This window comes from Solea solea, chromosome 11 (genome assembly GCF_958295425.1).
Source record: "Solea solea chromosome 11, fSolSol10.1, whole genome shotgun sequence".
NCBI classification, from domain to species: domain Eukaryota; kingdom Metazoa; phylum Chordata; class Actinopteri; order Pleuronectiformes; family Soleidae; genus Solea; species Solea solea.
The window spans coordinates 14,933,020-15,035,112 of NC_081144.1; the positions used below are offsets into that span (position 1 = coordinate 14,933,020).

The following is a 102,093-nucleotide window of genomic DNA, read 5'->3' on the forward strand; positions in this document are numbered from 1 at the left end:
CAGCAAGCTTTATTTTGAGTTTACAAAGTTAACAAAAATGGGTGCAAATCGAATTCAGCCTCTCTCGGGTTCAGATCTAACCGTCTTATACTAGGGATGGGACGATACCACTTTTCTGTGTCTGATACCGATATCACAAAATCGAGTACCTACCGATCCCGATATTAGCCAGATACAGTAGTTTTAGACCATTTATGAACTATAAAGCAACACATTTGTGCTGAGTCATTCAGACATAATTGTTCTCCCCCAAAAAGTAGAAATAAACAGCCCATACATGGCTTTTGCTGATTTTTATTCACATTCTTACAGTCGGTGCATAGTGAAGCGTGCGACATATATGATTTCTGTATTGTATTCAACATTTCTATCTGTCCGATATCCGGTCCGGTGATTTTGACCAGTGTCGGACCGATTCCGATACTGACCGATACCGATTCCCATCCCTATATCTTTTACGCACCAACTGGTATGTGCACACTCAGCATCACTCCACGTCAGTCTGTTGCACTACTGACTGCTTGTGCGTGCGTGTGTGTGTGTGTGCTATTGGGAAATTATCAGGAATCCAAATGTTTCCCCGTTACGCTGATAAACATCTAACATCACCTTTCTGGGGTCAGCATGATCTTTTGGTGCCTGTATTCTACTCAGAACATTGTTTCTTCCAATAAGTTCAGGGTGATCATTTCCCTCAGACCACTTTAACACTTAGAAAATGTTTTCCTGACTCTAGTGTGTCCAGCTCACTGGCTCCTTGTTTGTTTACTGACCTTTGTCCTTATCATATATAATTTTCCGAACACACTCTCTGTCCCCCTTCTCTCTCTCTCTGTCTCCCTGTCCTCTGTCCCTTCGCTCTCTTTTGTGCTCCCTGTCCCACTGCTGTTTGCCCTCCATTGTTTGCTCTTTTCACATCTATTCCTCTTTGCACTCTTTAGCTGCTTTGACAGAAAAAAAAAAACATTACATTTTTTTTTGCTCTGTGCTGCTGGTTTTCAGTGAGGATAGGCATTGTTAAATTAGACTAAGGCCACTCATCAATTATTGATAGCTTTGGCTACTGCGTGGTTGGTGTGGAGCTATTATACAGATGAGCTGAAAGGCCAATCGATGGTGACATTATTACCTCGAGCAGTAATAAATGGGCGAGTGGGGAATATAGATATGCATAAATATATATATATATATATACGTCTTGTTACGTCTTCCAGAGGCCTGGGAGCCTGAGGGTTCTGTGCAGTATTTTAGCTCTTCCTAGGACTATGGTCTTCTGGACAGAGATCTCAGATGTTGTTTCTAGAATCTGTTGGAGCCGCTCTCCCAGTTTGGTGGTTACAGCCCATGAAGCTTCTCTTGGGATGGTGGTCTGTCTGGACTATCTGATTCTGTCCCATGAGACTGACACATTCAGTCTGCTGTGTTGCCCGACTGAAAAATATGACATATTATATGATAGGGTTATTAACCAATGTGTCAATATGGAAGGAACGCGGTGATGAATTTTCTAAAGGAAAATTACTTTTTATACATTTGGTACTGTCAGCATACTAGATACCTCAGCACAGGTTTATGTGTTTTTTTTTATTATTATTATTCTGGTGAAACAATCCTTTACAGGCTGTACTGGGAGCTGTATGCAGTGTTAAGTGAAGCAATATTCTGGAGAGAAAACCATATCAGGAAGAATACGAGGGGACGACACAGTAATTGTGTGGTTTGTTTTGAAGTCAAAATATAAAGACAAAATGTTTTCCGTGTGACCATCTCTCATGGCAGCTGTAACCATGCACAAAAACAATGTGTACTGAAGGTCGGTATGACGAACGTCTCCATTTGTGATGCAGTACCGGTCACCACCTGTGGGTGGGTGTCTTACGTTAAACATCTCAGCAGCCCCACAGAGCTGTGTTTTTCTTTTTAGTCTCCCACCAATCTGTGGATTATTATTCACATACAAGAAGTTTCATAATGAAGTGTGAATATGGTTGATTGGATATCAGTTATCAGTATCAGTGTAAAGAGTCAATTAGGAGTGTGATTATAGGTGTGTTGATGAAATCACTAGTCACTAACATATGTTGCACTGTAGTCAATGTAAATGTATTCTGTTTGGGCTTGACTTGATTGACAGGTATCCCCCAAACCCTTAAGCAGAGAGAACCCAGAAGGTTATTATACAAGGGGGGTGATGAGCAGTGAGGAGTAATTTTACCCCAAGGAGAAGAAAAGCCATGTAATTTACATGTCCACCCACATTTCTTGTAGCGAGCTCAGTAGCCAGTGGGATCTCGGTTGTGGTGCTTTTTAAGATCTGTTGTTTTTCTCATTTACTTTCATACACTGTCTGACATATCTGACACTTACATGAGATGTGTGTGTGTGTGGTGTACATGTTTGTTCACACATATATATACTGTATGCTCAGACCACACATGCATAAACAAGGTTATAATGTTTTTATAACTGTATTTTTATTTTATTTTATTTAAATAAAATAAACCACCACACCAAACCATCCAAACGCATTGTTTCCGCTCCCTCACCTTCCTTTCCTTGTCCCTAATGTTTTCTTTTTCCCACTTGTCCTTGGGAATTCAATCATAGAATAATGCTGCTGGAAACCTTTCCTCAATGTATTCATGTAACAAGGCTTGGCTAGTGGCTGTTATTGTATGTCCTTGAAATGATGTAGATCCTATCAGTTCCTCTGGTGGCTGCGAATACTGAACCTGTGAATGAAGTGGGGAAAGAGGTGGTACAATGTGACTGTAAGTGAACATAAGCAGGTATGATTTGACCTGGCGTTGCAGGGAATGTTAAAAAAAAAAAAGAGTTAAAAATGAGGTTATTTGCCAATTTTCAATGGTCTCCCTGTGCCTTTTCTATTTTCACCAAAGACAGCCTTGTAGATAGACATGAACAGTAGCACAGTGATACACTTGCATAATAGAACCACCTAAAAAACATAGCCGACTTAACAGTCAGCATGACTGACTCTGTGAAAATGCAATACAGCCCTGACACATGCCTTAACCACCTAACAGCATATATTTAAGCACATCATTCTTTTGAGGGCACAAGATAAACGGCCGCACATTTATTTTAGATATATTACATCATAGTAAATCACTGGCTCTCTTTTCCATAGTGTCTTGGAAACAAATTATAGTGTGCGAAGGATTCCGTGGCTGCTATATAACAGAAACCTTTTTCAGGCCAAAGTCATATGACAAACATGATAAATGGGTATAATTCCCCGCCTCGTGCTCATATTGTTTCCAGACTGACCCAAAACAAGTCTCAACGCCACCCCCTGACCCCAGAGCCCCTCCCCCATGCTTTCCTATAGTCAATCATGTATTACATTGTGCATTAACCTGCCATTGACCTCTGTATGCTAAACCCAATTGCCATATTATCTCCACCATTATGTTCTACTCTTAGTTATCTTCTCTGGACTGAATCAGATTTTGTCTCCCACTTTACCCCCGAGGCATGAAAAAAAATATGGATCACATGACTGGCAGCTAATGTGGGGTGGGTGTGTTTAGAGTGGGGGTTGTCTGATCTAAATCAACAAATATGGGTTCTAAGGTAGAGGCTGCATTAGTAAAAGATGGTAGAGGAGAGGAAACACTGACGCTTTAAATTTCTCTTCATTATCACTGACTGGCTAAAGCAATTATCACTTTTGTTATTGAAACCAATACGCTTGACTGATGCTCCCACAAATGTGCCTACTTATCCCGCTAATACTGGGAATAACGATAATCCTGTGATAATGTTTAGAAGTCAAAATAATGCTAATGCCTCTAATGATGAAGCATGCTCTCAGAAATCCCTCCTCGTCATCCTATTGTCTCTCCTGTGGCGGAGGAGCTGGCCCCGGGGCCCCATGGGAAATCTGTAATGTATTCAGCCAGGCCTTGGGAGTAAAATGAAAACAAATGTGGTGTAATAAAGGAGAGAAGATGAAGCGATTCTGTGATGATGCTCTCCACCAGCCTTATAAATCAAAATAAAAGTAGAGCAGGTCATATGTGCCCCCACCTTCACTCGATACACACACACACACACACACACGCATGTATGAATGCATGCATGCATACAAATAGGAAGCAGATAAAACTATAAGAAGCGTAGCATCTGCCTGTAGAAAACGCGTTTCACTTCTTCATAATGTTGCAGCATCTTTTCACTTGAATACATCATTTATTTACATTTAAATCCCCCAAAAACGTGCACATGTGCAATCAAAATGAAGCCCCATTCATATTCATTATATTATTGACATCTTAGATTTCAAATGAAATGTCAAAAACGGCAACAACATTTTGCAACCATTTGACCAGTCATGGTCAATGGCTTTATATGTCTTCTGGGCGTGTGTGTTTTTGTGCTTTTACTTTCCTTTGAATAAGCAAAAGATGTATATCGTCAGAGTAAACATATGCCTCAGCCTCTCAAATTCATCTTGATATCAGTTGAAAGTGCCTCGTCCCCCCCAGTTTGGAAACCACTCTTACTGTAATTAAAAAAGATGGGAGTGGTAGTCCTGCCCTGCACCTGCGGGGGCTGCTGTTGTGCCAATGTACGCTCTGTCTGAAGCAATTGGTCCCAAGCAGAGGAGCTGGAGGCTTGAACACAGTACAGTAGTGGCGGCGCTCATTATACAGAAAATCCCCAGCAAAAATTAAAATGGAAACAAACCTTATGCACAGCTGGTCATCTTGGCCCAAATTTGGAGCAGACAGCTGAAGATTCATCCAGTGGCGGGAGACTTAGCGGTGAACATTGTCACCTTCATACATCAGCGTTTCTGTGCTCTGCTCTGTTTTTGCTGTGGGGTCAGTAACAAGAGAGATGAGTCTTTTCTGTAGGAGGATGAAATGGAAACTATTCTGGTCCGTCGCAAACCTGCGCAACTTTGAAGATGGATTTGAGACTTTCTTTGACAAGGTAGCTGTTTATTACACAGATAAAGAATAGTAAACAGAGAGTATAATAAATAATTGATGCCTAATAAGTTGAGGGAGAGCACACCAGGCCTCCTCTTTTTTTTTCTTCTTCTTCTTTTTATTATTTTCGGGCCAAGAATAGAGAAAGCCTCCTGAGTTGTTTATTTCCCTTCTCCTTTCTTTCTTTTCATGTCCTTCTCATTTTACGAGCCATGAGTCAACACAGCACACGTAAATGATATTTTGACACAGAGAGCCATGAATAATGCATTTGAATTTACTTTTATGCCAGAGTTAGACCCCTCTCTCCCCTCTCCTTTTTCTCTTCTTTGCCCCCCCCCACACACCCACCCCGTCTTCTTTACTCCACCCTCCTCCTCTCATTCCTCTTCCTCTCTTCACTATTCATCCTCACCAGTGCTCAACCTCATTTCTCCTCTCCGTGCCCCTCCCTCTTTTTTTCCCTCCTCTCCTCCTTCCTGCTCTCTCCTCCTACACCTTTATCAGACAGCAGAGAGAAAATGGTGCGGGATCAGACTCCAGCTTTCACAACTGAAGATCTGCTGTATCTGTGTTTCTCATCCAAGTTTCGCACTGGTGGCTGCTCACTGATATATATATATTTTATAATCACAGGTTACATATGTGGACAGGATCATTTTTGCAAAAGTTACCGGGCACAAAGATTGAGTTAGTGATTCAGATCAGTGAGCCAATATAAGGTAAATAAAGCAGAAGTGTGGATTGTGAAGCAACACTTGATTTCAGACATTTCAACCATTATTACAGAAGCAGGGAAGCCTTTCACATAATGTTTTAATACACTAAATAACAAGGGCCTCTAGAATCAGCGAGGCCCTGACGACTTGTATTGATTCAGAGTCCAAATTAATCATCTATTACTTGATCTGTTGCGATGGAGTCATCAGCTGCCGGCGTACTGCATGATCAGCAGCAATCGCTCTTTCCTGCCACATCGCTAATGTTTAGCCCGGGGCCCACAAACTCCCGAGCACACAGTGCAGCTTTAAAAGTAAACATTTATTCTGATCCTAAATAGCTGGGTTTCGTGAAGAGCAGGAGGAAGTTCAAGGTGAACGACTCTGACCAGCTCATCGTCATCTTCAATACAATCACATTTCTGCTCCTCCACCTACACAGCATCAGCATCAGCATCAGCATCAACATCATCATTGTTTAGCCAGAGATTGAAATTGTTTTAAAATCACAATTAGATTGATTTTATTATTACTCACAATCGCTATCATTTTTATACATGTTGATATGAACCTGGCATTGTGTTTTATTCTTTTCTATTCTTTTCTATTCTTTTGTATTCTTTTTAGTCTTTGTGCTTTTAGTATTGTGTTGTCTGTTCTGTTGCTCAAGTTCTGGCGCATTTTTCTCTCTTTTGGGTTTGCAACACTGAAATCACTCGGGGACAATTAAGACGAACAAGATAAAACGAGTTTGTTTTCATTTCTTTATTCTATTTGACTTTCAAGGATGCATCTAAAAGATTATCACCAATACTGGCCTCTAATTATCTTTTTGCTCTCTCTCTCTCTCAAAAAAAGCCTCTGGGACACTTAAAACACCTTAATCAAAGAAGCTCCGAAAACCGTGTTACTTTGAAATGACAAATACTATAATGTTAACACAGACAAATTATTTTTTAAATAAATAAATAAATATTTATATTTGAAGGAAAAGGCCCAGTCCAGTTGGTGAAATCAGTGATTGGCTGCGGACTGTCATCTTTTTTTATTTTTAAGTAACACGGTCCTCATCCCTCTGGTGTGAAATCCTCCTGCTGAGAAGTGCTATCGGAGGCAGCGGGGACGAAATAATCTGCATCATCCTCATCATCCACAGAGTGGCTCTTCATTCATAATTTACAGTCCGCCCATTACATCTGATGAAAGCCACTGACCTGAAAATGCAGAGCGAATGAGCTCCTCCAAGTATATACGGCGTTAACATTGTCTGCATCCGTCCTGTGCATGTTGCCAGCAAACATCAATAACACGGAGAGATCGGATGTTATCTCTGGCCGTGCACATGGGAACATGACACTGTTAAGGTTTATACACAGATATATACAGTATCATGTCTGACTGAAGCTCAGTGACATCACCTGGATTACTGTGCATATGTATGGCTCTTCTTAAAGACAAAACAAGTGTCAACAAACATAACCTTAACCCTGATTTTTATTTGAAATATAATCAGACCTCGTCCTGTCTATACCTTCTAACGCTTAGGTCCATCCTGATCTTCAAGGTCTTCAGAGGTGTTTAAGTCATTTCTTTTTTCCCTGCTGACATAGAAATTACATTTTCCCACTGGTATTTGAAAAGTGCAAAGACGCACAATATGCAGTACTTAACCCATGAGATTTGTGCGTGTGTGTGTGTGTGTGTGTGCAGTTCACATTAATGCTATGTTTCCTTATGGCCATGCATTTTCCTGAATACAAACCTCTTTTAGTCGGCATTTTGGTTGTTGTTCTGCTGAATGATTTGATTTTGACAAACAATGGAAAAAGCTTAGCCCACAATAGAAAGTGCACAGTAAATTGCTGCACACCTCCTCCCCCTCCCTTAATGCAACGCTCTGCGCTGAAAGCACAACACATTTGTCTATAAGTGCTGTGAGATATTTAATAGACTTTAAAGGGGCTCGTGTGCAGATTCTGTGGCTGGAATCTGCAGTAACAAACAGCAGAACTCCTATTTCATCCCAAACAAGTTAGATACTCGATAAAACATGACCAGTTTTCACATTAAATATATAGGCTGTTTAATCACAGCTAAATGCATTAGTCACCGTGTTGGCCTGAGGCAGGAACTGTGTTCACAGCGCATCATTTGCTGTGATATCTAAAGCTACCATAACCCTTTAAGCTAGTTCCACTGAAGCGTATTTCTTTTTGCAGTTAAGTGCATGTTTAACAGACTCTCTAGTTTCTCCCACACAGTGTAGTTATTCATATCAAGACTTTCAGTGATAAGCCAGTCTTTCAAAGCACAGTTTAAATTTCCACCCCCCAAAAAAACAAAAAACAAAGACGACGCTCCAACCCAACCTTCTTGCCCATCCTGCATCAGCATGGAAATTAGGGTATGCTGAGAACCTCAGTGTGACTTCAAGGGACCACATGAGTCATCTGGGATTATGAGTCATATTCTACCTCAATACAGCAAGAGCCTCAGCTTCACCGCACACCTACAGACAGCAAAACTTTTCACAGGCTGAAGTTATCGCCGCAGCAAGCCTGCGACTGTTCGCTACACTAAAACGGGGACATTATTTGTCACTTTTGTCTGAAGTGTGCACCTTCAAAAGCAGTGGCTAGATCGAGTTTTAACTGACTTTAGACGGTAAACATTCTACTGGTGAGAAAGATGGTAATTGATATGTGGCATTTGACCTTTTTAAAACTCCGCTGCATATGAGAAATGTTTTTTTTGCACTGCAGTAAAGCAGACAGGGCTGACTTCACAATATATCCGCAGTGGATGGATAATTCATTTGCTTAATTTCATGAATCTTAATTGTTGCATCAATAAGCACAAATGTACAAACACTCAAACGTAAACATGCAGGAACAAAGATCCTCGACTAAGAAATAATCTGGTGAACTTCCTCTCAAGTTGCAGCCTCTCTTTGAAATGGATGCATCTGTGCCATTAAAGGGAAATAATTGTGGCCACTTTCATCCCCCGCGCAATTAGTCTCTCTTCTGTGAAGTTGCCAGTCAGAAAAAAGACAAGAGCAGACAGAACCTTTGTCACTTTAATCATTCCACTGTTTTTTTTCCCCCACACCGGAATGGAATGAGTTCCCTACATTTGAATGTCAACAACTCACCGTGTACTTCAGGGCCCATTTCACATCATTAGAACTCTTCTTTGAGCTGATACGTCACACTAGCCGTAACATGCATTGGTTTTTCTAAACACAGATCCCGTTTAAAAAAATAACGTTGTTGCAGTAAGAATCAGACTTGCATACGGTGTTTCATACAATGTAAAAAAAAAAATATGTACAAAATGATTGAATAATCTGTGTGTTTTTAACACAGATTATAAACTTTATTTATCCCTCATCACAAAAACAACACAAGACAAGCAAGGGTTAAAGAAAGGTAAAACAGAAAAATAAATATGTGCATTACATACAAGAAAAGGTTATGCACATTATATACATGGAATGAAGGCCAGAGAATATTGCATGTTATTATGAATCACATTTTGGAAGTGAGCGAGAATAATAAGAATGCATTTGAGTTTTGACTTGATAGAGTGCCATGCCATCTGACTTGGCGTTGAATGTTTTCCATGAATTCTATTTTATTTCATAGTGCATTCAATGACCTCCTTTATTCAAGGATTCCTGAATTTGAGCCAGAAACGCAAAAGCTCTGTATAAATACAGATTATTTCAAAGAAAACATGGTAAAAAAATATAAAATATGGGACCTTTAATACCTTTGTGAATGTAAAAGTACAAGTTTAATTGCAGCAGTTCACCTCATTTTATTAACTGTATCTCATCAATCGCTCCCCGATTTTAACTCTTTGCAGTAATCACAAATGATTACTGCAAAGAGTGACTTGTTATGTTGTCGTGGTAAAGTTCATCTTCGGTGCACTCTCTGCAAAGCTGCAGTTTGTATCTCCATCCCCCCACACCTCCCAATAAAACTGATTTGCTCTGGCATGTATTGTTTTGGAAAATAAATCAGTCGACTCTTTCCACTTCATGCACTCATGACATCATTTGTTTCCCCTCTTAACTCAATTATTGTCACTTAGTTCATCTGTAGGGCAACATTGACCTGTAGCTACATTATACAGGGCCCGGCCCATTTGCAGCAGCATGACAGAGAGGACAAGGAGACAGATAAGCCTTGAGCGTGTAAGTTTGTCGTGTAAGTTAAATACAGGAGAGAATATTATCCACCATATTTCTCTGTCTCCAAATCCTCGAAAATAAGCTTTAAGGTAATTGTGTCATTGTGTCATAAAGCACAGGGAAAATGGTAATCCATTAAATTGCATGCCATGTTCTCTGTTGCTTTTGTAGTACAGAGCGATGCCACAGGATTTTGGAAAGGTGAATTATGAATAATTGCCTTTGATCCAGGAGGCCTGACGAGTAATAACATTTAATACTACAGCTGATCAATGAAAGTGAGGCTTCATGGTTTTTATTCTGTCGGAATAATCAGTCAGGAGGTGCCAGCTGCTTCATTGTCATGTTTCGAAAGGAAATTGTGTTCCTCACCAGCTTTTCTGCCACTTCACTTTACTTTAGTTCACTTTACTCAACCTTCAACCTTCGCGTGTTCACCGGCGGCTGAAAGTGTGGAAGCAGAACGTCGCACACACTGTAAATAATTTAGTATTAAACATAAGAGAGGCCAGATGTTATTGAACACACACACATTTCGAAAAAGGTCTTTGTTGTGTCAATTAGTTAATGTAGCATCATCCAATCTACTGTTGCTGCCAGAAACCTGATCTGGTTTTAAATGGCTTCATGTTACAGTAGCAGTTGAGAGCAAGAGAAAGGGGACATTTTCAATTACATGTCAGCACGTATGACTGACAGCCAGCCGCCATTTGATCAGGCTTTTACTTTAATTGCTTGCCTTCCACTGAGTATAATCATTTATGGTGGAATTTAATCAGTGAGGATTGAGCGACACACTGTGTGGACTGAGAAAAGGCAAACAGATAGCAGAATATGCGCAATTAAAGTATGAGAGGTTGTAGACAGCCTCATCATCAGTCTTAGTTTAACTTGACAAAAAACAACAAGACATTGGGGTTTAATTTAGTTCAATCCACTCAATTCAGCATTTTTAGATTTTTTTTCTCTCCCATGCCTGTAGGCAAACGGCATCAGCTCAGCAAGTGGAAGAATAACTGTGTAATAAACACTCGCCAGCGTCACATCAGTGAATGAAAAAAAAAACAACCTTCAGCTATTAAAGAAGGGAAGCCGGAGCAAGGTGAAAGAGTGACACAGCCCTCATCCCCAACATTATAAGGTTTTAAAGGACACCTGTAATCGTTTTAGAAAACCCCTTTTGTTTTTAAAAACTATTTTCCTCCCACACTAAATACTTTCTTCCTACACAGAATCTCTAGGATGCCTGCAGCAGATGCAATCATTCTCACAACTCGCACTAACCCAGCAGCAAAACACAAAGGCACAAGACGACAGAGAGCGAGCATGAGTGGGTATGAGGGAAGGGAAAAAGAGTGAGACGCAGACAAATGGATAACGATGCAGAAAAGAAGCCCGGGGTTCAGACTTATGATGATGAGAGCCTCTGCTCAGCAGGAAGTCTTCATCCTCCCAAATATTTAGCAAGCACCTGATACTCAGCTGATGGTCCAGACGTGACCATATTAGGTCGGCAACATCAAGAAGGAAATCATTTCACATGCAACCAGATTATCCCTGCAGATCTTTGAAGATACATATGAAATCAGTGGTTTGCTGCTTTCATAATTCTAATAAAACGTATGAGTTAAACTGTACTGGAGACTCCCTGAACACTAGATAAAGATATGGTATGTAGCACTTCTGCATTCAAATGAGGAGACTAATGTTACAAATGTTGTTGAGTAGCGTACTTATATTTACATTTAGGGCTGTGCAATTAATCAAAACATTCCAAAAACATAATTTTCTCAACATAACAATTGTTTCAAAATGTGGGGCTTTTATTCTGAAAATAACGCTATTAATGTTGTAATGGTGTCTGACTTCCTGTCCCACTTTTTTAAATATGCATGGGTATGGGTAGAGATATATAGAATATGCAATATTTGAAATATGTTCTTTTAAAATTTAAAAGGTTCATTCAAAATTTCATGTTCAAAGACACTTTTCAATACTTGCAATAAATTCCATTTGTTTCTAGTTTCAGTTTCAATTCACCCAAATAATTGTGGTTATCCCCCCCCCCCCCATAATTGAGCAGCATTTTATTTTTGTCGCTTTTAAAGGAAATACTTGGTGCTACTATTTTATAATGTGTATTTGTCACTCAGGAATCATGATTATACTTATTGCCATTTGCTGGGTGTTATGCCGCTGACACTCTGCAATCATAAGAAAGCAATCATATAACAAATGATAATTGGCAGTTAAAAAAAAAAATACATAAATAAACATTTTTATTATTTTTTTAACTTATGTGTTATAAAGCAGTTGAGGTTTTGGTTGGTCTCGCCACCAGAACCACAAAGAAGTTGGCTCGTTCATCTTTGCTCTTTCTGGGATTATAAAGTACAAGCCTGTGCTATTCTCAGCCCGTGGCATCTCAGATCCACTGATTTTTAGCCAAGATGACACAGTATATAAATATATGGAAAAACATCAGGAGACAAGCATAAACAAAACCTCCTCTGAAATGTTACTCAGAGGGAAAGTGGGGGGGGGGAGGGGGAGGGGGAGGAAACCTTGCGACAGCTTCGTTCATCCTATATACACAAAGCCATGCATGGATGTTCACCCAACAGATGGGCAACCTGGTCTATATTATAATCAGGTTATCTGGTGAAAAGAGGGACAGCTCATCATTAATGGGTAAAGTACACAATGCCTGTGACACATGCCTTCATTTTTTCTTCTACATAAATCTAGCTGCAAAAATCAGAGGTTTTTATAAAAAACAACAAGGTATTGTTTTTAAAGAGGAAGAAAAATCATGTGCATTGCAGCGTTCACTCCACTCCGCTCGTGTCATTTCTTTTCTTTTCAGCTCCGAGTGCTGATGAGACTTTGTGTATCAGTTTGTTCTTGTTTTCCAGACAGTGCTGAGTAGCAGCCTCTGGGGCTTGTCAACAGTCAAACAGGCTTCCCCCACTCTTTCTCTGTTTTCTGTCAGTTTTAAGTGATAGAAGACAAGGGTGAGGGATGTCAGCAACAAGCAGCTGTACAGGAGGGAGTCATCTGTTGAGGCTGGTCTCTCTCAGCGCATGTGAGAGCTGTCACTTTTCCTCTCAATCACCAAATCTCGGCACACAGAGTATTGAATTTGACCACGTTATTCGTTAAATTTGTTTGCGAGTAGTTGTTCAAGTCGGAGAAAAACTCAGAACTTAACGCATGTTTTAAATGAAAAGCACAGAAATAAAATGTTCAATTTAACATTTTTTTTTAATTTTCTTGGCGTCCTAGCGCTAACTCTTTTGTATCTTAATGGCAACATTTTCTACAACGTTCCCCCACCATCTGTGGGAATGTGATACCTTTCTATGGCTGAGTGAAAGAGGGGTGTGGGGAGAAAGTGGTGTTCTCTAATCCCAGAATCCCTCACATCGAATCATGCAAATTTGGTGCACTTTGAAGAGAATCCAGCTCCTACCATATGCAGAGTGAAAACAACAATCTATTATGCATGCATTGCACCAAGCTTATGGTAATGTTATTTCACCGCTACTCCTATAAAGTCAAATTTTCAAATGTGCAACATATCTAAAGTTTCTTTTAATATAATATTTGTCTCATTTCTGTGTGCATTTGTGAATAACATGCGATGAGATGCACCCGCTTGTGTCTTGAAGTGGAAGGGATGCTTGAAAAACCTGGATGGGTGATATTTTCCTCCTCGTTGTTTGCGTTTAAGAGCTTGTATTTTCCACATATTCACGTTCTCATGATTCAAGTTGTGCTCTTCAAAGACGGCAACATGTAAAAAAAAAACCCTGTGATACAATGTTATTTGTTCTCCGTGATGTTCGGCACGGCTCTGTGTTTACGACGTCTTTGTCACATTGTGTACCAGTAACAAACCATATTATCTCTCCACAACAACATAATGAAGTTAGTTGTCTCTGTAATCTGCCTCAGCCACAAATAAACTTTTATACACTAGTATGTATTTACCCGCACAGGTTGCTGCTCATCACAACAAATTGCCGCACACTCGCATCATATCTCGCATGCCAAAAATCTGTCAGCGTGCTTTGTCGCTCTCTGCCTATGGCTAGATTAACAGCACAATATCAATGATATTTCCATTTGTTCAATGGATAATTAGGGCCCACGACATGCCAAGAATCATTTTCAATCTTGGCTCATCCTAATTTGGGGGAGGAATCATGCAAAGTGTAATTGGCAAGATGAGATGTGTCTGGTGTCTCCCGAGCGGATCTGTGCTTTAGTCACAACATGCAGTTCCTCGTGAAAAGACAGGCTTGATTATATTTGGGTTGTTATTTAAAATCACATGCATACGTCTTTCAGCACAGCACAAAATAACTCTATCTATCTATCTATCTATCTATCTATCTATCTATCTATCTATCTATCTATCTATCTATCTATCTATCTATCTATCTATCTATCTATCTATCTATCTATCTATCTATCTATCTATCTATCTATCTATCTATCTATCTATCTACCTACCTACCTACCTACCTACCTACCTACCTACCTACCTACCTACCTACCTACCTACCTACCTCCACCTCAGACGCCACTTAGTGTGAAAGCACCTTCAGCAAGTTTGAATCCGTCTAGGTCAGTGTGGGTGGTGTTGAAGAAGAGATGGCATATTATTGAAAGTACACACACACACACACACACACACAGAGGAGCGCACGGCGAGCACACTTTGTGGTGTACCTGTGACAGTATTGTTATGAGAGATGACAGTGTATCAACCAGTTTCTTGTTGATTATGAAACCTATTTCACACACTCAAGTCCTGATGTTCTGCAGTGTTGCATGAGCTCAAACCCTGCATGTGCACACACACACACACCTACACACACACACACACACCCACCACTAAACTGGTTTTGCATGTGGTTACAAAGGTGTTTCTCCACGTTACAGCCACCGAATGGCCTCGTCGAGACCATCAGCCCAGAGAACATGCTCTCACACTGTCTTGTATTGTATGTCTCTGACATTTATTGAAGATCATACGAATATCTCCTCGCACTAAGCCACACAGTGTAACGGCGTGTTTCGGTTTGCATCACAGTGACAGAAAAAACGCGTTGACCCCAATTCTTACAGGCTGCGCAATTTCATCAAATGAAAACTATTCTTATTCATATATATATATATATATATGGCAATTGTTATTCTCATTTCATCCAAAGTTCCATTAAAAGTGTCGTCTGTTTTGGCACGAGCACTTTATGTGACAGTACAATAACAACATGACAATTATGTGGCAACAGTATTGTAATAATTTTGTAATATTATGGCAATACCATCTCATTCCTAATGCAATTGCCAGCTTGGTATTTATAATTTAAAACGTGTGGCAGTTAGAAGACAATAAAGTATCACCATACAGATGGTAATGAGAATGACTACAGGCTGCCATGAGTGTAATATCTTCACATGGAAATGTTTGTGTGATAATTACCATGTTATAAATTTGGAAAACCCCTGATATATCTGGGGATTTGAAGAAATTAACCATTCACTTTCTGTTAAGAGTGCGTGTGACACTGTGAGGAGAGACTGCTCGGGCTGCAGCTTTATCACTCAAACTGGCCTCACAGAGTCCAGTGCTCTCTGCCAGCCACACTAAGTTATTCTATGCCAGTGGAGCATTGATTTTCCACAATGTTAGCTCACATTATTCCCCCTTTCCTCAGAGGAAAATTGCTGGGATAAAAAAAAAAAAAAGGACTCCCTGTGATCGATTGGTCCGCTGCACGACTGAATTCAGGTTACAAGCTGAGGGAGATGAGGAGCGTAGGGGGAGCAGTGGAGGAGGGGGACTAAGGATGAAGAAAGTGCACAGTGGGGGGGTGTGTGTGCATGTAAGTCTCATTGAGGTAAAGATGGACTTGTAAATCTATTCCTGAGTACAGAGGAATAGGCACAGTTGTAAAGCCGGTCCTTTAAAACCACTTTACATATCACTATTAGAAAAAAAAGCCACATTTTAAAGCTGCAGTGTGTAACTTTTAAAAATAGATGAATGTATAATTTCATTCAGGCCACTGCCAAATCAGTTCACACAATGCCTATTAAGCCAAGTAGCTTCACACGACTGTCTCTCTCTCTCTCTCTCTCTCTCTCTCTCTCCCTCTGAATTTCTCAGTGTAGCAGTGTTTTGAATCTCATGTCGTCTGGCAACATCCATGCGCTGCACACAGGAGGTTTTACGTCACAGCTGATGGAGGCAAGGAGCTAATACAACAGCAACGCAGCACGGATAAAGCAGGACAGCTGCAACTGGTTGTGGTAAGACTGAAAACACCAAGTAAAGCCCTGTGATAAAGTTTCAGATGTTAAGCAGTTTGATGGAGTACATGAGTATCTCAACTGAGAAGCACAGAACTGGTGGTGGTGTGAATTAATCTAGAAGTATATCATGTAGGAACACCTGCAGTATTTCAGTAATTATCCAAAATTCCTCGGGGGGGAAACAGAAGTAATGCACTGAAGCATTAACTTTTGTAGGTGATCAGAAATGCACATTATGTATCAACGTTATGACTCATTTTATGTTGCTTTTCTTTTAAAAAAAACACAAAAACAAAAAACAAAACGGGAGTAGTGATAATTTTGCAGAAGTCACAAAATAGTTTTTATAGACAGTTTTTATTTTATTTTTGTTCAAGCCAAGCGAACAAATAATCAGATTCTAAAAAGTTTGAGTACTTTTTTGCCCAGGTGTGTTTATATAGTTGTTGAAAATGAAAAAAATAATATATATATAATTTCATCAGATTGCCTATAGGTTGTGCTGAAAAAAAAGGGTAGAAGAGACTCTATATTGCACATAAATGTATATGTATATATATATATATATATATTCTAACATAATCATCATCAAGCAGCCTAAATGCTCCGTGTTATCAGAGTTAAAGGGCCTTTAATTACCAGGGTTACTTGCAACTTGTCAGATTAATTCTGCACATGAACAGACCCTGGCTCACGTAACAATATGCAGCATTGACTTTAGAATTATTTGGATTATGTGTTTTTTGATTATGTGTTAAAAATGTGTGTTTTCCATTGCCTAAAGTTAGCAATGCACCAACAGTTTGCCCTAAAGCCTGCCGCACACTAGAGGATTTTCAAATCTGACTTTATTTTTTTTAAAAATGTGGGAGACCACAGACACAACAAACGCTGTAACCTATTTTCAATGTTTTAATCCTGAAAAAAGCACAGACTAGACGATCCAGTCAAGACGCAGGACCACACACTGTGGATGAAGTCATGGCAACTTATCTTGTACAAGTTAGGGTTGAAAACAAAAATATGCAACATCTCATTGGCTCTCATTGGTTATTGTGGTGTCAGTTGTAAATATCAAACATGTTTTGAAATCAGGAAGACTCTGATGCATCCGATGACGTTAAAAACATGTCTTTTAACCCCTCACATTACAGAATAATTTGGCCAAATTATCTGTTCAAATCAGCCTTAAATCAGGAGCAGCTCACGATTGTTGGAAAGTCCAGATTGGGACCGAAATCTGGCCAATCATCCTCAAGTGTGCATGGGCAGGCTTAAGACAAAAATGTGCCCCAGGTATGGGTGGGTGCAGGAAAGGGGGAACTGTGTCTGAAACTTTGCACCACTTTAGACTATAAGTAAGGTTGAGCCTTATGAATTATGGCCGACCAAGATAGAAATTCCTTAATCTGTTCTTACGTATCCTTAAATAGCTGTAAAAAGAAATCTGTGAATCTTAAATCAAAGCGGCTTTTTGTTTCGCGGCCTTTCTTAATATAATGAGATTATGTACATAATTCTGGAAACAAAGGCTTCGCAATTCCAGCAGCAACACACAATATTATTGTTTCAAATTCTTCAGGGGGGGGAAAAAGAATGGCAACAGAGAGTGGAGATGTTATGAAAAGAGCCCATGCCATCAACAGCCCGTCACTTAGCCGCGCACTATTAATAAATAATGCACTCTCTTCCTCTCAGCCATTACTTCTACAAGTTTTAAATGGTATACATTTTCATTAACGTCAGTGGGTTCTTCTTTATTGTGCCATCCTGTATGTTAGTTGAGCCTTTTTCCCTCAGCCTCTTAAGATCATTATGTTAGCAGTGATGCATATGAACTCATTTTCATATGATGGATGTGAAGGACAGGGGAAGGTACACAAGCCCGTACAGCAGCTCTTCGTCAGTATGAAAGTGAAAACAGTAGCTTCCTATGGATTCTTTTTCTTTTTTGGTTTGTAATGAAGCTTATAACCTTATTGCACATACAGTTTACTGCACTGGATGTGGAAGGGTGTGATTTTTAGTCATGTTAGCAGTTGAGAGGCCGGTCGTCGCTTGCTGGTTGGTCTAGTTTGGTCCGGATTAAAATATCTCGATAAATATTTGATAGATTGTCATGAAATTGTGACCTAAAATCCACAGCGTCCACAGAATGGCGCCACGATCAAAACTCACAGGCAGATTTGGACGAGCATGCAATATGATCGCAATGCAGTGTTTTTATATAACCTCAATGAACCCACATTATGCAGAAATATGACTTATTTTCCTTACGCTGAATTCTTGACTAGCAAGCAGGTACAGGTTTCCCAGTGGAGTGCATGAAAATCTACAATTTCATGTGACATGAAAACCTTCTTTATTCAAAATGTGTGCAGCACATTTTCTTTTTTGAGTACCGTGATACCGTCCACATTTGCATCTGTGGAGATGAAGGGGCCATATACTGCTCAGGGTCCTGTAAGGGTAAAGAGACTGATATAAACCTTTGATGCTGTTTGATTGACTTTCCCTGTTTCCATTAATAAATTAAATCACACACATTTCCATCAGTGACAATGTCGCCACTCACTTTCTGACAGAGCAGCGGGTCACGCTGATTACGGAAATGAAACGTAACAGAAACATGACAAAGAAGATTGTTTTTGTCCTTGTTTCATTGATCACTGATAATCTATAAGTCCTGTTTCAGGAGCTATACTGATGTAAACAAACATAATTATAGGTCGGAATGTTTTATGTCGTTATGGTGTGAATTAAAATTGGGTACAACAGATCTTTAAAATGGTAATGCTTCTTACTTTTGTTAACCATAGTTACAGGACAGGATATAATATTCTATAATATTAACATATGTATATGTCTATATATATATATATATATATATATATGTATGTACAGTATATGTATAGATCACACCAATCAAACAGTTATCAGGTTAAGTGTTTTGGTTCATCTTGTTTGGTTTGTAGCCTTGTTAGTAATCCCATTTTCTCTATTTGTATTTATTCATACAATTTAAAAAATTAGCAGTGATCATGATCGCGGTCCAATTACCCCGCGATGCACCAAACCCAAATTTCACATCTCATCTTGTTCTGAAAAGGCCAACAGTAATTATTTTCATATTTATCTAAACAGCCTTTTCTGCGGGCCAGAATGGGCGATAAGCATTGTCACTTTAATTACATCAAAGTAAATATTTCATATTGGCCAAATCAGATCTTGTGGCTGCAACATTCTTGTAAATGGAATTTTATCTGTAGCTCGGGACCATTAGTGGCACTGAGTTCTGTGACAGCTTAGAGGATGGTAATTAAGTCCACTCAGCCGTGACTAAACATTTTTGACATTTTTCCTAGTCTGGAATGAACTGTCAGTGTGCAGAGAGAGTAACCATCTTGTCACTTTGTGTTTGGATAAGAATAGCAGAAAAAGCTGGGTGCTTCGCTGCAAGTCCACAGTTTTGTATCAGACACTTTTCATTATCAAAAAAAGAGAGAGAAAATGCCGAAAAAGAGAAAATGGTTGTGGCTTAGACATTAGTTTGTGTGTCTGTCTATACAGTCTGAGTATGTGTGTGTGTGTGTGTGTGTGCGTAACTGAGTATGAGGACGAAAAAAAAAACCAACCTAACCTATTTCTGGCGTGTTTTCATTTTGCAACAGTAGCAAGAGAGGAGCGGCCTCAAATACTGTATGTGTGAAAATTCACAAACTGATTCTAGCTCAGTTAATGCAAAGAAAAGTAGGACACATTTGACTTGCTCTGCATCATGGTCTGCTGATGGATCAAAGCTGTCAGAGTAGCCCAGTTTCTCATCGTTTCTTATACCATTTGTTTGGACCTTTAACGTGTTTGCATCCATGCAGCACTGCACATATATTGTGTGTGTGTGAGTGTGTGCGTGCGTAAACAAACACATTTATTAGAAGAAAAAAGAGAAAAAACTGAGGTCGATTTCAACAAAGTTTGCTGCATATTGTGATTCATTTTGCATCTCATTTCAGTGAGTACTAATATGCTTCTCCTCTTGTGCCTGCTGATATAATGAGTTCCAGTGGATTTGAAGACAAAATCCAAAGATAACAAGGTGACTTTGAACTTGCCTCCGAAGATATTCCTCTGGCATTCTTAAGGAGAAAGAAAACAACCAATGCTTTAATAGCCAATACAAGCATTCCATCAACTTTGGTATGCTTGAGTAAATTGAATACCCCTGCTTTGCCTTTTGTTCTAGAAAATGCATCAAATTGATTGAAAGAAGCAATTATGGTACCAGGGAGCAGTATTGATTTTATGAAAGTGTGCAATTATTTTAATTGGAATAACCGAATCTCGATTAGATGTTCGTAGCATATGCCGTGTTCAAAAAAAAATGTCTGCATGTTACATAGTTGTTTGGATTTTGGGCAAATTCCATTTCCAAGTAAAGCCCAAATGTATACGTACGCGAGTGCATGATTAGACCATTCATTTTCCTCTGTATTTATTTTCTCCCGGGATTCAAAAGACATTCAGTCACCGCTGGGTTTGTAGGTAATGAAAAAAAGTCAATGGGAACATTAGTGGAAATTATTTTTCATGTTTTGAAAGAGAAAACTGGGTTTGATTCGTACATGCCAGTGCAGAGACAGAGAGGGAGCACCTCTGTCTTTATTTGTGAACGTGCTGGCTGTGCTGCAGGTACTGTTCAAATGCATCTTCTCTTCCGGCAATACTGAGTTAGAACCAGTAAAGAAAAAAGGAAAAGGAAAAGGAAAAGGTGGGGGTGTAGTGGGGGAAGTCAAGCTTTAAATCTGACTGCATACCATGTGACTTGACATGGAGCAACCAAATGAGAGGGGGGGAGAGAGAGAGAGAGAAAACCATCTCTGCTTTCAGTTCAAATAGGTCCTATCATCTCCATGACAACAGTCGTAATGGTAACATGGAAATATATTAATGTAAAACCATGGCAACGTTCTCCAATTGAATTAAGCAGCACCTGTGCACATTACAGAAGAAGATAAAAGACAAAAGGAGCCAGCTCCTGCTTGCCAAGCAGCTGTGGCTTTCAGACCTTAAAAACCCATCTACATTTCCTCAACGCATTTGTTTTCCAATGTTTCTGTGCGGCAAATTACCGTAGCGTTGAGCTGTTTTTTGAGGGGATTTTCTGTCGTATTTGTGCAAACAGTTGAGAAACTGGTTAATTATGTCCTCTTTTATTTTTTTGTTCTGTTCCTGGTGACTATAAACCCGACTCCTCAGCAGAGTGGTGTTGCTGGGATTAAGAGTAGTGTGTGTGTTTTATCACTGAATCACATAATGGTGAGGCAATCATTCTGATGGGTAAAAGGGAAAAGTGTTTGTGCACAAAGAGACATGTTAGAAACACAAACTCCGTATTTCGTGCTGCCTTTCATTCAAAACAGAGAATGTGAGCGAGGGAAAGTGGTTGTGTTCAGCCTTCTTGTCTCTGAGCTGAAAGGAAAAAACATTATCTACATCACCATGCCATCAAATCTGATGGATTTTATCCCATCGCTCTCCCCCTCCCCTCCCCTCCCTTTCTTCCCTCTCCTCCATCCTCTGTGTTTACTGGTAATGGCAATGTTGCATTCTCTCACCTTTGAAAATGTGACTCTGTGTGTGTGTGCGTTTGTTTGTGTCCAGAGAAAGAAGGAAGGGTTGAGGCTGACGAGAACACACGACCTAAGTGAAATTACTCATAGAAGGATGTTGTTGTTCCCAAAGACTGTTGAACACCATGTTCAGTTTGCTATATTTTATTCATGCGGGCAGTCATGTCCAACACAGCGGCCCATACAGTACATCCACTTTGGCTCAACTCTGTACGTCTCGGGGAGAAAATCCTCGTCTTGTGAGGTGGCGTGGATAAAACTCTAATCTTCAATCTCTCAAGGGATCTGATGAGAAACTATCTTCACCAACTGCTTTCCATTGTATGCAATGCTGCTTGAGTGCTCATCCATTGTGCGGCACTCAGGCACTCCTCTCTATGCAATAGGTCAATCTTATTTAAATCTAAAACCGGCTGTTTAATGCCAGCAAAGAGCAAAGATTAACAAGAAATCAACTCTGAGGAGTCCAGATTGGCTCCGTATCAAAAATACAGTAGCTGTCAGCACGCTGCACAAGAGGAGCGTGCACTGCTCTGGACCTCGAGTTGTTTGATTTTATTTCATGGACAATGACACTGATGCTGACTTAGTGGAAAATTGTAATAATTTGTCCAGTGTATTACAGGCCTGAGAACGAGCAGCGAAGTTTTCAAAGGAGTTTGACCATGAAACATGTTTCTTTTTCACACACATCTCATAAATCACAGAGAATTCCTACCACATGAATCCACTTGCCCAGTGAGATTATTATACAACTTGTGCCTTTTTAATGCCAGGGTGAAAAAGCCAACATATCCTTGAGTTGTGAGCTCATTCAAACTTCATTTTCTGTTCTCCAGTGCCTGCTGGTCAAAAGATTTATGTCAGTCGCTCTCACTCGGTTTTTTAGTTCTAAAGAAGAAATAGTTACAGTGGCCTTTTAGTTGTGGCTTTTTACTTTTGCCACAGTTCTCAGACTAAAGGAATATTTCACTAAAATACGCGTCGACACCTTAACACAATAATATCATTTAAAAATGCTATGATGCAGTTGCAGGTATCACAGCTGTGCTGATATTCAATACAACAGCATGACGTCGAGTGTGGTACAACAGTTAAAGTAAGACTTAAGTATCTCTAAATTAGACGGACATGTCATTATTACAGTTGCTAGATTCAGTTTTATGAGGTATTCCTCGTGGGACATCATCATCGTAATCAAACCAATCTTTTTCACTGTCTATTATTGCTGTGAACTGCACATGTCATCTCGAAACCTAAAAATAGACTTAGGCGCGTCTCACGCGTGCAGTGTGAACACTTTCATCTGTGAACATGGGCGCCAAAATTAAATATTTGACGCACACGCCGCGCATCCAGTGTGAACCAGGCACACCAGCGATGGCTGATAGAACCCGACAGTCAGTCAGTGTAATTAATAATTATTACAAACGCCTGTGAAACAGTGTTATACAGTTAAAAGTCCCAGTGCTGTTATACTCAACCCTCATGGATGTCTCTCATCCAATCAAATTACTTTTAACTAACTAGCTAACTAACTAACTAAACGATCTTTTACTTTGCCGCTTTCAAAAAGTTTGTCCCTGTAAAAACGGACAACGTGACAAATCTACCGACTTCCTGTCATAAACCTAAATACTTCAGTCAGTTGTTGCTGGCAGACAGAGTTTAAAATGAGTTAGTTTCAATTCATTTAAAGAGCGAGTTTGATAGTTTTTGTTAGTTTTTATTTTTGTAAATGCGTAGTTTTACTTTTCATTCGGGGCTTTCTTGTATCTTTTTGTATTTGCCAGGTGCAAGATTGAACAAGTAAGTGTGTCATAAAACGATGCCATTTTAAAAATGTATTAGGACAGATGAACAAACATCCCTGGATCAAACATAACAGTCTACAAGAAAGTAGCCCGAAGTGCAAAATGTGCATAATGCTGCTGAGGTTGGAGGCAGTAAAAAAACAAATAGCCAACCGACTAAGGACACACATGAACATAAATAATAATAAATAACCCCCATGAGACTTGTGAGCCAGGAGTCTCAGAGAGCTTAATCTGAGGAAAATAAATAATAATAAAAAAAAAATCCTAGACTAAAGGGATTCACTTAGATGAACCAACTCAACCCAATTAACTACATAATGAATGTTATATTTAACTTGCATAGCCTTATGTCCCACATTGTAAACAACAACAAATTGAAAACATTCGCTTATGAATGAAAAAGGCTGCCTTAAATACAATCCTTTCAAAATTGCCGGGCAGAGAAAACATAAATTCACTTCCTATGAACCCAAAAGGCTAATGTATGAATTACATTTACAAAGACGCAAAACTAAGCACATTCTGGCTCCAATTTGTGTTAGTTTTGCAAACACACAATTTAGTTTGTTATAGTTCATGTGTTGTTTGTTTTGTTTTGTTTTTTTAAACTCAATTTTAGTTTTTGTTAGTTTTCATTAACTATCATAAAACCTTGCTTGTGTTGCTAACCTAACCCCCAATAGTGTGTGGAGAAAAAAAACATCCAAACTGTAGATATCTTTAGAGCTTAAGTTGTTTGGTTTTATTTTGGAGTTGAAGATTACTCTCGATTTATTGCACATCTGTTGTTTTAATCCAAGTTCAGTAGCAACGCGCTTACTGCTTCATTTCAAATACGAAAGTGCAAATGAATACCAGGCCACTTTTGTGATTTTATTACATTCTAAGGTAAAAAAAACAAACATACAAACAAAACAACTACAATCAAATTCTGCCCCATAAAGTCTTGGGCCGGCCCTGCTGTCAGGTCTCATGACTGTAAACTAATATTGCCATGAGTAGTTTGCTTAAACACTGACTGCAGCTGACACGTAAATGTTTCTAAGTGACTAGTTTTGAAATTAGAGCCTTAAATATGTTTTACATTATGTTTACATTTATGTTTATTGTGCTCATGTGTTTTGGATGCATGGCTTTGGGGGAAGTTCTGAGGAACATATTTGTTTTTTTTTTTTTATTTAGAGAAAACTGACGTTTTAGCTTATTTCACTTTTAACACTGCAAGAGGAGAAGACTTCAGGAAGGATTAATGTGTGATGAACGTGAAGGTCTCTTGGATTAGTTTGCTGAGATAATGTAAACTTCCCCCACACCATAAAGAACAGAACACAGTTGTCTGACATACCTGTTATAACTGGACAACTGCTGTTCTATAGCAAACAATCAACTGATAATGTTATTTATATTTGTGAGTAAGATAGCAACATCCTGGGTGCAGTGATAGCAGGTGATATTTCAGTGAGATACTGCTTCAACTTCCAGGATACTTGAAATCAAATAAAAATAAATAAATAATAATAATAAAAAAATGGAGGCCGTCTTAATCATTGCGATGTCTCAAATAAATGTACCGCGTCCGTCTTCTTGCTTCACGGCCCACAGGACCTTTCATAGAGGCCAGTGCAGGAATCATCCTTCAGCCTAGATAAAGATCAAGTATGCTTCATTTAATCAGTGGAAGCAACATGAGAAGAAAAAGCATTGTTTCACCAGCATGCATGGTAGAGATTACTAAGAATCTGCATGTCTTGATCTCAGTAGGGAATGAAAATAGCCGGAGTTTCACAGAGATTCTCCTATCCTGTCACCTGATCTGCAGAAACAGAGGATTTGAGCATTCGTTTACTGCGCGCCTTTGAAGGTTAACAGCTCCTGAAAAGAAATGATCATTTTCTATTTTTTATTTTTTTAAATTTTGACTTTTGACCAAATTCATTTCATAAATTTGCTGTCACTGAAAAATAAAATGTAGTTAATGGTTTTTATAGCTGTGAGGTCACATTAAAAAGATGCCTGCATTCAAATTAGCCCCATTTTATCTCCTCTTTTTTTTTTTCTCTCACTTGGTAAAAACAACCATAATTTGAGCTACTCAAAAAGAATCCTAATTGCTTGGCTGAAAGGGACCATGATTGGATGCTTGAATTTCTATGTGGGCATGACTCCTCTGCTTGAATGACAATTTTCACCGACAAATGATGCCGTGTGCCTCATTGATAAGAAAAGGCCCCTGTTTTCCTGTATGTGCACAAAACACGCGGTTGCCGTAGCCACATGCATGAGACAAACTGTCCAAACTAACACAGAAAAAAACTCCAATAAATCTATTTTGTTTATCCATCACAAACACTGGCAATCAAAACAACAGGCTCTACTTTTAATACAAACAGTGTTAAAAAAAAGAAATACAAAACTTTTAACTCACTTGACATAATAGTGAAGTGCAAATGTTGGCCTTTTTTAATGATGTGAAAATGCAGAGCAAAGCTCCTGCACACTGCAATACATTCTTCCTCAAATGAGAGCTGAAATGCTATAGGCAATTAGAGGAGTCTCTTGAATTTCCTTGAAACGAAGTGCTAAATGAAACGTGGTCAGACTGACAAGTCTGCTCCCCTTTTCACTGAGCTCCTCTGTCTTCCTGCAGTGCTTCGCACGGAGGGGAAAAGGTATACACATCTCTTTAACCAAATCAAGAGTCAATACATGTAAGCCCTGTGGTGATTTTCCTTAATTATGCTTCAGGGTGATTTGCAAGGTGGATGACACAATGAGGACATGATGTCAGGCATGTGATATCCCAGCATTCGTCTTCGTGCGCACATCATATTTACATGTGCACATGTGCGTAAGGTGAATTCTTTGAGGAAATTGAGCCCTTTTTCATGTATGGGATAAATAAATAAATAAAAACACACACACCATATGGACATAATCTTTTAGTGGTTCAGATGTCAGGGGCTTAAAGTTCTGCGGCAGAGTGTGGGAGCTGACCTCTGGGGAAACTAGGTCATGACCTCCTTGTCGGCAGAGCCGCGTCGAGGACTTTATAGGATCGCTACATCTATTAACCAGGAATCTGGACAGAGCAAGAGAACGGCTTATGCCTCCTACTGTATCACCGCGGTTTGTAATGACTCCGCGACAGCTGGAGAGTTACAAGTCGGTCTGTTGTCAAACAGTAAATGAATGATTCCAGAAACATTATCTTTATTGCTGTTTGTGGTCTTGGACCAAATTGTTGACACACTCAGGACTCACTGCAGGTTCCCATGCCCTGCTCAAACAGGCAGGGTCAGTGCAACGTGGCACAGAGGTCAAAGGTCAGCGAGCCTGTTTTCATTTTGCCAATAAATAATAATTGTTGATAGTGTACTAAATGCTGCTTGTTTTCAAGGAAACATGCAATGGAAAACAAAGCCATGTTTGTGTGTTTTACAGTTTTACCACTTTATAATGACACTTTTATTTATTATAAGCAGATGATGCGCTGGTGGGATTACATTAAATTGAATTGTCCAGAGTGAATGTGCTATGACAGTAAATGTATTCTATTCTATTGCAACAACTCCTATAAATACGGTGTTTTCTAAAAACCATTCTCAGTATTAAGCCGTGTGAAAAACTCCTCTCGAAATAATTTTCTAGTTTTCCTCAAATGAGTGGTTATTCACTGTATTGCTCATTATTGCCAGACAGACACGGATGCAGCACAGAAAAAGCGCGTGATTAGTTATAAACCAAACTCAGAGAGTCCTTTTCCCCCCCCCTCCTTGTATAGCTGACTAATGCAAGGATACCAGTGACTTGAAGTCAAATGCAGTGCTGCAGTCCTTCTGTTGTCCCACGCTGTGTATTGTAAAATATGATGTGAATCACAGACTTATGACTCATGTGGGGGAAATATGTTTCGTGGCCTTGTTGTATTAGAGCAACGTGGACAAATTAAGTTTATTGTCGTGTTTTCAGTTGCATGAACTTCACGAATGTCACCCTCGGGCATTCAGTTTGCATGAGCAGATCAAATAATGTAAACTGCCGGATAGTAAAAGTAGGCTAGATGTTCTGTCCATCTGTGGGTGTTTCATCTGTACATTGAGAATAAAAACTGGTTTGACAGAAGTTTATAAAATAGCTCATGTAAATGGTGGGTGAGGTCATTTGTTAATAAAGTGGAAAAAATGCATTTTGCCGAATGATTCACTCAGCTACACAAACACTCTTCATATCTTTAAAATTTCAAATTGTACATATGTACATATGTAGATTATATTTTAAAACGTTTTCATTCCAACCACGGTTATGTAAAATTTAAGAGTTCAAACGGAAACACTTTAGGGAACCCAACTTTCAGCCGCTGGCATTTACAAAGAAGAATTCTGAAAATAAACTTATAATTAACAAAAAAAAAATCCCTTTAAATATCAGTTACTGTACAAATTTCCATTCTTCAAACTTTCTGCCAGGAAATTACCCTCAAGTTGCAGTCCTGTACACACACGCAGCCTACCCAACGCCTTATCACTAACCTTACCTGTAGTTAATGCCTAACTTTAACCACAATAAGCAGTTACCCAGCAACTTCTGCCACATTAGGACCAGGATTTGGTCTCCATTAAGACTACTGGTCCTGACAAGGTCAGTGTTTATGCCAGAAAAGGTCCTTAATAGGTAACAAATACAGAACACACACACACACACAAACCCACATACTGTATAGGCTTCCATATATAGACTTTCATGGACACATGTCACTACTCTATGATCATTTTGAAGCTGCTTTAGTAACATATGACTCATGAATTAGGACAAACGATGTTTGAACAGGTCACGATGGCTTTAAAAACTATGAAACGTTTGAAGCGGCTGAATTAAAGTAGTGATTATGAGGCAGATTCCGACGTTTTCTTTCTCTTTGTGACCTAAGAGAGTCACCATGTGATTGTGAGAATTAATCAGTTTAGGCCATGGGAGCATAGAACCCTCTCTATATGAGCTTTACAGTTGCTTTCACTTCCTTTGCTCATATAACCGCTCAGCTCACTTTGCTCTGTAATACGAAATAAACCTCACGTGGGTGTAAAACAATTAGTGTGCGTCTCCCCAAAGTCAATGATCTTTATTGTAATGGCTTTATAAATCTTCATATGACACAAACTGACAAACTGGGTTTGTCTATTTTCTGCTGTGACCTTGGGGGGGAGGAAATCATTCGGCACTGGTCTTTTATTTAGGTATCCAAAGTCAGAGAAATATCATGTGCCAGTTCTGTTTTGAGGTGATTTTCAGTTTTAAATTAGCAGCACCATCAGCAGTTCTTTTGTCCTCCCACACTTTACACGAATCAGCCTTCATTTCTGCATAACAAACCCAAAGCCAAATTATCTTATCTACCTTTCATCTTCCAAATTTTTTTCTTCCGCATCACATTTTATTTCAGATTAAAGTAGGGCCGCATCTTTGTGTGGCACTAATTGCCATAGAGCTTCCATAATTAAAGGACAATAAAGCCTTAGTAGTAATTAGTTTCTCTTGTTTGGTTCCTAGCCCATCAATTGTGCTTCAATAATACTGATCATTAGCATGCGCCTGGGCAGTGAGGGATGCTGGGAAAGGAGCCCTGCACACACAGCACTCCACATTCCATTCCCATGAAGCCATGGCATGGAGCCATGTGGTTAACTCTCTGTGAGCTGTGTCGGGGGAGAGTGGCAGGACGTGCCTACCGGTGAAGGCCCACACTGTAGAGAGGCTGCACTGTAACATAATAGACCTGCTGAAATAACGACCAGCTATTTAAATTACTGAAGGTTAGGAACATAAGAGCTGCAGCTGTGGGCAGATGCTGCTGTCACGGTTTATGTCAAAAAAACAAAAACAATTGTACCCTTCTCAATGTTCTCAGCACTGCTTTATTCACATTCAGGTTCACCTAATGAAAGCCTGTCTGCAAAACCGTTGAGGAGGGATGAAAATATTGCATTATCACAGTTTAAACAATGGAGCATCCCAAAAATAACTTGTTTAAATGAAGCTCCTTTAAACGGAAGACCATCGGGAGAATAAAGGACATTTCTGTTCAGGCAGGGTGCAGAGATGTGCTGTAAACTGTGGCAAAGTAATATCGCCAGGCAGCAGAAAATGTGCTCTGTTCTGTACTTTGCCTTGACATGATTGAAAGACAATGGTCCCATGGATAGGCCATTTCAACATCAAATGTGCATGCACATCACAGGGCAAGGGTGTGCTATCCATCACATTCAGTGAGCTGTCAGAAGCAGCTCTCACAGCCTCGGCTTCTCTCTACACACATTTGCAACTGTATGGCAACACAAGATTAAACCTCCCTGTATAGTCGGCCTTGAGCATATACAGACTCACTTTTGTGAGTGCTCATTTTTTGAGTGTGTTTGTGTGCTACCCTGCATTGTAATGTGGGGTATTATACAATACTACAATATTACAGCTTTAATAGTATAGTTGTGTAGTCTGGTGTTTCTGACACTGTCTTTTTATCATGATAATAATAATAATAATAATAATAACAATAATAATAATAATAATAATGACAAACTTAAATGAAAGCCCCATTGAAAGCATAAACAACTTTGTGATCAATGATATTGACTTTTGTTTTTTCCAACAACTCTGTAATACTTCACTTCATAAAAAAAAGAAGAAATATGTTGTGTTCTTTTTTTTTTTAATTAAACCCATAGTAGACTAAACAGCTCCGAGTGAACTGTGTGCTCTACTTTACACTATAGACTGGATTTGCATAATGAGGTGAAGACATTAACAATAAGTTCTGATGCAAATGGGAAATAAAAACGCATAAAAAAAAAACTGCAAAAAGGAACTACAGAGAGAGATTCTTTGCAACCTCTGTGCATGCTTCCCTGGCACAATAACCCAAATGGATTCCTTTATGAAGCACTGATGGAGCAGAGTGCGCTTTATAATGCACAGCCGTGCACACTACTACATTTCCAGCTAATCAGAAGCGCGCAGTTGCAGAAAGGAGAGCGGTTGCCAAGGCAGCCACCAATCTCCCCTCCCCCTTCTCCCTCCGTTCCTCTTTCCCGTTTATTATCGGCAGAGGTCGCATGGCAGAGGGAAGTCCAACCACTTCTGTACTGGAACCAATGCAAGAATATGCACCTCCATAACAAAGCCTGTATGGAGTCCTGAGCGCAGACGGAGAACAGAGGCGCAGCTGTAAGAATTTATATTTCTAAAAAAGAAAGGATCTAAGTTGGAGGTTTGCTTTTGTTTTGTTCTGGAACAAGAGGGATAGTTTTGCCAAACACGTGCGTGTCCATGAAATTTCCACTCTGCGTTTTGACTAAGTGAGTTGAGTGTTAAACATCCCGGTGCGGGGCTCCGCTGAGGACTGCGCATCAGCAGAGTTGGTGCCGAAGTTCGCCCGTGAACGGATGTGAGGGAGAGTGTGCCGAGTCAAACTCCCCCACTTCTTTTTTTTCACCTCTCTCTCTTTCTCTCATTCTCGTGCTTTTGGTGTTGTGTTTGCTGAGACAATAGTGAGCCAAAAAAAGACGCTGAATTTGATTTCATGCCTTCAGTCTCGCACAACCTGAGATGGATGTGAGATTTTATCCTGCACCTCCGGCAAATGTGGGTTCATGCTCCTTACCGACCGATCCAAGTTGTCTGAGTTCGCTGGACTATTATCACTCGAACAAGGTAAATAACACACACCGTGTAGCTTTGTGCCATGGAAATGTCTCACCTGTCTCTCTTTCTCTCCCTCTCTCTATTCGAGCCACTTCACCCTGTCCACGCACTGAAAACGCACGCTTTGGATGCGTTTTATCCACGGGCGGCCACTTGCCCCAAACACACTTTCACTCTTGGGGGGAGAAAAAAATGTCAAGTGTCAGCAAATAAACTACACATTTAGTCTGGAACAGGACAGAGGATTTATTGGCAATTACTTTATACTCTGAAACCTGTCATTTTTTTAATTTAGCTATTGGAAGAAATGGAACAGTTCAACTTTTCCCCTCTAACCAACCTGGTTATTATCTTATTTCCCCCGTGAGATCTGTGTTTTGCACAAGCTGGTATTAACTGTCCCACCCGACGTGGAATGCTCGGGGCTGTATATAATCCATACTGTCCCACTCGGCTCCAGCATCAGCCTCCCTCTCAATGATTTCTCCTAACATACATGCTTTTCCACGGGGAGTTCAACGATTAAATGGATGTGTGCCAGTAATGTACTGTTAATTACTTTGTAACGAGAGACCACAGACTCGAGCTGCCACACGTACCACTCCTTTCTCTCTCTGTCAGACTGTGTCAGTGTTGTCCCCCCGCAGCTCTTGCTCTTGTGACCTGCACTCACTCCATTGCGAGTTTTTTTTTTTTTTTTTTTTTCAAATAACATTATAAATATACCAAAAATGTTGTCATTCAAAGAATTTCCAAAGCACAGAAACAAAACCAAAGCGATGCCAAAAAGAAAACAAGTTAGTGTATCATGATAGACATGTCACATTAGAAACCAGACACATGAGACCAAACGGGGAAAAGTGAATTGAGATTGCAGCAAAAAATAAATAAAAAGCACTGATGAGTAGCACAAACACAGCACACACCCTGTGGGAAGCATAGGCAACTCATTTAAACTGTCAAGTTATCACAACGCCAGCTATCACTACAGTGTTAAACTATGTCAGCCATCTGCTGTCCCTAAATCAGACTGCTGTTGTTGTTGTTGTTGTTGTTGTCACCTACCATGGCTACTGTACATCAACAGGCTGTGGATGTTGACCTGCCGCTGTAGATGAGGTTCCTCTCAGATAAAGATGGCTTGGCGTTTCTCAGTTAATGATGGCCTTCAGTTATGATGATAAACGCAGTTGGGGATGTTTGACTTTCACTGTGTGGGCAATGGAACATCTCTGCGACTGAATGGAAATTTCCTGTAATTAACTGTATAAAGATCTTAAATCATGTTGTCATATATGGTCTTGCTGTTTGCCGTTGCCCAAAGCTTCTTCAAACACGGAGGGAGGCGGAAAAGAAAAACCAACAGGGCATATTGACACACGTTGGATCACAGATGAATTGAGGTCCATATAAAACATTTACTGATAAGGGCAGGTTTTTACGCCTGTGACACAAATGGCCTCATATAACTCTTCTCCTCCAAACTGGCTATCTGTCTCCTCGGTAAGATGAATAAGGATCATCCTCCATGAGGATAATCCCGAGAATATGCTGATATCCACGCACTCCATGATGTGGGAAACAAAGGCAACTAGACAGTAAAATGATAAAGTGTTTTCACAAGAGCGAAAGTGACACCGACTGCTGTCATCAATACAAAAGCGTTTGCTCCCCTCAACATAACAAGTGTTCATTTGAATTATTGAAATGCCTCCACTTCCTTTACCTGGGGTTCTTTCCACAAGGGGAGGTATAATTTACTATCAGCACATGGGCCACGCTGACTACCGTCACGGGCCATGCAAATGAGGCTGGGACCAGTGGGGATGATTTGGTGTCCTGTTAACACGCTGCACGAGGTCAAGTTACTCTCCCCTTAAATGCGTGTTGAATTGACGGGAGCATTAAAGCGATGTCTGATTTGTGATGTGGATATACTGTATCTACAGATCACATCTGCCTGCTGCTAATCACCTCTGGCAGCTGTGGTTGGCCACTTTTATATTCAGCCCTAGTCGCTTTCTTAAGAAGATTGGAGACAAAAGGTTAATCATGACGTTAAGGTCAATTATTTTTCCCTTTCGCATATTGGTATGGGTATATTTCAGTTTGTAGAATAATTTGTTGGGTTGTAGTTTTATAGCCGTTTTTGGATTTCAGTGAACGGGGCAGCACATGGCCAAGTGGAAAGGGAATTTGGCTTATAACGGGGGGGGGTTGCGGTTCGAGTCCCCGCCAGGTCATGTTGTTAGTTGGACACTTAAGTGGCGACCCCTAGAGGGAGAGGAGAAAAAAATGTAATTTCAGTAAACAGTAAAAACAACAAAACAATCTAATTCTACACAGTGCTTGAAGTACCAGCACTTCTTAATTTTACTATTTAACTTCCAGCACTTCTCAGATGATGTCGAGTTCTGTCCAATTCATTATAATGGCCCAGAAAAATCATTTCCCAGGGTGCACTGTGTATGATGTCCTCGCAAGAGTCTGGTGTGTGTTTCTAGTTTCTACTAGTTTTTATGTTTACTGTTAAACAAGAACAATATTAATTGGAAGTTTAGTGATATTCTCTGACTTCTTGCCACCTTTTCTTTTATCCTGGAGGACTGCAGAATAACAGGACACCAAATAAAGGAATATTGTTGGAAATTATTAGGACACAAATTGGCAAAATGTGTAGCATTACTCCAGTTTTTAGTTATTTTAATATGGACTAAATATTTAAATAAATAGATGACGGCGGACATATTGTACATGCCTTCTATGGATAAGGGGAGTACTGCCACTTACTTTTCCCCACCTCACACTCGTTTATGTAAATGTTTGGAAAGCGTCATTTCTGGCTGCTCCAGTATCAGCGTAAAACCTCAGAGAGCATTTCTACTTTTATTGCTGTGAAATTAGTTGTGTTAATCTGAGTCACACACAGTTTTAACTGGACAAAATGAGCATGTGCTCCCGTTTTAGCTCCGTAGTCTGTTTAATGTACAAAGCCATTGTGTTTGTGACTGACTAATTCTGGATGCTGTCAGCGTTTGAGTAATTAGCAAGTTTATGTGACTTCAAGGGAACATTTGCAGTTGTCGTGCTTTTAGCCTTTTTCACACTTTGGTCACTTGGAGCCGCAGCTCATTCCATTCATAATATTGCTGTGTGCATGAATGCTTCTGGATGTGCACTTTCTTCCACCTCATTCAGTGTGTTGATTCCTGTTATCACCAGCCGTGGAGTAATTTGCATTATTTTGGCAGTATTGTCCGTGAAATAAAAAATGATTGAGAATCGGTCCTTAAATAACACCAACAGTTTGTCCTATAAGACTGTTAACTGCGATGTGAGGAACACAAAGAAAGAAATGCATAAACGAGCAGAAGTACTTCAAGTGCAGACTGAGATGAATCAGAAAAATCCATAAATAACCTGATGTTCACTTCAATACTTTCAGTGCTGACTGTGTTTCGCTGTGTGTGTTTGTGTATCTCTTCATTGTTGTGGTGCTCTCCCACATAGATTACACAAAATAAAACCATTACAAAAACATCTTCGTGCTCTGATGGTAATATGAAACGCTGCCTTAATGCATTCTGCTGCCTTACGGGCTACAAGGTATGCACATTGCTCACATGCACTGGACAAATACTGCACACATTTTGTACTTAATGTATAACAGAAAGCATTGAAACATGTGCATCTTGTCTTGTACAAGATGTACAGGTAATTGCTCTGTGGATGTTCGTCTGGCACTTTTAGTTTGCTCTGTGAAATGGGAACTGTGTCTGCTCCTTTATTTGAATACCTTAATCAAACATTGCTGACTGCTGCTGAGGTGAGCTGCTGCCTACAGTATGGAGTGGATAGAGAGAGAGAGAGCGAGAGAGAGAGACAGCGAGAGAGCACGAGTAGGCCCTATGTTTATACACACTGGCCCCACCCAGCTCATATATCCTCCCAACAACTGATATCTGCTTAGATAGGACATGATTGAAGAGCTGGCTTTGTTAGTCGGTGGTCTCCTCTACCTCAGATAAGCTGGGGAAGGATATGCTCCATTTAAATGCCGTATCTCAGCCTCCTTTTTTTTTTTTTTAATACAGGACTGCCAGGTCTCTTTGCATTAACATATCCAGTTATTCAGTCAGTTTCCATTAACTGATCACGCATAAGTGAAATACGCTCTTGGATAAACACGGCTATATTTATTGAGACTTTTGCCTGTACATGTGTTATTTTCAACCCCGCGACTACTTACATTTATGTTGAGTGATGTTGCTGCCATTAGCTAATGACACACACTGTTTTATGTGGCAGAGAGGGAGAATCAAAGGATGAGCGAGAGTCAAATGGGTTGAAGGAATCACTGGCCCAGAGTGGTGACACAGTGTGAGAGTGTGTGTGCTTGTGCATGCTAACTCGGGGCCATTCAAGCATTCTGCTGACTATGGAATCACAATCACAATTGCTTTCATAGTCCTGTTCAGAGGAAGGCCAGGCATACCACGGCAAAGGCTGTTGACACACAGTGAGCAGGGGACACCGCAAAGTCTAATGTGTGTTCTTGCTGCTCCAACACATGAAGGAGACTTTTAATAGGGCTTCTGTCCATTTTACATTATTTCAGTAGTACTGGGATTGGCTCTGACAGAGGCCAAGACACACAGTCTGTATAAAGCTGAGATATTTCTTACTGTAAACACACCCATACTGTATTTACACATGCATGCATATTTACCAAGGCGTGTGAGAAGTCCTTTGACCAAACGACCACAAGGTGTCCACGTCTATTTTTGTGATTTCTGTGACAGTTATGCATGTTTTTAGGAAATAAGACAGATAACACTTTTAGGGTCACAGATCAGTTTTTTCTGCCACTCTTGGTCTTTTAATGCAGTGTATGTGTAGGATGTTGATTATGGTAGTATGAATGTGTGAGTGGTAGTGGAGGGGAGTCGGGGCTGGCAATGGTCTAATTATTGCCCCTGCCAGTGCTAAGCTACCTGTTTGTCGGTGGGTACCAGTGCATCCCCCTCAGCGTCTGTTACCATAATTAAGACCAGCCGCCCCACTGTAGTGTGCTTACATTAGTCAGCCCAGGCCTTCCCATGGGGCAGTGCAGTGGCGTTCTCATTCTTACTGAAAAAGAAGACAGAAAAAGAAACAATGTCAGCACCTGCTGTAGAGTCGAGTAGGCCCCTGGGTGTTTAGTTAAATGTTGATTATGTTTGCTAATGATTACAAACACTCAGAGGGAATGGCTCATGGCAGCATGGTGAACTTGATATGTTTGTCTGTCTGTCTGTGGGTAACAGAAATTCCGAGAGACAATTTACAAACAGAGAGACAAACTTTGGGTACTTGGAACCTGTGAGAGGTCTTCTTCTGACATTCATTTCACTGATAAAACAATACATGGATAGTTTACTAATTACATTTACAGTGCATGAAGCACTCATGTAGAATATACATGTGCATGTACTGAGTTTCTATGTACAGTGCGTCTACATATGTACTGTACAAACTGTGTACGTATGTATGGAAGAGGCTGGAAGCTGGACAAACATTCCCAGTTGTCTTAGCTTCCTGAGGTATGTCCTGTGCAAACACCATGGGCCATGGTATAAGCTCCTTGCCAGGGATTTCAGGCTCTTTCCCTCCCTTGTTTTCACTGAATATCCTTTACAAATATTATTGGCCTGATGTCAGTGCCATCTGAGGGGTGGGGGCAGTCTCCATATGAAATTACAATTAATCGTTCCAAGCCCCGACTAACACAGAAGGTGTGATGAGCTAAAAGCTCCCAGGATGAAAAGTTTGAATTCAGTCAACTGGACATTTTTCGCCTCGTTTGTTTAGGTTCATCTCACATCATGTGGGACATTAAGTGTTCAGTCAGTAGGTCATTGTTTGTAGGTTGCCATTCACCATCAGATCACTGACTTCTAATCTGAGCACTGGTGTCTGTCATTAATTCACTGACATGCATTGATTTGGACTGTGAGAGGTTTCCACTTGAGGAAGACAGAGCTAATAAATCCATATGATCCTGAATTTGCTCACTGTCCTCTTTCCCCAGCTGTGACAACCTCACTTTATCCCTTTTCTGTCAGGGGCATGTGTTTATTATGTGTGACATATTTAGCAGGCAGATATAATTGCCTATGCAAGGCTGTAATCGCTTGCATCTAGTTCAGACAGCAGAGACGGCAGGAGCCCACAGAGCCACCGAGGTAATCAAACTGTGGCTCATTCTTCCTCTTTGTGAGCTAATGATGAGCTTAATGATCATTTACAAGGGGGCAGAAAGAGAAGTATGACAGAAAGTGTAATGCCATGGTTTTAGTCCTTGCAGTGCTTTTATCTTTGACTCTGGAATCCCTTAAAACAAAGAAAAAATGGAAGAAATGTTGCAGTAAAGAGAAAAACAAAATTGCGATTGATGCTGTTAGGGGAAAAGAGAGATAGAGAAGTTTGAGGAGGCTTGTGGGTTAAGAAAAGGGAGGCAAAAGTGAAAGAAAGAGGCCCTCTCTTTGTGTTGTAGACCTATTTAGTCTCAAGTTGGCCATGAGCCCCACCGATGAGTGATGTCGCTAAGAAAAACAAACACGGGAAAGCAAAGTAGGATTTTGGAAATGATGACATATGGTCAATGGTGTGATGTTATTGAGTCTCTGTCTCTGTGTTAACTAGGCTTCAAAGAACTCATGGCAGCTCTGTAATGTTGTTAACACACAGGAAAGGAAACTTGAGCAGATCTTTTTATAGAATAGTTAATAACACAGTAGACAGTAGTGAAAAACCGTAGCCTAAAGCAGCACTTACTGGCACAGCCCACGTGAACCAAGAAAGTATTTAAATGTATGCATGTATGTGTAAGTGTGACTGTGCATGTACACATGCTTTTGTGTGTGTGTGTGTGTGTGTGTGTGTCTTCCTGGCACCTTAGTGGTGGTTTACATATTTAGATGATGCGTATCGTTAAGTAAATGACTACACTTAGGACATATTCTATTTCGAAGAAAAACTCTTTTGACTAAAACTTTTTCTTGTTACAACAGTGTTGAGGTATCAATATTAAAATACTCACTAAACATACATCATACTGTATGTTTAAATCGCATGATATAACCTTATTTTAACTTAAAAAGTAACTACAGCTATAAATGCTATAAGCAGCAACTGCAAAATATTACAGAATGAGTGAAATATAAAACAATGTGTGTGTGTGTGTGTGTGTGAGGACTAAAAAACTTAGCAAGTGAGGACTTTTTGAGGGTTAAGACGTGGTTTTAGGGTTAGGGGTCAGACATTTAGTTGTGATGTTTAAGATTAGGGTAAGGGGCTTGGGAATGTATTATGTCTAAGTGTCCTTACCACGAATGCTGCGCAAAGTCACATTATGGGGACAAAAACAGGTGAAGACATATTTTAAAGTTAGGCTGAGGTTAGGGTTAGGTTAATGTTAGGCTCAGGGTTAAGATTAGGCCACTAGTAATTATGGTTAAGGTTAGAGGAAGTCTCCAGGAAATAAAACTAAGTCAATGCAATGTCCTCTGAAGTCATGGAAACGTGTGTGTGTGTGTGTGTGTGTGTGTGAGAGAGAGAGAGAGAGGATAACTGATAAATGCAGAGACGTTGCTTCCTTCAGGCTCTGACTCTGACTGCAAACTTCTGCACCTGTTACTGCAGTTGAGCAGTGACAGGTAGCGCTTTAGTAACTTGGCAGAGGGGCATAATGAATGGCATAAGCAGAAACAAATGTTTGCAGATGACGGACTTGGAGCAGGAGTGAAACTGAGAGATGGCCATGTTTTATTAAGCCTGATAATGCAGCCTAATCTGTGGCTTGGGTTACACAGTGCTTTGTGGGTAATTAGAGATCATGTCATTTGCCTGGCTAACTGAAAACTGCACTCTGCCCTAATCCTCTCCTGTCTGCCTTTCACTCACTACCTCCCCTCTTCTCTTCCTTTATGCTCTCCTTAACTAACAACAACAACAAAAACATGCGCACACGCTTCAGAACGAGCTGGCTTCCTGTCAGAGAAACATGCCACTAAACAAACATGGCAGCCATTTTCCACGTAACTAGTGATCAGAAAAGTTTATACATCGCTGTAAGATACTTTGAAATGTGCTTATGTGCTTAGAATTCAATAAGAGGAAGTCGACAGTGGAGCACTTTGTGGTTTTCTTTGTGGAGCTTGTTAGATGAATTACTAATGCCTCCTGGCAAGTGCCCCAGGTTTACTATTACCAAAACAATGGCACTCGATACAGAGCACTGTAGCCTTGGTTTTCACACACACGGGAGCTCAGGCTGCTGTTTTCCTTTGAACCCTAAATGCTGACTGCCCATTCATGCAACATCCCCCCAACACAGAGTAACACACAAAGGAAACTCTCAACTGACACGGTGACTTGTTGGAAAAAAAAAAAAAAAAAAATGATCAGCATCTTTCATCGCTCATTGTCCCCAATTTTTCCTCTGTTAAAAATCAAGATATGTTTCCCCTTCACTGTGTCAAAATTTGACTAATACAGTAGCAAAGTTTACACATGCAGTGTTGAATAATTACGGGCCTCACTCGGATTATGAGAGCAACTCCATTAAACTGTCTACACATCAGGTGGGAAATAATGATGCAATCTGGCACAGTTTTTCACACTCCGCTGCCTCTCACTTTAGCCTCAAAGAGGCGAAGACTGGATAAGAAGAAGGTTTAAACTCTAACTCACAAAGTTTAATACATGCTGTGTTTCCCCCCAGAATTTTTATCACGTCTGGTTGAAGCCAAAAGTCCCCTTTATATAAAAGGAGACATGAAAGCAATAATAAAACTAACCATATAGAAACAGTATGCCCTCTGCATCTTAGTGAAAGCTCATAAAACCTCATCCAATATGCTCTGTATGACTCACCAAACGAAGATGTACAGGTAAACTGTTTGATTCTTATCACGGTGAATGCCCGCTCCAACCACAAATAATGAACTGAACTTCTGAGATGTGCGGTTATACACACGTGGCCCCAGAATCATTAACTGCTTTAACCTCTTCACTGCGGGCCGAAAAGGCATTATTATCATTTATTCAGACACAGAGGAGATAAAGTACACAGTATGTCATAATAATAGGTGTTTCTATTGTTGCTATGAGGCACACAATCTTTCAGACAGCTCATGTACGACCGTCTAAATCTGAATTGTGTGTCAAAATTGAACAGCGCGTCATATTCAAAAAGATTCAAAGTGATTATTGGCAGACCTTACCAAGACCAAGTCTTGTAAAACCTTAAAAATGAAAAGGCTAAACAACTCAGTGGCCTGTTTTGTCTGTCTGCATGTAGGTGTTTTTGTTGTTGGGCATGAGATAACTTCACTCTGGGGAACATCTACTCTATGTATACTGTAGATTTTTCCTTTTTTCTGCAGGTCTGATTGGCTGCACTTGTCAGTGAGTTCCTGCCATTGTGAAATCTCCTCATCAGCAGACACAACATGCTCTGTCTTGAAACGAAGCATTTGTAGTATGCAGCATATATGAATGCTTCGCTGTTAAAGGTTTAATTTATGGTATTTCATATCATTAAGTTCTTATGTTTGCATGAGATTATATAGTAAGTACATTACATTTTCATTGTACCCCGTGTGGTAGAGATTGATCCCATTTTAAATGTATTACACAGGGAATATTGTAGTTAGATGTTTTCTTCAAAGTGTTTAAGTCTATTTTTGATGCTTTGAGTAGTCAGCCTCATCCCGCCAGGATTGTGTCATTATGTAGAAATATTTTGTCATAATTGTTTAAACTGTTTCCCCAAAGTCTAGTCATCTGAATGGTTTTATAGTTGCTATGATTGGATCAGGAATCCAATCCAATTTTTTATTGTGGAGGAACACACACACACACACACACACACACACACACACACACACACACACACACACATGTTTGTGCAGCATTCAAAGTGAGGACCCTCATAGACATACCTAACAAACCTAAACCAAATTATAACACTAAAACCAGGTCTTCACCCACTTTAAAGATGTGAGGACCAGCCAAAATATCCTCACCTTCCCAAAATGTCCTCACTCCCTTTGATTTTTATACCATTTTCGGTCCTCACAAAGCGACAAATACAAGAACACACACACAGGTTTGTGAAGCTCTTCTTCTGGGGTCACTGCATTGATTTCTATTAATTTGGACATTCTAAATAAAGCATTATCCCTAACCTTAACCTTACCCTTACCTTAACCTAACAAGAATTCAAATCTTAGGCTTAGGTTCTGCCTTATTAGGACCAGGTTTTGGTCCCCATGAGGACTACTGGACCTGACAAGGTTAGTGTTATGCCAGAAAAGGTCCTAAAGAGGTAACAAAAGTGAGTACACCCACACACACACACACACACACACGTGCTTGTCCTATATAGCTTTGAGGCATTTCATTTCCTCTCCTCCTATGACAACATCACAATATAATGGGACATGGTGTCACGTGACAGGAGAACATGGAGCGATCAAATCACTCTCTCTGTCTTTCTCTAGTTTGAAGGGCAGAACGGTCAGTTGTTACATAAACGACAGTTGGTTCGATTACAGAAAAATGTGCTTTGTGTCCTTGTCATAAGCAGAGTGATGAGGTAGATAAAACAAATATAAGTTGGTTATCTGTGTTCATTCAGGACTTTGATAAAAATGTCTTGCTTTCTGAGGCCAGTGCTGGTGGAAACATACTGTGGCGGTACTTTTTAATTCATGTTACTCGTGTTGCTTGTGGTTTAAACAAGTGTCATGTTTGAGACATAAATCCCTCAGCCATGGATTTACTGTGGAAGATACATTCTCAGCAGGTGTACATCCGTCTCTATTGAGAGGAGGTGACACACTGAAACTTAGCTCGTTTTCATAGCCAGTTTTCCGCCAGACTCGGTTCAATTGGGGGTTGCAACATTCAGCCGGTCCGAGTTTGCTGTCACGGACCAGAGTTCTCTTCTTTGGTGCGGATCAGAGTCCAGTTGTGCATTTACACCTGCGAGCGAACGAACTAGGGTTTAATTAAGACGGGCTGGTGTGAATGCACCCTGAAGAATGACGTACCAAACAATCTCCGCAAACAAGGAAACAAGTGTTTTTTCAGTCCAGAGAAATATGAACTCACCAACATTTGACCTTCAGCCTCTTCCATCCCGTCTGGAGTCCTTTGGAAGAAATAACCAAACACCAACAAACAGTGTGAGCAGTAGAGAGTCGTTAACTTCTCAATGCGGAAACTTAACAAGGTACTTCATAGAACCGTGGAGAATAAGGATGATTTAGAGTTGAATTCAGCTGTTTGTTTTTCCAGCATATGGTTGTGTCTGACCCTTTCAGCGAGTGTTCACTGTGCGCTCCAGCACAGCACCATCACCACCACACACTTTTCAGATGAGCCTGTAATTAAGTCATCTCAGCGCCTTGAGAATGCGGCTGTAGCGCACTGAGCTGAGACCAATCTGCCACTAATCGTCGCAAGTTTTAATTTCTAATGGAATATGGGCCAGAGGGAATGTGTGTGTGTGTGCACTCTTGTTTTACCAGTTTACTGTAACTGCCGTTGCCCCTGTGAGTAAAGCAAAGCAAGATGTTCCATTTTGATTCTGTTTCGTCTATTTCAGTTTATCCTACAAAGCACTCAGGAAGTCACTTAATACCAAACTGTAAATTTACACATAATGAATGGTAAACAAACCTTAAGATAAGGAACATAATTGTGCATTGGCAGTTGAACCAAAATAAGCCTTTTAGTGGTTCAAACTCCCCTTTCCACAAACTCAGACGTGCCCTCTCTTAATAACTGTGCGACAGTGGAGAGAGACCTTTACAAAAAGCGAGAAGTGCTTTTGCCCTTGGGAGTCAGGTTATTGCTTCGAAAGCATGGCTGTGGACTGGAACTGGAAAGGTTGTTTACATAGCCTTGGGTGTGTTTGTGTCATGATTTAGATTCCAGGCATTTCAATATCCAAATAAATCAGTTTAGACTTCTGAAGACAAGTAAACCTCGAAAAGAAGAAGTGGACCAGCTGTGTTTAACATCTGTTTGGTAGTTTTATCTCTAAAGCTCGAATGTGCTTGCAATTATTGCAGGCAAAGGAAGTTTGGAGTCAAAGTTCATAGAGCATACAGTTTTTGATTTAGAATCAGTGACAGAATGCGATGTCTGTCTTTTATTATATTAGATTGCTTTCACCGTTATTTTTATTTGGTTTTTATTTGTATTTGTACCAGCAACACTCGAAAAAGTTACATATGCACCCCCCCGATGACACTCGACAACATGAATCTTTGTTGAATTCACTGCATTTTTCTACCTTATCGCCTTTGAGTGGAGTTTGCTTTTGCAACTGACTCAAGGCCCTTCCTCTTATTGTTTCAATATGTCAGAGCATTGTTTCAATGAGGTCACCCATTACCGATCTGGCCTGGGGCCAATTTGACTTCAGCTGACTTAATTGAATCTCCGACATGAGTCAAATTCAAACAAGCAGAGACTGCTTTGCCATGACAGCCTCATTACTCCACATTAAGAACTCATTTCACAATGCATTGTGACTTTGGGCCTGACAAATGGTGAAAAGGGATGAAATCAAATAAGTGAGTACATTGCGCAAAGACTACTCTTGAAACACTCTGCCTCCAAATGCACTGGTGTTGTACATATATTAGAGCCAAAAGAAGCCAAAAAAAAACATGTTTTTTTTTTTCCTGCTGTTTTTTTTAATATAAGTTAATGTGAATGCCTCCTGGGTTAAAGTATTCCCATGTTTGCCGTCTGCAGTAATGGAATGACATTCAATGCCATTTTCTCTCTTTAATGGAATTTTTGTCAAAGCGTTATGAATTCAACCTGCCATGTCACTCAAGTCACAGACAGTGCTGAGAGAGGAGATAATATGCGAATGAAACCTTTCACTGCAGTTTTTTTTTTTTTTTTTTTCACTGTTGGCTGTGAGCAGACCAAATAATGACGCCTTTATCACATCTACGGGCACAACAAACAAAGAGGGCTTTCTTGGGACATACCACAAGATGTGTTATCAGGCACTATAATGACATACATTATGTATATAACACATACACAACATTCATTCAGTGTCCTAGCTGCATTTCATCAGCTCAAAACCACAACTAAATTTCTCAATTAAGCACGCATTCTTTGAGAGCCACTGGCAGCGCAGTCGGAGCTTGCGGGGGGAAAGAAATTGTACGGCAGGTTCAACATGCCAAGGCCTCCCTCCACAAGAGGAAAGGAAATGTTGAGTCTGTGAGGGCTGTGGAGTGGAGATATGACAGTGTTTGCTTAGGGCTAGGTATCGGGCACAAAAACAAACATGGCTGCCCTTAATGAGTCTGTTTGCCTGCCAAAGGTAAAGACAGCTGTTGTCTCTCGCCACAATGGAGCAGGCCCCAGTGCCACGGAGCACAGAGAAGCACCCTGCATCGCCATAGTAACGCTCACCTTGTATGTACTTAAGAGAGACCTTATTAACTTCTCTTTACAGATAACTAGTGAGTAAAATGTAAATTGTGAGGCCGTACGGCACTTTCATAAGGTCTTACTGAGAAATGAAAAGGTTTATTAAATCTTGTCTGTAGAGTGCTTAAAGTGAAATTGCTTGTGGGAGTGTGAAATGGCTGTGCACCGATGGTAGACATCAGACTTAGTTAGAGTGAGAGTTGAGAAAGTGAGGCTTTCTCTGTTTGATAAAGCAGAACACATGTTATTAGACTGTTTGAGAGTGGCGGCACTTTGTTTCTTTTTTGCATCTGTCTTTAGGGGTTTGAGGAAAATCTCTCTAAATTCTCTTTTGGTAAAAAAAAAAAAAAGAAAGAAGAAAAAGTAGCTTCTGAGAATGACTCTAATGCACCGGGTTGCAGGTAGAGCGAATGGCACTAAAACCTCAAAAAGCACTTTGCTCCCGTATGAGAAAATTAATGCATTCTAGCTGTAACTGTCCAACCGAACGAGCACTGACAGCTCGCTGCACTCCACAGCTAATTTTAGCGAGGAGATTATGAGTGAGATGGCTGCACAAGCATTTTGTTAAGAGGAGAGCAGCCAGTAAGAAAATACAAACATTTAAGGTCCGTCAATTGCATCAGGGTGAAACAAAGCCCTCCCAGCCCCCACTGCCTTTCCTGGCATTGTTTACATGTTGAGCTATTGAATGGATGACATTGTTTTTTCCATTACTGTGAGGTTTTTCTGTGACAGATTCACAGGTTTTATATATATCTTGTACGCATGAGGAACTACTATGTGAATTATAATAGAATTAGTAATAGAATTAATTGTCTGTGTGATTATATTTGAATTAATGTATTGCGTTTAACAAAAAAAAAAGAAAAAAAAAAAGGAAGAGTGCGACTCATACTGATTTAACCACAAAATCAAAACGATTTAGGGGAACCATTTGGTAGAAATACATTTGAATATTCATATTTATGGTTTCATTAGTGCATAATCACCTGAATCTCCTCCACAGAGTCGTCCATGTTGCACGTCTCTACACTGGCTCTAGAGCGGGGAGTATTCTTTGTGGATTGTGACAGCCTCACTGCGAGATGCCACTAAATCCTGCACAATGAATTATGAATTTGGTCAACTAATGATCAAAAAATGCCATCACACATGCTGAAAAAGAATATACAACATTATTTATTTATTTTTAACTAGGATTCAATGTTTTTTTTTTTTTGTTTTTTACATTTTCTAGTGAGAGAGAAAAAAAATACAGTGACATGCATTGTATTGTGAGTAGTCAGTCCACATGTTGGACACAAAGTGGTCCTGCATGGTGACGACTGATTTGGTGTTTGGTATCAACACCACATGCTCGTGGCTGCTTATCTTTGATAATAGTGCTGAGGCTCAAATCTGGTGTTTTGTGCTCTGAAAAGCAGCATTAAAATGGGGGAAAAAAATAGTTTCCTTTTTTTTATCTTCATAGACATGGTTTGTCCCTACACGATAATTGAGGTAATTATATTATAACAACAAAGACACAGTCCTGGAGTTATTTATACAAATGTTTTTCCTAGCCAGAATCAGCAACTGGAAATTTAATTTGGTAATAAACAAATTAGTCTGGGTTCCGAAAATGACTGAAGTTAATGAATATCATGAAGCTGATTGTTGTTGGTTTACTTTTAATAATATAAATGGGTTTGTTTGTTTATTTAATTAAATCCACACACTGAGGTTGAACTGTTTATTTATTGCAGTTTAAGTTATTTTGGGGCTCTGTGCACGGTTGGATTTTGCAACATCATCACCTTATTTTGTCAGAGAGACATGTGCCGTCTCCGGACATAATCTGTTTGCAGCCCCCCCCCCCCCCCCCCATTTGTTTGCAGCAGTTTCTTTCAATTAAACAGCAGTGTCGGTTTCTTCAAAGGTTTCGTTTGTCAAGTGACTCCCCAGAGACGGAGCAGAGGAAATGGCAGAACACATTGGACACATTCGTCTTCTCTGCTTAGTTACCTTGCAGGAGGAAGATGGTGCTACCCATTTCCTCCATCTAATGTGTTTGCTTTACACCCTATGCCAAGTGTCAGCACGCAGCTTCTTGACAGTCATTTTTCATTTGGAGTGAGCAGTCGGGTTGAATAAGCCAGAACATTGCACTGTTGCTATATTTCCCTTCTTTTTATCAGCAGACTGCTGCTGCTGCTGCTGCTGCTGCTGTTTTTTTAAGGTGTTACAGGTTGAAAGTGCACAAGTCGGGGATTATTACTTAATAGCATTGTCTGGTTGTTGATTGAGAATAAAAAGCCAGTTATCATAATAGGATATGGGACATAATGACAGAATTAAATGAGTGTGACAGACACACAATGGGTCTGCTCTGTCATCGCCTTAGCCCAGCTCGCTCATTAGAATTAATCTTGCCTGATTAAAAATGCAAATGCCTCAAAGTCTCCGATGGAGTTTACATGTTTTTATAACGTTTAATGATTTAATTACATGGAAAATTAAATGGTGGGATGTGCGATTGATTGTTTTTGGGTTTTTTTTTTTTTCCCTCACCCTCTTGCCAGTTGCGACAAAGAAATGAATATGCTCTCATGCCAGGAAGCGAAGGTAATGAGATTAGTGCTCTCACTCTCTCTGATTCTCTCCATCTCTGCCTTTTTCAGAAGCTGGTGGTTTGGGCTGGGCGATTCACAAAATGTGTTCCCTCCTACAATGATTCATTTGAAAAGACCTCAGTGTTATTTACAGTATATCTGTCTTTTTTTTTTTGTAATATTCAAACAGCCATGTCAAAGAAGAGAATATTTAATTGTATTAATGTGTTATGATGGGATGTTTGGCCTGCAGCAACCTGTTACAACATTCTCTTAACATTTTTCAGCTACAACAAAAGAAGGTATCTAATATAATACATGTGAAAAGAAAGACATTAGTCCTTGAATTTGACCAAAAGTACACCTGTAAAAACTGTTTGGCATTTGTGCTGCAGCATTAGGAATGACATACCATATATCAGTGATCTCAGTATTTTGCACATACTGAGCTGTTCAAGTGAGACAAACCAGTTCCTGTTTTCTGTCTTCAAGTCAGTAAAGGTCTCAGGCTGCATTTAGTGCGTGCACTTTGTCCTCTCTGAGCTTGTTAGGAGTGCTTATTGATAGTTTTGCTTGTGCGAAAAATGCTTGGTGTTTTTGCACCTCTCAGTTGTGGTTGTAAAAACTTGCTGGACATCCTGTGGGGGAGGAAATTGATTTTTGCTAGGTTTGTTTGTTCTGTACTAAGAGGGAGACATGTCCTTATTGTCTTTACATTTCATATCAATTGTCTTATTTGTGTATGAACATGTTTTATGGCCATTATGACTTAACAGCTGTTTGGGAACAGTTTTATTTGAGGCAGTTTGATGTTTTCCTCCTTCCAATGATAAAATGTCTACAGTGTGCCAAGGAAGGCATTTAGAAATGACAGAAGGTTTTTGAATTTGATTGATTCGAATGGACCAGATGTTTTGGTTTTTGATCTTGATGTGCAGTTTCTGTGCCTCTGCTAAAATGATTCCCACCCACCTTGCCTTACATCATAAAGCAGTTACTCAGTGTGTAATATGTAGATGTCACTGTCAAGCTACAAAGGGGGTTGTGGAGAAAGCTTTTTTTTATTTAAAGAGCCTCTTATTCTGCTGCGGGAAAAAGACATACAGGCCTAAAACTTTGTGTTGACAGTACAGGATCAATTCCAACTGTGTGTCTGCACATCAGCTCAATGTGTTGAAATGGAAAGTATGCTATCGATCTGTGTGCATTAGTGCTCTACAGTAACATAAGCAATGAGTGGCAGAACAAAAGAGGCACTGTGCATCACACTGGAGGAGAGCTGCAGTACAAAGAGGACAGTTAACAGTTTCATGCAGTCTATTGGCATTTCAGTGTTTATCATTTTAAGTCCAAAAGTATATTTAGCTTTCATAAAAGAATTTTTCTCACTCACATACATCTGGAACTGATTCTGGACAGTCTTGAGAGCCATAGCCATAATATAATGTTTAGCCCTGCAGGCAAAAAGGTTATTAATGTTTATTGAAGCAAAGTGCTACAAAAAGCTCAGAATCACAGGAGAGCCGTTTTTAATGGACTCACAGATACTTCCCAGAAATCAATTTACTCATTTACAGTACATCTGCATTGTTGTCCTCACTGACAACCGGGTCGTGTTCAAGGCAACATTTATTGGTGAAGTTGCATGTTGCAGCTCACCTCACCCTTTCCCTCCAAGTGTGTTTTTGCAATCAAAACTCGAAACATATGTTTGTCTGTTGTGGGCTATTGTAAAAACGTGGCAGTCTGAAATGGCTGCCTCCGTACAACAATGCATAATATAATTAGTTTATCATAAATATGTAATTTAAAGAACAACTGTTTCTTTTGGAACCAGTATCCAGTCAATTTGACTAACGCTCAACTTTTGCTTAATCACATTGTGTTAGAGCAGAGGTCTTGTGTAGTGAAATAAACATAATATCATGTCGGCGCAGATGTGGATGTAAAATATCTTTATTGTGCAAAATAAATAAGCATAAAAAAAAGTCACTGGCATGACTGTAATCATTAGTCATATTGGCGGATGTTGGCGTGTTTGCTGATATCCGAAAATCCCAAATCTGTAGATACTGATATTGTGCCTGTAATATTGTCTATCCCTATTGTTTCATTGTTGATGTACAAAGACATTTATGCTGCGGAAAAACATGCATATCCTGTACATATTCTTTCTTTCTCTCCCAACTTTACGGGTAAGTACTTAACTTTTAGGGACAAAAACAATTACTCCATTGTGCCACACAGTACTGTATATATCACATTCTGCACATTTCAGTCAGACAAAAGGCACAGTGTTTAGTCGGGATAAATGGCATTATGATAAATATAATTTACAGTATGAGTCTGGGTTGAAGGGGGGAGGGCGGGTGTGCTGTTGGGGCAAAAAAATGTAATGACATTAGTATATTCTAAACAAAGGGCTTTTTGTGTAAATATTCTAATCCCAGGTGCCCCAAATTAAAGGTAAATAATAAACAGAGGGAAATGAACAAAGAAACCTTTCTAAAACTTTGGCCAAACATCTCCACTTCATTGAATGTAGACGAGACATCCCATGGATGGAAAATACTAGTGTTTTAATTCATGAACTGTAAGGTGTAAAAGAAAAGGAAGCTGTCGAGGCTAAATCACCTTGGACATCAAGACAAAGATCTGTGACCACATCTGAGAGAGAGAGACAGTTAGAGAGACAAGTGTCAGGACCTTTTCAGCAACTGTGCTGCACAGTATCAGTGTACCCACACACTGATAACAGGAAATGTGGTGGTTACAAGAAAAACCCTGAGATGCCACATGGAGGTGTAAAAATAGGCCACTTGGCATGAGAGAAAAAGGTGGAAATTGGGGCATTTTCTTCTTGTTGATAAGAAACTTCACTCTTAAATGTTGGAAACTTGTTAAATCAATCTCATTTTCATCACACACTCAAAATTATCTCCCCCCCCCCCCCCCCCGTTCAACAACAAAGGAACAATAAACACGTCTGTGTTAAGATGTTAACAGTCTGCACCCCCTACACCTGAACAGTTAAACCGCCTACCTGAAGAGTTAACCCTTTATAACCGTATGTACCAAATCTCCATTCTTAACTGAGTATTTCCCAGTGGACGCGGGAAACGCCCACATTTGTTGTTCTTTAGGGGTTGTCATGGCATGTTTGATGATGCTTCTTTTAGGGGGTGGATATTAGCTATGACACAACAACAACTTTGTATTCAGATATGTTAAATCTATAAAAAACACCACCATTGATTATCTGGAAACACAACAATCTTCTTTATTTAATGTAATGTGAATCGCAGTGCAAAGGTCAAGACCAGGCAGTTCTACAAGTGCAACGGCATAAGGGAAAATATATTATTCATCTACAGAAATATTGTCAGAAACTAAATTTTTATTTTTATTTTTGCTGCTCAAAATTTGCAGAAGTGGTTACAACTCACTGACATGTACAGGCTGTGATGAAGTTCAAAAAATGCATATTTATGTCTTCTGTCACACACATTTCAGTTTATATCTGAAATATGTTGTTACAGAATCGTCCAAAACAGAAGTTGTTCTCAAGACAGAGTCAGTGAAAAGGGTCTAGAGGTGATGGTGAGTGGGCAGACATTATATCATTCTAGTACAACAAATGATGTGCTGTGCTCTATGGCTTTTAACGGTTTGTAGTTGGGTCTTTTGTTGTCTCCTTTCTGCTCCTCACAGACCTGAACAAAGAGGAGGAAATAGAAAGTTACAAAGCCCACGTGTTTCTGGAAACACGTGTCCTTCTGCTTAAGTGCTGGTCAAACAGTGCGTCTGTAACCAGACCATCATGTCTGAGCTCAGTCGTCACAAGGATATGTAACAGTCAGGCCTGTGATGCTCAATCACAATCCACTCACAGTGCTTGAGGAGTGAAAAACGACTTGTCCTCAGGCCTGCCCCCTTCTCTGTATATCTGCTCATTCATCAGGGCTCCTGATTAAAGGGTAATTACCTGTAATTAGTGAATCATGTTGCTTTAATGAAGATGTTGAAAGCTGTTGGAGCCAGAAGGGCTGGCCTTAATTCTGAGTGATGTTCAAGATTATCACCAACCAGTAATTCAATAAAGGCGGATAGATTAATAAAAATTTTTTTTTTTTTTTTTGGCCAGTGCCATAGGTGCGTTTTTGTTTTTTGTTTTTTTAATTCACATTCATTTTCAATTTCACTATCAATACCTGGCTCTGGGGGGCAAGTACATGTTACTGTATCAGTGAAGGCTAACACACACACACACACACACACACTGTGGTGATAAAACTGTGTATCTAACTACATCTGCGGGAGTGTGGTGCTTGTACGACGTGTAGTGCTTGTTCAAATGTGTGCTCCGTGTGTGTGTGTGTGTGTGTGTGTGTGTGTGTGTGTGTGTGTTCCCTGGCGGCATGGTGAGTGTTTAATCTGGCCCGGTGGCGTGCCGTTGGCCCGGCTAATCACAGTGTGTCTGTAGGAGTGCGGTGAGCCAGGGGAGCACGTCGTTACTAAAAGCGCCTGACAGACTCATTAGAGAGACCTGGCACTGAGCTCATGCACATGCACACACACACAAACACACACACATACAAAGACACACTGAAACGCACAGTGAGAAAAGCGCTTAGGCGCTACTGCAAAGACATTAGGATTAATTCACACACTGATACACACTCTTTTGACACTATTACACATACACACACTCATTCATACAATAATCCACAGACACACACACACACACACACACACACACACACCTACGACATCAAATATGCCCAGTGTTTCATGTGTGAGAACAAGGCAGACAGTGACCCCTTGCAGTCACAGCCCAAACACAGACAAGAGCAGAAGGAGCATCTGGGAAAAAAGAGGAGGGAGGGGTGCAATGGAGGGTGGGAAAAAAACACAAGAGGAGGTAAAGAGGAGGAGCACAGAGGAGAGAAGGGAAGTGCATGACGCACCAATGCTTGCTCCCATTCAAATATGTGTTTAGACAGGAAGGTGACATTTTCAAAGGCTAATTACCTGCAGTCAGGAGATAACGTGCACTAAGCTTTTGTAGCCGTGTGTGAATGTATTTGCAGGTACAGTAAACGTGAGAAGAAGTTTCAGGTTAGAAGTCATTTGCTGCTAAACTTTCTTCACTTTTCTACAAAGTGTGAAAATTGGGGTAAAAGAAAAAAAGAAAACCATCAATTTCACAGGATTAGTTGGAATGACATTTAGCAAAGTTTGGGGAAAAAAAGAGAGAAAAGAAACTACTTTGACAAATTGCTTAAGACTTGCTTGCCTTGCACTCACATTGAAGTTAATTGCAACTCAGCTGCAGCAGTGGAAACATTAGGTTCGCCTGAATAACAGGTGAATGCAAAGCAGGTCAATATGTAGTCAAGTGTGGGCCTGCCAGCTGTTCACTCCCTCTGCTCTGTGACCACACAATGGTGACACGAGACGCACACTCCAACTGACACACACATGCATCCATCCGCTCACAACAAATGCCAGGAGCAGAGTTAAACATGTAAACAATCCCAGAAGTGATCGATATTTTATTTTTTAATTTACGATGTAGAGTAAACGAAATAATACGTACACTAAATGACCACAACATTAAAACAAAAAAACAAAAAGGATTGCTATACAGTATTAACAAATGATAAGACTGGGGGAATAATGATGGGGTTGTTTTTATTGTCCCTTCTGTCAACAAGGAAAAGAGGGACATACACAAACTGACAATATAATGATCGGAGTAACAGCGATCACCTCTGTAGACAAAGCCTGACATGACTGATCATGCCTCTGTGCTATAGACCTTCATTACCCAAAAAGCTGTTAAAAAAAAAACAAGCCACACCATGTTAGTGCTGCTGTAAATCCTCACCAGCAAACATCAGCTGGTGAAGGAAACTTCACTGTTGGTTTGTACTTAGTCTGTCTTACATTCCAAATACTTCTGGAGGAAAATAAACATCCCTTTCGCTGCTCCACATTGTCACCAGCTGCTAATTTTGGCTGTCTGCCGTTTGGTGCTGAGCAGGTTTAATTGACACATTTATTTATTTTTTAAACAATGGTTGTACATTAAAATAGAATAAATCGATAGGTTTTTTAAAACTAATTAAAAATATTGAACATATGGAAGCCTTATCCTTAAATTCTTGATAACACTGAGAAGATAAAGAGAAAAGAAGAAATGCCCTTTATGAATAAATGTTGCTCTGTATGTAAAGTTATGTACTGTGCATGTCCTGCCATGTCTGCTCTATCTCTCAGTCACTTCACTTTCATTCAATACCCACTTGTCAGGACTTTTAATCTAGCCTGGTGGCTGCAAGTGGAGCAACTTTTGCTGACAGCCTCGTTTCACCTAAAAGCCAAATCAAACTCTCTTTAATTTACTCCGCCGCTGTACAATTTAACATGCCACATCTCCCCTCTCTCTCCGTCTGTCTCTCTCTTGTCAGAGTACAATAGCTGTTTTGCTCTGTGCGAGCCTCCATCCTCTTTCTCACTCTTCTCCAGCACAAGGCTATGACATTGAGGGAATGTGATGTGATGTATTCTAGTGAATAATGTATTCTACGAGGATTGTACAGAGCGCGTGGAGCAGATGGCAGCAGGTTGATCTCAATGTGTGTGTGTGTGTTTGTGTGTTTAATGATGACTGTGTGTATATATGTGACATGTGTGTGTGGGGGTGTGTGTTCACCCAGAATGGGGGAGGGGAAGAAGGAGAAGAAATGAGGGAGGGAGGAAGGGAGGATGGGGGTTGGTGTGTATGTGTGTCTATGGGAGCTTCCTTTGTGAGATAAAACATGCAAATGGGGGATTATTTTAATGCAGGTTTTTTAAGCCTTGAGCCTTAATTCCTAAAGCAGTTGAAATAAAATTTGTATATGTTTTCTTTCCAACTCTCCCCCCACCCCCTCGCGTTTTATTACCTGATAAGACTTTTAAACTACCAGCTGTCTAGGAACAAGATCCTTTTGCATTTGACTTTCTTTTTAGTGTAGTTACTGCCCAAGACTGATGATTACATCAGATACGATGGAAGGCCTCGACTCCTCTGTGGAAGGATCATTCTTGTGAAATTTTCTGACTGAGTCGTAATAACAATGTCGAGCCTATGAATAAAGCTGAAAGCTCATTCTGTTGCTTGGAGTGGACTGCAGATATAAAATATGCGCATTTACAAACACGTGTACATGCTTGAGCACACCAACGTATAACGCTGAAGAAGAAGCAGAGTGGAGTGGCAGGGTTAAAGTGCTTGAATTGCTCTTATACTTTGTGCTGGTAGCTCATTATACTGTATAGCTTACGTGAAAATGTCATCCAACTATTCACATACACATTTTAAACTTTTTTTTATATCAGTCTACCTTTGAAATATCTGAAACAACAAGTCCCTCCAACTGAAACGTAATTATGGGTAGTTTTAGTTAACCCCTGTATGCGACCCATGAGGTTAGAGTTAGGGCTAAAAAAACACAGGGCTCGGCAGTACGTTACAGACAATGACATTAAAAAATGGTTTCTTGTCTAATGAGGGAGTTGGTCACGCCAAAGTACAGCGCTTTAACCACTAAGCGAACTACTGGTGGAAACCTTTTCAAAGCTACTTGATCACAACACACCCAAGATTGCTGTTATTTATACTACCATTGGGGGCACCTATTTAAAAAAAAAATATAATTCCTGCATACGAAGCATAGGTTTATTTTAGTAGCTGCCAGACTCGTCCGAAAAGTACATGACAGCGTGTAATTCCTACGTTAAACAGTGATCTTCTATGTGATTAAATAAATTAAGTTTCATATGAAATGAGGAATTTGCATTATCTGGTTGGTTTGTTTTTGGAAGAGAGGAAGTTGAGTTAGTTGAATACAACGAAATAGAGTTTATCAGAAGAGGCGTATGAACACTTTAAGAGGAAGCTAAGAGATCGCATAATGTATTTACATTCACTTAGGTGATGGGTTTATATACTGAAGGTTTTTTCTACAGTTCCCTGCATTTAGCTGAGCGTTTGAAGTATTTATAGGCGACTGTGGCATTGCACTCTCTTTCTCTCTTTTTGTCTTGCGAGTAAAGATGGAGGATAATAGCTTCTTACTTCCACATTGATATTGTGTTAACATGACTATAATATTGTCATCTTTCTGCCTATTTTTATATCTTTTTTTAACCTGTTGATAACCTGTCTTAGGGAATGGATGAGCCTCAGGCTTCCTTAAGGCTTATCAGTGATGTGGTGACAAGGTGTTTCAGGTGGCATGTTTGGCTGCACGGTGCAAAGTCTGGTGGATTCATGGCAACTGACCTGCAACACTGTTATGTTAACAAGACAGTGTGCTACTATAACAGCATGCATCCTCTTACTGTAACTTCCCACTGCACACTGACACAACAACTGACAAAACATCGCTGATTATTCAGTGAAATCTTATTAATCAGTCACCAAATTCTTTGGAAGCACCAGTGTGAGCGTGTGGAACAAAGTGAAGGCAATATGTGCATCCTTGTCTCTTCCATACCAGGGACAGTGAGTATAATTGAGTAAATGTAGCTAAGTATTTGAGCGAGCAGATTCAGCCTCTCTGGGATGGTTCATATTGTACTTAGGAAGAATATTTCCCGAGGCAATTCATTAGTGGTAAATAATTGAGAGGCTCAGATAGTGCTAAGGTGAAATGTCTGTTATTATTTTATGGAGTTTGTGTTCTTGGGGCTTTTCACTTTAAGAATATTAAAAATGTACATGCCTGCCCATAAATTACTCACCCAAAAGACTCACAGTGAACGCTAATGAATAACAATCCATCATCCACTGTTTTTTAGATTCTGCAAAAGTGTTTTTTTTCTGCACCATTATCAATTGTATTTCTGCCTTTTGTAATGGTTGTTATTTTCCTCCATGGGTTTTCCATTTTTACTTTCTTTATTTGCGTTTGTAATGAAGTTACATTAGCATAGCATGTGTAGTGTGTGTGTGTGTGTAATTGTTTGGCCTGGAATAACAACTCCAAAACTTACTTATTGGTGCAAACAAAAATAAAACAATAAAAAAAAAAAAAAAATATCCACTTAGCATTAGTTCTTTGGTGGAAAACACCGTATAGAGAGAGGTCAGAGGAAAGTGGTTGATTGATTCAAGCTGACAGAAAGTCTGCTGTTACTCGGGTAACCACTTGTTACAGCTGTGGTGAGCAGAAGTGAGCGTTGGCACACTTAGAGATACTCAGCACCAATCAATTGTCATTGAATGCCACTGCCTTGTCACAAAGCAGAAGTCACCTCAAATATGGTTTCACTAACATGAGTCCAATGAAATCTAGTCGACTCCCCCAATCACCAGACCTGAAACTAACAGAAAACCTTTGAGATATGGCCGTACATGGGATTCATGTCAACATAAATCTGCAAAATGGTGATGGATTCATGGTGATACATAGCAGATGTTTAAATGAATAAATCCAACTTATACCAAAAAAGAGGCAGTTTTTAAGAGCACATGGAGGCTCTACACTATGTGGTGTTTCTAATAAAGTGCTCAGTGAAAGTACATAGATAAAACTCTTGGTATCTCACATTGTCAAACAAATGAGGTGCATCTGCCTCATGTCCCGAGTTGAGTGCACCTACAAATGTTTATTTTACCCCTGATAAGCTCATGCAAATGTTCTTTGTTTACATGAACGTGCATTCAGTGAGTTTTTATACCTGCAGAAACGCCGGACACCTATCGTCTTTGCTCTGTCTGTGCTTTCACTGACACCTGTGCATGCTTTAGCTCCGATGAGCTCTTATCTGTGAGAATTTGTCACCTTAACATGTCGGTTTTCCGGTGCTGCAACTGTTAAGGCGATAGAGGTTTAATTTCACATCTTTAACATCCTCACATCACCACGTGACAACCAAGAAATTGGTGAGCATTGGGAGGTTATTCACAGTGCTGCATGCACTACAATAGCATTATTTGTGTAGCCCGTGGTCTGTGGTCTGGGCACAAGAGCTGTTTGTGCTTAACAAGTCAACAGTTGTGTGTATATTTATATTGCGTTTGATATGATGCTGACAGTTGAGGTTTGGCTTCGCATAACTATTGGGTCTCTTCGCATGTCTGTTTGTGATTCCGTTGGCCTTTTTGAAAAGGTCTGTTTAGTGCAAAACATTAATCACATTTCATACGACGATGTTTCGAGTTGTTGCAGGTTAAAAGTTCCAACACTCAAATAATTTTATATTGTATCAAACTATCTTGGTTACATTCGCTGATATCTGCAAGTCATATATATAATAAAAGTTATTTGTTGTTATTTGTTGTTATAATTGCAGCACTATACAAGGAGAAGAAATCCACTCGCTGCTGCATGATACTCTTTAGTCTTTAGATCCTTGGCTCGGTGCCAACACTGAGCCCCACTGTCTTGTAGGGGGTTTGTGTATATGCTTGTCAGTGTGTGTAAGAGAGAAGGGAGGTGGGCATGGGGAGGAGGCGTGTTCAGGGTGGAGGGGATGTCAGCTCATTAACCTCCATTCTTCCCCTAGCACGGCGCTGCGTAGAGTCACTGTGTAAGTCTCATGTCACTACTCCTCCCCCTGAATGCGTGTGCTGTGGATGAGGAGAAGAGGAGTGCTGTCGGTTGAGGGGAAAGGAGGGAAAGGTTCACGTGGGGGGGGGGGTGGTGGGGGTTGGGCATTGACATGTTCCTATACAAATGCCCTGCTTGTACCTCGCAAACTAAAGCCCCGCCATCTCGTTTCCTTCCCTACTTTTGTCTTCTCTGTCTCTTCTGTGTCTCTCTCTCTAACCACAGGCCCGGTACAGTGTGGGTGAACGAGTGGTTAGGCTCCACACTGCCTCCACTCCAGGAATCAATCCAGCTAGGAAAAGACTGCCCATTGCTGTGGTGAGATACAGTAGCCAAGCCCCTAATTTCTTAAACCTCCTCCATTCATTTTAGCCTATTGATTTGGAACGGTGCACCTCAAGGAACTGACCATGGCCCAGTATACGTTTCAAGGCCCCCCAAACTAAGCTAAACTGCTTGTCATGTAAAAAGAGAGTATTTACTTGAACTCATGAAAAAACACCTCCACATACTGTCCTTATTTCTCACACACAATGACACATTAATTTATAGGATATATTCCACCTCTCATAGTGCATTTATCTGGAGTCGAAACCAAACGCACTAACTGGAAATTACAGTTGATTTCAAGACTTTCTTAGTAGTAGCAATGAATATGTGAAAACATGTTAAAGTGCGAAGTACGCCTAGAAGCTGTTACCATCTGGTCACACTGTGTGGGCAATTATAGAAACAAATTAAGTCTGAGTCTTAAAGCACCTTTTGACATATATAGAATTAATCTTGAACCGTGTCATAAATAAATTACTGTAGAACTATTCTCTCAGAGAGAAGAAACACATCCTCAAAATCTAACACATTCTCTACTGGCAACATCCATATCATACTAAGCTGTTGCAAGGCTTTAAATATCATATATTTTGTTAATACTGCACTCGTGATCTCTTGCATGATATCATCTATTACATGGTGAGATATTGTTATTAATATTATAACAATATCAATGTTGTACACTCCCCTTTTAAGTAAACTATAAAACCCTGTGTTCATATTTGTTAATATACTGCTGTAAGTATTTGCTGTTTGGAAGTAAACACCCCATGACCTGATTATCAGCATCAGTAGTTTAACAATTACAATACCTCATTCCCACTTTCCATAACTGTACATCCTGTTGAAATCCACGCCATGTTTGTGAAACCCAAAGGAACAGGCGTTGTACATAAACCTTTTGTTTTTTCTCTCACTATAGAACACACCCATGTAAATATAGTGATGTGTGCACATAATGGTTTATTTTGGTAGCTGCCAGAACAGTCAAACTTCAGTCTTTTTTCCTCTCTTCACTCTTCCATGCTTTATTCTGTGCAGATGCAAGAGAGCAGTAGATTGCAATAAGATAACCAATTATATGCTAGAGGAAACCAGACTTTTTTTTTTCTTTCCCCTGCTGCAGTTATCTGATGCTGCGGTGAGCAGAGGCAAAGGTCTGGGGTAATGTGACATTCACTCTGCCCTTTATCTTCTCTCATTGCCGTTTACCCCAGTCAGTTGAAAGTGGCTTATGCTCTCATCCGCTGCTACTACCAAAGAAACCTCACTGACATAGACTCACAAAGGAACATGCACATGATGTATGGACACACGCTGCGAGCACACGCACACTCATTCTCACCCCAGAGTCTATGTGTCAGATAGAACAGTGGGATAACTACTTTCCTACGTGAATCGCCCGTGCTGTTAAGTATAGCACTACTGCACCTGCTGGGACTAGCTCCTTATTGCATGTGATGCTACTGTGTTTGATGCTAAGAAGGTGTTTCCCAGCAATGGTTAGCAGACAGGCCGTTGAAAGCCACCATGGCAGGATGAGGGAGGCCATGTGGGTGGCACTTTGGTCTGACATACACTATTTTTTTCTCTTACACCTTTGCACGTGTACTCACACGTGGCACACTGCATGGCTTTGACCTCTTTTGCACACTGCTCTAGATACTGCACTGACAGACAGATTATACTGATGGCACACTGTACAACTGAACTGTGCGTTGACTTATTGTACCACTCTTGAGTGACAGTGCATCTGTGTCTCATCTCCGAAAGGCAGTCGAGCTTAAAGCCGCACCTGTTATGTTTCTGGCCACACGTGGAATGTTAAATCTAATATTCATCCCATATTTAGTCCTATTTATGTCTCTGTTTTGCCGAGACAAATACCTGACTTAATACTTTCAACATCAGTCACTGTGTTTTGCTGTGTGCTGTTCTGTTCTGAAAACAGGACAGACACGGAGAATTAGTTTGCCACACTTTTTCTTGGTATTTAACTACCACAGACTTGGCAGCTATGGGCTGGTTACCAATGCCATGTTATGGGATTTCTCTTGTGTTGTGTTACAGCTAATGGCAGCCACAAATGTAGCCTATTGTAAGCTTCAGTTTCACTGTGCATCTGTGGGTTTTGTATTGACTGTAAATAAGAGTAGAATAAACAAAGAAATAAGTGAAAGAGAAAACACCCTTCCTCCTCACTCTCTCCTCCCTTCTCTCACAACAAGTGTTAACTGTTGGTTCTGTTTTTGCTGTTGTTCCAGTGCAACAGAAAGTGGATGACTGAGAACTTCAGTCTGCCATTTTCATTTTACACATCACAGGGTATAGGTGCAGCCTGAAGCTGTTGGAACCTGCATCATGTCATATGTGAAACATTTTCTCGAGCTGTTCTTGAAGAAAGTTATAGTATATTGTTTTGCAAATGCCTTTGTTTCACGGCAGAGTGCATTTGTTGTGACTGGATCACAACAAATGTAGCTGATGATGATTAGATGTGAGCTGATGGATACCTCCATAACTGGCAGTGGAACAATGCCCTTTAAAATCATCAGCTGGAGAGGTAATTCAGATTGTCACCGCACTACATTTTTCTAATGGCCCTGGAAGGAAAAGGCACTGCACTGATTCTTGTTTCTAATCTAAATACTCTCAAGGATGGCACAAGGCCAACAGATTCCTTCCAGAATTCCATCAAAATCCCACACAGACATACAGGAAGGTGCTCTGTGTGTCATGTTGACGTCTGATCATGCCATCTATGTGGTCCACTGACTGGAGCACAGTGTGTCCAAACAAAACAAAGCCTGGGTTTTTGCATATGGAAATGAACCAAGCAGTTGATAAAGGTGAGGATAGGAACAATCCTTTGCATTGGTGCATGTGACCCCGGTGCTGCTGCAGCTGAGTGTGCACATGTAGTGCATGTGCGTGTGTGTGTGTGTGTGTGTGTGTGTGTGTAGGATCAAACTCTCACACCCAGGAAGAGGCCCTGTTTCCCTTATCTAACGACAACAGAGCATGTGTCGCCATGGCCACAGGCTGTGCTTTTTATGGGCTTTGTGTGTGTGTGTGTGTGTGCATGTGTCATGTTCATTGTTTGCCCATGTTCATTGTTTGCTTGGGGTGTGGTGCAAACCCAGAATTGCTACTATAGTCTGTCTTCTCTCCCTCTTTTTCTCTCCTCCCCTCATACAACTATGGATACTTATTTAAAGCTTTTCTTTCTTTCTTTCTGTCTTTCTTTCTTTCTTTCTTTCTTTCTTTCTTTCTTTCTTTTGCCTTTTCACCTTCTTTGTGTTTCATTCCCATCGTGTCTGTCTATCTGTGTCTCTATCTGTCTGTCTGTCTCATCCTCATATCTGGTTCAGAACTGGCAGTGACAAGTTAGACGGCACATTGTTGTCTTGGGTTCAGGTTTGTTAGGTCGTTGCTGCAGCTTAATTGAACAGAGGATGAGGGAGAGAAAGATATAAAAGAGAAATAAAAAGAAGAGGGGATAGATGAGCAAGGAGGGTTCTCAAACAGGCATACATATTGCATGAGTCCCCCTCCCCAACACCACCACCACACCCTTTTCTTCACAGAATGGCTGTGTACTGTTCTGGGCTTATTAATTCCGCTCGGTGAGAGAATTATTTTTAGAGACTTGGTGTACTGGCAAAGGCTTTTAAAGTCCCAAGTATTACACTTTCTGCTTATAGATTCTCTTTTATACATTGACAAGTTCTAAAAGTTTGTTGTGGTTGTTCCTTAACGTGATGCTCTTATGTATTTTATTTTGTTAGACTTTTCCAGATGTTGAAGTGGTTTTCTTTGAAGGTTGAGTTGGGTTAGATGGAATTAAAATTGCTCTATTTTTTTTGTAATTGAAAGTCATTGTCACCTCATATCTGTGTTCTAGTGTGTGGTAGTAAAGCTTAACGGTGGAAGACAATTCATTTAAATGACTATGGTAATATAGCTATGTTGCAAAAATAATTGCCTATGTTTCTCTACAGGTAAGAAACTATTGCTGACAAATAAACTAACTGAAGTAAAACAAAGCAAAATGTATATAGATAGTTAGTTAGTATATTGTCCCCTTGGGGAAATTCGTTTTAACAGTTTTGTATGTCTCACATTTGCCAAAGTTCACAGCAGAAAAACATAAAGAACATGAAAAGATCATTATTTGGAAAGAAGGAAATGTACCCGTTCTTAAAGTAAATGCAAATTAATTACAAAGTAATTGTAAGCGAATGTTCCTAGTTCTCCACCGCAGTAAAGGATGTCAAATAACGGATAGAGCATTGGTTTCTTAGCTCTCAAAATAATTATTTTTTCATCATTGCCACATCATTTTTCTCTCTAATGACTGGACAGTTATGGCATTACACGGAGAAACAAGCAGTTTATCTCCACCCCACCCCCTTCACAAACAGATGTTGCCTCGCAGGCTTTATGGGGAGCTTATATGAATTGTCCATCAATCAAAAACAAGCTTCAATTGAGTCTGTAATTTTGCTTGCAATCCTGCCATCAGCTGTCTCACCGGTGCACTCCAAGATGAAAAGCTGCGCGCATTGTATCGCACCATTAGCACTGTGTAAATATTACATGTTTTCCCCGGGATATGCTAGTTAGCATTACTTCCACCTTGTGGCTTCATTATTTTTGAGAGGCTCTGCTTTGTCGATGATTGCGAGGCATGACCTAGTTCTGGGACTCTCTCTAGGTCTGTATCTCTCCGTCACTGTCTTTGCTTTCACACTTTTCCTCTTTATATACTCACTCTCCAAGGCTTTTCAATTGTCACACCACCTCATTTTCTTTTCCCACTGAATTGGTCTGCGAATCCCTTTGTCATTTATTCATTGTCTTTCTCTATTTACTACCTCAGCATTGCATTCATCGTTTTAGTCTCTCTTTTCCCCCCGTCCTTCTCATTTTATGTATGCATTCTTTATTTCTCGATTTTTCTGTCGATCACAGCCTGTAATTATTTTTCTCCATTCAGACCCATCACCCCCATCACCCTCCTTGTGTCTTCCATCCTTCTTCTCCATGTTTTTATTCTTCTCTCACTGCACCACGTGTGTCACGGAGGGAAACATCGTGAGCAGTGGTCCCTGCTGAACAATTACCATGCAAAGCAATCCAAATAGAGATGTTTGCCGAAAACAACATGTGTGTAATTACTGCTTAATGAGGCCCTTGTCTCAGGCAGAATGCCCAATTAGACTGCCGATGAGAAAGCGATGCCAAGGCCCACTGACGAACGAGAGGGGGGAGGGGGGGGGGAGAGATTGGGAGGGAAATGGATAAGGTTGTAACATGGAGAGAGGTGGGTATGATGGGAAAGGGAACAGAGGAAAGGAACAGAAGCAAGGTGGGAAAGTGAAAGAGAAAGGGAGGGGAAAGAGACGGATGGAGAAAATTAAGAGAAGGGCAACAGCAGAGACAGAGACAATGATTTGTGCAGTAAATTTGGAATAATGGCAGAGCTGATAACATTGAGCTGAGGATAAAGTGGCATTTCAAGTGGAAGAGCGAGGTTGTGCAAAAGAGAGAGGAGAAGAGCAGGGGAGCTTTACATTGCAGTAAACTGTATGGGCAGCCATGTTGAAGCACAAAATGGCTGACCTTTATAAATCTGTCTGTGGCCTTTTGGTGAATATTATATTATATATGTGTAATTAATGAAAATCAGCCTTCCCTTGCTTCATTTCATCCTTTCGAGTTGAAGGAAACAGCAGCGAGGGTACAAAAATGGCTAAAAATACAGGATCTGATGGTGTTTTGTGGTTAAAAATGGGGATCATAATCTCTTTCACTCAAGAGAAGCATATCATAAGGAACCTCTCCCAGTGGTTTTACATCAGCGACATCAAAGTGGATTTCAATGGAATGAAATTGCTCAGGCAGCAGAGAACAAGAGGCTTTCATGTGAGGAGCAAAGACTGTACTGCAGATATGTCACCAAGGTCAACATCACTTTGGCCCTCTCAGTGAGCAGCAGTCATTTCTCACTGTGATAGATAGTGCCATGCTTAATTAAGCACATCAGCATCCTTATCTTTGCCTCAGCTTTGAACAATTAGTCAGCATTCAGCTTCCTTTGAAGTTAACAAGTATTTTTTTTTGTGGTTCTTCATGGGCTCGGTTTAATCATGCAAGGTGTATACGCAGCGCTTGTTTCAGTTTTGTGTTTACGCATGATGCTAAATGTAAATGTAATCATTAGAATAACCAAGTGAATCCTCACAAGGGCTTCCATGATATGCATCGTTAACCAACCATCGCCCCAAGGCAAGCATTCATTCCCTCCGCCTTCCTCTCGCTGTAATGTACAGTAATTTCTCTTTCTCACCACTCACATGCTCATTTAGCTACTTCGACTTTTTCCTGTCTACCGCTGTAGGTATTAGATTTCACCCCCAGGAATTCTGCCCATTTCCGTCCATTAGTCTACCTAGCTGCGCATTGTTTTGAGCAGGTATTATCTTATGATCCGTTTTGCGTTCACTCATATCCAGCATGTTTTTGTCTTGCAAGCCGCTGGTTTCTGTCCCCGTAACATAGGCACCAAGCAGATCACCCCAAATGAAGTGGGCCCCCTATATCTTCACATCTGAGGAATTTGACATGGAATGCTGTCTGGTGTGATTGTGTTGTGTCTGCTGTCTGTTTCTGGGTTTTCGTCCGCTCTGATATCACAAAGAATGACCCCAGTCAACAAACAAAAAGGAGTTTTAACTTGACTTGTTGCATTTTTCTGTGTGTGCGGGCATGTGTGCCTGTAGTCATGAAGCGTTATTGTGCAGTACCTTCAAGGTTTTTCATGTTGCCTTGACTCGGAACAGGTTTAGTAACCGAGCTGTTTTCTTTTCTCTCCGTAATATTTACGACTTAAAGCTGATCTCAATGGGGAATTCCTCAGGGATTTAGCTTACCCACACACTATGTTGCATGTGGTGCTCAAGTGGTGACCCGCAGTTGTCTCCCAGCACCCTAGGGGGTCAAGGGTCATTTGTTGTCATGTGCGTCCTCAGCCTGTGTCAAACAGTGTTTTAACACCTGCAGCAAGTGATCTTTTCACTGCCCGATTAGCTCTGTCTTGAAGACCCAGCCCAACCCCAGTGTGAAGTAGACCTAAACAGAGCATTTACACAATTTCAAACACACACACACACACACACACACACAGCCTTTACTACTGTATGTGCTCAAATTTTCGTCCACTCTCATCGTCTCATGAACACACACACACACACACACCCAGCAAGAGCCCACAGGGAAAAGCCCATCTTTCCTCACTTTGCTCATGTAGCCTAATTACTGGCCTGCTGATGAACAGTAATTACCCACACTGCCATGCCACCACTAGGTTTAACCAAAGTGACAAAGTCATTAGTCTCACACTTCAGGCCACCCGTAAAGAGATTTTTCTTCTTTGCACCTCCACCACACCACATCACATTTTTTTTTTTTTTTACAAAACCTAGTTTTGTATAAAATATTCATTTCTCATGTTTCTCTCTCTCTCTTTTTCTGTCCACAGTTTGATGGTGACAATATGTATATGAATGACAATAACCAAGAGTTCCGGTCGCCGAACCAGGTAAGACAACGGCTCCACATCTGCTCTTGTAAACACCACAGACCCAAGAAAGATGTGCTCTTTTATTAGTTTAAGTATTTGTGGCATCAGCATTTAAATGAACATTTTCTCATAGAATTATTTGCAGTGGTAAGTGTTGGAAAATATTCTTTGTGTACACTTACTAGTAAAAGAGCCCATTACTGTAAGTGTGTAAACTGGACTGGTTATGTGTGTTTGACTGATTTGAATTTAGATTATTTTTAATCTTTAATTTAGATTATTTTTAATCTAAATGATATCAGTGAAATGAACCTACTATGTGAAGATTTGAATTTCAGCATGTGTCAAAGGACATATGAGGGAAAAGTGTGAAGTTGTCTTAAGAATTATCCTTCAACCACCAAATAGTGAAGTGGAAATACTATAGGCTAAGCTCTTCATTCAATATACATTTAAAACACTTTATTGATCCTGTAGTCGCAGCAAGTTGTTTACAACAGATTTGCATAATTGAAAATATGCTTCTGCTACCTGATCAATCTTGGTTGCCCACGTTCCAGCACTCAGACGTCTGACAATGTTTTTGTTTTCTTCTGTCCTTACATGCACAAGGGTATGTTGATTGACAGCTTTTTAATTTATTTCCTTTTTTATTTACAATAGCAGCGTGGTTCTAGGAATGGGGATATGCCAGATTGTCCTTCAGTATTTGGGTCTGATTTCCTCTCAGCAAACCACGTTTGCTGGAGACTGAAACTTGCAATCTGCACTTAAATTGCTGTGACCGTGTCATTCATGGTCCCCAGAGGATGAAGCCGACAAACTTTGGTGATTCTCTGACTCCACCAAGTTGACATTTGACTTTGCTAGTTAAAAAAAAAAAATGTGTCACATCAACAGGCAATATTCCTGACCTTTGCATTTAGCTGAAAGCACCACTGTGCCTAAGTAAAGCTTAACAAAGCTGCCAGCGTGGCTGTCCACTCTTAGCCTTGTGTTTAATGTATCACTTTTACAAATCCACACATTAGAGTCAGTCAAACTGTTTCTAAACAGCTGTTGTGTACCAACACACAGCTTCAGGCCAATGTTTAATCTACCCATATAGGGCTTGCATGGCCAGATTATTATGAGAAAATGCATATTTTGTCAGATTATGACATTCAATTTGAGCTCAATTTAAAAGATAAAAGGTTCCAAGAAACCATGTGTGATTTGATGGGAGTTATACACAAGCTTCTATATGATCATGTTGTGTCTTGAATATCTGGAAATGGCCTGCTTGCACCTATTTTTTCCACATATTTCATCATTTCTTTGAGTTCTGTCTACTTGTTGCCATGTTTGGGTTGTTTCCATAGAGACACAGGCTTTTATATTGTAGTGAAAAATGAGTCCACAGTGAGTAAATATCTGACAGGGAGGGGAAAAAAATGACCATAAACTGGTCTTTGTTCAGAGACAAGAAACCATGTGTCATTTGATGGATGGTTTTTATCTAACGCACATAAACGCAACATATATCTTTAACATCACCTGGCTGTGGTACATCAACCAACTGAGTTAGTTCAACCAATTCCAGCCTCCCTGAAGTCCTGGTCTCAGTCTGGAGCTGTGCAGTCACAGTGACACACACACACATACTAGGTGAGTGAGACAGGCACGTTGCTAAGTGCTCCCAGCTGGTACATGGTAACACATGGTTGGACATATGGTGAAATTTGGAGCTTCAAGGTTTGTCTATCTGGCAGCGTTTTGACAACACACAAAGAGGTGATGGCTCCTCAGCGCTCCAACAAGTACTGTCAAGGCACAAGACGAGGAGGCTGAGGACGCCGGCTCTGCACACACACACTCACATAAAAATGCACATGTACTCACTTTCACAATTTCTTGTCTAAAAAAAAAAAAAACAGTCTCACTGCCCTCACTTAACAAAAATGTGCTTACTCTTAGGGTGTAAAACTTCAATTAGGCCTTGGAAAGATTGATGAAGAAGAACATATGTGCACTTAAATACACATGCACACGTATACACTAATAAACCCATACACACACTCGTAAATCCACACACTCTCTGTGACTGTCATCCTGCAGCCAAAAGGTTTTATTTCCTTTGATGTAGGGATTGAGAGACTATAATAAGGGGTCGAGTGGGAGCTTTAGCAGCTTATTGTCTATTATAGTGAACATCACCGATGACGAGGTCCACTGTTGTTGGCCACAAATCCTTGTGTGCCCTAATTATGTCACTTTACATGCAAACATGGGTGTGTGCTAATTGGATAAAAGTACAGTCTTGTAGTTTCTCTGCGGCGCCGGTCATGTGTCAATCATCGACACCCACTCTCGGTTCGCAGTGTTGTGTCAACAAACACCTTCTTAGTGAATAAGGCAATTTGGGTCTTTCAAAATATGTCAGTTGCAGTTGATGCGCTGTCAGTGCTGTCAAACAGAGGCTTACGTACGAGTCGTGAATGGCTCTCTAAACACAGAGTTCACACTTTGGCTTTAAATCCTTTAATAAGACAAATTTAATTTGAAATTTAAAAGTAGGAGCTGGTGCGACTTTATTTTATAGTCGAAGTTTGGGTAAAGTGTTTGGTTTTAATCTCACAACTGTTGGCATAAAACACCAGAGCACTGTAGAGCTGAGGCTATTCTCTTTTTCATTAGGTCTGTTAAAATGAAATATATCAACAAGCATCTTGGCAGGCAACTAATAATTTAGGTCATGTTTCCAAGCAATAACAAGTTCTTTTAATCAAGTGTCTCTTATGTCACAAAGTGTCTGTTTGACATTATTTTTTAACTGAAATGATCGATCGACAGTTGAAATCACAATTTTTACATGAAGAAATTCACAGTCTATATAAAAAAAGCCACTATATGCAACATTGGCCTGCATTTTTCTCCCTGTGTATCATACAAAACGCAGAGCTCTGACTGCTTGTGGTAAATGTAAGTCATTATTTCATTGTTGTTTAATTGTATACATTAATTGTGTGGAAGTTACGGTGAATCAAACGAATGAGAGGTTTCGAGTATGAGATCGTTTTTTATCCCCATCAATTTAAAATGGCGATCATTGTCTAATGACAATGCCTAATACATACTTATATTCTGGTGTGTCTGTATATGTATAGATAGATAGATAGATAGATACACATGTATATCTATATATAGATATATATATAGGTTTTGTCATCTCAGCATTGCCCAGCTGTGTTCATAAAAGCTGCATGCTAAGATGCAAGGCAATAACGTTTTTTGTTTTTTTGATAATTTCACTTCTCTGTAATTATAACTGCCATTAAAAGAGCAGGAAGAAAAGGCAGAAAGAAAGAAGCAGTTTTAACACTAAATTAATATGCCCACCCAAGCCTTTATATGATGAATGCCTCTTAAAAAGGTGCATGCAGCGAGAACAGAGGCCTCTTTGTTTGCATGTCTGGGGTCTTCACCAGCATAGGCACTGAGGTAGCAGTTTGACACTGCCAGGAGATTGCATTACACGTAACATCTCTGCGCTTTTAAAAAGAGAAAACCGCTAATAAGAAACAGCTTTAAAGAGGCCGTTTAATGTATTTGGACACAATCTGTCCATTCAAACAAGATGTTTTCACTTCTTCAAATACTGTACAATATTTGCCTTGTTTGCACATATGACACTGGCACTGACATTCTGATGATATTGATGTTTTTTCGTTCTGCTCATCAATTAAGCTTCGGGATTGTATGCACAAGTGTGGGTGGTTTATTTATTTCATTAGCTTTGTTTTTCCTGCCTACACACAACAATAATGAATGGATTGTTTGTCGAATTAAAGATTGTTAAGCATCCTCATTACCCCCGATAAACTGGAAATATTCTTGCAACACACAACTTGCACCACTAGTGTAACTCTGCCCACGCGTAAGCAGTTCAAATACATGCAGGTTTGGTGTTGCGTTCACTGACTGCTGATTTACTGTAGAGACAACAAATCACAGCTTTGTATGTGAATTGAAGAAACATTACATTGTCTTTCTGTGTTGCAATCCAACCTACAGAAATAAACTCGTAATAACTGGGCACATTCCTACAGAAAAAAAACAGAAATGCTGTTATTGCTGCCTCTGAATCTGATGTAGATGAAATGGATGTGTCAGTCACAGCTGAAGGCAAAATAAATGCTTCTCCCAAATGGAAAACTGCTCACTTCAACATGATTTCAGGCTGAATAATATAGTAAAAATAGGAGTTGAGTCCGATTTTAAGGCCATCACTCAGCTCAGCCAAATAATGCTGACTGAGGTGCATTTTCTTTTTCTCTTTTTACAGCACTGTAGTAGCTGCATGACAACGATTACAGCCAAACCAAAATGGCTCCTTTCAACCACGCCCACACAAATTCTAATTTTGCATAATGGACAATAAGAGTTCTTCATTTGTATTCATATCAGGCCGTGACTCTTTAAGTGATTGTGCAGACTTGTACCTCCATGTATATTTTGGCTCTTTTCCTCTCGCCCTTTAATCAGTCTCTTTGGATGCATGACCATGTGTGTACATGAGTATATGAAATTAGAGAGAAAAGGGAAAACTAATAGCTGGTTAGAGATGAGAGTTTCAAGAGAAAAAAAAAAAGCCAGTGGTTGGAGGAGGGAGAGTCATTTTGTGCGTTGCTTACTCTTTTCTTGCTTTGTGCTTGTTGCATTGTGTTCATGTGCAGGATCAGAAGCTTGGGGACCGGTGGTCTAAAGAGACGCAGCATGTTTCAGCTTGCTTAGCAATGTGTGGATGGAAGAGAACAGTGGCTGATGGTCAAGATTAGAATAGAAACCTCCCTTGTTTGATAGTCTCTCTCTCTCTCTCTCTCTCTTTTTTTATCTCCTTCTGTTTCAGTGTGAGGTTTGTTCTGTTTATTTTTGTGTATTCCTTTGATCTTACACTCTTTCATTTTCCATCTCCTTTCGCCTGAAAGTGTATTTCACAAACTGCTAAAATGCTTTGTTTATTCCAGCAAAGCACATTTAAGTCCCATATATACCACATTAGGTGGGTTTAGCCTGTTATGCTCATTTTGATTTGGGGCATAAAAACCCTGAATGGAAACCCAGAACATTTGAAAAATATTGAAATATTGCATCAAATTCAACGGATTAAAATATGATGTTTGCACAGGATGGAAAAATAGTGGAAATGTTGATACGAGGAGGTGTGGCCTAATGATTTCTCGACTTTGAGTGCAACAAATATTACTCAAACCAAAATGTGATTGTGATGTTTAGATTTTGAATTGGCAGCCCTAATTTACTTGGTCAAGTTGTACATTCTTATTCTTCTTATGTGGTTTTTGAAAAACTGTACATTTGAAAGTAAAAATTTCCAGTACATTGTAGTGAAAACTAGGTTAATGTGAAGTGATTGCAGCAGCCGCATTCTATCAGGATCAGGACTTATCGCTGACAGCAACATCTGTGTCTCGCTGTCAAAGATGGCATTTTGTACAAATTGTTTGTTCTGTCTGATACAAGGATGTCTGGAGTTGAAACGAGGGATCAGTTTTATTTACCTTTTACATCATTACACATACATTAACACTATCAGTCTTGTAGGGTAGTATATTTCCTCTCCGACTGCCTGGATTGGGTAATCGTCTGTCCTCTTCAACTTGTCAGGGGTTCAGCTTTAACAGTAAGACATAAAAACTATTTAGCCAATTGAAACACTTAAAAATACAAATATTAACCCTTGAGTGTTATTGGATATAACAAGACATTTATCCTTTTGTTACATTGTGTTATTTTCATGTAGAAAATCAAGGTCTATGAAGGTACTATATATGGTTCCAAAAGTAAGAATATACAAGAAAAACACAAACAAATCGTTTTAGTACATTATAGGATAGTGCATGTTTTAAATGTTCTCCTGCTCCAACATACATGATTAATTTCATTAACTTACCACTTCTTCTGTTTTTTAAATATTACCATAGACACAGGAGAAGACCGAGCCGCACGACCGTTCCTTTTAGCCTTTCGGAACTGCTCTGAAGTTTCGAGCCTCGCCGGTTTTCCGTTGATTGGTCAAATTTCACGATACCGCTCTCTGGGTGACGTAGCCGGATCTCTGCTGGTTGGCTGGGTGAAATTCACGTGTCGTTTCCAAGATCTCGCGATAACGCACAGATTAAAAAGAATGCATTTTCGGATGTCTGTGGAAGTTACCAATTATTGTTCTTTGCCTGGTAAAAGTTGAACACCTCACACAGTTAAGCAGTGGTCATTTCATAGGTTTCATAGGGGTTGTGATTTTATTTATTTAAAGGTATTTCATCCGTATTACAAGCACATGTTCTATCAACTAATCCTTAAGAGAAATCCAGATCTTGTTTGGCTCCAATGATGACCCCCCCCGACCCCAACCCCCCCGTTCCCTCTCTCACTCTTTCTTTCTCTCAATCTCACTCCCTCTTTGTCTCTGTGTCTGTGAGTCAGAGACACCTCAGTACACCATGGCACCGCGTACCCGATGTGGGCGATGCTGATGTGAAAAGGCATCGTTACTTAATAGTGACTCACAGCGTACCATTATACCCCTACCACCACCACAACAGCAGCAACACTCTCTCCTCACTTCACAACAGACACCCCCCTTATGCTTCAGTTAAAGTGTTTTCTCTTTCTGTCCTCTATTCTTGCATAGCCTTTACCCTGCAAGAAGAGTTGAGGGGACATTTGAGACAACGGATCAGAAGTGGAAAAAAAGAAACAAAAAAAAAAGGGTCTGAAAAACGCCAACACACGTTTCCCTGCCTTTCTGAGGCTATGCAGAGCCGCTGGCAAGGTCACGCCAATGAAGTACAGATACAAATTGTACAGTTTGTATTTAGATTTCAGGAGCAAGCACAATTTCACAATCACAAATTCCGTCTGGAAACGCATTTTCAGCGCTTGATATTTGAAAACAATTCTGGAGGAACATCAGAGGAACATCCGCTCACCATCCACGCCCATGCCAGGAGGGACACTCAGTTACAGTTGTAACCAGGGATCAGTAGTTCTTTATGTAGGTCAGTACATGTCAGCCAATAAGTCCAATTACCATCAGCCTTTAAAGTAGAACAAGCAGTGACCTCTACTCTGTTTTAATGGTGCTGAAATGGATGTAAATCCTTACTCGGCTGCAGAGCCAAGAAAAAAAAAAAAAAAGATTTATCAACCGTAGATAATATTAGTGAGTCTAAAGTAAACTGCAGGATATTAGAGGGAAATATTCAGAGAGACGGGGGTTCACGGTGATGTGAGATGTTAACATTTTGTCTCATCGGAAAATATCGTCAGACGTATCTTCATGTTGATATGTGAAGCTGTGAGGACATCAAACAACCCACTGTCCCACAATTTTTAGCTCCTACCTTTGGTCCCTCCTCAAATGCAGCACATCGCCTGAAGAAAAGCATCACTCCCCCAAAACACGGCAACTTATTGGCAACAAGAATGCACTCAATGATTCATACACTCTTTAAAGGAACTCGAGACCTTAGCTCTATTTCAGTCCCAGTTTTTCTCTGTAAATGCAGCACGGTGGGGCAGAGAAATTTAACTAGACCAAGTATATATCTCTTTTGGAATTCTGCATGTATTTTCACTCCCTCTTTCCTTCTCTCCAAGTGATCTTTCTCATCATGTGGAGACCAAGGTCATGGCTGATTGAAATATAATAGAAGTGTAGACATCTGGCCTAATACTGTGGGAAGTTAAATCTATTTTAATGGCCCCTGCCGCAGTGGATTCTCTCTGATGCACTCTTGCGCTTCACTGACAGTAAATCACAATGTTCTCTTATTACCCTGACTGGAATGAGGGCATAGAGAAAGAACAATGAGGGATCCACATCATTTGTTTTCACCCCTCCCTTACTTTTTCCTCTCCTCCTCTCCTCCTCTCCTTCTCTCCTCCCCTCTCCACTATGTTTGCGACTCATAAAGCAAGGGGCTTAAAGAGAGTGACATCATGAAAATAAAAATAAAGGGGATTATGGTCGAGCTATTGTGCCATATGTGATTACTGGGGCTTCCATATTCCCTTGAGGGGGATGACTGACTACAGCACAACATATTTTATTTATTTATACGATTTTCCCTAATGAATAAGCATAAGAAATGTGGCCACTGTATTGCAGCTCTTGTCAATAATAAAAAAATGCAGCCTTTGGCCAAAGCATGAAAGTCATTTTCTATTTTGCCCAGGTTTGCTACAAAGATCAGACATCAATGTTTTCATCTTTGATCTATGACAGTGATTTTATTTACTTTTTTAATTGAACTTGATTCGGCAAACGGCTATTTGTCGGCACCTTTTCAAAAAGCACTTCCGTTACAGACGTCTTTTTTTGGAATTCAACCCACTGCAGGTCCACCCACATCTGCAAAGGAGAGTCTGATTCCTTTTCTGCACCTAAATGAGATCCATTTTGATGTGACATTTGAGAGAATTACCAGTGCGCGGGAGAGCAAGGATGAGGTTATTTTCCCTCTTGCTATTGGGTGAAGCCCACCGCAACAAACCTGTCCTTTAGTGACGAATGCTACCTATGACCCCGTGCTATCGAACAATGTGAACCCCCCCCCCCCCCCGCACCCCTCTGCCGCCACCACGACCAGCACATTTCACTTATCCCAGTTCTGTCTTGCTGTCAGTCAGCCTCATGGATCCGCTCCTGCTTTTGTACTCCGCTGTCTGCTTTTTCTTGAGTTTCCTTGTCGTTTCAAAGTGTTTGTGTTAAGCTTGATTCCGCTCCTTTCTATGCTCTGCAAGGTTGATGTCTGAAGGTGAAATTTGAAATTCCCCATAAGATGCTTTAAAGATATACTGTTGCCATCCATCTATCTACAGAGTGGACACGGAGACCTTTATGTATGCATGGCCAGCTGTTGTTTGTCGCCAAACCCATGCTGCTCTGTCATTTCCCCCCACAAAGTAGCATATGGCTGGATGACTTTTAATAGGACACAAAGTTATGGCGTTTTATGATGCAAAGGAGTTTTTACTGATCAGTTATTTTTAAAACCTCATCAGTGTTTTGTATTCCCAGGAAAAAAAAAACTTTTGAGTGTGTCAGTCACTAGAGCTGAAAGAACAAAGTCCATCAAAGACAGACAGCTCTTGTCTTTGGACAATTTGCCCCTCATCAGCCATGACAGGCTCTCTGGTGTACTGTGCAACAATTTCATTCTCCTCCCTTTGACGAACACATCATTGTTCCCAGATGAGCTGTCTTCCACTAAACACCTCATAGGCCACAAATGACTCCATCACCAAGCTAATGACTTCATCTCATCTTCCCATTCATTTGTGTCAAGAAAACTCATAGCTGAGCTCATTAATTTGTTTCCATTTAAGATAACTTCATTACTTCAGATAAACTTGACAAGGTGGAGCAATGTTTGGTTGCAGAGTCCTTAACTTACAAGCTTTACATGTCAAGGCGTCGCCGTGCAGGGATAATGATAGCCGCCGCGTGAACTCAAGTCACTTGTGTAGATGCTATATCCACAAATAAGCAAAAATACCATACATGCAAGAGGACTAGAAACATGACTGGGAATCTTTAGAAACATGACTGGGAATCTTTAATACCCTAGGCTAATTTTCCACCTCTTGAAGCGTCACAATTACAGGATAAAAGATAAAATGCAAAGTAACAATGACTGTCACTATCTTTATTTTTGTATTATTCTAACAATAGATCTTATACTGCCCTCTGGTTGAAAATGTAAGTCTATTGCACCTCTGGGTATGTGAGTTGGAAGTGCTGTTGCACCTTGCATGTCCACGAGTTGTTGCTTTAAAAAGCAAACATAATATAAACTGTTGGAATTTAAGTTAATCGAGACTAACGGCGCTTTCACACCAGACCAGAGGTCGTTTCCTCAGATAGTCTGCTTCGTTCTGGGCTGGTGTGAAAGGTCATCTGAACTCTGGTGTGGACCAAAACAAGCAAACCAAAGAAAGAAAGTGAGGATAGCTCGCTGCCTCGCCTGCTGCTCATACTGGGCAGCTTCTTGTGAAAAACCAATTAGGTTTGAACACCAAAGTAAAAACAGAAACTGCATAAATTTGGTGTGGCAAAACCAGCTGAAGGGGATGGATTTCCGTTTTCAGTCCTGGCCAATAGAAAGCCGCGGTTTCTTTGTCTTCCACTTGCTTATTTTTTCTTCATGGTCAGTTTCTGGCAATACCACCCCAAACAAGCAGCTGTTTCATCTGTGTGACATTGTCTAGGCAATGTTTGTCTGCTCACAAACGTGCAGTGTGAAAGTGAACCAAACCAAAATGAAGGTGTGACTGTGAAATTTTTCATCATTCCCCGCCCCAATCGAACCAAGTCCCCCGGACGATCATGGTGTAATTGCGCCCTTAGGGTGCCAAGCACTGGTACCAAAATTAACATGTCACATGTCACATCACTGGTGTGGATGAGTGGGTTATTCACTGTTTTCTGGGTTGATGATTGGATCCCCAGCTCTCCCCAAAACCAGGTTGTGCCACATTGGAAAAAAAGATTGTAGAGGGCACACTGAGATTGAACCCTTAATGTGGAAGATCAGAATCCATACACACAGTCAGTATAGACCGTCTCCTTTGACCAATGTGATTTTTTTTTGATATGGAATCACACCTGCATGTTTAAGTTAAAGAAGAAAGAAATAGTCTATATAGTGTCTGAAGTTCTGTCCTTGTCCAGGAAAATGATAGATTGGTCCACGGAGGGCTGAATCAACATTTGGTGTTTTCCCCCACTCTTTCTATCCACTCGTCTCCATGCCTGTGAAACACCAGTGTATTTATGAATTATTTATTCACGTTTGAAAATATTAAACTTGTGATGTCCTTGTCCTGTGCCGTATCTCCAAGGGCATCATGAGAACCTGTAAAGAAAAAGCCGTAAATAGCCCCGGACAGAATTTTAATCTTACTACACTGTCTGACAACAATTATGTCTCATCTTGGGCAAAAGGATGTGTCACAAAAAGGCATCACTTTATTTATATCTCGTAAAATCCGTAAGTGAAAATCAGTGTTGTTAAACCTTTAAAAACCTGCTTACTATTCAGCATCAGCGTGCAAAACAGAAAGAAATGCTAATTCCTGATATTAATACTCAAAAATCATGTCAGAAGTCACATAATAATTATTCATATCTAATTGATTCATTTCCATGTTTTAGTAAATGGACAGCGTTATGGCCAATGATGGTGCGTTTGCATTTAACTGCTCTTTTTTTCTTCACTATCTTGCACTGAGCAGTATAAATCCTTTTAATCAGCACGTTGTCACTGTTGTCACTTTCTGCTGACCCGGTATTCTCTCCAGCTTTCAGTTTTTATGTATTTAATGTTTAAAATTTATACCAATGTCATACTTAATGTAGCCACTGATACATGCACAAACCTCGTTGATTTGTATTTAATTAAATCAGCGGCATACGCTTCTTAACAACAAAAGCCAGCAGTAATAAATGTTTGACGACAAAGAAACAAATGTTTGCCAAACCTTTACCATGGGAAAAGGAATTGTCAGTGATAATATTTCTGAGCGAGCACCGAGCGAGGAGAGAGTGACTGTTATGGGAAAAGAAAATAGCATATCACATAAACATACTCCCTTTTATTATTATTATATTCTCCCTAATGATAGCGCACATTATGAGACTTTTATCCTATCTTCAAGCAAGCAGTTCTGCTGGTGGGGACTTTGTAGCTGTTCCTCGACATTTCTCGCCATTTGTTTGCTAAAAGTATTTGTTTGTAAGATGAATTGCTGCACTGGCAGGCGAGATGACAGCCTACACGAAGATGATATTGAATTGATTTCTGAAATGTTGCAGAACGGACTAGTTGATGTGTACCACGAGACATGAATAATAAAAATTCTATTAAAAAGCTCTTGAATGGCTGACACTGGAATATTATTTGTGATGATTAATTTTCTTCAGTCATTATAAAGGGGAGTTGGCATCAGATTGCCTCTGACAAAATTGCTTTTCATTCCCTGGTGAATACCCTCAGTATGCTTTTTGAGAGCACAAACCCATATTTCTCATCGTAATATTATGTCAAGATAGTCACTGGAAAAGACGGCAGCTCTCTGCTCATGTATCACCTTATTAGTACCATAAAGTCTGTGTTGTTTTACCTAGTGGGGGTCATTTGAACCTTCTGGATGCATTTCATAATGAGGAATGTGAGGTTTATTCAGTCCCTTTTTTTCCTCTGTTTCCAAAAATGTGATTGGCGTTACAGTAATGAGATCGTAAAAAGGACTAACAGTGGCATTTATTTTTTCCCTCATAATGAATTCAATTAACTGTATTTCATAGGTGTACAGGCTGACACTTTGTTGCTCTAAAGCTGTCAAGAGTTCTGAGGCAAAAATATTCGGCACTGCAGTTGTTGTTGTCTAACTCTAATTAATTTGCTGTGAATGAATGAATTCTTTACACCTTTGTAAGAGTGGCAATTTGCATTTCTAATTATTTTATTTTCAGCAAAACAGCCTGAATTGACTTGTCTAGTTCAATGTGTGCTGCTGCAAAATAAAACAAATTAGCAGGTGCATTTAAAAGCCAATTAGAAGTAGTTTAATTACTCTGGAACATCCTTTGTTACTGAAGTCAGTTTACCGTGAAAATGTTGTATAGCGGCACAAATGTCTGGAGCACGAGTTTTTCTTAGAGATTTAAGCGGTGAAGCCAGACATCTCTTTTATTTATGCTGCAGCTAAATGTGGCATTATTTTAAGAAGCAGGTACAAGGCTTTTATGTTTGTTAACACAGTATTGTTCTGACTGTTCCTACACATGCAAGTGTCTATATTTATTTAGATTTCCTCCAAACAGTTGTCCTAAATCTCTCTATTTCTTCCTTTGCTCTCTTTCCAGAACTATTCCAGTCAGGGCAGAGGCAACAGTGGTGGAGCAGGGGATGAAGACTACGAGATTCCCCCCATCACACCTCCAAACCACGCAGACCCGTCTCTGCTGCACCTCATGGAGCACGAGTCAGGTTACCCCTTCCATTCCCTGCCCCACAATGGCCTGCTCAACACCTACTCCTACCCTGAGCTGCCTGCCCTCATGATGTCCAACATGCTGGGTCAGGACACCCACCGCCTCTCAGGGCCTATGCACTCAGTGAGTACAGCTTACCTTTGTCATCATGCAAGTCAAGCGCTGTTGTAGACAATTAGTCTTCAATGGTCAGAGGGCTGGAAGTGAGCCAGGCAAAACATTTTTCTCTCAAGGTTTTTGCACCTTCGTGTCACGCAAAGAACGGTCTTTTTGAAACGTAAAGAAAAGAAAAGAAAGATCGGTCTTGTGATACTGCAGCGGAGACTCGTAGAAACTCAAATGTGCAGCAATGACACAATTCTATAGATGCAACATTTATAAACACAGAGCGCCGCTGCCTCATTATCACCGAGATCTTTGCAGCAGAGCTCCTTTAATATCTCCTCAGCTGCACCACTCACGGATTTCATTGCCTCAAAGTGAGCCAAGAAAATGAGCAAAAAAAAAAATAACTTAGTGCTGCACATTTTCATTCATTATGATCGGCAAAGCAAGAAAGCAACAGTGGAGGGATGGAGGGGGGGAGGTTTGAGTAGAAAACCGTAACAGGGAGAGGGGATATCCCTTGTCAGCTACTTTTTTCTTTTCAGAAGGATTCTGAGGACCCCGCTCCCCTTTTGCAGAAGAGGGACTTTTTTGTGTTAAACATGATTCAAGACTGAACATGTAAACACCCCTGGCGAACACATTCAAATGCTTTAATCATTGGATCGAACCAGATGAATTATAGATGGGCTGTATGGTGAATTATTCAACGTTATATACTTTCATCTGACATAAATATTACTTTTTTTTCTCTCTCTGCCCTCCATCATGAATATTTATGCTTTAATGTGAGCATCCGTGGCATTTATCCTCCGTTAATCAGGTCTTATGTGATTTTCAGAATCAAACTGCATAAGTTGCAGGCTCCTTTTTTTTTTCCGTGGGTGGTAGCTAAGGCCTCAATTAAAGCCAGTCTTTAGGATTAGGTCACAATCCACTGCCTGCTGTGAATATGTGTGGTGCTGGAGAAATATGGTGTTGAGTGGAACATTTACGGTTGATCTGCTTTTTTTTTTTTTGACAAAACCTAAAAATACTCCTTTGGATAACTTGATTTTAGTAAGGCCACCTTCAAATGATGCTTAAATGTAGTATGAACAGTATTCAGTATGTCTTTAAACATGTGTATGTGATGCCCATGCAGGTCTGTATGCAACAAAGCAGCCCCTTTTTTTGGCCAATAACATTTTTAAAACGGCAACAGAAAGCGAGGGAGCCGCTGCGTCTTAAACAGCTTTTGTTTCACCTTGACAATTATTTATTTTCAAATAGCCCTTCAGGGTAATGTTCCATTTTCTTATTTCACACCCTCTTTTCTCATAAATGAACCGTCATTGCAATAAATCACCGTGAAAACAGAGACTTGCACACACTGTGAAAGGTCCAGAGATTTATGTAACACATTCATGTTTCCCACTTCCACATTTTAGTGCTACTCTAGCAGAGCCTGGCTAATAATAGCCGCTATTAATATTTCTTGTTGCGTAGCAACCACAGCAAGTAATAGCTTACTCTGGAAAAATAGATGACCGATAAGGAAGAAGGAGTGGGGGGGGGGGAGGCTGGAGTGTGGGGATTCAATTCATTTATTATCTCCTGGGACAAGAGGAGCTTATTTCTGAAGCTTAGCAATAGGAGAGTAGGCTGTATAATGAGAAATATTTTTTGAGCAATTGAAGATGACATTATTTTCACTTTTTTTTATTAGAGATGTTTCATGTGTTGTTTCCCCCAACAAAGTCAATTAACCTAAATTTGTACAATATTTATGTCTGCTGAATGTTTAAAGAAGGTAAGGGTGGAAGCGAACCCTTAATAAAGACCTTATTTTTGATGCAGAAGTAACTCGAGGTCCAACCTGCTGTTTTTGTATGGCTCTCGCGGAATTCATTTCAATCACACTATCAAACTATCAGTAACAAATTCAAATGGCAGGTCAGTTCCACATCCATGTAATATTACGGAGTGGGAGGGCAACATGAGGAAGTGGCCTCGTATAAAGGTATGAGGATATTTGAATTATTATGGACTGTTAAATGAATCGATGGGATAAAATAATATATTAATAACAGTCGGCAACACCAACTCAGACCACTGTCAACACTCATAATTAGCTGTGGTTTTACCTGCGGCGGCTGATGTCCTCATAGGACTTCACCATGGTCTTCTGTAGGTTTATTTTCAACAAAGTGATAGTGAAGGGATTCTTCATATTTAAGGCTTTCAGACACAAGCGAATCATGAGTTCCTTCGACGGGTTTGCATCCAGATTCCCCTTCTTGTTTGCGGCCAATGATCAAAACGAAACGCCAAACCGGAAATCTCGCATGAAAGTAATAGTGGATGACTCCTTCTTGTTTCTGCCAAAAAAATAAGGTTTATAACATGGGCCGGAAATGCAGAAAGCAGCATTTATTGTCGTATTGTGATGTACTGTATTGACAACAGCCTTGCAGTACACCCACAAAATTGGAGGAGTTGGCTGGAAAACCAAAACACTAATCGCTCAACACTCAGATTTCGCCGTCGCTGAAGAAGCAAATAAAAAGTCTACAGCGTTACCTTAAGGATACACTTCTCTTGAATAAAAGCTACCCCTCAGTGCACACATAAACCTCCTACAAGTACAAGCTCAGCTGGAGCAACAGATATGCGTCATCTCAAGGGATGCTGTTGCTGGTTTTTGTACAACATTTAGCCTAAGGCGAAAGCTCTGTAAACTTCTCCCTGCTTTGGGATTCTCTTTTTCAGTGCACATCGATCCTACAGCAAACACAGTTAAATCATTACAGGATTTGGAGCAGTGGATTGGCCATCATCGAGCTGCATAGACACATAATTTCGCACCGGTTCATCCTCGTGGCTCTTAAGTCTGTAATTTCTATTACGAGAACCATATTTTGAGATTTCTCACAGCTTGTGTCTCAGCAAGAGCCATGCATTACCTGCTAAATTCATCCGGTCTGACAACCTGCTCGACTCCATCTAATTATGACTCCACATGCTGCAGAAAAATATTAGCTGGTAAATCAAAACGATGTGAAGCAGGTGTGAAAAGCAGGTGTCAGATAAAAACACTGGGCAAATCAAATTTCAAAGCCTGCACAATTGATACACGTTTAAGATTTTATTGCGTTCAAATCCAGCACTTAAACCAGGTGTAGGATTTCATCCTTTCTGCTTTGGTGGCACGTTGCTCTCAATAGTTTTAACTGCTGCTATTGTTTTGAACCCTTTCACAGACTTGTAATTTAAACATTTACAGAGACCCCAAGAAGTGGAAGGAACAACATCAGCCAGATGACAAAGCTGTCAATCACAAATGCTCTTACATTTTCTTAACTCCTCTTCACATTGCTGACCTACTCTGTCAGCGTCTTTGAATCAAGGCAGAAAAAGCCGAGTCTTGGCTGACTGGATACTGTGAATTGCAACACGCTGTCATGAGAGTGCTCACCGCTCAGGGAGAATCCCTGTCTCAACCTTAGCTGTCAGCGGTTCTGCCACCCGGGCACGTGGGGGAGGAAATGTCACCCAGGGGTCTCATGTTCAACAAGACCCCTAATGGTCCAGGTCTGACTGAGGCTGCAGCTTAGGGATATGCCAACAAGAATGATCTCTATGGAAAAATAAAGGAGGAGGGACACTCGCCAGCCGGTGCTAATGAGGGGTCATGGAGGAGATTGTAGAACGGCCCCAACATGGAGCCTTGAGGGGCACCAGGCGTGTTTAAATATTGAAACAGAGCCCCAGCCCCTGTCTCATTACTGGTGTAATGAGGCTGCTTAGGGAAGAGGAAAGCCTCTGTCACAAAAAAGCAGCTGCTATTTTTTTTTTTTTCTTACTTTGAGTCACACACTCATTCAGATAATCGTTAATGTATTTACAGTTTCTTTAAACGTGTGGTTGAAAGAAACTTTTTACAAAACTGAAATAGCTTTTTGCTAATATAAGTGCATTCCTAAAGGTTGGTTGAAATGTCATGTATATATGTAGAGGTATATATGGTGGTATATTATAAATTGATAGAGCAATTTTGGGATTTGTGGTGTGTTTTTTTTTTTTTTGTTCCTAAAATGTATTGCTACCAAAACAATAATTTGAAGAAAGTAAGCATACCCTTTCACATTATACTTATTTGTTCGATTACTACAATTACTGGTGAAACATAAAATATTGTTGATTGTGGAGCTTTGACTGTATTAAAACACAATGACAGATTAATACTAATTGCATTATCATGGTACAGTGTAGTAGAGTGTTTACTGCACACCGTGTGTGTATGTGTGTGTTCTTGTATCATTTTGAAGACCAATAATCTTGGTTCTCACATTCTGTCACCCCTTTAAATTGCTTTTTGGTGGTTAAGACCTGGTTTTAGGCTAGGTTAAGGGTTAGGTTTAGGCATTTAGTGGAGATGGTAGGATAAGGAGCTAAGTAATGCATTATGTCTATGAGTGTCCTCACTACGAATGCTGCGCTAACACGTGTGTGTGTGTGTGCCTTTATTTCCAGGATCAGTCTTTGTCTGACTCAGTGATTGCTGCAAGGTTATGTGAGCTTGACTTAATTTGACTTTGTTTAATCTGCGAAAGGAAATTTATTTTGCATCACTTGGCATTTAGGACATAGACAGCGAGGGGAAAAGGCCGTAACTATTTTAAAGCAGTGACATAAAAACTGTATTGACAGCTGTGGTTATTGGCGGTACAGGGAATATTACATAGAGGTCCAATCAAGCCATTAAAAAGGTCAGAGTACGTCTATAAACGCTGTACACATATCTTTGATATGAGGCAGGTTTGTTATATGTATCAAGAATATAAAGACAGTCTGCACTGTATAATCTATTATACAGTGTACAGTGTATTATATGAGTCTGTCTGAACGTGGAGGATCACCTCTTCCATTTTCTAGGCTCCATCCACTGCCGGCAATTGAATTAAATCTGCCTTGAAATAAACTTTATCAAAAAGTCACATAAAATTGCTGTTTGATTTGACTTCACATGTTCAGTCCAGCTGGATTACTTGTTGTGTTTTTTTTTTGTTTTTTTTTAAATTGAAACAGCAATCTTTTTTTCTTTCAGTGAAGGTTTTAGACATATCTAATATGACCTGCTTGCTCCGCTGCCTTTCACTGGGATAGATATGACATCTCGGTGACATTCCCAGATAAATCACTTTTTGTTACAGTAGAAATGTTTTCTGTTTTGGCTTTTCATTTCACAAAAAGACAGATGCCCCTCAGTGCTACGCTGCACTAGAAAGGCGAACAATGTGTCTTGTAGTTGTCAAGAGAAATGACAGCAGGATAATTGGTCGGGCACTCCCGTTTCGTTTAAACCGAAACAAATGGGCTTCCAGAGCGAACTGCACTTCAAAAAAAATAAAGCTTTGTTTTGTGCAGCTGATTATACAGGGTTCAGAGCGAAGTAATGAAGAGGACTATTGATGGATTGAGCATTAAAAACAAATGCATATTCATGAATATTCATGGTACTAATTCAAATAACCTTAGGCAACTGTTACGACTAATGAATATTTAAAGCAGCTTGGTCACAGAGATTTGAACACTGAATTTCAGCGCACTCTCCGGGATCATCATGTACAAGGGTAAATGATTAGGAATGGCAAAAGCAGATTTCAGTGGCGATCAAAATACATCTGGAAAACAATATCTCATTTTGTCACATTAGTTTCGGGCCACTGGCGCTTCAAAGGGGGAACATCACGACATGCTAGAGGACAACAGCGCGAGGAGTTTGCAATAATCATGACTATCGCTGAATCAATTAGTTCTTCAGACAGTTAGTCAATCAACGGATTATTAAGCTACAGCAATTTTATAGTAATGTATTTATCGTGCAAATAATGACAAATATTTGCTTTCTTTCCAGCTGTAATTATAATATTATAGTGTAAAAAAAGTGATTCAAAAAAGTCACTTAAAACTCTTTGAGCTGTCTACAGTGAATGGGCTAAAGGGCAGGGAAAGGAAAACAACCACCCCTGAGTGTCTAACTGAGTGGGATTTATCCTCAGAGAGACACGAGGGGTGACTAAACATGTTTACATTGTGCCACGCTGGTTTTGCAAAAAGCCCTGGCACCTTCACATGCTGCAAGTCGGGAGAATCCCATACTGCCCACTTAAAAGGGGGCCTCTGCTGCCTCCTTTGACGGATCAGTGTGGTGACTCTTCCTCTTCGCCGCCACCGCAACGCTAATTAGGCCCACCACAAAGCCAGCCTGTGGGGATAATGTCCCATTATTAGAGTCATTTGTTTCAATTAACCGCTCTGTGATTCTACAATAGCACTGCGCAGCCCAGCGCAAAGAAGCCATTACTCTCGCCCAAGGAACCACTGAGGTTTGGGACGAGAGTGTTTGTAAGAAGGTGACGGATACCAGCTCCTGCCAGCGGTGGTGCTGCCAGGCTCCACATTCTGCTCCGTCACCAAAGAGCTGTTTCAGCAAACAGACGGGAAGTCAGCAGTACTTTTTCATGTCTGTGATATATATATTTAAAGACTGAGCTTTTTTGTCTGTGAAATCTCAGGATTTTGTCGTTTAAGTGTAAACTCGCTGCAGGTCACAATGAGGGGTTTTCTGACTTGAACGTGGACCACTGAGAAGAAAATGCAGTCGTTTTCTCTTTTACGTGCCGAGTGCGTTGTGGTCTACTGAATTACCCGTCTGCTGTGTACTTATGTCGCTCTTGTCGTTTTTAGACTGCAGTCAGGTTACTTACTGAGCTATTTGCTCAAGGCTCTCTTTTCTCTTTAGCACATAAAATCCTCCTCGTAAAATTCAAGAGGATTAATTTCATCACATCAGTGCACTAACAAAGCATATCGCTTTGAATACAATACCCCCTAGCTGCTATGGCCACCAACAACGGACCCTTGACAATAACAGTTTGTACTGTTTCTGTACGCGCATAGTACCTGCTGTTGGTCACAGCTGGAGGCTGAAATAGCCTGCTGCTTACAGGTTGCATAAGACTTGTGCATGGGAGAGACTGTGCTTGTGTTTCGTTGCCTCGTGTAAGAGGAAGAACATCAAGAAATAATGTTTGTATAAATGGTTCTGATGCATTTCATGTCTTCGAGTAGCAAAAGTCGGTTGCCTAATGTCCGGAACAATTTCTTGAAACATCACTCTCTCCTGATCTCTGATCATTTGCTGATCGTTCTGATCAGTTTCAAGCCTCTCTGAAAACCACATCAATGTTTCTGGACACTTCAAATGCTTATCGGCTCCAAATGCTCACATACACAATACGTCCGAGCACTTTTCAGTCTTTTCAACACTAGATAATGGAAACTTCGATTGATATCAAGAGGTTGCTGCCCTGTGATGCCACTGTTGCCAGGCTCTCTCATTGGCTTTCCTCCCTGCTGTGCAGATGTTTACAAAGAGACAGCACCAGCTACATTAAAAACGTTCAAGTTGTACCCCTAGGCTGTTGCTATGGAAGTAACCCCGCTATGATCGCTCATTCATGTTTGATTAATTGTGTTTTTTTCTTTTTTCACTGTTGCCTTTGCAAAAAAAAAACACATCATGGGAACATTTCATCCTGAAAACAAACAATGGGGCGAGATGAATATGTCAGAGGTGTTATTTGGACACTGAGATAGCCTCTCTTCCTGCTTTGTGGGTATGTGTTGATGTTTTGTGGTGATAAATGTCTTGGAAGCGATATCAGCATTGTATAAATGTTGATAGAGCTTTGGCTATGAAGTCATAAAATCGTAATAACATTTTTTTTTTCCCCCTTTGGTTTCCCTGACTTACCTGGACAGAAGATAAGCATTTTGCCTTTTTTCCCCCTTCTAAATTGCACAGTGCAGCGCTGAGCTACAGCAACCCACTGGGGCCAATTAGGATGCCAGCAGAGCCAGGAAGTGCAGAGCAGATGCTTTTGCCACTATTTATTAAAATCCAATCTGCGGGGGCCCCTCCAACAGCTCGTTAAACTACCGTTAATCTAATTAGCTCTCACTCGCCACTGTTTTCACCACATTACCAAATAGAAGGGCCTCGACTTTGCAATTTAGGCTGATTAAGTAGGTACAGTGCTGTTAGGAAGGGCTTGCAGGGAGGAGCTCCTCAGAGCTGTCAGTCATTTTCCAGACTCAGTTAAATCATGCAGCTCTGCTCAGCTACGGCTGTGTGCTTCAGTTTGGAGTCAAACATCGGCATTGGGATTATTGGTTGAGAATAAAAACCCACTTTGCAATCTTAGTAGTGGAACCCTGCATGTCTGAAAACACTAACAAAATACTCCACACCCTTAAGACCTTGTATATTTGTGATGGCATGGGACCAGAGTGGATACAAATTCCATAATGGGCTCTTATAGATCAGGTCCCCCCTGATGTCCTTTCATGTCTTTTTGATCAGGACCATGACTCGGCACTTCCGGTTCATTTTAGTTTGGGCTGGGCAGTGTTTTTATTTGATGAGTGCTGCTCTCTGGGCGAGGACCTGGTTCTACTCAGAGATCTGTGCGGCGGCTTTGACATGCCGTCTCGCTCATTGCTTACAGATGGGCAGTCTAACATGGAGCTGTAATGGCTTCCAGATGAGGAGAGCACAGTATATATTTTAAGACATATTTCAACCCGCCAAGCTTTCATTGTGAGCTTAAATCATGGCGATATACAACAGCGTGACAAACATAGAGGTGATTGCAAGATAATTGACAGATATGAAGTATTTAGAGGGCCTTTTAGCCAAAGTTGACTATCACAAATTGTGCAGGATTCAAACAGGATGTAAGAAACTATTTAAACAACCATGATGTGTTTCAGATTCCATTTATGGTTCCGACAAGCAGACTTACTGTAGAGAAGGTTGAATCATTTAGATCTCAAACACCGTTGTTTACCTTCTCATCTTGTCTGCCAACGTTTCGTGAGGCAACAACCCCCCGAGAGCATGATGCACAGGTGCACTCAGAAAAGCTAGCTGAAAGTGATATGTAAATAATGACTAAAAGCATGATATAAAAACCCTAATGTACTGTAAGCCCACATTATCCTGACCCCAATCAAATACTGTAACAAGACGTCAAGTTATCTGATCACACTCTCAGGCAGAAAGCATGAGATCTCGTCATCGTAAATATTTAATGATGTCTGGAAGAACTTTGTTTACATTTCGGCACAGTGTGTATTTTTGCATGCTGCCACTAACAACTGGATAGATGATTGATTTCACCGGCAAAATGTATGTTTTAAAACCACTTTTCTAACCACTTGTGAGAGACGTGTGCCACAAATACATTGTGTTCTGATATTTTTGTTCCACCACGCACAACCTTCAGGAACTCTCTTATTTTCCTTACGGCTGCTGGTGGTGAAAAATGCAGAAGAATTATATATGGCATCTTAAAATTACATTATTTTCACTGCTGCTACTCCAACCATGGCCATTTATCTATTTATAAACCCACAAAGGCTTAGCGTCTGTAACAGCTACACTAAGCTCTGCTTCTTTCCGCCGAGGAGAGGTTTGTGCTGCTCATCTGTTTCACTGGCACCACATATACGGTGCATAAATACTCTTATTTATGTTGTGACTTGTACTGATGCAACGCAGGTTCTTTAAAACGGAGCAATTTGATTGATATTTGTGTTAACATCTAACAAATACATGTATATGAAAGAAGAGCCACCGTGCACATCATAACTTGTGTGTTTCTTAAAAGATACTTCAAACTGTACAAACATACAAACTGCCCTGTTGTGAACGACTCAAGAGGAAATTAAATGCATTTAACTGTAACCGATCAGATACTTTTGGAGTTCAAACATCACAAACAGGCGTAGTGTTAGATGTCTTTCCCGTTTGTATCCGTAAAAAACCCAGGCTTATTTTACCTTCTTACCATTATTAGAATTTTTAAAGGGCAAATATACACAAAAGACTCAAAATAAAAATAAAAACGTTCACTTCCACCATGTGTCACAACCTCTCCTCGTGCCTATTGACTAAGTGTAAGCAGAACAGTGCTGAGAAAAACAATATAAATGTGGTCTCATTATAGAAAAAATATCCCAGTTAAATATTTTATTTGATTATTTCACTGCCAGCCTGTGATTGATGTTCTCGAGCTGCTGCTTTAAAGAGCCTCCTCTGTATCACAGTCAGCCGGTGCAGTGCTGCTGCTTCATCCCGTCCTTCAGATCGGCACATGTTCAGACAACGTATAAAAAAAAATAAGGATTTTGTTGAAGCTTACAAACTAACACAAACTGTGTAATACGTTGAAAGCTAGTACGCGCACGTGTGTGTGTGTGTGTGTGTGTGTGTGTGTGCTCGCATTATGTGCTTCCAATTTTACCGCTGTTTGCCGTTTGTTTTGAAATCCATGGAGCAATGTACCTGCACACAGACTGGCGCGAGTAGGCGCGATGCAGATTTGACGCAGGACTGTGCTCAGTACCTGCTTAATGCTTTGTTGTTATGACCATCTCTGCAAAGAGAAAGTGTTCATCTCAGAGTAGTTCAGTCGTTCTGTTTGTTTTTATGGCCTTTTGAAATCGATGCACCATGCGGCACTCTCTCTGCACTCCTATTCAGTGCATACGACGACGACGATGATGATGATGATGATGATTATGGTGATGATGATAATGATGCATAATATTCAGGAGGATGTGAATGGTCGAACACTTTTATATGGTGCCATACCATTACCTGGTTTTACTATCTAATTTTCATGTCTCTAAAACTCTGTCGGTCTCTGCGTCTGAGCCAATCCGTCTTTTGGTTATCAAACCTCTTCTCTCTACATCACTCCACTACTCCTCATTTTATCTGTTCTCTTTACATCAACTCTCTCTCTCTCTCTCTTATGAATCTCACTATCTACACTCCTCTCTCTCTCTCTCTCTCTCTCTCTCTCCACTCTATTTTCTCTTTCTCCGCTGTTTTGATAGTGACACAGTTATCAGACTGTCAATTCTAATCTTGTCTTGCCAGTGCAGAGCTGTCCATTCAGAATTACTGCTGCTGCCCCCCCTTACCACCACCACCACCACCACCACCACCACCACCATCCTCACTCTCTCACTCCCCCCCTCTCACTCTCCGACAACAGAAATGCTGATGAGATGAGCAAGCGAAGGCTGACACCACCGTTTACTCTTTTGCTTGTAAACTAGAAAACTGCAACTAAAAAAAAAATTATATTTAGACTGTGCTGAACAGAAATGTGATGAGATGAGCAAGGTCATATCAACAGCGACATGTGTGTGTGTGTAGTAAGGTTTTTTTTTTGTAACATCAGAGTCTTCTTCTTTTGTGTGGGAAAAAAAACAGTATCGTAAACAAATTCACATCCTGATCTCAATATGGCTTAAGCCGGTTGATCATAAAAAGCAGCAACTAATGAAAACTGTGCAGAGACAGCATTTAGGAACTGATTTTTTTTGTGAAATTAAAATCATTGTCGTTAAGTTTGATTCTGAATTTCTGAAACTTTTGTTTGGTTACCCGTGCAGCGAAGCTAGTGACCTAAAGCAGACCTCAGTTTATATTACTGTTGTGACACAGTATCTCCCTCATCATATAACACACCGTGCGTTAGTAGTGAATATTAATTAGGCAACGGACCCTGTTCTCCTTTCAGGATAATAAAGGACGGATTGCATTTCAAATTGTTTGAAAAGTGCCAGTTTAATAGCAAGAGCAACATAAGCAGTAAACACCAGACTCCAATCCTATCATCATACATCTACTTTAAAGCTTTGCCATTTTGAATTAACAGTCAGACCAGGAGAAAATCCCTCATGCAACAGGACTGAATACAAAACTCCTCACCGACAGTAGCAGAAAAATAGGCCAGAATTCTCGAGTGCAACCACAACGTGTGCCGTTATGAATCGACGGCGTCAGTCTCAACTTACAACAGCTGCCTTAATCATCTCTGTTCTGTGCATGTGCACATTAAAACCAGGGGAAATGAACATGGATACGATGTGGGTTTTCATCATCATCACCAAGCCAGTAAATAAGTAATCACACAAATTGCAATATATTTGTTATTAAGGGGGAAGGAGAAGAAATGAAAAAGAATCACTGATTCCAGTAATGGTATAATGTCATGCACATAATTTATAACATCCCATGTCAGACTTGAGCTTAATTGAGGTTAAGTAAACAAACACAAATATTCCAGTACCGAATAAAAAAGGTGCAAGTCAAATCAGGCCACTCTAAAACATAATTTGACTTTAACTAGTTATTTTAAAACACTACATGTAAGCTGTATAAAAATGAGTTATAATTGTGACAAAACATTACACAGGCTTAGATTTGGATTGTGCCCACTATGCCCAAAACCTTAAATCAACAAAGCAGTGTGGTTTTCTCTCAAGAGATGTTTGCGATATGAGTGCGACAGCCACACTTTCCACATTTCACACTCACACTTTTTTTTTTTTGGTCGTCTTTTGCCCAAAAATAGATAAGTGAGTGTTTAATAAGTTAAATTAAACAAGTTAAACACTGTCGTGCTAAAATGATGCTGTGCAAGATTTAACTGGGTGAGAAAAAAGGCACAGTGTCAAAATGAGATGAAACAGGTTGAAACAGGAAATGAGCTCGAGTGAAAGGGAATTCAAAGAAGAAAATAGAAATACGATGACAAGGTTTTCTTTTAATGAAACTTGTTCAACCATCTTTGATATTGTATAACTCCTACCATGAGAATGGAACGTTAAAAAAAAGGAAAATAGTTGTTCTCCTGGTTGTTTCCATGCTGGTGTGAGCTGTTGTGTGTCATTACACTTTCCCCTTTCTTCTGTATGAATACATGAGAGTTTTCTTTGAGAGTATTAAGCCCCCTTTTTTTTTTTTCTCTATTTGTCATTCCATTAGCTTTACCTTCGGTTTATTCTATTTTCACTTCAAAGGCTTGGGCGGAACAGATGTCGTTTCAAATGTCTGTCTTCTGCCTCATTGCCTAAAAGTGAGGGTGATTATTTTTTAATGAAACCAGGCGTACTTGCACAAAAAAAAATAATGAATATTACCTGTAAGCTGTGAAATAGACAACCAATACTTTCACATCAGCGTGAGTGGGAACATCCATTCCTTTTTTTCTTTCTTTCTTTCTTTTTTAACACAGAACAAAAGCCATTTTGAAGTTTTTCCTGAGCTGCCAAATGTGCTCCTGGACCTTGAATTTTGATTAGTTAATTTCATGCTGTGTGGAATGCAGTGTGTTGTCTCGCAAATGCTTTGCTGAAAACAATGCAATTTTCAAAGGCAGTCATTTCCTGTTTTCCAATTGACAGTTAAAGAGGAAAACATGTCTGTTGCTTAATCCTGTGATAAGTATGCATTAGATGGATGGGAACGTCTTTAAATGTCCTCGAGTTGCTTTTTCTTTCTCTTTTTTTCTTTTGGATACTCACGCAGGGACAAAATCATTCTCATGGTTTGTTCTCCCCCCTGCTGAGTTTTAACACCGAAACCCTCGCATCAGTGGATTATGAAAGGGAACAGTTGAAGCTCTTTAAATTTTCTTTAATACAACCTGATGAAATAGGAGTTCACTTTCACTTTACTCAAAGCCTGTAACAACATTTAGGTAACTCGCTGTAACCCGTCAACCGTAAATAGGGCACATAAATACAAATACTTTCATTTCACATAATACCAGCGTATATCACCGTATATTCAGTATACCATTATCTCCTCTATTATATGGATGGAAATTGGATTTTTTTATAGCATCCAAGTAATCAGGTTAACTGATGTTCCACTGATACTAATGGCAACATCAAGCCATCACTTCTTCCTCACCATTTGCCCTCAGCTGCACCTTTCTCCTTCTCTCTCTCTCTCTCTCTCTCCCTCTCTCCCTCCCTCCCTCCCTCACTCCCTCTTTCTCCTGTGCTTGATGTGTTCTCTCCTCAGCAAAGAAGGCAATTTCCATATAGAATCACAACCAGGATCAGGTGACCTGGATTTGACTCCCCGTCAAAGCTCTGCACAGAAAATGAAAATGTATTCATGTGTATTGGATCAAGCACATTGCACAGATGTGAGCAGTTTTCGCCTGCTGCAAATGCAGCGAGGCTGCAGTGTGTGCTGTTTGTTGACAAACTGGCTGAGTGCATCCTATGAAAAATATAGATTCAATCCCCCCTTTTTCTTTTTCCTTTTTTTTTTTGATTTACTCCGAAAGTAGATTTGAATTCTTTGTGATCTACTTGAAAGAGAATAAATAAGAATCGAAAGAAAATCATTAAAAAAAATAGTACCAATGTGAAACCAAGTGAAACTGTTATGGGGGGAGATTTTAATGAGCCTAGGACTCTCACTCTCTCTACCCTTAGACCGTGTTTGGCCAGCTCCTCCTGAACCACTGACGTCCTGTTAGTCTTCTTTCTCCCATGTCTGTAAATTGATCTGTTTTCTCTTCTTAGAACAAGCCGCGGCTGCTCTTCACAGAACTCTCCTGCTCTCGCCCTCTGTCCACCGTTCTTTAAATGTTCTATTTGCCCATGTGTATTGATGTTGAGTGTCACATGCACAGCATTGAACGCAATAGTTAATAGTTTTTATGTGCATATAAGAAAACCATATGCAAAAAAAACCTAGAGTATGTCAGTCGTCTTGACTCGCCTCTCCATCCCTCTCGCTGTCTCCAGATACACAGCAGTGAAAAGCGATCCTCAGCAGAGATGATGAAGCCCAAACCCAAACCTCAAAAGAAGAAGAAGAAGAAGGACCCCAACGAGCCACAGAAACCTGTGTCGGCCTACGCGCTCTTCTTCAGAGACACCCAGGCAGCCATCAAGGGCCAAAACCCCAATGCCACCTTCGGGGACGTCTCCAAGATTGTGGCCTCCATGTGGGACAGCTTAGGGGAGGAGCAGAAGCAGGTACGGAATGTGCAAATCTGGAAGTTATCTGGAACTAAACTTCACAAATACTGTGAATAAACAGTATACTGTGCGAATGCTTTTGTATTTTCTATGGTTGAACCGGCATTGTTTATGACATAAAGGAAAGCACAGTCACATCTCAGCACCTCCAGTAGATGGCACGTGTGCTGCAGCAGGCAAATGGCATTTCATTGGCATTATGTGCTGTGTAATTACCAGAACATTGTTTAGAGATACTGCTCACCTTAATGAGCCAGTTCTTCTCTTTCTAAAGATAATCCACCCGTTTATCCCGAGTCCCCTGTCTCTCATTAAAATGATTTTCTTTCTAAATTTAATGCTAGCAAAATGAAGGAGGGAAGGGGTAGAGGGGGGTGTGCTGTGCAACAACAGCTGGAAAACAGTCTGAGAAAAACAAAGTTGGACACGTTACAGGCAAGAACCAGTCAATATGGTAAATATTAACACACTGGGAGATATTTAAGGAGTCAAGGACTAATTTGTGGATAAATACATTCTCAGATATGAAGACACACTGATGTACATTCCTCTACTTATTTCCTGTTCACTGTCACAGAACGGAGGCATCTTCTGAGTTATTCTTAGCGTCTATGGAATCGAATTGAGTGTTTTCCAAAAAAAAAACGTAGCAAGAAACACAAAATAAATGACTTTGTCTTAACAAGACTGCCGCAGCTTTATGTACAGTCCACACTTCGTGTATATCTGCAGCCTCCACAGCTGACGTCTCCTCGCCGGGAATCTACATTGGCCGTGTGACAAGCATGGGATGTGTGAAGTTCTCATTTCCACTCTCTTTATTTATATCTCTCACCTGCTATTTTGATCATGCCCAGAATACAGAATTAGTGGACCCCAATACACACACACACACACACAAAAACACAATCATCTTGTCCTTGGATTTAGCTGAAGGACATCGCAGCTATACAAGAGAAGCAGTCTATTGTTTTTTTTGTTGTCATCTCCTGTCATCTCCAGCTCAACAGCAATCGTGAGGAGATATTAATGATGACCATGGTTTCTTTCCTGAAACATGTCCATAACAACACATATCAAAAAGAGTCACACTTTCACACTCATTTCATTTATGCCTATTGCATCGGACATTAACCCTTTTACACCTAAGCCTCAAAATGTCAATTTTCCCGGCAGTTATTTACAATTTACTGCATGTTAAAATGGTGTATTAACAATTGAAGAAAAACAAAAAGGTTTATTTACGAAAAAAACACCGTAGTTGTACATGAACGCCAGATTTTGTGTGTTAAGTTTGAAATTTGACCAGTATAAAACAAATAGTATGTGTTTGAGTCTTTGTCAGAATGTCCAAAAACAGGCCAACAAAATGGGAACTATGCACAGGCGTTTTTCCAACTCTCTCCTCTCTGGTGATAAAGACGCAGGCGTCTGCAGTACGCTCGTTGTTAAAGGGTTAAACACTTTAAAAGTTTGGCCTCTTTTACAAAAGTAAAAAGTAAAAATATATATACTAGTTCTTCCTGCAAACAAAGACACTTCTTTCCTTTCTGTTTTGCATAGGATTTTGTTTGTAGCTCTCATAGCCAATACACACACCCTTTATGGACACACTCAAAGTTGTATATATACATATATATATGTATATATGTATATACTGTATATGCCTCACAGACTAAATTATACCTGCTTGCAAACCCAAAAAATGCAGATGTCTACATGCACTCATAAACCCACATTCATTATGCAGATGCAATGAGTTCATTCAGACACGGCGGCGGCAGCAGCAGTTACTGTAGCCGTTTGACAACAGAAGTTCGTACATCACTGTAAAAATATGGAAGGCAGTTTCAAACAAAACTCATTGGCAGGAAGCGCATCTTAATGTGCCAAATGACAACAACCATTGTGGTGTGTCACTAATGTCAGTATGCTGATAGGAGTGTTACTGTGGTGCTGGGGGGGTTGGGGGTGGGGGGGGGGTTTGGAGTTCCAGTTCATTTCTCTAGGTGGATTGGAATGGAAATGATGTGTTGCTACAATAGAGGGAGACACACTGAGATGAGAGAGTATTAGAGCCGTGATGAGGAAATAGAGGTGTTCTGTACCATTGACTCTGATGGAAAGGGTAACATTAAGGACCTGTGTGTGTGTGTGTGTGCTGGATGTGTTTAAGAAAATGTTTTAGTGTGAGATTAAAAAGAAAAAGGGTGCATGCATGTGTGCTGAGAGATGTGTGTCTGCACATTTATGAGCATGTCAACCTCTCCTCTCACCCGAAGCCTCTTGTTTTGATTTTCCTTTTTTTTCCTTCACAGGCGTACAAGAGGAAAACCGAGGCAGCTAAGAAAGAGTACCTGAAAGCCTTGGCCACGTACCGAGCCAGTCTGGTTTCCAAGGTAACACTTATGACACACAGGCTTTAGCTAAGACTGATGAGGGACTGGATGGAAAATCCCTGCTAATGGGCTGGGCGGGGCTTCCTTAGGACAAGGTGGCTGTGGTGGCAGCCATATTTTGAACAATAACACCTCATTTCCATAAGGTGCAGATGTTGGGGGTTGGGGATTGTAGTTGGTATGGTGATAGAGGGTTGGGGGAGGGGTCAGCCAATCAGAACATACAAGCATACGGCCGTAACATCTATGAGAGAGGGAGCATAGAAAGAGAGTGCTTTTTCAAGAGGCTTGTCCTGTGCCAGCAGACACATGCGTAACGTAATAGATCATCGCTTTCCTCCATACCCATCATCTTCAACAGGAAGTATATTCAGATCAACTCAACCAATCACTGGCGTTGCTGCTGTTTCCACGCCTGACACCTTCCTGCTAATTCAGATCTATGACATACTTTTGGTCCAGTGAATGATGTTGTCTTGTACACACCAGCGCAGCAGCACGGAGAAAACAGAAAGGCCAGAATGAGGCGGGCCGTGGATTGCATTGTTTAGTGCCGTCTTATATTAACAACACACAATGTAGTGTGGGGAAGATTCCTTTTGTCATTCCATTTGTTCTGCAGGCAAACAGCCTCATTTCTCTGCCCAAGGTCCTGCATACGTTTCTGTGTGTGTGTGTGTGTGTGTGTGTGTGTCTTTTTCTCATCTATCTGTCAAGGTGTCTATTGATCATTACCTCAGCCCCTGCTCCATTCATACAAATGGGCTCCATTACCTTCTAATCAACACTGATGGCTGGAGATGAACAATCTGACAGCTCATCATAGAAGCCTGCAGAGGGTGGGGCAGGGTGGAGTTGGGGGTGGCGTTGTATTTTTTGGGCTGCTGCACCTGCTCAGTTTCATACCACCCAGATATACGAAAGTGAATTTTGATGTCGGACCTTTCGGCCTCAACCCTGTCTGTGTCGAGTGATGCAAAAGGAGTATTGAAAACTGTCTGGACAAATAGCTTTAAATGGTATAGATATTGGTTCATGAGTTTTGGGCTGTTGGAGCATTTGAGTGACAGTTTTCCTATTAAAACTCTTAAAAAAGTCTTATGTAACCCTTAAAAAAGTTTGTGTGACGCAGAACAGACATTACCATTAAGACACATGACAAAGGGTTATAGTATTGTTTAAAAGATTCTGCTATTACAAAATGAGAGAGCAGAAGAGTTGCGATCAAAACTTGATAAATAATAATAATGACTTGTGATGTTTTGAGGGTTTAGTCATCCCGATTGAGAACGTATTGTCTAATTAAAATGATGTGTTTTTTTTGGATTCACAGACATACAATGACCCTGAACCAAAAAGTGCCCAGCAGACTAGCCAGCCCTCTCATCTGCTTCCCCCCAAGCAGCCCCTGTACAGCGTGCCCCCCCAGCCCTCCTCGCCCTACCTGGGCCCACCGGGCTCCTTCCCCCTGTCAGACCTCCAGAGCTTCGCTGGACCGCCCCGTCACACCTTGGCCCAGACCCTCAGCCAATCCCAGATGCTGCCACCCAGCATGAGTGCCTCTCCCCCTGCTCCCTTCCAGATTAGCCCACCACTGCACCCCCATGCCCAGCTCTCCCTGCACCAGAGCTCCCTGCTCAACCAGCCAATCCACATGCAGCAGTCGCAGCCAATCATCTCACACCAAATGGGGCTCCAGGCACCTCTGCACTCCCCTCCTCTCAGCCAACAGGTCGGTCTAAGCAGCACATGGATCTGATGGAGCTCACACAGTATCACCTGTGCGGGCAGTCATTTTGACAGGTCACAGTCACACATGTAAATAATCGAACTCATGACGGTTCACTGTCCAGACTTACATGAACTGAATGAGCTGCCGTGAGTGTAATCACTAACATCTGTGTGTTTCCTGCTTGTCAAAATGGCTGCTGTGCAAAGGTGCCTATTATGGGACTAATTATCTTCAATTACCTTGTCTCTTATCTGTATTAATCACATTTATAATTTCATAAAACCTTGTGTCGTCTGAATGCTTTTTTTTCATTTTCTATTTTCTCCACTATTCTTTTCTAAATAAGAGGATTTTCAACTCACTCTCTTTATATATTAGTAATATAATATAACCAGTCCGAATACTGTCTTTACTGTTTTCTTTCTTTCTTCTTTTTTTATGGTAAACCAGATATTTCCTGCCCCTGAGTCTTTAGTGTCTCCATTCCAACAGGGGGTGTCATATCAGTGCAAGAAGTGTTACATGGAGATCTTTTTTTAACCAAACTATTAACAGTAAATGGAGTGAGGAAAAAAAGCGCCACCGCCATTTCCCACTCTCAGCAGCAACTGAAAAAAGACCACCAACATTTGGCCTCGTACAGTATAAATTGTGAAGCCCGGTCATGGCAAACAGACAAAATAACTACTACTTCTCTGTCGTTGCTTCCTCTCTGGTCCGCAGGGATTCTCCCACATTCAGGCTGATTATCAGAACAGCGTTGGGGGCTCACAGTCTCCAGGGGCTCCGAACCCAGTGCACGGCCAGAACCCAGACTGGGACAGCGAGTACTGCAACAGGGACTGTGGACCCAACCACTGCGGGTGAGTCCTTCACATCCCTCTCTATATGGCAGTGGGTGTGATTTGTGGCATGACGGCATGATGGCTGAGGAAGAAGAAGAAGAGAAGATAAGATTACCCACAAAGAGGTGGTGAAAACTAAATGCCATCTCATTGTCGGGAATAGAGAGTAGTTGTCTGACACTTACTTATTTTCTACATGAGTTGGCCTGAACCACTTCACTTTCACACTCAGACACTCAGACATTATTAATCATAAAGTGTGATTTCCCTGCTAAAGCAATGCATCTCCTTGAAATTGAAATGAGCAATGCAGCAGTAAAACAATGCTATTACTGAGCTTGGATAAAGTGTGACATCCAATTAAGTTTCTCGGTGTTTCACTTGGCACACGTTGGCCTTATTGAATCAAGCCGCTCAAGCAGGTACACGAGGAATGTTGTTTTCTGTCTCACGCCGGGAACTTGGCTTTGCTATTCCGAGAGGCAGCGGCTCTGAAAGTCACTATCTGTTTTATTTAGAGTGGATTCATCTGTACGTCAAATAGGACCAGGCCTGTGTCAAATCGTGTTTGACACTCTGTGAAGTCTACCGAGCTCTTTCCCTAAATCGAGTCACATCATTGTAGTTTGGGGTGTTGGAGGACACTGAATGTGTTTCCAGTGAGTCAGTCCCTTTACATATGTATGGGAATGTGAATGTGCAAGTGATCTACAAATTATTTTGCTTCCAGAAATGTTTATGTTGCCAGGCCCTCCTTCATTCAACAATGTGTCACGATCTCCTGGTGAAACAGAGGATAAACAGAAATAAACACATGTATTCACATGTCACCATATATATATATATATATATATATATACACATACACAGAGCATTAACATGAAGTTGTTTCTTCCTCAGCAGTGGCATGGGAGCCCGGGACAAGCCTCTCTACCTCACTTGAAGTTGAAAGACCTCCAAATGTCTGACTCCAGGGAGCTTATCAACATAACAACAATGTCATCGATGTATCTGCTTCTACACCATTTTTCTTGTTTCTCTGACGGATTTTGAAAATCCCAAAGACTGCAACAGTAACTTCACCAATTTGCCAAGCACTTAGATCAGCCAGAAGCCTGAGGCACTTCTCTTGCTTTTTTTTTTTTCTTTCTCCCTCCTTATCAGTGAACTTTTTTTTGCGAGGCACTGAGCTTTAAGCTCATGCCAACATACTGGAAATGAAGACCAAAAAAAAAAAAAAGAAAGAGTCTTCTCATCTCATTTTGAATTTTTTTTTTTTTTTTTAAAAGATGCTTTCTTTCCTCTTCACTCCATTACTCTGTGTTTGCCATGGACTGCCCTTAGTGGGGAAATGAAATGCTCTAAGCGTAGGGGTCTTGGGTAGAAAAGCTAATGCAGGAAACTAGGATATAGTCACCTCACCGGGGGGTGGATACACTTCACGACAGACTCAAACACCCCGACTGAATAAAAGCAAAGCAACACTTTATTAAAGATAGTCACAAACATTTGTAAATCATCCGTGCTCAAGTAAAGGAGTCCCTCATGTCCTTTATTTGTCACAGAGTGATTGTAAATATCACCAAAACGGATCCCCCTTATGTGTGTATTTAGCTGCAGTCCCTTGCTTTATTATTTCTTATTCCAACATCCTCTTTATGTTTGGTTATGTGATTTCTCGTGCAGGCGGATTCAGTGAGGAAATACACACACACACACACACTAAAACTTGTGTTGAAACTGTGTTCATTGGTCTTGTTGCTCTCCAAACGAGGGGCGATGTGCGAAGACTGAGAAACGCTCCATTTCCTCCACAAGTGACGGAGCTCTGATAGAGAGTGTCACTCTCTTCACACGGCCTCAGGACATTACAAAACTGTAGAGGTCCAAGGTTGAAACCTCTCTCCTTTTAGCTCCTCCTCCTCTCTGTCAGTAAGGACCACCCCCTCCATCTGTAACCCCACCCACCATCCTTTAGTCCTGGCACCACTTGTAAAAGTGAATTAAAAAAAAAAGTTGCTAAATGTGAAATGTTACTAAAGAAAAAAAAACATAACAGTGGGTTTTAAAGTTTTTGACTAGTTTTATTAGATGTTTTAGAATTGTGTTGAACTCATCTTTATCATTTTTTGTGAAGAAAAAAAATCGTAAAAAAATATTTTGATTTTCACTGTAGCAGGATTTGCGTTTTTGGAGGAATGGTCATGGGGTAGATATTATAATTTTCTTTTTGTGTATAAACCTGCCAAATGTACTTCTTTAATTTGTAAAGCCGATAGTAAAAGAACCCCCTTTTTTGTTTTTGTTGAATATCATACTGCATATTTTACAATATGGTCATTCTATTTAATTTGGTTGCAGGTTTTTACAGCTATTTATGAATAATATGAAGTAACATTTTGGCTTAATTTCATCAGGGTGCATTATTATTATTATTATTATTATTATTATTATTATTATTATTGCTAAAACATCATGATTATTAGAATAATATTTTTTCAGAAATTGCTGTTGGTGCAGTAACAGTGTGCCGGCATTAGTTTCATTTTGTGTCACAAATATCCTTTTGTTTTTTCTTTCGTCTGTAATAAAATGTTTAAGGTGAAGCAGTGGACATGCACGTCTCGACTTATTTGGCTCGTCTTGTCGTGGATTCACATTAGCGGGTCTCGTCGTCACAGTCGTTAGTCGTTTGATGAGTTGTACCTGAGCCTATGAACACAACTCGTCATGTGACTGAGGCTAATAAGGAAAATGATCTCTGATGTTGCACAAGTTAATGTGTTGAAGCTCACTAGTGTTGCCACCATCACTTAATGAACTTTATTTATTTTTTTAATCTTGACATTGTCAATACAGTAAATCAAGTACATTTTTCCACATCTTTATTTGGTTAAGGTGATGATAAACTCATTTGATGCACTTGATGTGCACAGTGTTTCAGTGAATTACCTGGGGAGAAAAAAAAGCATTTTACTTATAATTTAACCGTTGGATTCATGGAGGAATAGAAATGGACTCTATCCCTCCCCCTCCTCTCTATCTTTCTCTCTGATACATC

The 102,093-nt window shown here is 40.3% G+C and overlaps 1 protein-coding gene across 3 annotated transcripts; it reads left to right on the forward strand.

The window, feature by feature from the left end:
* Positions 1-30,735: 30,735 nt before the first annotated feature.
* On the forward strand, positions 30,736-101,638 carry LOC131469027 (TOX high mobility group box family member 2-like). Of its 3 annotated transcripts, none has more exons than XM_058643847.1 (9): positions 30,736-31,359; positions 58,289-58,381; positions 65,937-65,996; positions 78,910-79,161; positions 93,820-94,053; positions 96,375-96,455; positions 97,789-98,187; positions 98,911-99,050; positions 99,933-101,638. In XM_058643847.1, the coding sequence occupies exons 1-9, from the start codon at positions 31,255-31,257 to the stop codon at positions 99,973-99,975; spliced, it is 1,407 nt and encodes a 468-aa protein (XP_058499830.1). In that variant the 5' UTR covers positions 30,736-31,254; the 3' UTR covers positions 99,976-101,638. The 3 variants fall into 3 exon arrangements, with proteins under 3 accessions (XP_058499830.1, XP_058499831.1, XP_058499832.1); XM_058643849.1 differs by having other exon boundaries at positions 30,737-30,873; XM_058643848.1 differs by lacking the exon at positions 58,289-58,381.
* Positions 101,639-102,093: the final 455 nt, after the last annotated feature.

Bases quoted from the DNA above. Each gene is read 5' to 3' on its own strand.
- LOC131469027 (XM_058643847.1), top strand. From the start codon at position 31,255: ATGGATGTGAGATTTTATCCTGCACCTCCGGCAAATGTGGGTTCATGC. The intron at 65,997-78,909 runs GTAAGACAACGG...CTCTCTTTCCAG, and splicing joins AGTTCCGGTCGCCGAACCAG to AACTATTCCAGTCAGGGCAG. The intron at 98,188-98,910 runs GTCGGTCTAAGC...TCTGGTCCGCAG, and splicing joins CCCCTCCTCTCAGCCAACAG to GGATTCTCCCACATTCAGGC.